Below are 144,179 nucleotides of genomic sequence, written 5' to 3'. Positions count from 1 at the left end.
TACAGGCAGTAACAAGGTACAAGATCCAATTTCATCTTATGCACAGAAAATATTAAGATTGCTTTAGAGTTCCAACTTAGCAAAAGCACCCTATTCAGCTAATGTTGAAGAAATCACAGTTCCAGCTGATAAAAAATGTGCATATTATTCCAAATAGTCCTGTGCATATTTTAAATATGCTCTAAGTTAAAACAGATTCCAGCAGACAAATCATCTCCCAAACATTTTTATATGGCTGCCTAAACTCACTAATCCCACCCAGATACAACATTCTTTCTACAAGCTCCCACCCATCAGCATTCTGTAGGAATTCGCACCATGAGCACAAAATTCATCTTGGGTTTGCCAACACTTGCATCTGATCACTGACATATGCTCAAACATATACAGCAGTATCATTTTTCAAATGGCTGGTATGTTTTAATACTCTTTCCAAGAGACCTTGTTTAAAAACCAAGTCCAGTCTTCAATCAGAGGCTGAATTAGATACTGCAATGAAAAATTGTTTTTGGCAATGATTCCATTTATTTATTTATTTTCCTCCCATCTAAGTGATGGATGAAATTATAAGAGACTTATTTAGAATATGAGGGGGAGGGGAAGACAGTCAGCACTGAAGCCTATATCTGTGGCATTCTGAGATGTCACAGGTTGTTTTTTGAACAGTATCCAATTAGACGGACCCAGACTCAAGAAAGCCACAAAAATGTGTGTGTGTGTGTGTGTGTGAGAGAGAGAGAGAGAGAGAGAGAGAGATTTTATTATGAATATATGTCTATATCGAGAGAGAGAGAAACAGAGATCTAGAAAACCTGTCCAGTCTCCTGTGTTTTGTGGGCTCTCTTGAGTCTGGGTCAGTCTAATTGGATACAGTTCAAAAAAGAACCGATGACATCTCAGAATGCCACAGATGTATGTATGCATGCATGTATGTATGTATGTGTGTGTATGTGTGTATGTATAAAGGAAAACGCCTTTTTGGCTGCTTTTCTGTTCACTGGTGGCTGTAGATCTTCCTAAACACACATCTCCTCTGTTCTCCTCTCATTCCTCTTTCAAACTTTGTTGGCAGTTCTGCCATGCTGACTCTGGGGGAAAGGCTCAAATGGGACAGCTCTGGACAACTCTGGTGTCTACCATTTTTCCAAGCAGCCTGCTGTCCCACACAAAAAAGGAAAGGAAATCATAGCTGAAATAATCGAGGGAATCTCTTCATACGAAAACGTGTTCAGAAATGGCTATGTTCTGCATTATGTGATAAAGTTCTAAAAGGGTCACATTTTAGAATTTTAATTCTCTGCCTTTTTGATAACATCAGGTGTGAAGAATATCAAATTATCTAAGAAGAATGTCATAACAGAAAGTTACTCAAGATGTATAAATCTCCCAGTAGAAAAATGCTTCTGCACAAAATAGTTTTCTACATGTAGGATATTTGGAGTTTTTTTACTGAGCATTTCAGAATGTGACAGACCCACTCCAGTCACTGTTTAAAATAATAGAGGCTAGGTATAGATTTTGCATGTCACCCAAGAGGTAATGTGAAAAATGGGAGAATAGCAACCTTAAAAGAAATTGAAAACTCATACTAGTAGATTATAAATTTAATCCAAATGTTAATGGAGGAAGGCATTGCTAACTTTTTTTTTCTCCCAACTGCTTTTCTATTCATAGAAGAAAAAGAGGCATGTCCTTGAACTTTTGCATTAAATAAAGCTCAGAAGAATTTGTGTAGGTAAACCAGAAAAAGCAACATTGAGAATTATAGTTTGCAAGTGTGAAAAGTCAGGTAACAACCACACAGGAATCAAAGTACTATATCTATTTACAATATTGTTATCATCAGGAATAAAACAGCAGGCTTGTAGCAATTATTACTATGCTACATATTAAAGCTGCAACCTACATTAGTGTAAATCACACTGAACTCAATTGAGTTCACTTTTGAGTAACTACATAGACTCACATTAGATCAAGCAAGTATCCTAAGTTCACGTTTATTTAACAGATGTCAAGTTAAAATTACATACTTTTGTTGTTGAAGAAAGAACTTGTAATGACCCAGGGCACATCACAGAGGCAATGCAGTCAACTGGCAATTCAAACTGCCCTTTAATTGCTCCAAATTTTCCCCAAATGCTCCCACTTTTCTGGCAAGCCTCCAAACAAAGGAAGACACACACACCTTCAGGTGCCTCTGGCTGCAAGTAGTTTCACATACAGTCTGATTAGAAGAGGAATTTACTCAAGGCCAAGGAGATAACAAAGAATGACACATACATCATAAACCTAACAGGTCTCTGTGAATACAAGCTTGCCTGAGCAGTTTCAGAAGAGAAACCAAAATGCAGTCCAAGGTCTTTGAACATCCAAGCAACATTGTCAGTCAGTCCAATGGTCAGATTTTCTGGGTTTCCAAGCAGAAGTCACAGAACAAGAGATCAGCAACAACACACAAAACTCCAAGGAATCAGCATTTGTTCCTGACAAATGCCTCTCCGCACACCATCTCCTTAAATCTCAGTCTCCAAGTGTGCCTTGTGGAGAGGGGCAGGATGCTCTCCTCCTGAGTAGTTGAGCCTGCCTGCATTGTTCCCTCCTTCTCTCCACTCTCCTTGCTCTAGGATCAGGTCAGGGTGGCCCTTGCTCGTTGCCTGAATTCTGTCTCTCCTGTTCATCCTGTCCTAATCCTGAAGGGCCCTGGTCTGCCTCAGCCTGCTCCTCCCCACATTTTCTGAAGCCACAGACATCTCTCCCTCGACCTCCATAGGGTCCTCATTTTTTCCCCTCAGATTCAGGCTACGATGGAGGCATGGCAGAACTCTTCTGCTTGCCTTGGTGAATTAAACAATGATGGCAACTATTGTTAAAATATTGTGGCAGTTATATAATCATTTTAACTATTTCAGTCTTTTTATTCCAAGGAAGAATTAAGTGAATATGGGAATTTGGTGGTGGTCCAGTTAAAACTTGATGTGTTATGTTAGAGAAATCTTGAAGAATAGATGAAATACCAGCAGCTGAAGAAAGACAAATCTTCTGGCTCCAAAAAAGGAGGAATTACAGACTAGTCCATCTGACACAGGTAATTGGAAAGATTTTGAAAATGTTTGCATAAGCTGTTTGATCTGAGTATACGTATCTTGAAAACAATGTGGCAATAATTTTCTGCAGCATGGATTTGTCAGTAGTAAGTCCTGCCAAACTCAACTTATCTCAATTTTTTAAATTAAGTTTCTTAGAGTAATTGATTGTGGAAGTACCACAAAAAAATCTTGATTTTAGCAAATCATCTGACCCAGCAGGATAATTAAATGTAGGCTGGATGGCATGACAATAAAGGGGATTCACATCATACTCAAGGAGAGCTCATTAGCAGAAGAAACTGGGGGTGTTTAGTGTTCAAAAGAAAAACCTAGAGGGGATATGACAGCACTCTTCAAATACCTGAAAAGATGGTAAATTGAAGAAGATAAAGAGCTGGTCTCTATCATCCTGTAGTACAAGGTACTTTATAATAAATCTTTGTTTAGAGAAAGGCAGCATCGGACTGAATGTTAGGAAGGGAAGTTCAAATGCTAAGAGCTATTGGACACATAATGAGCTCTCTGCACAGGGTGTCTTCAAGCAGTGGCGAGAAGGCTATCTATCAGGGTTTATTTCAGCCAGATTCCTGCACTAAACAAAGGATTGGAACTGATGTCCTAAAGGACCTCTTTCAACAATATAATATAAGATGCGGCCAGTGATCCGCAAAGATATATTCGCTTGCAACAGGAAAACACAGACTCCATATTTGACTGAGCCAAATTAGTAATCACTTCAAAGAATCCTGATAGAACGGAAAAGTAATCTTATTCAGTTAGATCTAAGTGGGAAAAGTTTTAATAATACCATAAATTCTACAGCTGAAAAAATACAAAATTGGTGATAAAGAGAAGCGATAATGGGAAAACAACTGTGCTCTGCTGAGCTGTCTCAAAAAGTCACATATGCACCACATGTGAAATTATCCTTCCTTTTCGCCTAGTGTTGTTTAAATTGTTGTCAGACAATCTACTCTTAAGCATGTTCTTCCTCTGAATGTGCATTTTTCTATTTATTCAGTTTCTATAACTGTCCATCTCAATAATTCTAAATTTTTCAAAATACATTGGGCGATTTCCTATGATTAGCATCCAACTGATGCTGGCACTGCGTGGCAGGGGATTCAGTGGTGGGATTCAGCTAGTTCGCACCAATTCGGCAGAACTGGTAGCTAATTTATTTGTTGCCCAGGCCCAGAATGGACTTCCGGAAGAGGCATCCACACAGAGAATCGGTTGTTGACATTTTTGAATCCCACCACTGAGGGGATTGTGTCTGAGGGTCAGCAGGAGGCTACTTTTTTCCACAGAGGTGAGTAACCACTAGTGCTGTCTTCAGAAAACAGACCCCGCTGAGCTACCTAAACTGATTCTTGTTATTTTTTTTCCCTCCATAACTGAATTTGCACCATTTTTCTATATTAGTCTTTCTTTCTTTCTTTCTTTCTTTCTTTCTTTCTTTCTTTCTTTCTTTCTTTCTTCTTTCTTCTTTCTTTCTTTCTTTCTTGTACAAATTGAAATGTTGCTGGATGAGGTACTTTAGTATACAATCACTCAATCTCATATATAGAATTTTAGGGAATCAAGGCATCTGCATTATTTGTGATCATTGTGGCAGGTTCAAAAAGGGATCATTCCCCTTAAAAGGGGGTCAGCCCATAGGTAGAGAGTTAATCTGTGTAAAGGAAACACTGCTGTCCCTATGGATATTTTTTTAATAGAATGAGACAGACATTGAGAAAATATTTTAACATAAAGGGTTAAAACCAGGGCTTTTTTTCTCATAGAACGCTCAGAACAGAGTTCCAGCACCTTTTTTGGATGGAACCTTGTAGGGTAGGCAAGGCGGGTTGTATGACACGTGTGAGTTCCGGCACCTTTTTCTTTTACAAAAAAAGCACTGGTTAAAACTAAATGCAAATGAAATCCTTCAATAGCAGATTTTAAAGAAAACAAATCTGCCTACTCAGATATATGGCAGATGTAATAAGCAAGGCCTGTATTAATTTGTTAACCATCAAGAAGAAAATAATCCAGCAATCATTTATGGTGGTCTCTCATATAATTAGCAGTCTTTAATTTGCAGTTGCAGACAGGTAGCAAAGCCAGGGATATATCATATAATTGGTGGCTGCTACATTCAGCAGAGCAGCATCAGCGTACATTGTAGTCTATGCAAATTTGCCCAAAGGAAGACATAAAATACAGCTGTAGTACTATATTCTGTTTCAAATGAACTTTGAATGCAACCAGCCATATCGATTTGCAAAAAAGCATGTAACAAAAATTATCTTCCATATGTTGGATTTCCAATTAAACGTGCATTTTATGTCTTCTTTAGTATAGATATGAATTTGACATCCAAGTTAAAACATATAATAATCCTGCAACTATCCAATGGCATTTTCTTGGTTATTAATATCTCTTGTACTAAAGCCTTACTTTTTAAAAGATATTTTGTTTTTATGTTTAATTTACCTTTGTTGAGCTCATTTCTTGTCTCCTTCTGGTCTCTAATCCATTAATGTTCAGATCCACATACTTTGTATTATACAGTATACTCTTAACATTCGTTGGAAATAATTTCAGTGCTTCTTCAACAATGCAGCAGCATCTGCACACAAAGTCCATATATACTAAATACCCCAATCAACATGCCTCTAAACAATTTAATTTGGGACGGAGTCCTGATTTTTATGTTTTCACATATTCAAAATGGTTTGATGGTTGTTAGCTGTCCAGGATTATATTGCAAAAAATGGGCAGCCATATAAATCAAATGACAGACAGACAGACAGAAAGACAGTTAAAAGAAGTATTCTTATACATTGTTCTATAAATACATTAAGGACATGTGACATGCTCTTCTGCAAAAATTCAGAAAATTCAAAAGGGGCATGTTGTTGTTTTTACAAAGCTGAACTACCTTCTGTCTTAAATCTATAGGTTACTGTTACAGCTAAAAAAGGAATAAAATATTATAAGAAAACAGTCATGCTAAATTTCTAGCAGTCTTTTTCAAAGTCTTCACTACAGTAGTAGGACAATATTTATTTTGAATGATAAACAACATGAACAGTCTATTTTAATGGCATCAAATTATATGTGTGTGTATGTGTGTGTGTGTGTGTGTGAAATGTTTGTTAAGCAGTGCTTTTTTTGTAAAAGAAAAAGGTGCCATACAACCTGCCTTGCCTACCCTACAAGGTTCCATCCGAAAAAGGTGCCAGAACGCCGTTTTGAGCGTTCTATGAGAAAAAAAGCCCTGTTGTTAAGTATTTAGAATGCACTTGCTTAGGCCCCAAACACGGTACAAATCTTATTTCCTGTTTCAGCCTAGCCCAAGGCTATCTACAGGCAGTAGCCTAGGGGTTAAAACAACTGCTAAAGACACAATCGGCCCAGGTTTGAATCTCAGAAGGGTATGGCTGACTGATGAGAACAAATAAGTTTGAAATGATCATATCTGTCTCCCTCCATCCACACAACCTCCACAGAATTTAGGAGAAGAAATCTAAATACAAACTGAGGATTTTTTTAATTAGATATGCAATTATTACAGAAAAGACACCTAACAATATTCCTGCCAACATGGTTACTGGACCAACAGTCTTTCAGTAGAAATTAGAGAAAAGTTTGTAATCGGACCTAACAAAGCCCATGAATTGAAAGTATCCTCCAAAACACAAGATGTTGTAAAGAAAATAATAACAAATCAGCGAACACCTTGATGCGAACAAACTTATCACTAAAAGCCAACATGGGTTTGTCAAAAACAGATCGTGCCAGACAAACCTTATTGCATTCTTTGACCAAGTGACAAAACTAGTGGACCAGAGGAATGCTGTAGATTTAATTTACTTGGACTTCAGTAAGGCATTTGATAAAGTAGATCACAACCTACTACTTGATAAGATAGAAAAATGTGGGTTAGATAGCATCACCACCAGATGGATTTGTAGCTGGCTGACAGGCCGTACTCAGCGTGTGGTCCTCAATGGAACTGCATCTACATGGAAGGAAGTGTGTAGTGGGGTGCCCCAGGGCTCTGTTCTGGGCCCAGTGCTCTTCAACATCTTCATCAACGATTTGGATGAGGGGATAGATGGGGAACTCATCAAATTTGCAGATGACACCAAGCTGGCAGGAATAGCCAATACTCCAGAAGATAGGCTTAAGATACAGGAGGATCTGGACAGACTCGAACACTGGGCGCTATCTAACAAAATGAAATTCAATTGTGAAAAAAGTAAGGTTCTGCATTTAGGCAGGAAAAATCAAATGCACAGGTATAGTATAGGTGCTACCTTATTTATTTTTTTTAGTTATTTTTTTATTTTAATTCCATTTATATCCCGCCCTTCTCCGAAGACTCAGGGCGGCTTACAAGCTTAGCAGTAGCCTTCATTCTATGTATATGCCTGCTTATTAGGGCTTTCACACACACCCCAAGCGGCATTATTACAAAGTCAGCTTAATTGCCCCCAACAATCTGGGTCCTCATTTTACCTACCTCGGAAGGATGGAAGGCTGTGTCAACCTTGAGCCTGGTGGGATGCGAACCTGCACTAATTGCAGGCAGCTGGTGTTACTTAAGGAGGCATTAGCCCACTGCTCCACCAAGGCTCCACCTAGCTCGATAGTAGTAACTGTGAGAGGGATCTCGGAGTCCTAGTGGACAATCACTTAAATATGAGCCAGCAGTGTGCTGCAGCTGCCAAAAAAGCCAACACAGTGCTAGGCTGCATTAACAGAGGAATAGAATCAAGATCACATGAAGTACTAATACCACTTTACAATGCCTTGGTAAGGCCACACCTGGAATACTGCATCCAGTTTTGGTCACCATGATGTAAAAAAGATGTCGAGACTCTAGAAAGAGTACAGAGAAGAGCAACAAAGATGATTGGGGGACTGGAGGCTAAAACATATAGGGAACGGTTGCTGGAATTGGGTATGAGTAGTTTAATGAAGAGAAGGGTGAGGGGTGACATGATAGCAGTGTTCCAATATCTCAGGGGCCGCCACAAAGAAGAGGGAGCCAAGCTATTCTCCAAAGCACCTGAAAGCAGGACAAGAAGCAATGGATGGAAACTAGTCAAGGAGAGAAGCAACCTAGAAGTAAGGAGAAGCTTCCTGACAGTTAGAACAATTAACCAGTGGAACAACCTGCCTCCAGAAGTGGTGAATGCTCCAACACTGGAAGTTTTTAAGAGACTGGACAGCCATTTGTCTGAAATGGTATAGAGTTTCCTGCCTTAGCAGGGGGTTGGACTAGATGACCTCCAAGGTCCCTTCCAACTTATTATTATTATTATTATTATTATTATTATTATTATTATTATTATTATTATTATTATTATTTATCATTAAGAAATCCACCCACTCAGCACAATGAAACTACAAGGCATTTCTTAAGAATTTAAGTTGCAGTGTCACGGTTAAATAAAAAGGATTTTTTAAAAATGTACAAGAAGCTGTTGGAAATAAACCAAGGCCACACATTCACATGAAATGCCATCTAGTCTGTTGAGACTTTATACATGTTTGTATTCCAGCTCCCACAAAGAACCAAATGTTTTTCACTCGGTGATGATGTAAGTTTTTCCATAGTTCTTACATAAACTGACATTTTAAACAAACTTGCTTAAAGTGCAGGTCTGGATCGGATCAGTGCCTGAGCGAGAAATTAATTATGCTGCCTTGAATTCTGTGAAAGAAAACATAGCATAGAAGAGGAACAATGGATTTGGCATTCTATCAGGCAACCCATTGACTTAAGCATCCATCTTTAGGTTGCATTAAATTTTATAGACTGCCAGCAATTATCTACTTTCATATGAACCAGCATCACTGCAAAAAGAGAGGGGGGAGAGAGAGAGAGTGTGTGTTTAAACAGTGAAGTGAGAAGTCCTGCAGGTCATGCATTTAAAACACTGCATCTACTTCTTAGGATTCATTTACTGTCAGTAAAAGTTGCTTTTTTACGCCTGTCTAAAAGGAACACAACAAATACAGTATATATCATTCTCTTGTCATCTGAAAGATAAATGTTTATTCATCAAGTATGAAAGCAGACTTATCTTGAGTCTAGCCAAACACGTTGCTGTTAATGGAGTACTAAGAATCAAATCATAAATGGCCACAACTTACCCCCTCCACCCACAAACACAATTCCAATTTCCCCTCCCCACAAGCAAGCACAATTACCATTTACCAATAGGTGGCAGCTAGTTCAGTTTATTTTTTTTTAGTGCATTTCCATTTCTTTCTCCCTCCCCTTACTAGCCCTAATCAAGTGTTCAGATGTAGGGTTTCAAGGATCCAAGAAGGTGATTATGAGGACAAGTATGTTTAATTCTATCTCTTTCAACTTTATGTGTTGAGGATTAACTTACAGAATAAAGTTCGGAAACTTAGAAAGATCTTCCTTCTTCCCTCCCTCTCTCCCTCCCCTTCCTTCTTTCCTTCCTTCTTCCCTTCTTCCCTCCTTCCCTTACTTCCTTTTTTCCCTCCCTCCCTTCCTCTTCCTTCTTGTCACATCCAATCTTGACTTCCTTCCCGTTTCCCTTTGACTTTATAAAAAATTATAATGGGCATAATGCAGGTTAGAGAGGGTGCTGGTGGGCGCGTGCAAGTTGAGGAGGGTGCACAGGGGTATATGAGAGGGACCACACAGGTTGCAGAGGACACACAGAGTGCAGTACAGATTGGGAAGTGCATAGGGACTGTGGAGGTTGTGTGGATGGATGATACTGAGCAAGTTATGATCTTTCTTGTTAGATTCCCCATTGCTCTTTTTTTGGTAAAAGTTTTATTGTTTTGTTTTTTTTACAATAACAGCCTTAGTGCCTGATGTACAGCGTGTTGTCTTGGTTCATAATTTTTTTAGAAAAGAATATATAATTGATAATAGTTAGTAAACAATATTAATTTTTATATTTCCATAATTAATATATCAGTTTATACTATATGTTCTTGATCTTCTCTTCACCCAGTAGTATTCTCCTTTTACAACATTGAACAAATATAATTTCTAGTATTTGATATTTTCCATATTTAAATGGTTAAATAAAAACATTTTCTTCTATATTTATAACAACAATAGTAGCGTCCATGTGTAGCATTTTTTTCTTATCAGCTTATGTTATTTTTGTGTCTTATTTTCATAAATCTTGTTTAAGCCCAATTTCTCCATATTATTCAAACAATTCTTGTCAATCATATTTTTCCAAGTATTTAACATCTAAATATCCAAATTTTCCATTTAAATATACTGTATCATCCCAGTATTTTCATCTTTCATACATTATAGAAATACTATACTACTTATCTATCATAACATCTATCCATAACATCTTTCTAGTCAATTTATATTTCACTTCTATTTGTAAAAATTAATTAAATCACTATATATCCTTTTTTCCGGAGTTCTTATTAAGCCTAATTTCCCCTCAATATTTCAATCATTCCTTAATCCTAAATCTGTTCAAACTTAATTTGTCTTTAAAATTCAAACTTTTCCTTCACTTGCAACTTCATAATATTTTTACATTTATACATGTATATTTTACATTTATACTATATTCTTATATCTTTTATCCCACTTATTCTAAAATCCCTTTATGGCCAGTTATTTGTTTATTTAGCCCAGGGGTAGGCAACCTTGGCTCTTTTATGACTCGTGGACTTCAACTCCCAGAATTCCTGAGCCAGCCATGCTGGCTATCCCTGATTTAGCCATATTCAAACAAGCAGGGCTTTTTTTCTCATAGAATGCTCAGAGCGGAGTTCCGGCACCTTTTTTCAATGGAACCTTGTAGGGTAGGCAAGGCAGGCTGTATGACACGTGTGAGTTCCGGCACCTTTTTCTTTTACAAAAAAAGCACTGCAAACAAGTGTTTACTCATATAATATTCCATCTGGTAGGGCGAATCCAGTCTCTTCAGCCTGTCTCTAATCTTCCTTTGCCAAATTGTTTTCAAAATTAATATTTTCAACTTGTCCAGTTCTTGCATTTTTGTAGTTACTGTTAGGAGTTGAGGATACATAGTAGATAGGATGTATGCTTTTTGTCTCGCAAACAATGATTCTATTTATTTAGTTAGTTAGTTAGTTAGTTACATTTATATACCGCCCTTTCCCTGAGGACTCAGGGCGGTTTACAGGGAATTAAAAATCCAACATACAAAAGTTAAAAACCAAATTAAAAATATTAAATTGACCCTGTACACTTAAAAACCCCAATTAAAAATTTCTCCTCAGCCTGGGCCCAAGAGCTCAAAGAGCCAGGTCTTCAGGCCCCGGCGGAATGATCGGAGGTCAGGGGCAGTTCTCAGCTCCACCGGCAGCTGGTTCCAGAGGGCAGGCGCTCCCACTGAGAAGGCCCTATCCCTGGGTGTCACCCGCCGGTCTCTCACCGGCGGAACCCTGAGCAGACCCTCCCTGTGGGAGCACACTGGGCGAAGGCCGTTTGATGCCGGCAGCAGGTGTTCCCTCAAATAACCCGGACCCAGGCCATGTAGGGCTTTATAGGTAATAACCAGCACCTTGAATTTCACCCGGAGGGCAACCGGAAGCCAATGCAGCTCGCGGAGTAGAGGTGTTACATGGGAGTATCGGGAAACCCCCATTACAACTCGCGCGGCCGCATTCTGCACCAGTTGAAGCCTCCGAGTGGTCTTCAAGGGCAGCCCCATGTAGAGAGCGTTACAGTAGTCCAAACGGGAGGTCACAAGCGCATGAGTAACTGTGCGTAGGGCGTCTCGGTCCAGATAGGGACGCAACTGGCGCACCAGGCGAACCTGTGCAAAAGCCCCCCTGGTCACGGCTCCTATATGGTCTTCAAAATTGAGCCGTGAATCCAGGAGGACGCCCAGGTTGCGAGCCCTATCAACAGGGGGTAACACCTCACCCCCCATCATTAAGGATGGAATAACTTTGTTAACCCGAGATGCCGATATGCACAGCCACTCAGTCTTGGCGGGATTGAGACGAAGCCTGTTTCTCCCCATCCAGACCTGAACTGCCTCCAGGCACCGGGACATTACGGAGAGGGCATCACTGGGTTGGTTTGGGGTGGAAAGAAAAAGTTGGGTATCATCAGCGTACTGGTGATACCCCACCCCAAAACCACGAATGATCTCGCCCAGCGGCTTCATATAGATGTTGAACAGGAGGGGTGAGAGAACCGACCCCTGAGGAACTCCACAAACGAGAGACCTCGGGGCGGATCTCTGCCCTCCTGCCAACACCGACTGCGAGCGGCCCTGGAGGTAGGAGGAGAACCACCGTAGAACGGTGCCTCCCACTCCCAACCCCCTGAGACGCCGCAGCAGGATACCATGGTCGATGGTATCGAACGCCGCTGAGAGATCTAATAGGACCAGGACAGAGGAACAACCCCTGTCCCTAGCCCTCCAGAGATCATTCACCAGCGCGACCAATGCCGTCTCCGTGTTGTGTCCGGGCCTGAAGCCCGATTGGTACGGGTCCAGATAATCAGTTTCCTCCAGGAACAGAGGGAGCTGGTGCGCCACCACACTCTCAACAACCTTCGCCAGAAAGCGAAGGTTGGAGACTGGACGATAGTTGTTTAAAACAGCCGGGTCCAAAGCAGGCTTCTTGAGAAGGGGTCTCACCACCGCCTCCTTCAAGGCGGCAGGAAAGACACCCTCCTTCAAGGAAGCAGTTATTACTGCATGGAACCAGCCTTGTGTTCCCTCCCGAGCCGCATAAGCTAGCCAGGAGGGGCACGGATCCAACAAACAGGTGGTGGTGCTCAGTCTCCCCATGATCCTGTCCACATCATCAGGGGAACAGGATCGAACTCAGTCCAGATAACGTGCTCAAGACCGCCTGATACCTCCACATCAGACTCTGCCCAGTCAGAGTCCAAGCCGGTCCGGATCCGAGCGATTTTGTCCGCCAGATGATGACTAAACTCCTCGGCTCGTTCCTGCAAGGGATCCTCTCTCACCTCCTGGTTAAGGAGGGAGCGAGTCACCCTAAACAGGGCGGCCGGGCAATTATCTGCGGACGCGATAAGGGCGGCAAAGTAGTTAGACTTCGCCGTCCTTATCGCCGCAAGATAAGACCTTATAAAGGTTCTTAACTGCAATCGGTCGGATTCGGATCGGCTGGATCTCCAACCGCTCTCTAGACCTCGTCTCTGACGCTTCATCTCCCGGAGCTCCACAGAGAACCATGGGGCCCAACGGGATCTGTGATGGGTCAGAGGTCGCATGGGTACAACGCAGTTGAGTGCCCTGGTGGCAGCCGTTTCCCAGGCCTCCACCAGGGCATCGACTGGGCTGTGGGTAAGGGTGATAGGTATAGGCCCAAGCGCCCTCTGGAACCGATCCGGGTCCATTAGGCGCCTGGGGCAGAACCACCTGGTCGGTTCCGCCGCCCAGCGGCGGGGGGTGGCATGACGGAAAACCAGCCTCAGGAGGTGGTGATCTGACCATGACAGAGGGGTGATGGACGGGGAACCCCCTCCCAGATCATCCAACCACTGTCCAGACAGGAACACCAGGTCGAGAGTATGATCCCCCTCATGAGTCGGGCCCTCAATAACCTGGGTCAGGCCCATGGCTGTCATGGAAGCCATGAACTCCCGAGCTAACTCCGACGACCCTCCCAGTGATGGCAGGTTGAAGTCACCCAGGACTATAAGCCTGGGGAACTCCACCGCCAACCCTGAGAGGGTGTCGAGTAGCTCAGGCAGGGCTGTTGCCACACAGCTGGGCGCCAGGTATGTAAGCAACAAGCCCAACTGAACCCGAGGACCACATCTCAAGAGGAGGGATTCACTCCCGGCCATCTGGACAATGGTGGCCTCCCGGGGACACAAAGTCTCCCGAATGACCACTGCCACCCCACCACCCCTGCCCTGAGCCCGTGGCTGGTGCAGCACCCGGAAACCTGGCGGGCATAACTCGGTGAGAGGCACCCCTCCCTCCGAGCCCAGCCAAGTTTCCGTGATGCACGCTAGATCCGCACATTCCTCCTCGATCAGATCCCGGATGAGGGGAGCTTTGTTAACTACGGATCTAGCGTTAAAATAGACCAACCTGAGCTCAGGGGCCTGATCACCCTCATCCCCGGGTAAGAGGGTGCTAACCGGAGGGTCGGAGCGGGCCACCACTCGGAGATAGCAGGGGCGCGATCCCACATGTTGATATGGCCCTCCGCGCAAACACCTGCTGCCATACCCTATCGCCGTGGGGATTCGATGCCCCACCCCCACATTCCCAGCACCAGCAGCCACCTCTCCCGACCCCGTCCCGTCAGGACCTCTAACAGGTCCAGACTGAGTGCCGGTTACAGGTTCCCTCCCTACCCCCCCCTCCCTACCCCTCCCTAACCTCTTAAAATAACCGGCTAAGAATCTTATCAGGGGCCTCTTGGCACGTCTTAACTCGAGGCCCCTATCTAAGCCCAACCACCTCTCGGGGTCCCAAAGCTTGGGCCCGTCATTAAGGGGAGTATGGAAACAGGCGACAGGTCACGCCCATGAGGCAGGAACCGCCCTAAGGGCATACAAGTCCGCTTCGGAATAACGATAGACCATATTGCGCTCGAATAGTCTCTTAGGGCCGATGTTGTAAATATGTCCAGAGGATCGCTCGTTGATGGTACATAGATGGAGAAAGAAGGAGTCCAGTGGGCATGTCTCTCAGTCTGCAAGGCCATCTTAGCTCTCACCTGAGTTGGAAACCCAAGGGACAACCTCAGCCATCCTCTCACTCCGGCTGAGGAGTCTAACTGGAGCAGAGAGAGAAAAGAGGGATCCTGAGCCAGGCCCACCCCAACTGGTCTCTCACACCAGTGAGGTGGTCGCTGACCATTCCAAAACCATCCTCCCACCACGGTTCGGTCCCGTCCACACTGGACTATCACTAGGGAGATCTTAATTCCCATCAGGTACGGAGCTAGCCATAATGCCTGCCTGTCAACAAAGAAAGTAGAGAACAGGCAGGCCAGGCCTCTGTTGATCCTCACACCGCCAGCCAGCGTCGCCAGTCTGGGGGGGGGGGAGAGCAGAAACATTCTCTCCCCAATGCCCGTCCGCCAGTCCAAACCATCTTCCAACGGCGGAGAGAGGTGATCCCAGCAGCTATATTGAGTCCGGGAATTCGCTAGCATGTCCGCCGAGGCCGATGACCAGGCCCACAGTCTGCAACCACCATCCGGAAGGAGAAGGAGGCTCCGCACCGCCAAAAACGGTGCCAGCCAGCAGATAGTCATAGAAGGATCTCCGTCCGGTGGGATCATCGCCGCTGCCCCTCCGACAAGCAGAGGGTATCCACGGCGAGCAGGCAGAGGAGGGAAGGCAGGAAAGGCGTCCCGGGCTTCACGGCGCTGTAGCAGTGCTCGGCGCCATAACGGAGCTCAGCAGGTCGGCAGGGAATTCTCAGCGCTGCTCATTCAAATCAGCAGGCCACTAGTTCGGGGGGGACTCAGCGTGACGAAAAGCAGCGCCCAGCAGCTGTTTCAAAAATCCCCAATCCCCAAAGTCGCCTCAGCCCGCAAGCAGATGAAAAACAAGGCAGACGTCCCGGGCTTCACGGCGTAGCAGCGCTCAGCGCCATACTGGAGCTCAGCAGGTCGGCAGGCAGTTCTCAGCAGATTCTCCTAGCAGTGTCCATTTTGTTAAGTCTTCTTTCTTCTCAGCTTTATTTTGACATTCTAATGCATAAGGTATCTTTTCCTTATTTATTGTTGTATCCAAGTCTTGTAAGTTTTTTCTTGTTTGTATTAAGTTATAATTCCCTTCTTTTGCAACTTCAGCAATTAAATCATTTTTTTCTAGTTCACATTCTGTTGTCTGGATTATTTGTTGTTCATTCTTTATCATCATTCTTTGGATGTTTTTTGATTGCAGTTTTAAGTTAGAAGTATATCTACTTATAGTATCAAAGTTATGTTTAATCTCCTCGTGGTTTAAGTCTATTGTAGTTTCCATCTGTTGTAGTATGGCATAAATTTCATCTTGGAAAGTATTTGTCTTGTCTTGAAGTGTTTCTAAGGGTCTTTGATCTTTCAGGCTAAATCTTTCAGCAGTAAATATTAAGTGTGGTTTTCTATCATTTTTTGCTGAGTATGTCATATCCATGTTGTCTCCCCCTTTCGAGTAGTCCATCATAAATGCCATAGTAGTCTCTGTAATTAGCCTTGTCAAGCTAACCAAAACTCAAAATCCATACAGTCCAATTTTGTATAGTTCTTGTTTTTATCTATAATTTTTGTAATCCACTGTAATTTTCAGTTGTCAAGGTTTCAGTAAAATCAATGTTTTACAACAATTCTTTCTTTCAGGAGTCAATTGTCAACTCAATATATTTAGCCAGCTTAAATCCTTCCTGTAACTTCCCTTCTCAATGATTTATCATAGATCAAAGTTTTTAAACAGTTCATAAATTTAAACCACAATCAAAGTATTTCTTTTCCTTCAAATACTTTCCAATCTTATAGGAAGGCCCAGTATGCAATCCCTTCTCTGTTCCTTAGCAACTATCTTCTTAAAGGTTATTAGAGTTCATGGGAACAGATTTTTCCTTTGTTTCTGTTTCTTTAAGGTGCTATATTCTCATTGTCCACTAGATGTCAGCAAATATTTATTTTCCAGCTCAGACAAAAAGTTCTTATTATTTTTATTTTTATGTAATTCAATCAAAACCCTTTAGAATATAATCTTAACAGTTTGTTTTAGTTTCTAAGTTTGATCAGATTGTAGTATTTTGAATTTCATTTTAATAAGGTTCTTTCCTCCTTAAGATTAATTTGCTGCTTCTGTCTATGGGGGAATGGGGATGTAGTCACCTCCCCTCACTTTCAGAGGTTGTTTGCTTTGGGAATCTTTCCCAGGGACTGATCAAATATTCTCACCAGTTCCAAGCATGCTGTTCACCATTGTTCTTGGTAGTGTTCTTGGACTTTGGCTGCAATAGCTTGGGCTAGACACTGGCATGCGGCTAGCCTTTCTCCTGTTGGGTTTGGAGGGCTTTCCCCGGATCAAACGAAGCAATTGCCATTACTTTGTGATCAACGGGGCACCCCTCCTTCGCAGTCACCTCTCTGGGGCAACTTCAGACCCATCTAGGATCCCCCTGACAGGGTGAAATTAGCCGTGGGGAATGGACGTCCGCTCTCATGTGGCCATGCGCTACCAAATCAAACCGGAAGTCCTTTCCCATTGCTTTTTAAGAAGTGGTCAGGGAATAATAAAAATGAGTATCACATGACTGTAGCAGCATTACACAGCTAAAGTGGCTACAATTTTCCCAAATTTCATTCCCATGGCAGTCATAGGTCCTGGATTTTTGATGCATTCTATATGTTAGTCCATTTGAATGTTGATTCATAAAATGGATGCCTTATGATGCACCATTTCATCCAGCTGAAGGCTACAAACAGGCATGATAGTTTTAGTAGTATAAAGATTTGTCAACTTTTTCTTCATTTGTATAATTCTTAGTTAATTATTCTGTAAGAAATAATGAAATGAAATAAAAGAGTACAGGTAGTCCTTAACTTACAGTAGTTTGTTTAGTGACTCTTCTACATTACAGCAGCACTGAAAAAAGTGACTTATGGCCATTTTTCACACTTATGACTGTTGTAACATCCCCATGGTCACGTGATCAAAATTCACAGTCATATTTATGACAGTTGCAGTGTCTTTTTGAGACTTTCTGACAAGCAAACTGAATGGGGAAGCCAGATTCATTTAACAACCATGTCGCTCATTTAATAAATGCAGTGGTTCACTTAATAATTGGAGCAAGAAAGGTCGTAAAATGGGGCAAAACTCACTTAACAAATGTTTCACTTAGCAACACAAATTTTGGGCTCAATTGTGTTTGTAATGTGAGGACTACCTGTAGAAGTTAAGGCCAAAAGTAGAAAAAGCAAGCTATCATAAAACGGTTACTTTCAGGAAAGTCCTCAAAATACCTGTACAGGTTTCTAAAACAGCCATTACGAGTTGCAATGTTCTCAAAGTTCTACACAGTTAACAGTTTGTTAACTATTATAGCTTGCTAGCTATTATAAACCTCCCTTAAACTTTTACTTCGCAACACTCATTTTTTTTCTATCCCTCCTCCCTTTTCCATTGTAATGCAATAGACGTAATGTAATTTAACAAAGGAAGCATACAAAAATGTGTTTCTACAACTTAAACACAGTTATTTTCATGTCCAAACTTTTGAACTTCATAATGGTGAAACAGTAGAAATCTGTATAAAAATGTAACTGTAACTATTAATGTTGGCCAACAAGATTGAGAATCACTGCCAAGCTTCATAAATGAGAAACAACTTTAAAAATTAGCCTCAAGGTAAAGCTTTCATAAAAACACTTTTAAAAAGGACAATTAGTGGTAAACCGACAATGACAGTAGCGAGAAGCAGCCTATGTTTAAATTAAATACCAGCTGGAACTAATTTTAGAATGCCAATGTGAGTGGTGTATATGTATATGTGTATGTTTGTGTGTGTATGTCACAAGACATGCTAAGTAATTAGCTTTTAATTCAGCATATCTATAATAATGCCACTGACCTGTTTTAGGACATGCTAGGAAATTTATTTGCCCAAGGAGACAGACAAGATGTCACCTGTCCCATTTTCTACAGAAGACAATGACTGCTGGATACATCTGGCATTTTAAGTAATGAGTTGGTCTTCTCCATCAAGTATGAGGATAACAGCCAGTTTAGAGAGGGGGAAATCTAGTTGACCAGCATACATAGCTCTCTCTTCCCAGAGAATGAAATTGCCTGTATTGTATTAAGTGTGAGATTTTGATGCATTCTCCCACAGTGTTGCTTATACTCTATTTACGTTTGTTTTTAACAGTTATTTAAGTCTTTTTTAATCATTGGTTTTATTGTATGCCACCCAGAATCACATTTGTCATAAACTGAAATAAATTTGATGAGTAATTATAAATAAATAAATTTTGTGACCTCAGGCACAACCATACTTCCTGAGATAGTTATTTCTGTACCCTACTAGGACTTTATCGTGATCTGAGTACAGTTGAGTCAAAGTTATTTTTCAGCTATTTAATTTAATGTGTTTTATAATTTGAAAGCTCTAGAGTTAGTTTTTTTATCTGCTCAAATAGTATAAGATCACATAAAGCTTTAGTCATACCTTAGCATTTTATCCATGATGGTGCTTCTAATGCAATAGCAAGCTGATTGCAATTATGAGTCCACCGAGCAGTGTGTTTCTTCATTTAAATGGTAATGAAGCCAAGCACATCTTTAATTTAGAAAAATGATCAAGTCATAAAAGATGCCATATAGCAGGATAAGCATTTTGGGGTAATGGGCCACACTTAAGTCTTTGCTTGAGATGATGGGTGCCATCTCATCATCAAGAGAAGGAATGGGAAAAGGATGAAAGGTGTGCTCAGCAGAAATAGAAACAAAGATTGACTTTCAATGCAATTAAAATTAAATTACAACAAATGAATAGGGTTGCTTTTAAACTATTTAATGATCTGTATTTTACTGATCTGTCATATTAAAAAAATTAGAATCCACTGGTAATCTTACCAGAATTTTATGGGACCATACATATTTAATTTTGCCTTGTAGATTACTTTGCATAGGAGATACTCTTTGTGTGTGTGTGTGTGTGTGTGTGTGTGTGTGTGTGTGTAGAGAGACTGATTCAGTTTACTTTATCTATGTTTTTCATTGTAATGCATGGGCATTTTAAAATGGCATTTTCTCCTGCCTCTTGGAAATTCACAACCAAAAGAATGAGGGAGACTTCCCCAATGATAATACAGTAAACATGATGCTTTTGTTCTATGCAATCACTGTAGCTTGACCTAGAAAAGCAGCACCGCTGGCTTGTGGATCAAACACTCGCCAGCTGTTCTCAGAAGCCCAGCCTTAGCAACCCATACCTAGACATATTATTTAAATACATATAGTTTCTATTAAGAGCACAAAGGACTCCAATCTCCTGAGCAACAACGCTTTCTGTTTTATATCAAGCACACCAGTCGGACAAGCATCTGGTAAAAGAATGCAAACAGATCTACATTAGTATGTAGTAATGATGATAGATATATCAAATGATAATAGAAAAGGCAAGGTGTCTCCTTTTTCTTTCTGCTCCCTATCGTTCACCTTTCTGTTCTACTGTTCCACTACTTTTACATAACGTGTTGCTGTTGCTCCTTGCCTGCACCACTTGTGTTTACCCAAATGCTACTCTTCTGCTTTCATTTTAACACTGTGCATCTTTTCTTCCTTGTGGAAAATGGCTCACCCTCTTGCTGCGTCCTGATGGATCTTAATATTTACCCCAACCACCACCAGCAACCTACATTGCTTTATTTTAATTCCTTCAAAGCCACCTTCCTTTCGCCATTATATACTGTACATGTTTCTTTTCATGGAAAGGAATGAAAATAAGTTCTACACAGCAGACAGTTTTGGTACTGCCCACATTGGCTTCTCCTTACGTGACCAAGCAAAGAAAATTTGTATGTACAACAGGGTTGTTATGCCAGACTCTTCTCCCCTGGTCTTGACGTGAGCTTTGCTGTGGAGAGTTCCTCAACAGCTTTCCCTTCTCAGAGAAGGCTATACTTCCTAGATCAAGGGTCCTCAACCTTGGCAACTTTAAGACTTGGGAACTTCAACTCCCTTTGCTGGCTGATGGATTCTGGGAGTTGAAGTCCAGAAGTCTTAAAGTTGCCAAGGTTGGAGACCCCTGTCCTAGATACCTGTTTCATCCTTTGATATTTCCCATAATACTCAGCTGCTAGCTGGACATCAATGCCCAGGGACCAGTAGTAGAAGAACAGATATGTCTTTAATAGGAAAAAGACTTTGAAGTGCAGACATGCATGAAACACAAAAAAAAAAATCCTTTTATTTGTTTTTGAGAATAGTTAACCTGGGGGATGCTCTACCAGCAATTGTGATAATGGAACGAAAATGGGGAGGCATTTCTGAGCTGAACAGTAAACATCCTCTCCCCACATCTTGGGAATGTAGTAATTAAAATAAAATGAAACTAACTTCTCATTTCAGGGTGACTGTTCAGATTGTGGAAAACATTTTAAATGAGGTCATTTGAGGAAAAGGGGGAAGCTGGTTTTCTTTCTCTTTCCTAGGCGCACAACAGCAGGAAAAAGGAGGAGATTTGTGTAAATACAAATGTGATGATGAACATTATTATATCAGTGGAAGACAGAATCGATCAACGATTAACTTTAAAAAAGGCTTTATTGAGATAATCAGATTTCATGACTCTGCAGGTTGTGATGAGCAGCACTTCTAGAAAGCTAGATTATGCCTGCATCTCAAGATTTAGACTATTCTAATCAATCCAAATTCACAATATTTAGGCAAGAAAAATTGTCTGTATACATAGAGGGGGTGCAATGGCTCAGTGGTTAAAGACGCTGAGCTCGTCAATTGGAAAGCTGACAGTCCAGGTTCAGAACCCAACCACCACACAACAGGGTGGGCTCCTGTCCCCATCTTCTTTGTGGCATCCCCTTAGATATTGGAACACTGCTATCATATCACCCCTAGTCCTTCTTTTCAGGACAGAGAGCCTTGCCTGCTAGGGTCTATGGAATCGCAAAGAGTTGGACACGACTTAGCAATTGAAAAACAACAACATTCCATTTCTTAGGATAAAAGGAATATACAGGCAGATTGGGATTAAGCTGATTATTATTAGAACCTATTATGAAAATTAGATGTAGTTTCACTCGGTGCCCAATAGAGAACTAAGAGAAATAGTCAAGAGTTCAAATTAATAAAAGACATAAACATAGATGGGTATGTATAGGGGAAGACAATTGCTTGGAAGTTTCCTCTTAGAAGCTTGAGAACTCTTAAATCCTGGTGTGGGAATATCTCAGTCTGCCAATGTAGAGACCTGTTATAGTTAGAAATAAAAGGAGTAATTCCCCAACTGTAGGAGTGGATTATATGCCTGCCAAATCTGGGCAGCAGAAATCCAGGTGGCAAAGGAAAAAAGCTACAATTTTCTGAATCTATTTGCCGCCATCTAAAGTTGTCAGGATTTGTTGTGGCCCAAATATGGTAGCCTTAGTATCCTATATCCAAGAACTGAGAAGTTAAAGCTGCTCATTTCTCTGCATTAAAAATTGTTTGGAATTGTCCACCATAAGGAAAAATCCATAATTACGAATCACTGCTCAAGCTGAAAAATGTTCATGAATGTGTAGAAAAGTGGCAGAAATTAATATTCAGTTTCTGTTCTGAATATGTTACAAGATTTTTGTCTTTTGCCTCTTAGACCAGGGGTGTCAAACTCAATTTCATTGAGGGCCGCATCAGCATTGCGGTTGCCCTCAGGGGGCCGGTTGGGTATGGCCTGGGTGGGCGTGGCCTACTGGGTGGGCGTGGCTAGAGTGGGTATGGCCTACTGGGTGGGCATGGCCAACTCTACATTATTCGCATCAAGGGTGCCTATGGGGGCCTGGGCAGGAGTGGGACAGATCTGAGGGTCTCTGGCAGAAGGAGGGTCTCTGGGCCAGGGCTAAGGCAGTGGGGGCCGTTCCCTCACTGTTTCCAGGATGGCTTCGCGGGTCACATGAAACCACTTTGCGGGCCGGATCTGGCCCCCGGGCCTTGTGTTTGACATGTCTGTCTTAGACTCACAGTGTAAGAATTCTTAAGGCCTTTAGGTCCTTGCAGGTATCACCAAAACTTGCTCATGTCCATACATCAACACAAAAGAAATTATGCCAGCTCTCCAGCCCACTGATAAGATTCTAACCAAAAGCTTGCTATGGTGAATGCAATACTTATTAAACCTTGGTACAATAAAATCCAGCAAGTTGGAATGAATATTTACAAAGTAAATACAAATCAAAAGCAAAGAAAAACCTTGTCCCTGAAATTGGGGATAACGACTAGTCTACAGACTGACCTCATGGTCACGGCAGCTTTATCCACACCTCACCTGATCTACTTCCTGCTATTCCTCCTCTGGCACTGAATCACTTATCTAGCAATGTGAGTTCTTGAAGCTCCTGTACAGGGACATTGCACATTCCTAAAAATACAGTAAACAAATAGACTGCCTCCGGTTGAAACGACATGAATTTAAACTCTCACCTTTTGATAATTGCCCGGTGGTGTTCCTTCTGTGCCAGAGTTTCGTCATGGCAGTTTTCTTTCCTATTTATAATGATGCAAATGTTTCCTAAGCTGAATAGTTCTATTTATTATTTGCCATGTTTATGAAAGCACTCAAACGCCTTCTGTGCTGGTAACTATAGGCCAAGAAAATTCTCAGATTCATCCATTTAAGTGGGTTCCATAACTGTAATGTCTTTTTTTGCCCCCGCAAAATGTGCTGATGGCTATTCATTCATGAAGCTGTAAGGCTTCTGGACTCAACTGACTTTGAAATGTAGCAGATTTGCAAATTGCCATTCCTCTAATATGAGTTTTAGCAAAAAAAGATATTTTTCACTTAACAATTTTCATGAAGACAGTACATGTTCTGAAAAATGAGATGTAGTAAACCTTAGACTTGTGTATTCCCAACTTCTCAATCTCTTTTAATATGCTCACAAAAAAACAATTTGGTATTTGCTTGAAATTAGAGTTTAGCATTGCCCCCCAGCTCTAAATTGCAGTGATCTAAAAAAATACATTGTGAGTTTTACAGCAAACCATGATAAACGTTAATCGCATCTGTCTAGTTCAGATAAAACAAACTATAGCTCATGTAAAAATGAAATGAAAATGTTATATAAAGTTGTAATAGTGAAAGAAAGGAAACAGCTTTTGTAAAACTCAAGCATTTTAGTGTTTCTGTATCATGATGGTAGTACAGACCAAATGAACCGATAATTTTCTATCCACTGCCTGTAACCCATTTTCCATTACACTATTATTGGAACTAGCAAAATATTGGCATAGTGTACTAACAAAGGCAGTCAGGATATATATTGTTCTATGAGCAATTCCCATCACAGGGACTAAACAAAGAATGGACTGTTTTCTAAGGAGACCTTCCTTTTTGTGTCATGCTTTAGCTATAGAAATAACATTATAGTACCATCTAGTGACAATGTGCAAATATTACAATACAATAATAGTCTACTACATGCAAAGCAGGTCTGACTTTGTTAATAATAAAAGACCAAGTCACCATCATATATTGGAATCAAACTTGGGAAACAAGTTGCTCCTAAGACCAGAAATGATACAATAGCTGCAATTTACTGTTGCCACCACTGTTAGAAAATAATGAAACCCTTGTGTTGGCTCAATACAGGAATTTTGCTCTCTTTCTATATTCTTATGAACAGATGGGCAAGTGAAACTGGAAGCAGTGATCAAAACCTCAGTAAGTAGCAATCAGAGGAAGGAACTGTTCAGTTCTTACTTTTCAGATCCATGCTGCTACTTTGTTCCCTCAAAACGCCCCCCCCCCAACCCACCTGGTGTCTTCCAGGTGGACAAACATCATCGCCCACTAGAGCGGGGAGGCAAGGAATGTTGCAGGTCCCATCCCTTAAGGAGATACATCTGGCAGGACCCAGAAGAAGGACCTTCTCCATGGTGGCTCCCTCTCTCTGGAACATCATTCCCCCAGAGATTAGACTGACCCCAACTCTCTTTCGGGAAGCATTGAAGACCTGGTTCTGCCAGCGGGCCTGGGGAACTGAGTGCAGGATGGAGCCCATTAAATGGCTACTTTGAATGTGTGTTCTCTCTGAGGTGAGGGGGTGGGAGATTATTATTTTATTACTTTTTTCTTGTTATTTTTTTTCTTTTTATATGGTGTTTTATATCCATGTAAGCTGCCTTGAGTCGCCATGTGTGAGTAGGAGGCAATATAAATTTAATAAATAAATAAATAAATAAATAAATAAATAAATAAACAAACAAACAAACAAACAAACAAATAAATAAATAAATAAATAAATAAATATCATCCCAATCAGCATGGCTAATAAAAGGGAGTGTGGGTTAAGAGGGCTATTCCAAGGCACCCAGGCAGATACTGTTATCTTCCTTTTATAATACAGGTAGTCCTCAATTTAACAACAGTTTATGACCATTCAAAGTTATTGCAGGGCTGGAAAAAAGGACTTATGACCATTTTTCATACTTACAACATTGCAGCATCCCTGTAGTCACATGTTCAAAATTCAGATCCTTGCAACCGTATTTATGATGGTTGCAGTGTCCTGTGGTCATGTGATCCCCTTTTGCGACATTCTGATAAGCAAACTCAATAGGAAACCCAGATTTGCTGTTACTACATTAATAATCACAATGATTCGCTTAATAATTGTGGCAAGCAAGGTTGTAAAATGGAACAAAACTCACTTAGCAAATGTTTCACTTAGCAACAGAAATTTTGGGCTCCGTTGTGGTCGTAAGTCAAGGACTACCTGTGTGTATCATACAGCATTGTTTTTGAGGATAAAATGTAAGACACAGAAAGAGAAAAACTATGTATGCCAGATCAGGACTACAAAAATACAGCTAAGAGTAGAAGTTGGTGCATATTTTTACTACCATCTTATGGTCATCTAAAGTTTGTAGCCTGGATCATGGATACGGGCACATGTGCCTAGTTACATCTTATATTTTCCCATCAAAAAATTACCTTTTCTATATTCTAATGCATTTTGAGCCCTGGTGGTTAGAATGCAGTATTGCAGACTAACTCTGCCCTGGAGTTCAATCCTGACATGCTCAAGATTGACTCAGTCTTCTATACTTCTAAGGTTGGTAAAATGAGGACCCAGATTGCTAGAGACAATGCTGTAAAGCACTATGGAGCAGTACCGTATTTTCTGGCGTATAAGATGACTTTTTAACCCATGAAAATCTTCTCAAAAGTTGGGGGTCGTCTTATACGCCGAGTCGTCTTATACACCGGAAAATACTATTCACCTCTCTGATCTTTTCTGCTGGACGGCGGGATCACTGGGTGAATGGAGGTAGGCGATGGCGACCCGTGGTTAAGCGGCCAACAGCGAACAGGTGATAGGGGAAACTCTCGTCAGATCATGGGGCGGCTGCTGCAGCCGCCGCCATTACTCTCTCTAGGACTGGCCATGCTGGCGTTTCCAATACTGGCTGTCAGGTCCCCGACGAGAGGAGGGGCAGGCGGTCCCCAGAGGCGCGCCGCTCAACAGTAGGAAGGGAGCACCTTTGCTCCCACCGAGGCACCGCCTGACCCGCGCCAACCAGAAGAATCGCTTGCCCGGTTACGGAGTGCGGAACTGAGAGCAGCAGCGCAACAAGCGAGAGAGCTCAGAGGAAAGAAGGCGAGGCGCCCATTTGGCGGGGAAGGAGCAAAGCTGGGCAAATCACAGAGCAGGCGGAGCAGGGAAACGTTACAAGGGAAAAGGGGGCGGGGTTTAAAAGGTGAACGCGGGACGTGGGCCTGGAGACATTCTGTTAGAAGTAACGAAGGAGCCTCCGGGCGCTTTCTGGATCGGATTGTTCAAACTGAGGGTGCCGCTACAGTCCTCGTGTTTCCCAGGGTTGCCTGTCATGCCAGAGGTATTCCCTGTAGCCCCAGATTCTTTAGCTCCCCACTTTCCTTAATTCGGGCGAATTTTGTGCTCCATGGAGAAACATTAATACGCAAATGCCGTTTGTTTAACCATGCAAAACTCGGGGGAAACCTTGGTATTTGGGAACGGAAAGGCTTAAGACTTTTCATTTCTGTTTTATGCATGGGCTGGGAGGGTCACAAAGTTTACCTCTTTTATTTTAGCAACATCGTGGCACTTATAAAAAAAGGGTACTAACGCTAAACGAGTTGTTAATATGCAGATTGTGTGCCAGGAAGTGAAATATTGAGTTATTAGCCCAAACCCTATAATTTAACAGAAAATGTAGGGGGTCATCTTATACGCCGGAAAATACGGTATATAAGTATATAAGTGCTATTGTTAAGTGCTGTTTTATTGCAATTCTCTTCATTTGTTCTGAGGCATCAAGGAAGTGTCCATAGTCCATAGTACTTTGTAAAGTAAACACATAATCATGTATAAAAAATAGCTTATGGCTTAGCACAATATATAAAATATGTCCCATTATGGGTTGGTGTTATACATGATCCCGGCTATCATGATTTAACATATATATATTTATTTTATTTTTATTTATTTTATTGCATTTATATACCGCCCTTTCCCTGAGGACTCAGGGCGGTTTACAGGGAGTTAAAAATCAACCATACAAAAGTTAAAACCCAATTTAAAAAATATTAAATCAACCCTGTACTATTAAAAACCCCAATTAAAATGAATGTCTCCTCAGCCTTCTACTCCTTAGCAGTAGAATAATCATCCACCTCCAGGATAAATGTAAAAAACAACTGTTTATTTGCTAAGTTTTCGTCGGTCCCCTGCCAACGTCATCAGAGTAAAAAACCAAAGCTTTGAAAGTCTGCTTATAAAGCCGGATGTTTCAGCACTCTGCTCATCGAGCGCGTCACCAGTCTACCCACCCCAGTCAATCGTATTCGCTCTAGTTGCGTTGCATCTGCCTGCGTGCTTTTAGATTCCAGCGTCTCCTCTCCTCCTGTTATTGTCTCCCCTCCCCTGTTGTGTATCTGCATATGGTAATGTTCTTCCCATCATATGCATCACCCTATTGTCACTTAGCTCTTGAGCTAATTGTGTTGATGTTTCCTTCTTTGCACTTGTTGTAATTCCTTGCTGTCGCATGAGTAGGTAACTTTCATCTTATCTATCCCCCTCCCTCCTATACGTGGGCGGTGCTCTTTGTACTTGTTGTGAGTTCTTGCATTGTTGCTCATATTTTCTTAGTGCCTGATAAGCCGGCAGTAAGTCTATGTGGCAGTTGATTGAATATTCGTTTATAGCCAGGCCTTTTTGAGTAATCAGCCACCTTTGGAAGTGTCTTGGGCAATGGTCTCCACTCCTGCAAGATCAAATGAGTGGTTGTTGCTGGCCATATGTGTCCACACCTGTGAATTTTGCTCGTGTCATCTAATGGCCAATTTATGCTCATGGATCCTGGTCTTGACTCGTTTAATATGTAATTACAGATATACAGTAATTGCAGTGGCAGTTGTTACATTTAACTCTATAAACCATCGATGATCTTTCCTCATTGGGCTATGGTTCTTTAGGGTGCACTACCTTTGCATGTAGGGTTTGATTTGGCTTATGTGCTATGTTGATATTATATGGTGCCAATATCTGTGCTGTCGCCTCTGATACGCTGGTGATATATGGTAATGTTGTCCAGACTGTAGTTGTTTGTCTATTTTGTGTGCTGCGAGGCTCTTGTTGTCTGTTGTATTGTCAGATAAAGTCCACTGGGTAACCATTGCACCTGCATATATGAAAAAGGTGATTCTGTTCCTCAGTTTCTGCTTTCTTCGTGCTGCAATGGGTGCATATGCACTTACGTAAACAATGTTCTAATGCAGCCGATCTTATGTGATGTGGGGTGGTTACTCCTGTAATGAAAAATCCTGTCTCTGTGTGTCATTTTTTGGTGGACGGTCGTGTGGAGGGTGCCGTTGGCTTAGCGGCTGACCAGCACATCTAAGAATGCAAGAGTGCCATTGGTCTCCTCTTCTGCTGTAAACTGGATATCTGGGTAGAATGAGTTTAATTCCTTCATGAACCTGGCATTGACATACCTGGCCCAGAATTTGGGCTGGTAATCGGACATCACCTTGGATTTACAGTTGTTGCAGGACAGCCTCTGCAATGATTCCCGAAATTGGGGATCCCATTGGTGTGCCCTTCACCTGCTCATAGATGGTGTTCTGGAATGTAAAATATGTCCTAAGGCACAGGTTCATTAGTTGGATGAGGTCTTCCATGCCAAATAGATTGTAGTGTCATAGTTCCTCCTGTTGTAGTCGTCTCATTACCGAAATGGCCAGATTTTGTGGAATGGAGGAGAAAAGCTATATTATGTCAAATGACATGATGACCTCATCCTCCTCTACCCTTAGCAGTTTTATTCTTCTTAAAAACTGTGGTCATGCTATCTTCCACTAGATGTTGTATCCGTCTGTTTAGCCATTTGGCCAGACCCGAAGTTCGTGTATCTCTAAACAATACAATGGGTCTCAGTGGGGTCCCCTCTTTGTGGATTTTTGGCAGCCCATAGAACCTTGCCATAGCTGAATCCCTGGGTCGTATTGCCTTTAGGTCGTCATCGCTGATTTTGCCCAATGAGAAAAGATCATCGGTGGTTTACAGAGTTAAACGTAACAACTGCCACTGTAATTACATCAGGGAGATGATTAAATGACTCAAGACCAGGATCCATGAGCATAAATTGGCCATTAGATGACACGAGCAAGATTCACAGGTGTGGACACATATGGCCAGCACCAACCACTCATTTGATCTTGCAGGAGTGGAGACCATTGCCCAAGACACTTCCAAAGGTGGCTGATTACTCAAAGAGGCCTAGCTATAAACGAACATTCAATCAACCGCCACATAGACTTACTGCCGGCTTATCAGGCACTAAGAAAATATGAGCAACAATGCAAGAACTCACAACGAGCACAAAGAGTACCACGCACGTATAGGAGGGAGGGGGATAGACAAGATCAAAGTTACCTACTCATGCGACAGCAAGGAATTACAACAAGTACAAAGAAGGAAACATCAACACAACTCGCTCAAGAGCTAAGTGACAATGGGAAGATTACCATATGCAGATACACAACAGGGGAGGGGAGGCAATAACAGGAGGAGAGGAGATGCTGGAATCTAAAAGCACGCAGGCAGATGCAACGCGACTAGAGAGAATACAATCGACCGGGGCGGGTAGACTGGTGACGTGCTCGATGAGCAGAGCGCTGAAACATCCAGCCTTATAAGCAGACTTTCAAAGCTCTGGTTTTTTACTCTGATGACATCAGCAGGGGACTGACAACAGCTTAGCAAATAAAAGTGGGTTAGGACGCTGAGCTTGTCGATTGGAAGGTCGGCAGTTTGGCGGGTCGAATCACGAGTGCCGCATAACAGAGTGAGCACCTGTTACTTGTCCCAGCTTCTGCCAACCTAGCAGTTCGAAAGCACGTAAAAATGCAAGTAGTAAAATAGGGACCACTATGGTGGGAAGGTAACAGCGTTCCGTGCGCCTTTGGTGTCTAGTCATGCCGGCCACATGACCACGGAGATGTCCTCAGACAAGCACTGACTCTTCGGCTTTGAAACAGAGATGAGCACCGGCCCCTAGAGTTGGAAACGACTAGCACGCATGTGCGGGGGAACCTTTACCTTTATATATATATATATATATATATATATATATATATATATATATATATATATATATATATATATATATATATATATATATATATATGTTTGTGTGTGTGTCAAATGTTAACTATTTAGATTACCTTGCTAGGCCCCAAACATGGGGCAAATCTTTATTTCCTGTTTTCAGCCTATCTTGAAGGCCATCAAACAGGCTGTAGTCACACCGGACAGTTCATATATTTGTGTAAATTACTAACAAAGAATTAAGGAAGACTGAAATGCATTTCTGACTCTTTAGTCTTCATCTTTCAGCCATACCCTTCTCAGGTTCGAATCTCAGAAGGGTATGGCTGACTGATGAAGACTAAAGAGTCAGAAATGCATTTCAGTCTCCCTTAACTCTTTGTTAGTAATTTACACACACACACACACATACATACATACATACATACATACATACATACATACATATATATATATATATATATATATATATATATATCCTATAATTTAATAACCTATATTTAAAGAAGCCTTCCCTGAATGTTATTAGATGTCTAAAAATAGTAGCATCGTTCTTTGCCAAGATTGAACAAAGCCAATATTATACTTTAAAGTGCTAACTTTAGCACCTTCACCATCTAACTACCTTATAGTTTGTACCTATGTATAAACTACCTCCTTGCAAAGCCAACTTTATTTAGCTAGGTGGTCTGGTATAAGTATTCATATATAATCAACTATTTTGAAACAAGGAAGTGCTGTTAACATAGAACAATATTTACATGAAATATTGGATATTTACATGCAATGTAAATAAAGATTCAAACTAGATTTGGTTAAGGAACATTTACAAATAACAGAAAGTGTACAGTACATTGCAGTTCTGGGGAAACCAATAGGTTTCTTGTAAATAACTGGTTTCCTGATAACCATTAGCAATTAGAATTAAAAATTAGAAAGAGAAGTTGCTTATCTATGTATATATCTGTTTGCTCTTCAGTTGAGGAGTAAAAAAATTCTACATAATCTAATGATTATGTGAAGTGAATGCTCTCTTAGAACAGGAAAAATTTTAAATCACCTATATTCTGCCTTCTTAATGAATAGCTTCTACAATTACGGCAATTCATAAGTACTTTTCAAAATTACAAGAAAACCACCAAAGCATTATTTTGTTTCAAATCTGTTACAGAACAGAGAATATAAAGTTTGATGATTAGAGACAAACACAGAAGCCATTACCTGCAACAAGTATTTGCAACCCTGTCCTTTTGTTGCTTTTTTTCTGAGTTAGATTTTCATACTTACACCAAATGCTGTTCTCTTAACGGAAGGAGGTTATAAATGCCTACTTGTTAGAATGGCCAAAGGAGTATGAAAAAGGGAGCCATTTAGTATAATGCTTTAAGTCACCAGGTTAGAAATTGGGAGATTGTGAGTTCTAGTTTCACTTTAAGCACAAAGCCAACTGGGTCACCCCAGGATAGACCTTTTTGTCTCGGCCCTAGGAAAAAAGGAAATGGAAAACCACTTCTGAACAGCTTTCCAAGAAAACTCAGGGACTAATCTAGGCAATTGCCAGAAGTCAGTATGAATTGACTTCAAAGCAACACACACACACACACACACACACACACACAGCATGAATGGGGTAACCCTGTTCTACCCTTGCTCTTTGTGGACTTCTCAAATAGGAAGGTATATTGCAGGAACCAAATGCTGGACTAGACAGGCCTTTGATCTAGAGTCATAGAATCATTGGGCTTCTGGACAAATGGTTGTCCAATGGAGCACCCACAACTTTTGGAGGCAAGCTGTTCCACTGATTAATTGTTCTCAGTTCTAGGTTGCTTCTCTCTTTAACGAGCTTCCACAAATTTATTTTATTTATTTTATTTTTATTACATTTATATCCTGCCCTTCTCCAAAGACTCAGGGCGGCTTACAAGCTTAGCAGTAGCCTTCATTCTATGTATATGCCTGCTTGTTAGGGCTTTCACACACACTCCAAGCGGCATTATTACAAATTGCTTCTCGTCCTACCTTCAGGTGCTTTGGAGAATAAGTAAGTAGCCTTTTCTCTGTGGTAGTCCCTCAAATACTGGAATACAGCTATCACATCACGTAACTAGGGTTAGACATCCCTAGTTCCCTTAATAGTTATGTCATATGATTTAGCATCCAGACCTCTTATCATCTTTGTTGCTCTACTCTGCACTCTTTCTAGGGCAGACATGTCAAACACAAGGCCCATGAGTGGGATGCGGCCCAATATGTCATTCCATCCAGCCCGTGGACCTGCTCTGGAAAGAGCAAAGGACTGGCCCGCCACACCTCGGCCCGGCCTAGGCCGACCGGGCACTGATCTACAACCTGGTTGTGTCCATCAAAGCCAGAACACACTCAGCGTTAAATCCACGGGGCAGCCCTACCCCATCCCCTGGGTGTGCATGCAAGTAGTGTCCGCTATCCATGCAGGCTGTTTTGCCCTGCAGGCTGACTTCACCAGGATGCCAGCACTGGCCGTCTCCTATGTGCACACCCAGGGAGGAGGACAGAGGCCGCAGGGCAGGTCCTTGCTAGTTCCAGTGGATCTTAGGCTCAGCACGTTCTGGCTTTAATGGATGCAACCAGGTTGTAGATCAGCACCAACCCCTCACCAGCACCTCCAGCCTTGCAGCCATGAGCATCCCTTTCAATGGGATTGCCCCCGACCGTCCACATGGTATAGGAATGGCTGGCAGCAGCATATTAGTCCTGGCAATCTCTCCCCCTCCCATCATCCCTTCCTGAGTGCAGGGGAAGGAACGAGATGAGAAGGTGAAGGAAGGAACGGAGGAAGGAAGGGAGGGAGGATGGGAAGGAGGGAGGGAGGGAGGGAAAAGGGGAGGAAGGAAGGTACAGGGAAAAAGAAACAGAGGGTGATAGGAAAGAAGGAAGGAATGGAGGGAGGAATGAAGGGAGAGTGGGCGGGAGGGAAAAAGGGAGGGAGGAAGGAAGGAACAGGAAGGAAGGAATGGAGGGTGGAAGGAACAGAGGAAGGAAGGGAGGAAGGAAGGAACAGAGGGAAGGAAGGAATGGAGGGAGGGAGGGAGGGAGGGAGGAAGGAACAGAGGAAAGAATGGAGGGAGGGTGGGAGGGACCATGTCCCAGCGCTCGCCGCAGTCCCATTCTCCTCCGCCAGAGACCTTCAGATCTGCTCCAGTCCTGCCCAGGCACCCCTGAAGCGAGTGATGTTGAGCTGGCCATGCCCACCCAGTAGGCCATGCCCACCCCAGCCATACCCACCCAGTAGGCCACACCCATCCTGGGCACACCCACCTGGCCACCCAAGGGCAACCACAATGCTGATGTGGCCCTCAATGAAATTGAGTTTGACACCCCTGTTCTAGGCTCTTAGCATCTTTCTTGTATCATAGTGACCAGAACTGGACACGGTATTCGGGTGTTCTTTTACCAATTTCTTGCCTATTTTGACCTGCCTTCCTGCAGATCAGATCTGATCAGATCCCATTGGTTTTAATAATAATTCTGAAGAACAGATTAGTTCCTAGGTTTAAAAAAACCCTCTAATTGCCACCAATGAGAGTAAATATCAAATCAAATGTTTCCCCTAACAAGTTCTTATGCATGGGTCAACAGTATAATAAAGATGGGCACATCTGCCAACATGTACTCTCACCCCCTCAATTATCTGTTGGAGTTTTGTTCATTTACAATGTAAGATCCTATAGCTCATTTTTAAACTATTCACAAAGATTTTGAACATACTAGTTGTTAGATACTGGGTTCATCGCTTCAATGACAAGACGAGGTGAGTGAGTTCAGCAAAGATCATTGTTTATTGCTTGCAGGATCTGAACTGAGAAACAGGGCTGCGAATGCAGCAATTTATACCCTGGCCTCTAGGTGGCGGCTAATAGCTTTAAAGCAACCTATTGCCGCCCTAGAGGCAGCCAATGGCGGTGCTGGAGATGGGTTGTCTGAGGAGCTGGGAGCCGTTAGCCAGCTTCCCTGCTTAAGCAACCTTCCAGCGATTAATCCACATGGTGTTCCCTTAACAAGACAAAGCCCAATACATTACACCCCTCCCCCCTAGAATGTACAAACATTATAACAACAAAAGGAAAATGATTACAGCAATACAAATTTACAAGGTACAACAATAGTGTGCATTTACATGTTTTCCTCCTGTCTAATATATATGTTTCCTAGCTAGCAGCACAGTCATGATACAGACACATTATAGCTCCGTTATTTCAGAACAAAATCCTGTAGATGTGCAGGTTTGTGAACACTTGTGGAACGCCTGGGTGACCCAGGTGCTTCCTGGCCTACCAGCTTGCCCGCCAGTCTGGGTAGATCAGTGTCTTTAAGTTCAAAAGTCTGGTTGACTCGGAAATCTCTGGCTGGCCCTTCCAGGTTGGCCCACCCTAGAGTCAGTTTGCTCCGCAGAGTTAGCACAGCGGCTGTAGTGTTCTGGTTGGCTTTCCCCATCAGGGGACCCATGTTGCACTCCTGGGCTTTCTTCCCTTCCAGCCTCCTCCCTGTTGCTCTGGCTACTTGGACCCTCAGAGCCAATGGATTGCTCGGCCTGGCTGCCGGTTTGTGGTTCGTGAAAAGAACCTGTGACAAAGTCCTCGCTTTGTGGCCGTTCTGGAAAACGCTTTCTAAGCTGATCTATATGGTGACGGACAACTCACCCACCCTCTAGGCCCACTTCGTATGAGAGAGGGCCTGACGTTTTGGTAATCTTCCCTGGCACCCACAAGTCCCCATGCCCATAGTTCCTGGCCCACACCCCGTTGCCCACTTTCAGCCCCCTCGGGGGTTTTGGGTGAGAGGCCTCAGCTGCCACCCAGTCAGGGTGCAGCCTATCCAGCTTTGTGATTAGGCGCCTCCCCCAGCGCAGCTCTGCTGGGCTTTTCCCTGTTGCCGTGCAAGGCGTGGAATGTTGGCACAGGCAAAAGTCAGCCAGTCTGTGGTGCCAGTCCCCAGTCACTATAGCATGACTCCTTTGTGGTGCGAACCATATGTTCGGCTTGACCATTAGTAGATGGGTGAAACGGAGCCGATGTCACATGCCTAATGAGGTTTGCTCTCAGGAATGCCTGAAATTCTGCCACAGTAAATTGGGCCCCGTTATCGGACACTATAACGTCCGGCAGCCCTTGTGTGGCAAAGAGTTTTCTAAGCACCTGGATGGTCCTAGCAGTAGTCATGTTTGCGATTGGTATAACTTCTAGTCATTTAGAGTGGTTGTCGACCACTATAAGAAAGAGCTGTCCCTAAAAGGGCCCAGCGAAGTCTATATGTATCCTAGACCAGGGAGTGTGAGTCTCCTCCCACCTGTGAACTGGAGTGTGCGGCATTTCAGGCCTTGATTGCTGGCATGTTTAATACCCATGCACCTGGGCCTCAATGGCTTTATCTAATCCTGGCCACCATAAATAGCTTCTTGCCAAGGCTTTCATGAGAACAATACCCAGATGACCTTCATGAAGTGATTGCAACACCCTGTCTCTTAGTGAGGTGGGAACTATGACCCTGTTTCCCCAAAGAATACAACCCTTGTGAGCTGAGAGCTCGTGTCTCCTTGTAAAATAGCTCTGAAACTCAGGACCTGGGCTTTTATCCAGCCACCCTGTGTGTACCCAAGATAGCACTCTACTTAGGGTCTTGTCTGCTGCCGTTTCTGCAGCAATGTCCCCCGCGTGGAGGGGAAACTCCGGCAAGTCCTGAATGGACAAAATGCAGGCCGCTGGGGCCAGGTCTGATTCGATTTGAGGCAGTGGAAGTCTGCTCAGGCCATCTGCATGGCCCATATCCTTGCCGGGTTTGTGAATTAGCTTAAAAGTATAAGCTGATAAAAAATGAACCATCTAAGCATCCTAGGGGATAAAATGTGGGGTGGCTGTCTGTCTGTAGTGAATAACCCCAATAGCGGTTTATGGTCTGTGAAGACCGTGAAGTCCCTGCCGTATAAATAGTTGTGGAATTTTTTTACTCCAGCAACTATAGCCAGTGCCTCTTTATCAATTTGAGCATAATTACACTCGGCAGAGGACAGTGTCCTTGAATAAAAAGCAATTGGAACTTGAGTTCCATCTCTCTCTAAGTGACTTAGGTCTGCACCCACCCCGTATGGGGACGTGTCACATGCTAAGCAAACTGGCTTTGACTACTTGAAATGAGTGATAGTGGAACTAACGGACAGAAGGGCCTTCAATTCCTGGAAACACTTTTTGTGAACTCTAGTCCACTTCCATGAATGTACTGCTAATAAAAAAAACCAGCTTAAAGGGCAAAAGTGATTTAGGGAACTGGGCAAGGAGTGGGGAGGACTGTAATTTAGGGAAGTTCCAAAAAGGTGTTCCAGGAAGATTGTGAACTTTGTGGTCCTCGTCAAATGGGATTGCAAGGGAGGGACTTGAGCTTCAGGCCGGGGGAATAAAATGCTATTGAAATCTATTTAGGATGTGCCTACTTGCTAGCCACCCACTCTTGCAAGAACATATTTTTCAATAAACTGCTTGCTGCTTCATTCAATGACTGTCAAATTCTTGGAACCTAAGTATGTTTCTCACTTAATTAAGATTTCATAAGGGAAATAAAATATCAAATGTTTCTGTTCCAAAAAATACAGGTGGTCCTTGACTTACAACCACAATTAAGCCCAAATTTCTGTTTTTAAGTGAGACATTTGTTAAGTGAGTTTTGGCCCTCTTTACAACTTTTCTTGCCACAGTTGTTAAGTGAATCACTGCAATTGATAAGCTAGTAGCATAGTTGGAAAGCAAATCTGTCTTCCCCATTGACTTTGCTTGTCAGAAGGTTGCAAAAGGGGATCGATCACATGACCTTGAGACACAGCAATGGTCATAAATATGAACCAGTTGCCAAGCGTCGTAATTTTGATCACATGACCACGAGGATGCTGCAAAGGTCACCACTGTGAAAAGCAGGCATAAGTCACTTTTTTTCAGGACCGTTGTAACTAAACAAACTGTTGTAAGTCGAGGACTACCTTTATCAAGGTCATTTATGCCTCTTCATAAACAGAGTCCTAGCCCTATTGTTTCAATTGCTCATACACACCCCAAGAGTTTGAAACCTGGGTCTCAATCAAGCAGTGGCCTCATTAACGAAGGGAGAAGTGTAGCTTTCTAAATTATATTCAATCTTTCCGACTGTGCCTTTTTCGGCCACAGTCTTGTTCTCAAAAATGACAAAACACGCAGAAAAGGACACCGGCCAAGTAACGTTTGGCGCGCAGACTACATTTCCCAGAAGCCCGTAGAGCGGCGGGGCGGGAGGAAGAGGAAATGATGAAGGCGCTCATCCATGGTCAAAGGGTAGAAGCACAGGCAATTTGGGGCATGCGGTTAGTCTGTCGCCTGTTCTACCCGCGGGGCCTGCGATCGTAGTCATGCGTGTGGGATAGAGGTTGTTGCTTCCCCACGCCTCCCCACCCCCACACGCGCGGCGAGAGCATGGCGGCAGCTGAGAGAGAGCAGAAAGAGCTGCTGGCTCTGATGCACCAGCAGTTGGTCCAGATGGGTTATCAGAGAGCAGCCAAGGAGTTGCTGGAGCAGAGCGGCCAGGTAAAGGCGCCGCGGCCCACGTGGCTGGGAACATGGGGACCGGCAGCATTGCTGCTTGCTTGAAAGGCAGCTGCGGGTCAGGTTGCACCTTGAATTGTCCCCTTCACAAGGTTTCTCCTTTGGCCTGATAACGAGGCTGAAGTCGCTTCTCTGGACGTTTGAAAGAGGACACCCTGGTCCTTGGGTTAGTTGATTGTGTTAAGTGGAGGAGGGTGGTATTCATTTTTTTCCCCAAACCTGTGGTTTTGTGGTGCTCTCCTTCTGTAGCTTAACTATTTTGGCTTGGAAATCATCTCTAATACTGACCTGCTTTACAGAGCTGTTTGGAAGAATATACTCTTGTTATTAAAACAGTCTCCTTTCTCTTTGGACATTTAGGGCAGTGATCAGAACATGTACATTCTCAGGATAAGGATTATTGAAGAGGTTGAACACTTACCTGTCATACAGATTCTAGGCACACTTATGTGTTTAAGCATTCCTGTGCCCATGTGGCACACCTAAATAAACAGTGGTCATTATGATATTATGGAATAACAAAGGTAAATGCTCATCTAAATGGTATAAGGCAAATTGCACCTTACTCTAATTTTGCCCATTTTAGTCTCGGACGATGTATTTCCAGGCATATGAATCACCAGATGCCCTGATTCCACCTTCTTACAAATACTCTCCTTTATCGGTACCTTCTTAATGTTCATAAGCCACTTAGAGATGTTATACTAACTAATGTGAAATGAGCATTTAGTAAAACTGCACCGTAGTGATCATCATAAACACTGCTGAAAGAATCTTCTGTTTTCAGTTTGGTTTCACTGTGGGAGAAGGCCATAATGGCAACTGCTCTCTAAGTAGCAGACGGGTCCTGCAGTTCCATCAGTTTGGGAATTTTGTTTATAAGTTGAGATTCATTCATTCTCCTGCAATCAGAGTCTATAAATAATTAAGACTTTTTGCCCTTTGTAGACATTCCTATGTCTCTGCAATACAAATTAAACCATGAGGGTCAGTTGGTAAGTGTATGTTCTATCCTGCTATTCCCCCTTCGCATATGGCTGAAACTGGCCATTTACAATGTTTTTAAGAGCTGAAATGAATGTCCTTTTGGATGGGTTGGAAATCAACCTTGTCACAGATCTTCATGTTCAGTTTCCAGATTTCCAGGATGGCATCTATTTTAATAGTGATTTAGTATGCAGCAATTATCAGATAAAGAGACATATCAGAGAGCAAGATAGAAGTGCTAGTATGCAGAGTGAACAGACCAGAAGATCTTTATGGATTATAATTCATACATTTTTGTTTTGAATTGTTACTACTTGACTAATGAAAATTAAAATGATATATATTTCTGTAAAAGTCTCTGCTATGTTCTTTTTATATTCTCACAAAACATAGTTTTGTAATGATGCTCAAATGAAAAGATAAAGAGCTACATTAGAAGAGTTAAGGACTCATAGGTCATCATCATTGCTTATTAAAACTTGGGCTGATACCCTTAAACTTGTTCTTTATATTGTGCTTCTTGGAAAGGTTGAGATTCAATTCACCGTGTATCAAAAAGGCAATCAGGTGTTATAGTCAGTGTAATATTGTAGAAATATTGATCCATCTAAACTGCTTCTACTTTCTGCTCCAGTAAAGCTACTCACACACCTGTGCAGACATTGCTCAGTGAGTTATAGCTGCATAAATAAAGCATTAAGTGGAAAAATGTGGATTTTGAATAAGAACTAATCTGAAAGCACTTCCCGTTATGTATTTTACTTATTTACAATATAGCCTGCTTGTAGGCTCTTCTGGCAACTGACCATCCCTGAAAGCAAATCAAGGAAAATAAATAAATTGCTATGATTTGTGTTTTTTAAAATGAACACTGACAAAGAGGTGCTTGCGGATGAAAGTCATGGTCAGTCTATGCTGGGGCAGGTGGCATCAGTGTCAATCTGGTCTCCAAGGAAATTGCCAAGGTGCCACAGCCAAGAAGGCTGTCTCCAGTGGTCCCACATAGTATTAGCCTCTTGTGTCAGGATGCTAAAAACAAGATCTAAAGTCTTGATTTTTGAGTAAGAACACAGCAGGAAACACGTGTTTCCTCACATTTTGGAGTCCTAAACCATTTGAATCTTTAAATAGCAATTAGTGTCTGATAAGTAATGCTGAGGTAACCATGCAATTCTTTTAGGATTTGTGTTATGCCATTTCTGAAAGATGTCTCCGCTAATAATAATATATATTATTATAATATACTAGTTACCTCATTCTGCACTTTTCAAATCATCTGTCACTCATGCTTTGGTCACTTTATGGTTTAATTTGTGCTCTACATGGGGCTGCCCTTGAAGACCACCCAGAAGCTTCAACTAGTTCAGAATGCAGCAGTGCAAGCAGTATTAGGCATGCCTTGGTATGTCCATGTAACATTTCTGCTTTGTGAGATGCACTGGTTGTGAATTTGCTTCTGAATGTGAAGCAAGGTGCTGGTTTTACCTAGGGCTTAGTTACTTGAGAGACTGCCTGTCTCCCATAGTATTTTTCCAGAAAGCTCAAACTGGCAGGATTGGTGTGCTCCAGGTTCCATTGATTAAACAGTGCCATTTATCAGGCTTCTTCTCTGTAGTAGAGCTTGATAAAGTGGGCTTGACATAAAGTATCTCAGTTCTAAATATTAAATATATGAAAGCAAAGTATAACATCTTAATAATGTAAAAATTGACTCTACTTATGTGGGCACACACCTGCAAACACACACATACAAGCAGGCCACTTGTTCTCTTTAGCCTTTTGTGAAGCCACTCTCAATTTTGTTTGCAGTGGGGGTGGTTTAGGTTGTGATTTTAACTTTAGAGTGGTAATAAAGAATGGTTAGTTGCAGCTTATTGAGGTAGGCATAGGAGACATTCTAGTGTTTCTTTTGAAAACGTGGTCTTTCAAATTATTTATATAGCTTAAATTGGTTCACAGTGTGGTATATCAAACTACTTCAGTAATTTTTAAACACAGCATGTGAGGTTTACACAAAATTCTAGTTAATAGTCATTTCAGTATTTTTATTGAGGTCCTCAACTCCTGTGCATTTATGTTTCTTTATCTTCTTGTCTGTTGAAGATCTGTTGCATTTTGTCTTTATTTGAAGATTCACTGCAAAGGACAGTATTTATTTTTTTTTACCTTTATATTGTAGTTGAGTTGATTGTAATTCTTGCCATTCCTTGCCTGCTGTGTGTCAGACTCCCAACCTGCAAAAAAGGTGTCTTAAGTGTAATGGGAGTAATCCTTCCCTGAAAAAGACAGAGCAAGATAATTGCTAGCTAAAGCCACTTTCTAGTAGAGTTGTGCATACCATAGGTGGTCCCAGTTCAGTTTGTGGCAGGAGAGAAGAGGGCAACGGCCAGTCCTCCACCACAGTTCCAGTTTCCTATGTGGCCTTTGGGAAAATTAATTTCCCACCTCTGCTTTAAAAGAGTAAATTTCTACTTAATGGATGCGTGTTTAGAATTGTGACTTTAATCCAGAGTTTTGTACTGAAGAGTTATAATAAAAATGATTTAATCATACAAGTCCAATATTTTGTCTTCCTGTACAGAAAGCTTTCCCATCATCTCATATTTCTCTAAAAGAGATCATCGCTCAGTGGAGAAAGTAAGCTTTTCTGTTTATTATTGGAGGGTGGTTAGAGATGTTTTGCCTGTTGCTGCCTTATAGCTATACTTAATTGTTATTTAATTCTTTTGCACTTGGTTTAACGGTCCTGATCTTGTGAATGCTGTATCACAGATTCAGTATTGGGTTTTGGAGTAGTTTGAAACAACAGTATAAGAAGACAATTTGTCCATTGTCAATAACTTACGGTACTTAAAAAAGCTGCTTATAGTTGCAACTATATTAAGACAGATACTTAAATACTATATTAGCTTTCTTACCTCAAAATATCACTGTTCTAAGCTTTTTGATACCCAAATAATCCTTTTTATACAATGAATTTGTACAAAGCCTAGTAATCTGGTGCATTGAATTACAGTAGCAATATCAGTATAAAACTCTGATACATTTAGCTATGCGATTTTGTCCTTCGTGTTTGTTCTCTTGTATATGATAAGAAAATCCTAGGACCATGTTCTTGCAGTTTAAATTATTATGGGACTTAATTGGGTTTTGCATTATAATTTCATAGTCCTGCCTAGGATATGTATAGCTCTAATTTTATTTTTAACATTAAATTTGAAGTCTGCTGGTCTTACACTTTCTTGAGAAAATGATCAAACCGTATCAAGTCAGGTCAAGGTTTTTTGTGTGTAAAGCAAAGAAATGCCAACTTTTATTTCTGCCATAATAAAGATAGCGCTCCTGAAGAGTGGCTTGCAGTTGAATACGTTTTGAGAATCTTAGCAAGCCTTATTAACTCCCAATTTAGCATCCTTATAAAATCTGTCTAACAGGACTTTCTTCCAATTTGGAAAACCAAAAAGGACCACAGAAACCAAGAGAGGCACTCCAGTAAAGATCAGAGTTCCTGACCCCGAGAGCAGTTCTGAAAGCTCAGAGGAGGAGGAAGCAGCAGGAGCCATAAAAAGTAAGGACCAGTGGGGATGAACCATTCAGAAAAGTTTTCAAATGATTGACTTTGAGAAGAAGATGGGTGCATGGAACGGGGAGATGTAGATGCCTCATTAATACTTCAAGAAGCTGAACTAAAGGTGCATAAATCCTAAAACCTGCTGAATTGTGGTTTCTTAGTGGAGAACAAAGAAACTTGGAAAGCTGGGGCATTAGTGCGTTGACAATGGCATGGGTGTCGTTCAAGAACATTGTATCTCATTCCCTATAAGCTCGAAAAAATGAAATAAACCCCTATCTGTGTTAATGTGATACAGAAGGAAATGAGATTGAGAACAAGAGGGAAATTGCAGTTTTTATTCATTTATACATTTATATATCATTCTGGCAACGTTACAAGTTCACAATATTTGGAATACTACATGACCACAACTTTCTGACACCTTATTTTTTTATATAGTATAAGTATTCCAGATTCATTAGAACTGTGATTTGACACTTTAGGTATTTAAAATTCAAATTGCATCCAGGAGTTTTTTTCAACCTTATCTGTAGAACTTACCTTTGAACAACACTTTTTAATTGTTGTACAAAAGTTTTCATTGTTAAGGTACAGATATGGCAGTTACAAAGCAATGTATTTTTAATTATGGAGATCAGCTGTTCTAGTTAACCCTTTTCTTGCGATACTTGGTTGAAAATCAGTTGTATTTCTTCACAACTTCCCATCTTTGCAATAATAAAACCGAGAATTCAAGAGTAGAAAATAATTAACAGAGAAGATTTAAATCAGGACAACCTCAGTACACTTTTATGTATTATTGCTATTTGACATAGCTTGGGGACTGAGTGGTTTATATTGAGATTATTGAGACTGTGTCCATTACACTAGTATGGACAAAATCATTTCAACCAGATGCTTGAAAGAAACTTTTTAAATTAGCATACCGGTATTTTATTTCCGATCTGTCGCTCAGCGATCATTTATCCTTTGATAGAAGAAGTAGAGAACAGAGCCTCTTCAGTGATTCAGTTTGGCTACTTCCTTTTCTAGAATCTTTTCCATTCTAATTGATTTTAATATAAGTTGAAAAAAAATTGTCTTTAGTCTTATCAATATGATGTTCTTTTGTATGGGTGTTCCAGATAATCTGCCTGCGAATAACAGCACCAAGTCAACCAAGACAGTAAGTAAAGAAGAGAGTAGCAGCGAAGATTCAGATTCATCTTCTGAAGAGGAAGCAGTTGCCAAAAAGACTGTAAGCAACAGACCTTGATCACTGCTATTCTGCTCCCCCCCAAAAAGGAGTGTATCTAGGATGGTCGGTTAGGACTGCACTAGGAGCCTGTTTATTTTAAACATTAGATCCTAGACACTATTTAAAATCTGCAGTTAGGCGCAATTTAGAAAAGTGACTGTCTTGACTAAAGACGTACCTGCAATTCAAAAACAAGAGTCCATAGATTGTACAAGAGTCCATAGTTGTGTTTTACAGATAAATTCTGCTGCCTCAGTAGTATATTGCTTATTTGTATACAGTATTGCTTATCTTTCTTACTAAGAGAAGAAGGTAAAAATGTAAGTTCTCTTTAATATTACTTCAAAATGATGTCTTTAATTCAGTGTTATAAAGTATCAGAGCATACAAAGACACATACACAGGGGAAAAGTTCATAATTTTAAAGTATACTATTAACTGGGTGTCTTTAGCCTTTAGAAGATTTAAGGTATCCAATTTGTTCCTTAACTCTCTCCACTTTAAAAAAAGGGGTGGGTGGGATGGGGGCTGAAACGGCCACCTCCGGTGATCACAAAGGGAATGCTGGTATTGGCCAGATCCCACTTTTACACCCCTGATCTAGGGTCAACCTCATTTTTACCATACAGAAGATCTCTAGCGCTGTTGATGGGGAAACATCCATTACAAAAGGTGCTAAGTCTGCTGGGAACAAGGTATCTCCCCCAGCTCTTGACTGTCGCGCCCTGTTTCAGGCAGCCACTTGGTGATCTGTTGAGGTGATCGATCCTGAATGGCAGAACAGATGTGCTTGTCGATTTAGAACTGGGGGGAGGTCTCTCCAGAGCACATATTAAACAGGCAGCTGTTATTATGAAATCTATGGGAACAGAAAGTTTCTTTGTACAGGGATTGGCACATATTATCACTTATGGTGGACATGTCCGGAAGTGGTTAGATATTGGACGAGGATCCAAAAATGGATAGAGGAAATCACAGGGTGTTTAGTTGATCTTAAACCAGAGACGTATCTGCTTGGCTCCAGGCCTGGAAATGTTAAGAAGGAAATACGGTATTTGGTTTTACATATCTTAACGGCAGCAAGGATGGGATGTGCTCAGTTTTGGAAGGCAAATCATACCCCGCCAGATGAAGTTATAATTAGGAGAATACTTGATTATGCAGAGGCAGACACATTGACCAAGAAGTTGAAGGGTAAAGAAGAGACACCAGCATTTATATCATGGAATAAATGGTATATTTGGATGGATAAAAGATTAAAGAAATGAGGGTGGCTTGGAGGTTGGTCAAAAATGAAGTGATATAGTTTTTGTTAATGAATAAGCTTTGGAGTTGGATGGTTATAAGAGACTTAAACCTAAACCTAAACCTAACCTTAATGAGTGGAATATAATTGTTAGTTTAGAAGTAATATTTGAAATTTTTGAAATGGTTTTCAATTTTTTGATTTTTTCATTTTCTGTATATTGTAAATGTTTTTTTTTTGTCTTTGTTGGTGTATGGTGTGTTTTTAACACGAAATGTAAATAAAGATTTATTTATTTATTTAAAAAAGTTTCTTTGTACGTAGGATATGCAGAAGTATTTATAAGCATGATTTAACAAATATCGGGGAATCTTTTTTTTTTCTTTTTTAACCAGCTTTTCTTGTTGTAGGACAAAAACCCCGTGGCTAGAAACAAAGCTGAATTTCTGCAACCGGCTGATCAAAATACTAATTCTCTCCCAGGGAAGGGGGTGACTGTTGCTGCTGCCCAAGCAAAAGGAGAGCAGAACAAATCTGCTTCAGATAAGACCCTGCCTCCAGCTGCGAGAAAAGCAGGGCCAAATAAAGCTCTTTCTAGTAAAGCAGGACCTCCTTCGCAGTCACTGATTTCAGGAGGGCAAAAGACAACACAGACCACAAAGACAGCCGAGAGCTCCGAAAGCAGTAGCAGCAGCGGCAGCTCATCTGAGAGTGAGGAAGAAACAACTTTGGCCGCAGTAAAAGCCCCACCTTCCAAACCGAGTAGGTATAGGGCTTAAGACCTCATTGCGGTGTTGCATAGGTAGTGCTCTAAATTTGCAAAAGGGTCTCATCTTTATTGTCATACCGACAGTGGTGCAGGTGTGCTACAGTAGTTTTACTTCTGTCCCTCATTCAGGTAATCTCCAAGTTCTTACTCAAGGCTGAAAGAAAATTCCAAACTCAACTGTCGAGGAGAATTATTCCTTTTGCCAGTTGTGAAAGCCTCTTAAGATACCCTTTCCCAAACGGTATCCTTCAGATAGGCTTGATGGGCTTGCTGAAATTTTTGGAAATAGAATCTAAACGCCACCAGGGAGGCTGCCTTAAATGACCTGTAGGATGGGTGTTTATGCAGTATGACACCGCTATAATGAGCAAAACTTAAGGGTTTTTTTTTATGCGAGTCCAGATGCCATCTGTAAAGACTGCACTTCAAGAAAAACAGATTTTAAGAGTTCTTTCTACAAATTTGGGACTCAAAACAACTTTCTGAGCTAAAAAGAAGCTTGCCTTGACGGAGTGTATGTAATCGTGTGACATTTAACACGTGGTCATTGTGTTCTGAATATGTGGGTAAGGATTGAAAGGTGTCTCTGCAGTGTCATAGAAACACGATTATTATTATTTTTTGCTTCAGAATCTTGCAGAGCTAGCAGGACATACCCTGTTACATTGCAAGAACCTTAGATGCTGAAGCTACTTCTGGTTACTGTGTTTGGTGATGGTGGGAATGGATCCGCCCCACTTCAGATTTGTACTCCTATTTTAAACTTTGATATGTGGAGCAACAAAGATAACTTTGGATATCCTATAATTTAGTCTTGGTAGCCGTAAAAGCTGAATGTTGTTTTTTTTTTTTAAAAAAAAAAGTTATCTCCTTTGGCATCAAATCCTCTTTTCTATATTTTAGCTTTAAAGAAGCCGGCGAGCACAAGCAAGGACTCAAGTGATGATTCTGACTCTGAAGATGGGACAAAAGCACCAGCAGTCCAAGTAACTCCAGTTAATGGTTTTCTAAATTAGGGGAAGGGCATGTCCTTTTTGTTTGTGCCTGGAAGCTAGCTAAATAATTCACTCATTTGTCATGCAGAGCAGGGAAAGTGCCTTTGAGAAAGAATACCCTTTGCTTCTCCCCATTTGGCCATTTTCAAGGGGGAGGATATGTTGAGGAAAATTTATAGGATTGGACAGCAGCTCCATAGCATCAACCTCCAGACACTTCATTTGTTTAGTGTGCATTTTTGTCCTCAGAAGATGCTCAGAGAAGACATTATGAATCCAACGCACCCTTTTCCTAAAGTGAATAAAATTACAATTCTATATAAGCTGAAATAGAGATGGAGGAATAGGGGAATTGGTCCTCTAATGACCAGTAAATACCGTAGAGCTAATTAAATTATGCACTCAAGTTTGACGGGGTTCTAAATTTAAATGAACCTGCCCCCATTATTTGAATCTCTTGCCTCATCGCTACGTTTTCGTCCAAGAAAACCTGGGATGTTGGGATGGAGCTTTCCTACCTCTGCTCTTGTGCCAGACATTAGCTTTTAAGGCTACCAGGAAATAATGATGCTTGGATACTTTCAGAGGAATGGTTTGTCCTATTTCTCCCATGTGCATCTTTGAATCGACAACAGCATTGTCTCTAGTGCTAAAGTCCGAATTGGCACTTGAGGACTTCATTCCAAGAATGGGGAAGGGAATACATTATAAGCTATTCCCCCCCACTTCTGTAGAGGGCGGAAAAGTGGACATCAGGATGGTTATGAGAATGTGAGCAGAATATAATTCTTATTCCAGTGGGAGACCAGGCAGGCTAGCATTGATTATTATAGTCAAATTTAGCATCTCATTTTGAAGAGGTTCCTCCGTGGTGTGGTTTTGTTTGACTAGGGGGGAAATAGGGTTGATTTCTCTCTCTTAACTTTGACGTGTGAGCCATGGCCAAGTTCAGTTTTCCTTTTCTCCCTCCCACCCCAGTCATAGTTATTTTTATATTTTCTTCTTTTTTTCTCATCCAGGTTTCTAAATTGCTTTTCTCAAGAGGCTTTCTCCCTAAGCTTGACCCTCTTCTTCATTTCCTTCTCCTGGTGGGAAAGAAAAAAAAACTTCCCCTGCTCAAAGAGGTTCCAGGAAATGCAAGAGAAAAACCATGCTTACGTTTTGCTTCCTTTCTCCTAAATCAGCATAAGCAACTTTCTAGAGTTTTGCTAGTACGAAAGAATGACACTGGAATATGAGTGGATGTATTGTCCTCTACTTATCTCCTTCAAGTTAGAGCAATAGATTAGACTTGACAGAATGACATTTCTCAACGGATCAAATATGATTCAAGTATTAACTGGGTTTATCCTTCTCTTGTCCCAACTTGACTGTTCCAATGCATTAGCTGGAATATGCATCTTTACTAGCCAATACCTGTGCTGTCCACCCCACCCCACAATACAAAAATCGTTGTTTTTTAATCTTTCCTTCTAGATTAAGGCAGCTGTGCAAAATTCCCCGATCAGTAGTCCACTGCTGAACAAGTCACCAGTCACTCCTGGATATTCTGCGAGAAATACAGTAAAGGTAAACATACCAAAACAAGCCATTGCAAAATCTGGAAATGCAAACAGAAGCCCAGAATCAACAGACACTTCAGAAACTACTGACTCATCGGATAATGAGACTAAAGCACCTGCTTCAGTATCACAGGTGAGATGCACTGGTAAAGTTGGCCAAGATGCTAATTCCAATATCTAAAGCCAATAGGTACAAAATGTTGGAAAGGAAAACAACTTGAAACATTTCCAGTAAATGTCTGGAAGTCTGCCATATATGAATTATTGGGCTAATACTACCAACTATTCCTGTGGAATCTAAAGAGCTGCGAGAGCCGATTTATAATTTTGAGAGATAAGAATCACTTAGTGTCAACTAGGTTCTCACTTCGGTATGACAAATTGAAATTGGAATATAAAGTAACCGAAGTGTTTAGTTAACATGATCATCTGTAAATTTCTCTAGGCTTTAAGATTACAGACAATGCCCACAAAGATTTTTTTTCACTTGCTGCTAAACAAAGATTCCACCCGTATGGCAGTTTTTGGGCTGAGAATTTACTAGATTGTTTTTTACCCTGCCCATTAGTGGAAAAGGTATACCATCTTTCAGTTCAATTCTGATAAAAAAATAATGCTTATCTGATTTTAATGAAGCCATGTCACAGAATGTAACTTCATTTGTATAAACTGCACAAATGTTAATCTAAAACATGAAGAAATGTTAGGACTTCTACAGCATTGAATGAAATACATCCACTGCTTCAAGTGTATTTTAATGTAAAATACAATTGTAATGTGCCTTTATCATTTTAAAAAAATTCCAAGGTCCTGTACATTTTTAATAAATAATTTTGAAAATGATTCCATCTAGATATATTGATCCAACAGACTAATGGGATGGAAGTGTGCGGCTCTCCAATTTGTTGTTAAATAATTCAAAATAGTGACTGATTTTTAATCTACTGTAAGTTCATTAGAGAGAAAACATAATTGATAGATTTATTCCAAGAAGGATTACCAGTAGCGTACAGTAAGTGATAGGTGATCCAGAAGGTTGCAGTAGTCAGTAAAATGAATTTTGTCAAGAGTTCCAATAGGCCAAAGGCATGTCAAACTGCCAGCCCGCATGCCGGATGCGTCACACCAAAACTGTGCCAACCACATTGCCAGCAATGGGGAAAAAGTCGTGATACATCACGCGACATCACGTGATGTTGCGAGTTTGACATGCCTGCAATAGGCCCTGGTTTATTTGCCTTCCAATAGCATCTGTCTCCCATGTCCATCCCTCACCTTCACAACTGCAGCTTCCATAACAGTGAACCACAAAGCCCTACCATTGTACTGTTCTGAGTTTGTTACAGAAATACTGTTACGGTAGTAATAGTTAAGCAAAGGGGCAACTGCGTGAACCATATCCAATTATGTATTACATCCTGATTGTTGTTGTTTTTTAAAAATATCCTTACTATTTATTATTTCATAATGTCTGTATCCTTCAGTTATTTATACATAACATAAACCCTTCACCTAATGAAAGATTGAAATAGAAACGTTTAATTCAGGATTGCTCTTAAATACTGGTTTTCTTCAGCATTCTTTGCTATGTACGTGCATACAGTTCTGTTCTTACCGCGAACTGCTTGAAGCATTTGAAAATTCTGTAGGTATATACACATAAAATATACACACACAAAAGAGTTATATGTTTATTTAATTTTTTATATTGCTCTGTATTTAAAAATAAAGCTCAGGAAAAAGAAGTTGACATAGCTTCAGAACAATTTAACCTGCTTCCCAAGCCTTCTCAAGATCTATTGCGCCAGAATGTCTCAGTCAGGTTCAGGAACTCGGACATGCCATTTCTCTAACCTCTTAATAATAGTTAAAATTATCTCAAAAAAAAAAATCCTCAGGCCTTCAAAGCACCAGCAAAAAATACAGCTTCAAGTCCATTAAAGAAGGCAGTTTCTGCTTCTGTTCCATCAAAATCTACCCAGAAGGCCCCTGCGACCAGCTTATCAAAACCACCGCCTCCTTCAAAAGAAGCTCAGAGCTCAGACAGCAGTGACTCATCATCTGAGAGTGACAATGAGACTCCGCCAGTTCCCATAAGTCAGAAGGTTGGTGTTTTTCCTCGAAACTCTAGGAGACGTTGGTCTTGGTTTTTGCATGAGCTAGCTAGCCATTGTAAGATGATTTGCTTGTTTTTTTAAGAAGACATTTGCATTCCTCCAGGGTAGCATTTCTGGATAGTGTAAAAAAAGAAAACTCAATATGAACGATAAACAGCTAATTCAGGATCACTTTTAAATACCAGTTTTATTTGGGAATTCGTTACTATGCATGTACAGTATATACAGTATAATTCTATTCTTACCCTGGAATTGCTTGAAGCATTTGGAAAATTCTGTTAAGTATATACACACAAAGTAGTTATATTTTTATTGATTTAAATTGTGATAATGCTCTGTACTTATAAATAAAGTTCAGGGGAAAGACCTTGATATCGTTTAGAGAACAATTTAACCTCTTTTCCATATCTTCATTTTGATTTATTACACCAGAGTGTCATATTCAAGTTCATAAACTGATTTATACCCTTTTTCTAATCTCTAACCATAGTTAAAATTATCTCAAAAAAAATTCCTCAGGCCTTCAAAGCACCAGAGAAAAATGCAGCTTCAAGTCCATCAAAGAAGGCAGTTTCTGCTTCTGTTCCATCAAAATCTACCCAGAAGGCCCCTGCAACCAGCTTATCAAAACCACCGCCTCCTTCAAAAGAAGCTCAGAGCTCAGACAGCAGTGACTCATCATCTGAGAGTGACAATGAGACTCCGCCAGTTCCCATAAGTCAGAAGGTTGGTGTTTTTCCTCGAAACTCTAGGAGACGTTGGTCTTGGTTTTTGCATGAGCTAGCTAGCCATTGTAAGATTATTTGCTTATGTTTTTAAGAAGACATTTACATTCCTCCAGGTTAGCATTTCTGGATAGTGTAAAAAAAAGAAAGTCCAATATGGACTATAAACAGCTAATTCAGGATCACTTAAATATCAGTTTTATTTGATAACTTGTTACTATGCATGTACAGTATATACTGTCAATGCTACAAACATTGGACGTTTTTTCCTTGACAATATAAGAGGCAGCCTTTCCCTTTAAATGTTTTGCCTTTGAAAAATGAAGCTGGGGGGGGGGAGAGAGAATGCTACCCCGGTTGTTTTCTTAATAAGATAAGAAATGGCACGAAATAGAACGGAAGAGAAGCTTTGCATGTTAAACTAATTGGAGAATGTGATTTATGACATTTAAATTAAGGGAGGGAATTGTGTTCGATACGATGTGGGAGGAGAATTCAGATTTTAGTATCCATCTATGAGTGCCGATGCTTCGTTCTCATTATTATAGACTTTTTAGAATAATGCCAGAATATTCTTTGAACTGTCTCATTAGTCGGAATCATGACATATACAGTATAATTCTATTCTTACCCTGGAACTGCTTGAAGTATTTGGAAAATACTGTAAGTATATGTACACAAAATAGTTATGTTTTTATTGATTTAAATTGTGCTAATGCTCTGTACTTATAAATAAAGTTCAGGGGAAAGACCTTGATATCGTTTCAGAACAATTTAACCTATTTTCCAAGCCTTCATTTTGATTTATTACACCAGAGTGTCATATTTAAGTCATATACTGATTTATACCCTTGTTCTAATCTCTAACCATAGTTAAAATTATCTCAAAAAAAATATCCTCAGGCCTTCAAAGCACCAGAGAAAAATGCAGCTTCAAGTCCATCAAAGAAGGCAGTTTCTGCTTCTGTTCCATCAAAATCCACCCAGAAGGCCCCTGCGACCAGTTTATCAAAACCACCACCTCCTTCAAAAGAAGCTCAGAGCTCAGACAGCAGTGACTCATCATCTGAGAGTGACAATGAGACTCCGCCACTTCCCATAAGTCAGAAGGTTGGTGTTTTTCCTCGAAACTCTAGGAGACGTTGGTCTTGGTTTTTGCATGAACTAGCCAGCCATTGTAAGATGATTTGCTTATTTTTAATAAGATATTTACAGCCTGCTAAGATAGCATCTTTGGATAGTGTTAAAAAACATGAACATTAACATGGTTAAACATTAACGTTAAAATTAACCTGCTAAAATACACTAACAAGTCAAAAATGTCATAATTAAGATAAAATGGTCATTCCCGGATGCCACTGCTGGGGGTGGAGGAGGCTGCCCGGGTTCAGTCGTAGCGGAAGCCAACGACAGTAGCGTTGGAGGCAGCGGCGAGAGAGACCCTGGAGGTCTGCTGCATCTCCGTCAGCCTCCACCTCCCCTGCAGAAACAAATTCCCGTGCTGGCCCCCATGGCAGTAGTGAGCCCCAAGGACCGGGCAATCGCTACAGCCGCGGCGGATGCTGTTGGGGTGGCCTAGTGCGCTCACCGAGACGTTGGAGCATCTTTGACGGCTGTGGAGACAGGAGCAGCACTGCCTGCCTGCCAGGGAGAAGCAATAGGAAGGCGGCGGTGGCAGCTGCTGTTGCAGCAGCTTAGTGCCCTTACCAAGACACTGGAGGAGCTCCAGGCCCAGCGTAGGAGCCGCCACGCTCCCCATCCTTGGTGGCTGTGGCGGCAGAAGCAGCGGTGTGTGCAGGCGGCACTACCTGTTACTTGGAGGGGCGGGAGCTGCTGGTGAATCACCCATGCCCGCTTGCCAAGTACTGCCTGCCGGGCACTAGGCTGCCCCAACAGCCACCACCTTCCTGTTGCTTCCGCCTGGCAGGCAGGCGGTGCTGCTCCTGCTACCACAGCCGCCAAAGATGGCGAGCGCAGTGGCTACCACGCCGGGCCTGGAGCACCTCCAGCGTCTTTCGGTGAGCACACTAGGCCACCCCAACAGCAGCAGCCGCCACCCGGTCCTTGGGGCTCACTGCTGCCATGGGGCTGGCACGGGAATTTGTTTCTGCGGGGGAGGCGGAGGCTGACGGAGATGCGGCAGACCTCCAGCGTCTCTCTCGCCTCCACCGCTACTGACATTGGCGTCCACTACGGCTGAATCCAGGCAGCCTCCTCCACCCCCAGCAGTGGCATCCGGGGATTCTCCAGTTTCATCGGAACCAAGCAGCAAGTGGAAAAGTTATCAGTAGCAGCACTACCGGGAGCGGTTTCAGTCGTCCCTTTCATTGCCAAGCGTCCCCATGGAAGTCGGAGGTGCCGCAGCTGGCTTTTCGAGTTGGTGAGTGAATGAGAGCGAGACAGAAGCATTTTCGAGCAAAGTGTGAGTGAATGAGAGTGTGAAAGAGGCTTTTTAGAGCAAAGTGAGTGAGAGAGCAAGAGAAGCTTTTGCAAACAAAACGAGAGTGAATGAGAGCGAGAGAGAAGCTTTTCCAAGCAAAGGCGAATGAATGAGAGTGGAGGGGGCAGGGCGGGTGCATGTCTCACCTTAGGCTCCACTCTTCTGTCAAGCCCCCTGTTCTGCGCACACATGGGCACCCATTTTTTGTGGCTCCCAATTTTTCCTTTTGTGAGGGAACCAGTTCCAAGTGGCTCTTTCACTGTTTCCGGTTGCCGACCCCTGCTCTAGAGCAGAGGTTGCTGGCTCAGAAATTCTGGGAGTTGAAGTCTACAAGTCATTAAAGGGCTGTCATTCCCCGTCTCTGCTCTAGATCAGGGGTGTCAAAACTCAATTTCATCGAGGGCCGCATCAGGGTTGTGGTTGACCTTGGGGGCGGGGGTGGGCACGGGCAGCTCAACGTCGCTTATGTCGGGGGTGCCTGTGGTGGCCCGAGCGGGGCTGGGGAGGATCCATTGTCTCCAACCGAGGAAGGCAAGACCAGGGTGATCACCATACCCTTGTCCACCAGAGAAGCCTTGTTGTCCCTCTGAGGCCATGCAGAGGACCCCCAAGGATGCAGGCTGCCTGGAGCCCTGGGCAGTGGAGGGCAAGCGCCAGTCCAGCCTTTCCCAAGAGGGCACCCGGCTGCGCTTACTTCCTCCTCAAGGCTGCTGCTGATTGGCTCGCTCTTCTTGGCTAAGTTCCTCATGGTGTGTGCAGGAGGGCAAAATGTGTGGGTCAGAGGGAGGGCCGCTCCCTCTCCCCACCAGGAGACCAGCTTTGTAACCAAAAGCATCCTCAGCAATAGGACAGGAGACCACCAGGAGAGGTCAGGAAGAGAGGACAAGGATGGCGAAAGGGCAGCAGGGCTGCTCGTGGCCATGTGCTAAGGCAGGACTTCCCCCAGATCCTCCCTCCCTCTCATTATAATCTTCCTTCCTTCCCCCCTTTTCTTCTTTTTCCTTCCCTCTTCGTTCTCCTTTCCTTCTTCCTTCCCCTCTTTCCTTCTTTTTGTTTGTCTTTCTCCTTTCCTGTCCCCCTCTTTGATGCTCAAATGCAAAAGGGGAAACATTTCTCGATGCCTCCTTGCCTTGTGATCAAATGCCACTTTTGCTCGTAGTCTGTGGCCACTTAAAAGACTTGAGTGCAAACCATGCTTGCATTTAGTGGGGGTGTCCACAGACGACAGTACAGCAAAATTGTCAAAATGGTGGCTGTGATAATTGATCAGAGTTCCTCTGTTTTTTTATGTGCAACAGCTTTAGCATTTAGGGACAGAGGTACGTTCGTTGCTTTTCTATTAATACATAATCCTTAAAAGGGCTCTCCTGTAGGGACCCTGCCATGGTCTGTTTCAGACTGGAAATTTAGCAAAGGAAAATATTTTTCCACACTCTGCTCTGTCCTGTTTTTCCCACTGGAAATGACTGTTTGCAACACACAAGGAGAGGATACTTTCCTAAGAGTTCACAGTTCAAGAACCACCGGTGTTAACTTGGATTGCCAACAAAATTCTTCTTCCATGCTCTGGAAGGAACAACGGGAGAGGGAGAGATTGCCAGCACTATCCGACGTGGGCAGGGCCGGTCCCAGTGAAAGGGAAGCCTCGTGGCTGCGAGGTGAGGCTAGGTCAGCAAAGGGGCTATGGAGGTGCTGGTGGAAGGGGGGATGGTGCTGATCTACAACCTGGTTGCGTCCATCAAAGCCAGAATGCGCTCAGCCTTAGATCCAGTGAGGAGCTGCCCCGCCTCCTCTGCTCCGCCCCCTGGGTATGCGCGTAGGAGGCAGCCAGCGCCAGCGTCCTGAGTCAGCCTGCAGGGCAAGACAGCCAGCTGGGACACCAGACTGCCTGCTCGCCGCCTCCTGCGCATGTGCCCAGGGACTGGGGTGGGCGTGCCCATCACTGGTTCCGGGGCTGCCCCGTGGATCTAAGGCTGAGCGTGTTCTGGCTTTGATGGCTGGCACCAGGTTGTAGATCAGCGTCCGGTCAGCCTGGGCTGGGCTGAGGTGCTGTGGGCTGGTCCTTTGCTGTTTCCAGTGCAGCTCCGTGGGCCAGATGCAACCACATGGTGGACCGGATGCGGCCCATGGGCCTTGTGCTTGACATGTCTTCTCTAGATGATCAGACAGAATAATTTTGCACACAATGGTCCTTTCTTTGCCAGTGTGTGTACCCCATCTCTTAAAGCAATATAGTTCTAGCTCTCTCCATTGGCGCCTCGGAAGCCTAGTATAAGGTACACCTATTATCTGCTCCGTCTTTCATCTGTAAAATTTGGTCTCTGCTTTGCCTCTTGCTGCACCTTCCTGTCTTTTCCCTCCATCGAGATAAGTCTGTCATTTTCCATAGCGCTGTTTTTTGTAAAAGGTGAATGGATATGTTCCTTTTTGAATGTTTAATATACATCTCCTTTGGTTCCTCCACTGCGAGCGCCATGGGAGTCGGCAGAGCCAGATCTTCAAACTTTTGAAAGGCCAGGAGAAAATATGTATTATGAATGAAAGATTTGCATAAAAGCAGGCACCTACGATATCCAACATATACGTTCAGTTAGCACAGTTAGGCTAGCTACATTGATTTGGAAAGAAATAGGCCAAAAATGACAAAATTGTGCATATCGGCTGACTAGTAATAACAGGAACATCCAAATTACTGAGATTGAAGACTTACAAAGGCGGAAGAAAGAAAAAAAGATCCATTTCAATAACTCCTTTCCCCTTTTTTTAGGGAACATGCCTTTTCTTGCCAGCAATTGTCAGGTGTGTTTTGCATTGTATTTTACACCGTCTTAACAATATTCATTGTTGTCGCACAGAGGAATAAGAAAAAAAGAACTGATGTTAGGGACCTAGCAGCCTCGGTATTGCCCTGTTTAACAGATGAAAGCTGCCCAGAATTTTTTTTCTTTTCTTGCCTCGTTTTTTGTTATTCACCCCAGAGTTCTTAAAAATACAGCAGACCAGATGCTGAGTTTCTTGAAAAGACGGCTTTGATTTAGCTTCCTCGGCGGGCTTTGAAGTCTGGTTTAATTCAGCAACTGTAGCTTGTACCGCTCACCGCTGTGTGGCTTCCTTCTGTGGCAATTGAATGGCTGGTTGTCTTCTGTAAAAGTAGTGTTTTATCCCCCTTCTACTTTCCAAATTAAAATCTATTGCAAATGCATCTCCGTGAGGCTGTAATATGTATTTTTTATTTTTTTTATTTTTTTATTTTAATCCCATTTATATCCCGCCCTTCTCCAAAGACTCAGGGCGGCTTACAGTTTAAAGCACAAATCAATGTGCTCAGCAATAGCCTTCATTCTATGTATATGCCTGCTTATTAGGGCTTTCGGGGGCCCCCAAGCGGCATTATTACAAAGTCAGCTTATTGCCCCCAACAATCTGGGTCCTCATTTTACCTACCTCGGAAGGATGGAAGGCTGAGTCAACCTTGAGCCTGGTGGGACTCGAACCTGCACTAATTGCAGGCAGCTGGTGTTACTTAAGGAGGCATTAGCCCACTGCTCCACCGTGGGCTTCATCCACCTTTAGTACTAGCAAGACCAAAGGATTTCAGATCGGATTTTTGTTGTGCATCATTCAAGAAGCAGTTGATCTGACAAATTTAAATGCACATTTCAATGTTATTCATTTGGTTATAAAATTTATTGGTTGCCCATGTTACCACAAAGTAACTCTGGGCAGCTTACAATCTTAACAAAGCAAAAATTATACAAAGCTAAAAGACATAAATAAAATACTATGAAATGTATTTTATTGTAAATAAAATGGTACCAAAAAAACCCCGATATTTAAATTCTTAAGATACGTCTGGCAGGCAGATTAAAGTTTTCTCTTTGTTTCAGGCTACACAGGCGATCCTCGGATTACAACTCTTTAATTGGGACCAGGATTTCTATCCCTAAGCAAAGCGGTCATTAAGCAAAGCCTCATGCTTAGCCAGTTGTGGACATTGCTATCTTTAATGCTGGGAATACATCTTTTTTTTATTCTGTTAGAAATTGAAGAGGGAAGGAAAGGTGCATGAAAAATCAAGGAAATTTATAGGTTTGTCTACCTGTTTCTTCCTTGAGGTGCAGAGCTTACCGACTCCACACCCTTCTGTGAGAACCGGACAAAACCAGGCCAGTCAGCCTGGGATCCTACCCAAAGCTGCACCAGGTGCTTTGAAGGAGAAGGAAGCACAGAAGGAAAGCAGCAGCAGCAGCTCATCTGACAGCGAGGATGAAACTGACCTTAAAGCAAGCAAACTGCCGGCTCCACCTGGTAAGAAGACTCCAGCCCTGATGGTGCTCATGGAAGGAACCTTTTTTTTCAGCGGCTCTAGTATTTCTTTGCTTAGCACAGGGGTGTCAAACTCAATTTTATTGAGGGCTGCATCAGCATTGCGGTTGCCCTCAGGGGGCCAGGTGGGTATGGCCAGGTTGGGCGTGGCCTACTGGGTGGGCGTGGCTAGAGTGCGTACGGCCTACTGGGTGGGCGTGGCCAGCTCTACATCGTTCACATCAAGGGTGCCTATGGGGGCCTGGGCAGGAGTGGGACAGATCTGAGGGTCTCTGGCAGAAGGAGGGTCTCTGGGCCAGGGCCAAGGCAGTGGGGGCTGTTCCCTCACTGTTTCCAGGATGGCTTCGAGGGCCACATGAAACCACTTCACGGGCCGGATCTGGCCCCCGGGCCTTGTGTTTGACATGTCTGGCTTAGCAGCTTGACAGGGAGAGGACACAAAACAACAAGGAGATGCACAAAAATGCATTCTGAAGGGCCAACACTTGGAGCTGATGCCAGTTAGCTGACACAAGAGATGTGTTAGTTTCTTCAATTTTGCCTTTAGCCTACAGTTTCAGTGCGCCTCACCGATTAGCTGATGCTCCCTTTATTTTGAAGGAAGCTGGATGTTCTTGTCCTCTGTGGTGCTGCCAAGCCCAGATTAATTTCTGAATGGTGAGTTTTTCTAAAGATGGAAGAAAGCCAGTAATAAATAGGTTCTTGATTCTGGGTTATTCATAACTGAAAGCCGTTGATACATCTTAGTCTGGTTAATTTTAATGGTTCTTGTTCTTACGAAGAAACCCTAGCAAGGCCAAGCATAGCTGTTTTGTGCTTTAAACCATCACATTCTTTCAATAATTAATGGTGTCAGATAATGGAGCATGGTGGATCTTCTTAATTGAACAGTACTGTAAATAAGAATTTGCTAATCGGCTTATGGGTTTTTTGGCTTATTTTCCTCCATCATTTGTAGGCAGTGAAAGGGTACAGATTTTTTTCAGCTGTACGTTTCTACTTCTATTTGCAACTTTTTCCACCATACCATACATAGATTTTGGACAAAACTTCCCTTTGTTAATATAAACTCCTTCAGAAATATTTTTAACTTTAAGTGTTCTCATTGTTAGTTCTCTGTGCAAATTCTTCTTTCAAACCTGTGCCTTGTTTTACAAACATCTGAAAACATAGATTCTTGGGTAGTTTTGCCTAAAGAAATAGAGATAAGCAAATTGTGCTAAGTGTTGCCATCAGTGCTACAGCAGTTGACAGTCTCATAAATTTGTTCTCGCAGTAATCTGAAAAATCTGTTTTACAACTGTAAGGAGTGTTGAGTTGTTAATAACTATGAGAGATGATATCAGGTGGTGCTTTAAAACAATTGAGGAATTCAAAACATCTTTAGAATATTTTTTTAAAGGAGTCAGATTTTCCTGAGCATAAAGTCTATCATCTCTTCACCAGTTCCTTGATGTAGTAAGTTTGGCACACAACTTTAGAACTGCAGCAGTTTTTAGTGGTGTGTATTTTGAAAATTTAAACTAAAGGCATCTTCCTGCAGTTGGCTTTTTTATTTTTATTGTGCTATGTACAGTTAGTCCTTGACTTACAGCCCAAAATTTCTGTTGCTAAGCAAGACAGTTGTAAAATGTATCCCATTTCTTTACAACATTTTTGCTGCAGTTGTTAAGTGAATCATTGCCGTTGTTAAGTGAATCAGATCATTAAGCGAATTTGGATTCTCCCATTGACTGCTTGTTGGAAGGTTAAAAGAGGTGACTATATGATCTCAGGACAGTGCACTTTTCATAAATACAGTCATGGCCGAAATTGTTGGCACCCCAGAAATTTTTCAAGAAAATCAAGTATTTCTCACAGAAAAGTATTGCAGGAACACATGTTTTGCTATACACAGGTTTATTCCCTTTGTGTGTATTGGAACACAACAAAAAAGGGAAGAAAAAAAGCAAATTGGACATAACGTCAAACAAAACTCCAAAAATGGGCCGGACAAAATTATTGGCACCCTTTCAAAATTGTGGGTAAACAAGATCGTATCAAGCATGTGATGCTCCTTTAAACTCACCTGGGGCAAGTAACAGGTGTGGGCAATATAAAAATCACACCTGAAAGCAGATAAAAAGGACAGAGGTTCACTTAGTCTTTCCATTGTGTGTCTGTGTGTGCCACACTAAGCATGGACAACAGAAAGAGGAGAAGAGAACTGTCTGAGGACTTGAGAACCAAACTTGTGGACAAATATCAACAATCTAAAGGTTACAAGTCCATCTCCAGAGATCTAGCTTTGCCTTTGTCCACAGTGCGCAACATTATCAAGAAGTTTGCAACCCATGGCACTGTAGCGAATCTCCCTGGTCGTGGACAGAAGAGAAAAATTGATGAAAGGTTGCAACGCAGGATAGTCCGGATGGTGGATAAGCAGCCCCAAACAAGTTCCAAAGGAATGCAAGCTGTCCTGCAGGCTCAGGGAGCATCAGTGTCGGTGCGAACTATCCGTCAACATTTAAATGACATGAAACGCTATGGCAGGAGACCCAGGAGGACCCCACTGCTGACACAGAGACATAAAAAAGCAAGATTACAGTTTGCCAAAATGTACTTGAGTAAGCCAAAATCCTTCTGGGAAAACGTCTTGTGGACAGATGAGACCAAGATAGAGCTTTTTGGTAAAGCACATCATTTTACTGTTTACCGAAAACGAAATGAGACCTACAAAGAAAAGAACACAGTACCTACAGTGAAATATGGTGGAGGTTCAATGATGTTTTGGTGTTGTTTTGCTACCTCTGGCACTGGGTGCCTTGAATGTGTGCAAGGCATCATGAAATCTGAGGATTACCAAAGGATTTTGGGTCACACTGTAGAGCCCAGTGTCAGAAAGCTGGGTTTGCATCTGAGATCTTGGGTCTTCCAGCAGGCGAATGACCCCAAACATACATCAAAAAGCACCCAGAAATGGATGGCAAGAAAGTGCTGGAGAGTTCTGAAGTGGCCAGCAATGAGTCCAGATCTGAATCCCATTGAACACCTGTGGAGAGATCTTAAAATTGCTGTTGGGAAAAGGCGCCCTTCCAATAAGAGAGACCTGGAGCAGTTTGCAAAGGAAGAGTGGTCCAAAATTCTGGGTGAGAGGTGTAAGAAGCTTATTGATGGTTATAGGAAGCGACTGATTTCAGTTATTTTTTCCAAAGGATGTGCAACTAAATATTAAGTTAAGGGTGCCAATAATTTTGTCCGGCCCATTTTTGGAGTTTTGTTTGACATTATGTCCAATTTGCTTTTTTTTCCTCCCTTTTTTGTTGTGTTCCAATACACACATAGGGAATAAACCCGTGTATAGCAAAACATGTGTTCCTGCAATACTTTTCTGTGAGAAATACTTGATTTTCTTGAAAAATTTCTGGGGTGCCAACAATTTCGGCCATGACTGTAAATGCCAGTTGCCAAGCACTGAAATTTTGATCATGTGACCATGGAGATGCTGCAACAGTCGTAAATATGAAAACAGTCATAAGTTACTTTTTTCAGTGCCATTTGAACCCTCACTAAACAAATGATTGTAAGTCTAGGACCACCTCAGTTTGCTTATTTAAAAATAGTAGGGGACCACAGTAGAAAAAGTGAAAACAAAAAAGGTGTGAAGAAGGAGAGGGAAAGAAACAAAAGGCATTGGCTTTCGACTCTCTGTTACAATAAAACCAGACATTAAAATCAAATCTCATCTATTTTACATTTCTATAGTAGTATGCAGTAGCCATTTCTGTATTGGCAAATCAGTCTAATCGGTTAAACCCAAAATCATGATATCATTTTTTTCCACCTCAAGCACAAAGTCCAGAAGTGGTTTCCAAGTAGAAACAAAAGCGCTTATGTTCTTTTCTTTTATCAGCACAGTCAATTGGGCCATCTCTGCTAATCGCATCAGCTTTTGTAACCATTCCTCCATGGCAGGAATTGAGGCAACCTTCCACTTTTGTGCATAGAGCAATCTTGCTGCTATCACCCTATGTAAAATTTATTTTTATTTATTTATTATATTTTTATACCGCCCTTCTCCCGAAGAACTCAGGGAGGTGTACAGGGCAATAAATATAAAAAAGCGGAATACAAAAGTTAAAAAAACTGATTAAATATTTAGCCCAGTTTAAAACAGTATTAAAACATATTAAAACCCCAACCCTAACCCATCAGACCAGGTCAGACTGCTCGAATAGATATGTTTTTAAGTCGAGCCGGAAGGAGCGAAGGTCGGGGGCCGTCCGGAGCTCAAGCGGTTCCATAGGTCTGGCGCGCCCACAGAGAACGCCCTCCCCCTGGGGGCCACCAATCAACATTCTCTGATCGGAGGCACCCTGAGGAGGCCCTCTCTGTGGGAGCGCACAGGGCGGAGGGAAGTTGACGCCGGCCGCAGGTGTTGCCGTATCACAGTTCCAATTTATTTTTCCAGATCTCTTTCCATTAGACCCAGAAAGAAAGTTTCTGGTTTAATCTTTATGTTCACTTTAAGAATTTTCTGCATTAATATATGAATCCTACTCCAATATTTTTTTTGCCTTATCACTTGTTCACCATAAACGATAAAAAGTCCCTTCTTTACATTTCCATTTCCAATATTTATTGGAAATACCTTCATACATTCTAGATAACTTATCTGGCGTTAAATGCGTACCAGTGATACATCATTTTGTAAGCATTTTCTTTTAGGTTATAGTTTAATGTGGACTTCAAGCCTTTTATCCATATATTCTTCTCCCCTTGTTGGGAGAATTGGGAGTCTCTTCAAGATTGTGTCTTATCTTTCCATCCAGTTAATCTTTTTTCTGATACAGGTAGTCCTCAACTTAAAACAGTTCATTTACTGACTGTTTGAAGTTCCAACAGCACTGGCAAAAGGGACTTGTGACTTACGATCACGTGATCAAAATTTGGACACATGGCAACTGTCTCGTGTTTATGACTTGCAGTATCCCAGGGTTATGTGAACACCTTTTGTAACCTTCTGACAGGCAAAGTCATTGGAGAAGCAGATTCACTTAATGACCCTGTTATTAACTTAACAACTGCTGTGATTCCCTTAACAACTGTGGCAAGAAAGATCGTAAAATGGGGCAAAATTCACTTAACAAATGTTTTGCTTAGCAACAAAAAAAAGGTGGTTGGACGTTGAGGACCGCCTGTACATATTTAAGCATACTTCTAATCTGCCTACGATATAAAAATGCCTTTCAAAAAGGCAATTCGTAACATGCCAACAAAGTGCAGATGTCAGAATGTATCACGTCTTGAAATCATACCGCCTGAGCTGTCTCATCAAACATTTAAGAGAAAACCACTGAGAATCGAGGCGTCTTCAGGGCTCTTGGCGAAAGACAGCAAAGACAAGGAAGGGGTGAGGCTGGGTGTTCTAACTGTACAGCCTTTTACTCGTATTTAAAACTGGCCGAGTTATCACTTTTCTCTCTCTCGATTGCTTTCAGCCCCCAAAGCAACTCGTGCAGTTCAAAGTGTGGGTACGGTGAAGCCCCAGCCTCCAACGGGATCACATCAGAAGGCCCAGCAGAGCGAAGATAGCAGTGAAGATTCAAGTGATGACTCTGACTCCGAGGAAGATAGAGTGGTCACTCAGGTAACCATAGAGAAAACGGTGGAAGAGGAAACACCGTGCTCTGTCTTTTTTTTTTTTTTTTTGGTATAACAAAACCCACTGGAGCTGTTTTCGGAGGGGTGGGTGGGTTAGGCTGTGAACGTTCAGGCGCTATTGTTTTTAATTGGCTCTTTTAGCAGTGAGGAGGAGAACAAGGGGCTGAAAGGGCACTTCTACCTCAGGAATGAAGCTGTGAATGAATAAAGATGCAGACAGAGTATTTGGCTAGTTTTATTATTGCATCATCATTGTACAAAAGTGGGTGATCAAAAATGTGATGTAAGAAGATTAAAACTGCCACAATTACCACTCAATACCACAATTGCCACCTTTTCTTTTTTTTTTCCCAGCTACAAAGTAGAACTTAAATACTTTGCTTTGCTTTAAACATTTGCAGTTCCTTACACCTGAGCCATTTTTTCCATTTTTTTTAACCAGTTTCTCTCTTCTTTTTTTTTTACACTGACTTAGCTTGCCTTGCTGGGTAATATATTGTATGTGAGGAAGCCATTCCTATTTAAATTCGGTTAGATTTCTCTTATGAATATATACAGTAAATTTCTCAGTTGTTGTTTGCTTGTGCTTCTTGATCCTGTATGTTCCAGGATTAATTTTTTCTGTGTTAACAAACTGACATGGTCTTGCTTTATGTGTATTTCTTATATCAAAAATGTAAGCTTTATATATTTGGAGCTTGTCAAAAATTGTTCCTTTTTTAAGTAAATTGAGTCAATTTACATTTAATGAAATTAATAATATTTTGGATTCAGGGATTTTTCCCCCCTGTTTAATGTCGCACTTATTCCAGATTTCTCCTTTTTTCATCTGTTACCAGTCTGAACAATAGAACATTGTTTTGTCCATTGAATCTTTCATATAAGGATGTGTCCATTGAATCTTTCATATAAGGATGAAGCCTCTGTGATTGTGCCAATAATTGCTGTTTTCAAAAAGACTTTCAATACAAATAGAATTTTCCATCTAATTCAGGGGTATCTGACCTTGGCAACTGTAAGACTTGTGGACTTGAACTCCCAGAATACCCCAGCCAGCCATTTGGGAGTTGAAGTCCACAAGTCTTACAGTTGCCAAGGTTGGACCACCCTGATCTAATTATTTTGATTCCTAGGGCTCCTATAAGAAATGTGAATTGTCTCCTTTAACATTCTAGGGGAGATACCTTAAAATATTTGAAATAGTTTATTTCTATAATCAAAGGTATCTCAGGGCCAGGTTCCAAGATATGGGTAGATCAGATCCTATTAAAAGTTGTATCCACAGAATCAGCAATTTCAGATCCTTTCTCTGCTAACCCTGATTCTTCCTCAGTTCTCTCCTTAGCCTGTACCAATCCATCTTTGGCCAACATGGGGGCTAAGAAACTAGGAATACCCCTCTAGCCAAGGAGTTCTGCATCCCATCGAAGTAAATGCTTTACAAAGTGGCTGATTCTGCAAGGAGGTCTGTCATGTCATTGTGAGCAATAGCTGGGCAAGAGAAGGTTCAACTAGGCATACTTGAGTCAAATTGCACAAGGACTGTTTCCCATCGCTGGAAGCACCTTTGGCATATAGTTTTATACTCCATGTTTTCTTTCTCCTAACTCCTCTTACATTTTCCACCTCAGTGTCTTCTTGACTAAGTCCTTGGCTCTTCCCACAGCACTTTTTAAGACATTGTGTTTTCTGCTTGCAGACTGACTGACCCAGCTTACATCTCCGCTTCAGCCTTCAGTAAGCCGTTGTGTGCACATTCTTGGTTTTGTTTCCCAACTTTACTCCTGCCTCTCTACCACCTGCCTGCCCTTGTATTCTCCTCATGCCTTCCCTTGGCCACCTGTGGCCATTTCTTCAGACAAGCTCTTCTGGTGTCTTCACAAGGCTTGCTACAAACACGCTGCTCCAACTGTCCATATCAGCCTTCTCTTCGTGCCTCTCTTTGCTTCCCACCTCTGCGTGTTCTACCAAGTTCTGTCCTCAGTGTGTGTTTCCTCCCTAGAACCTCTGCAAGCCTTGCATACGGTCACTCACAATCCATCTGCATCTTGCCATAGCTGCAATGGGCATTTGCCTTCTCTGGGAAACAGGCCATTTTAGAATAGTATCTAAATTATGAGGTGCTTTTCTTCTTTGTGCAAACATGGAATTTGTCCTGAAAATCTGTTTGTTTGTTATCTGGAAAATTGCCACCTATTTTTAGAGAGTCTTGGATCAAATTTTTAAAGTGGCTTTCAAGATCTTCTTTTCCAAAATCTTCTTACATGTAATTCTGTTTGCTGAAATTTTAATGTGTTCATTCTTTTCATTTCTTGGACTTTTCAATCGGTCTTTCAAATTTCCTTGTTTTGTAATTTATTGTGCACTAGTTTGAACGTTCTCCGTGATGTTTATCACAACTGTCTTTACATCAGCATTCATATCTTCCACCACATATTCATGATCTTCTGTTGTAATTGTGAATGTCTCATTCAGTTCTGACATTTTTCTAATGTTTCTTAAACATTTTATTAACATCGTCCTCCCTTCCCCTCTTTTTCTTCTATTTTGCCATTGTTTCCTTTCCCTTTTTCTCTTTGTAAATAGTAAAAAAATATTTCCCATAAGCTTTGTTTTCTTATTCTGCTCCACTCTCATAATTCTTTATGAGTCGCAAGCATTCACAGAAGCAGTTGGTTAAAACCTGCAACTTGGCCCTTTTAACAAATGGTGTTAATAATTCAAGTCAGATTCAACTGCTATGGGAGCTGAATGGAATCTATTTTTCAAGTACTTTCAGATCCAGAGCTCATCTTTACTGAAGTTTTTCTTGGGTAAGAGAAGAGTTTGCCTCACACAGTGTTTCTGGTTGCTGCAATCAGATCTTCCCTCCCTCTTTTCTCTCCCTCCACTTCAGCGTGGGAGCTGTAAAGGAAAAGTTAACAAAATTGTTATAATTATAAAATCCAGTGCTGGGAAATAGTTGATGAGGAGAATTAATAATCCAGTGGTTAGTTCTTTTAGAATTTCTTTAAATCCTTCCACTAGAAGAAAAAGGATGAGGGAGGTTAGCAGCATCAGTGGTCAGTTTTGAACAATCTCACCTGTGTGGTGCTACATGACGAAAATGTGTCCTGTGGGACACACGAATCCTCCGGCCATGGTTTCTTAGCTTAACTCCGTCCCTTTAATGAATAGCAATTAATACAGATACCACAAATTTCAGAGCAGGAGACAGAAAATCTCCTGGCAACAAACTGCCACCCACCCACTCCCCAAACTCAAGACTCTTGCCTGAGAAAAATGGAATGGTAACTGGATTGGAAGAGTGAGGTCGTGTTACCTGATTGCCATTACTAGTGTTTCTCAACCTCAGAAACATTTTTAAGATGTGCAGATTTCAGTTCCCAGAATTTCCCAGCCAGGAATTTTTTCTCAGTTTCTGGGCTGAGGGGGGTCATTGTGGGTAAAGTGGTAGTGAGAGCAGAAGCAGCAGCACGTTTAGAATTGTAATCTAGAAGTGATACCTTGGCTGTCCAAGTAATGTCTGCAGATGGGTAGAGTGTATTCCTGTCCGATAATTATTCCATATTTGCAGAGCTGGTGACTCAGGTTCTAAATTCCAGAATTGGCTTCCTAATAGAGTTATGGAGCAGAACTGCAGTTGCTCACAAAACAAGTGGGGTGAGAGGACCAGAATAAAATGGTTGCAGGAAAATTGCCTAGAGAGTTCTTGATGGTTGGAGGAGGGGAGGGGGAGAAGGGGTTTATATGCTGTCTAATCTGGCTGTGTGTGTGTGTGTGTGTGTGAGAGAGAGAGAGAGAGAGAGAGAGAGAGAGAGAGAGAGAGAGAACAGTGCTTTGTTGCTTACGAAACATATTTTTTAAAAATGTTGGATATATAAATTTATATGTTATTTATTTTATTTATTTATTTTATTAAATTTATATACCACCCTATTCTCGTAGGACTCAGGGCGGTTTACAGGGAAGGTTAAAAATTAATTAAATCAAGTCCCCAAAATTTAAACTAAAACCCAATAAAAATTAAAACCCCTCAGCCTGGGCCAGACAGCTCGAAGAGCCAAGTTTTCAGGTCCCGGCGAAATGAGGGCAGTCCTAAGTTCCATGGGGAACTTGTTGTTGCCCATGTGATGAATATGAAGGGTAAACGGGAACACCCATCCTCCACACAAAATCTAGTGTTTAGAATTGATCAGAAGTAAATTTGAGAGGCCATGTTGTGTGACAATTGAAAAAAAGAGGAGACAGGATTGAAGCTAGAAATATAACATTAGACTCTAAAAACAGTCCAATGCGTGTTTACTTTGAAATTAGCCCCATTGAGTTTAATGAGCATGCCATCTGGGCAGAGCAATTGCAGTTGGTGATTGTTTGCTGCTGATTGTGAACACCTTAAAAATATGAAGTGGATGCATGACAGAACTCTCAATTGCACGGAGTTCAGGAAGAGGCAATAGGTTTGTAGTCTGAGCATCTCTTATTTCTTTGTTTCAACACAGTAAGATATGTACTCAGTCAGGGCTGTATTAGGTTTTTGGCTTTGGATTCTTGACAGGGATGTGGATCTGAAATACGCAAATTCTATTCCATTGCTTAAATTTACTTTTGTAATTCTGAATTGCTGAAGATTTAGAAAGTCTGAGCAAAGAAGATATGGGCAGCTGGAAGCATTTGTATACAATTAGATTTGCTCTAAACCAAAAATGCCACGTATACAGTAGATGGAAGCCCATCTGTGCACACTCGCTTAATATTCGTAGTTTCTCCTGTCTTTTTTTGATGATGGAAACAAGAGAAATTCTGCAGAGCGCTCTGGTTTTATAGCTCCTGGGAAATGTTGGTCATCAGACTGGAAGCTTCGTTTTGTTGAAAGAAGAAAAGACTGAATTGATGATTTATGCATTGGATTAAAAAGGGTCAGAGAAGAAAAGGAAAGAATAAGATGGCAATTAATCAATAGAAATCATAATTCTATGTTTTCTTTTTTCATTTTGTGTTTTTCTTGTTTTTTTATACTTCTATTGTATTGGAACAATTCTAATATTTTTTTAAAATGTTAGTGTTTGAAAGTTCAGCTCTTCAGCTTCTCCCTGAAATTTCCCCCAGTAACTTCATTTTGTTCCACTTATTTTCATCACCTTAAGAGTCTAGAATCTGATTTTTTTGGAAAAAAAAGTGACAGCCAGCTTTTTCTCTAGAGTGCTATAATTTGTTCTCAGTATAGTTTCAATATAGCAGCCCAAAGCCAAACAGCAAAAGAAGTAAATAAAATAAAAAATGTACTACCCTTAAGAATGGTAGACTGTAGCTAAAAGACCAAAGAGAATCATTCTATAGCTCTGTTGATAGCACATGACCTGTATCTGTTGACAAACACAGTCGCATTACCAACTGAATGCCTTGCCTTTCCCCTCCTAGATGAATCCCTTTAACACTCTGTATAATAGATTGGATTACTTTTCACAGCTCCAGGACGCGGTGGCTCAGTGGGTTAGGATACTGAGCTTGTCGATCAGAAGATCGACAGTGTGGCGGGTCGAATCCCGAGTGCCGTGTAACAGAGTGAGCACCTGTTACTCGTCCCAGCTTCTGCCAACCTAGCAGTTCAAAAGCACATAAAAATGCAAGTAGAAAAATAGGGACCACTACAGTGGGAAGGTAACAGCGTTCCGTGCGCCTTTGGCGTCCAGTCATGCTGGCCACATGACCACGGAGACATCCTCAGACAAGCGCTCGCTCTTTGGCTTTGAAACGGAGATGAGCACCGGCCCCTAGAGTCGGAAACGACTAGCACGCATGTGCGGGGGAACTTTTACCTTTTCCTTACTATAGTAGATTGGATTACTTTTCACAGCTCCAGGAAGACAATAAAATCACCACAAGGCCCTTCAAATAAGCTTGCCCTCAGGGCAAAACAAAGACACTTCCCCCACAAAGGGTTCCCATATTTTGAGCTGAAATCCCCATTCCTACCCCCTTTCTCCTGGTATCGCTCCACCTGACAGGAAGTGACAAAAAGCGCAAAATTCAGAAAGCCCCTCTCTTAACACCAATCTTGTTCCTGCTAAAGGTAACATATCTCTTTTTTTTTTGCACATTTTAAAAATAGCCCTGAGATTGCTGACACTAAGTCCTGACCAGCATCCTAAATATTTATAATTCAACCAAACATACCCCACACCTTTTTGCTATTCTTTCAGGTGAATTAGGGAGAAGCTTGGAAATTATAGGGCAGAGCAAGGCAGATGAAGTATCAAACTTTGTTTTTCTCCACACACCTTTCCTTTTAATAAAAGGAAGATTGGCTGAAGCAAGATAGCGAGCTACTTAGTGGTTGTGGGGCCTCCTGCAATGAAGGTTGCCGGAAACATATAAACGAAATCTGTTGGCATCTTGGAAACCAAGCAACTATAAATGTGTAGGCACACTGGGGTTGTTGTTTTTTTTTTCAGGAAAGAAAATGAAAGTTGACATTTGCAGATTGAAGACCATCTTGGGAGCTAATGTAGAAACAGATTACAGCTTTTATAAGATGCCTTAAGTGCACTGACACCGGGACAAGTGAGGGAATGCCTGTTCACATTCCTGCCCATCCATGTTTTAGGCCATTTTCTGCTTCTGCAAAGCTACCACCAGATAGGAGCTGTAACAAGCAGCCTACGTATTGAATCCTGCCACAACCTAATTCCTACACTTACCAAGCCTCTAAAAAACAATTGAAACAACTAGTGATAGTGGTCAGGCAACTGACTGATGATATGTTATCAAGTCAGTATCAACTCTTAGCAGCCACATAAGATCTTCTCCATGACAATCTGTCCCTAACCTGTTTCAGGTCTTCGAATAATGCGCCCATAGCCACTGTAACTGTATCCATCCACATTGCTGCAGGTCACCTTCACTTTCCTTACACCTTGCCCAGCATTAGATCCTGTTCCTAAGAGCTAGGTCTTCACATAACATACCCAAAGTAAGATAATTTGAGTCTGGTCACTTACGCTCAGGTGAGACCTCTTGAGTTGATTTGTTCATTTATCCATTTGTTTGTTTTCTTGGCTTGTCTGCAGTTTTCTCGGAAGTCTTCTCTAACACCCAACTCCAAAAGCACCAGTATTCTTCCTATTGTGGAAAAATTCTTATTTTTCAAAATCCAACTTTTGCTTCCATAGAGGATCACAGGGAATACTAAGGTTTGCATGATTCTAATCTTTGTAGAGATAGCTACGCACAACATTTTGCTTGCTATCTTTTTCCAAGATTTTCATGGTTACTCTACCAAGTGCTAGTCTATGGCGTATTTCTTGACGGCTCCTTTATTGGTCGATCCTACAAGGTGGGATATCTTCCAGTGTCTCTGTTGCCAATTCCCCACGTTCAGGCAACCGAATTGCTGATTTAATTCCTTTGAATCAGGAATCGGCTCTGTCCTCACCACAGTCTAATTCTGCAATATTTTATTTCCATAGAAACCAGCAGGTAAACCTGCTACCGGTCCTGTGAAAAGCGTGACAGCAAAAAATGCAGGGCTCACATCAAGCAAACCTCAGCCAGCAGGGAAAGCGGGGTCAACCTCAACAAAAGCCGGGGCTGCCCCCGTTCCAAAAACCTCCGACAACTCGGAGAGCAGCAGCTCTGATTCTTCAGATGGCAAAGAAGCTGAGAAGCCAGCAAAGCAGGTAAAAGGGAGAGGTCATTCCTCAGACAAGAAGCCATTCTTCGAGAAGGTTTTTCTCAAGGTGGATAAGATACTATAAGTAAAGCCACACAGATCAGGCTAATCTTGCAGGTTCCCTTACTACAACCCGGGTGGTATTAGCATCTGACATTGGTGGAGCTGGCAATCTAGTGGTTCCTTTTTTTTCCCTGCAGTGCAGATAACGTAGAAATTCTTCACGTAGTGGCTAATTGCATTAACAATAAAGCAGCTTTATCTTCAAGGATATTCTGCGTATGTTTTGAGCTTCTGTGAAACAGTCAGCAATAGAAACCGAGGCATCCCGAGCAGATTTGCATAGTCTGTAATTGATGGCAATTCAGCATTGGTTTTGTTTCAGACACAAGTGTCTGTTATTTCTGAGAAAATTAACACATTTTAAAATGCATTTCCGGGTATGTGGTGGTTGTTTGTTTTTCCCTCCACAGCCTCCTATTCACCCCTTTTTTAAGCAGATGATTGCTAAAGCGTCCGCTCCCCCAGGAAAGGGCGTACAGACCAACTTAAGTACATCCAGTGCTGCTTCCAACAAATCCCAGAGTCCTGCCACGAAATCAACGGGGAAGGAGGAACAGAATCCCTCCCAAAAGGCTAAACTGAGCCCGGGACAGGCTCTGGCTGCTAAGGCCCCTGGAATCACCACCCATCGGGAGAGCTCCTCAGACAGCAGTGAGGAAGAAGCGGAAGCTCTCACCACAGCCAAGCCTCCTCCGCCACCGCCAGGTAAGAGAAGGCCCGGTTCCCTCAGGGGTGGGTGGCGGGAGGGAGGGTCTCTTCAGAAACACTTGAAGTTTGGGAACCCGGCGAAAAGTAGATATTGGAAGCACAGCTTGTTATTCAGATAAGATGGTATTTACCCACACACTGCAGCTTGCTTCTAAAATAATAAAATTGTTGCCCACTTGAGGCATGTTTATGTGAAAAATCACACCTCTGCACTTGCTTTTCAGTTGTTGTTTTTTTAAAAAAAAAATCTCTGAGCTCCTGAATTTTTTCTTTCTTTCTTTCCTTGAAGTGTTCCTCCACTTCAACCTCCCCCAGTCTTGGGATATTTTCAGTGTAAACGATTTTAGCATAAACAGTTTATTTGAGTGTGTGTGTGTGTAAAAAATAACGATAGTAAAAGAAAATGCAAACTAAACTCAGAAGAGAGAAAAAATAATAAAAGGTGTACAGAAAAAAATGAATATAAAAAGGTAGCTTCTGATCTTCATCACAAGTACAAACTTCATAATTCATCATCCCCTATGCAAGTATCTTTTCTTCACATAACTCATCCCTTAGGCATACACAAATACATAAATCATTAACATTTCAGTCGTAGTGTCAGCGAGAAGTCCATAAAGGTATCCCAAGATTTATCTCTTATTTTAACCGTGGTCAGTTTCCTTTAAAAGGTTCTGCAGTTGAGAGCATGATGGTTCCCTTTGTCTCCCAGCACTCAGTCTTAGGGGAAATCACTGTCTTTTGGTTTTCTTATGAAGAGCAGTCATCTTCTATCTTCTCTTTAACCAGAGAGGTTCCATGAGTCCGGTCTACTCACTGACCCTTGTGAGTAGAGAGTGGAGCAATTGTCATCTCCACTCATTCACAGACGTCTTAGCTCGCCATTCCTCACCCAGAAGCCCATCGATTCCTCAGACAAGAGTCCCACAGCAGTTCAAGTATCTGAACATTTAAATCACCAGCATCAACAAGTCTGGTTCAGACTAACATTTCAATTCTCCATTCTTGATATTTGTTACTGTAATTGTTCTCTTGAAAGACATGACAGCGTGGTTGAAATAGGAACTCTGGAAGTAACTATTGATTTGGGAGAATCTGAACAGGAGCATTGCCTGTGGTACCTCTTCCATTGCATAAGATATAAATGTAAATAAAGTTACCAATTCCCATCTCATGAACTTTCAAGAAACCTTTATAATAAGCAAAGCTAAAAATGTTAAAGAGTCACGCTAGGTGACTGGACAATGAACATAAACCCTAATTTGACTTGATTGTCCCAGTTCCCACACTCTTATGTCACAGCAGCTTTTCTGTTTTTCGAGGACTCTGAGGTGAGTCACTGTTTGCTTTTTGCAGCCCCCCAGCAGAAACAAGAAGCAAAAAAAGAGTCCGATAGCTCATCTGAGGAGTCCAGTGATGAAGAACAAGAGGCTTCTCAGGTATTTTTTCATTATCTCGTGTATAGGTTCACTTAGCATCGTTGGATATTTTGTCTTACCTTACAGGGAGGGAGGGAAGGAGGGAGCAAGCAAGGAAACTGGGCACCTGAAGATGGAGGAAGCAGTCATTAGGAAAGAGTATGATCCAAGTTGTCAGGAAGATCTGTGGTGCTGGTGGCTCCAAACGTGGACAGCCAGTGGGCTCGAGATTCAGGTGAACATCCTGGCCCAGTGGAAGAGGTCAGGGTTTTGTACTAGTCGGCCTCCTCAGGGTGCCGTCGGCCAGGCAATGCCGGCTGACAACCCCCAGGGGGAGAGCCTTCTCTGGGCGCGCCGACCCTCTGGAATGAACTGCCCCCGGAGCTGCGAACGGCCCCCGACCTTCGGTCCTTCCACCGTGACCTGAAGATGTGGTTCCAACAAGCAGGCCTGGACTGACCGTGGTTTTATAAATTTGGTTTTTATCGGCTTAAATTGTTTTTTATTTCCTTATTTATTGTTTTAATTCTTTTTTAATCTTTGTATTCTATGTTTTTTTAATTTTTTATTGTTGTGAGCCGCCCTGAGTCCTTAGGGAGAAGGGCGGCATATAAATTTTAATAATAATAATAATAATAATAATAATAATAATAATAATAATAATAATAATAATAATAATAATAATAATAATGTTGTTGGGAAAGGGATAAGAACAAGGAGCCAGACATCAGTCCTGGAAGAAGACAGCCCTGAAGGAGGGATGGAGAGCCAAGTGTGACAGCAGAGCCAAGAGCAGGGTTTCTGTCCTTTCCTGCCAGGTTTCATCCCAGAGCAAACAAACACCAAGGAAAGGGCAACGTGCAAGGAAGAATATCAGAGCAGCCAGAAAAGGAGTGGAGGTGGATTCCTGGCAGTGAAAGAAACCTGGCAGGAAAGGAAAGATCTGAGAAACACAAAGATCAAGTAGTGGCTTAAGCAGGCTGAAGTTGAGGCCTCACTAGGCCTGGAAAGCACCGCCCCCAGTCTAATAATAGGAAACGGCGAAAGCGGTGCCCCAGCCAAACCAGCTGACAGCAGGGATCTCATCCATGAGGAGGAGCTGGTTGATGGGACTGGTATCAGTAGCACTAAGAGAGAACTGACAAACTAGAATAGGATGCACAGGAAGGAAGTCTTGAAGGAAGGGAAATAGCGAAAGGGATATTTAGGCTCTACAGATACAGTTGCAAGAAAAAGTATGTGAACCCTTTGGGATTACCTGGAGTTTTGCATGAATTGGCCATAAAATGCGCTCTAAACGTCATGTAAGTCACAACAATAGAAAAACACAGTCTGCTTAAAATAATACTACACAAACATTAGCTGTTGTCATGTTTTAATTGAACATAAGATGGAAACATTCACAGTGCAGGGTGGAAAAAGTATGTGAACCCCTAGCCTAATGACTTCTCCAAGAGCTAATTGGAGCCAGGAGTGAGCCAACCTTGACTCCAATCAGTGTGATAATATTGGATGTGTTGCTGACAGCCGTCCTACCCTTTAAAAAAACACACCTATTTTGGGTTTACTGGTCTCAAGGAGCACTGTCTGATGTGAACCATGCCTCGCAGAAAAGAGCTCTCAGAAGACCTACGATCAAGAATTGTTGACTTGCATGAAGCTGGAAAGGGTTACAAAAGTATCTCCAAAAGCCTTGATGTTCATGTGTCCACGGTAAGACAGACTGTCTACAAATGGAGAAAGTTTAGCACTGTTGCTACTCTCCCTAGGCGTGGTCGTCCTGTAAAAATGACTGCAAGAGCACAGCGCATAATGCTTAATGAGGTAAAGAAGAATCCTAGAGTGTCAGCTAAAGACCTACAGAAATCTCTGGCACATGCTAACATTTTTGTTGACACATCTACAATAAGGAAAACATTGGACACCACGGAGGAAGCCATTGCTGTCCAAAAAAAAAATATTGCAGCACGTTTGAAGTTTGCAAAAGATCACCTGGATGTTCCACAGCACTACTGGCAAAATATACTGTGGACAGATGAAACCAAAATTGAGTTGTTTGGGAAAAACACACAACACTATGTGTGGAGAAAAAAGGCACAGCACACCAACATCAAAACCTCATCTCCACTGTAAAACATGGCGGAGGGAGCATCATGGTTTGGGGCTGCTTTGCTGCCTCAGGGCCTGGACGGATTGTTGTCATTGATGAGAAAATGAATTCCAGAGTTTATCAGGACATTTTGCAGGAAAACGTACAACCATCTGTCCACCAACTGAAGCTCCGCAGAGGATGGGTAATGCAACAGGACAATGACCCAAAGCATACAAGTAATTCAACAAAATAATGGCTTCAACAGAACAGAATACGCCTTCTGGAGTGGCCCAGTCAGAGTCCTGACCTCAACCCGATTAAAATGATGTGGCATGACCTTAAGAGAGCGATTCACACCAGACGTCCCAAGAATATTGCTACACTGAAACAGTTTTGTGAAGAGGAGTGGTCCAAAATTACTCCAGATCGTTGTGCAGGTCTGATCTGCAACTACAGGAAACGTTTGGTTGAGGTTATTGCTGCCAAATGAGGGTCAACCAGTTATTAAGTCCAAAGGTTCACATACTTTTCCCACCCTGCACTGTGAATGTTTCCATCTTATGTTCAATTCAAACATGACAACAGCTAATGTTTGTGTAGTATTATTTTAAGCAGACTGTGTTTTTCTATTGTTGTGACTTACATGACTTTTAGAGCGCATTTTATGGCCAATTCATGCAAAACTCCACGTAATCCCAAAGGGTTCACATACTTTTTTCTTGCAACTGTAGGTGTAGAAGAAAGAATGGAGGTAATCAGAACTGAACTAAAGCAGAATAGCGTAATAATAATAATAATAATAATAATAATAGTAGAAAATAAGACAGAAATTCTGGAAGACCGGGGAATGGCCATAAAGGACAGGAAGAAGGGCTGCTGCGGAGACAGCAGTCAGATAAAAGTGGCCTGAGCCAGGAAAATAACGAGAAAGCATCTTGGGCAAGCTTCTCCCTGGTTTACAAGGGAGACGCTGAAAGACTCTGTTCCTATAGAGCAGGGGTAGGCAACCTCGGCTCTTTTATGACTCATGGACTTCAACTCCCAGAATTCCTGAGTCAATTATGCTGACTCAGGAATTCTGGGAGTTGAAGTCCATGAGTCATAAAAGAGCCGAGGTTGCCTACCCCTGCTATATAGAGTCTACTTGGTGAAGCTGGCAAAAATAAAAAAATAAATCCGAGCTAATGAAGGACAATAGAGTAGAGTTTAAGAAAGGTCTTAGAATGGTAAGATGAAAGATAAAACTTATTGTAAATAAAAAAAGTGATAGATAGTCTTTCTTTTATGGTAAAATCACCTTTCCCGTGAGAGCTGACAAGTGTGCTTGTCTGCATAATCCATGAACCTACAATTTGCCTCTGAACAAAGTCAGAACTTCCACAGTTAGCATGTTGATAGCAGCCTTTCTGAACTTATACTGATCAGGGTGGGTGGATTGATTTAATGAAAATGAAAAATACAGAGCTTTAAATGGCTACAGGGGGAACTGTACTATGCGTACAGCAGCAGTTTTCAGTTGCAATTTCAGCCATGCCTTAGCTGTAAAGTTGTCTTTATGAGCAATGTGTGGTACCAGCTGTAGATCTGTGACACGTTAGACTTGCATGCAATTATGGGACTGTAGTAATCCCGAACAACCTCCCATATGCCTATTTAAGAGGGAGAGAACAGCGAAGCAAATTTATCCTGCAGGTCATAAATCCATACAACATATAAATACTTCCCCTCCTTTTCTAGAAAATGGAAGCGTTTAACAGCTCCCCAACTCTGTTTGCCTTTTTTGAACAATTGTGCTGGCAGCCTACACACTTTTTCATGGCTTAGCCCACACATTAGAAATCTAATGAGCTTGTGAAGGGGTTGCCTTCACGAGCTCATTAGAAGAAGAAAGCAAAAGTTTTGAAGGAACTTGCACTTGCATGGCCATATGTGCGCAGCTTGAGCCTTGTGTTGTGTGTCTTTTTTTCACCAAGACTTTAAGTTCGACAGCCCTCTCCCTTCAATTTGCAGCCAGAATGTTGCCCCCTAAACTCATGTATCCAAGTAGCTTGTTGCGAGAGGCACCTTTAGAAATGATACAGGGGGACATGAGTCCCATGGGAATGAAAACTGGCTAAATTTAGACTGCCTCCCCCCTATTGCAACCACCCCACCCACCAGGACAGGAAGGCAGGGCATATTACAGGCTCCCTCAATTAGGGCTTGTCATCTGATGAGACCACAAAAAAGGGCCTTCTCAGGTCTGCCATCTTCAGCTTGATGCCTTGCTGGCATCCTGCCATCAAAGGCTAGGAGGGAGGAGGAGACATTGTGGGGGTGGAAGGAACAGATGGGCAATCAACCTGCTTGTGTAGTGATGGGTAATTGGGAGTAGGGAATGACAGCAAAGAGCAGGACAGGTTGGAACCAGTTTGTGCCAGCACCCAAGGCCATGCAGCCTGAGAAAGAATGTGAATTAGCCTAAACATCTCAGCGTTCTCAAAACACTTAAGCCAGGGGTCCCCAACCAGGCCAGGGGAGCGACAGGCCGGCGCGCACATATGTCGGCCGAATGCATGTGCAGCCCAGTTCCCCTCCCTTCCCCCCAGCCAAACCGCCAAGTTACAAAGGTTGGGGACCACTGACCTAGGTGAACTCTTATTGGTTGAAGAGAGACTGGTCATGGGGGGAGGGCTAGGATACGGGTAAACTCTCTGTATCTTTTGGGCACTGAAAATTTAGTTTTAGCCTGATTCTACTGCAACTAACATCTTTTAGTAAAAGAATGTCACTTCAACCAAATGGAGTCGAGGGTCTTTCTTTCCTAAAAAATTGGACTGGGGCAGGTCTGACAGATGGCGCCTTCTCTAGGGAACAACCTTTCCCCCCAAGATAAGATTGGCCCCCACCCTGCTTCTTTTCCAAAAGGCCCTAGAAGTGGCTATGTCAGTGGACCTGGGGACCACCAATGGAAATGGAGCTGATTGAGTGGCTAATCTAAGTGTGCTGTTACTATCATGGAGGATGCAATAGGGTTTTTAAAATGGTTTTATTATGCGATAGATCTTTTATATGTCTGACTTGGGCGGCTATATACATTTGTTTAATAAATAATACATCTAAAACAGCCTTCCTTATCCAGACGCTTTCATACATTACTGAGAGTGGAGCTCTTTCCCAAATTCCAGTCAGGATAATCGACATCAGACTTGGAAGGCAACAATAAAAGTTTAGTTCTCTGGTAGATCTTTGTTCTTGCCATCTCTCTCTCTTACGTGCTCTCTCTCACACACAAACACACAACACATACTATTTGCCCCAGCCTTCATGAATTAAGCATTCAGAATGACAAGCTGAAATTCCTTTTCAGAGGAACAAGTTGAAAAATACTTCTTCAAATTTCACATGTCAGCACTGCTACAAAGTTGTAAAAAGTATTGAACTAAACCGATATTGATCAGTTTTGCTAATTGAAGGGACTCCGATACATCACTCTGTTAATTGCCCCTGTTATTAATCATATGTGCGCACATGATTTCTTTCTCTTTTCTCCCCTCCTAGTCTCTCTTAACGGGGCTATCAGGTCCTCGCAAGATCCAGGCATCCGCTGTGGCAGCAAGTCCTCTGCTATCCAAACAGGGTTCCGGGAAAGTTAGTAGTCTGACTGTCAGTGCTCAAGCAAAGTCTTCTGGGAAGCCGGCTCCTGCTGATAGCTCATCTTCGACTGACAGCTCTTCAAGCGATAGTGAAGGTGAGGGAACAGGTTGGCTTTCAGGGAACTGTTGGTAGAGAAGACTAAAAGAAAGGCAGTTTTTAGGAATTATCTGGGTAATCCTGAATGGTCTCACGGTCTCCTGCTTTCTAGCCTGCTGCCTTAACCACTAGACCAGGGGTAGGCAACCTCGGCTCTTTTATGACTCATGGACTTCAACTCCCAAAATTCCTCAGTCAGCTGACTGAGGAATTCTGGGAGTTGAAGTCCATGAGTCATAAAATTGCCGAGGTTGCCTACCCCTGCACTAGACCAAACTCTGGTGGCTATGGAGCATCTGAGACTAGGGAATGTATAAATTCTTAATGTAAAAATAATAATATAATGCAACATTTTTCAAATTGTTAGTCTAAATTTTAAGCCAAAATTCTGAGATAAAGATCTTTTATTACGTAGGAAGACGTTGTGCTGATAAAATTCATTTTTCTTTTAATTGGGACAGATTAGAATAGAAATACATCTAGCTAGGTGTAACTGTACAACAGACTTCTGTAAATTAGAAAGTATGTCTTTCCTGAAAGTTAATTAGGCCAAGCCTTTCCCCAGGTTTCCTTCCAAATGTGTCACATCTGCAACTTCTGGAATTCCCAGGTGGCCTTAACAAGTGCTTTAGATTGTTTTCCTTGAACAGGGCCTAGAGCAGAGGTAGGCAACCTTGGCTCTTTGATGACTTGTGGACTTCAATACCCAACATTCCTGAACCAGCCATGCTGACTCAGGAATTCTGGGAATTGAAGTCCACAAAGTCTACACATCTTAAAGCTGCTGAGGATGAGAAATACTGTCCTAAAAAAATCTTCAGTTGCCCAATACTGTACTTTTATTGCTGAACTTATTTAATACAGTGTTGAGCTTAGATGGTGTTGTATGAGGCCACTGACTGTCCAGATTGTGTTATAATTACATTTCTGATAGTCCAAATCAATGTGACAAGGTTCCACATTGCATAACATTGAGATACAAAAGATATCTCATACCTACACTAAAATTGTCTAAGACACATGTGGGCAACTTCCAGTCAATAAACGTGGTTTATTTCCTTTCTTCAATTTGGCGGGTTTGGCTTTGAGGTGATGAAGGAGTTAGGGGTGTGATGGGGTGGGATTAAATTTGGGGCCATTGAGAAGTGTTTAGAATAATGTTTTCCTACTCAAAATTATTATTAACCCACTAAAGATCTAATGCCTCTATTTTGAGCCTCTGTTCTTTTTCTTTAATGCCTAGTGCTCAAAATCACCAATTTGCCACCAAGTATTGGTGCAGCCATTTATGGACAAGGAAGATCTGGAAAAATTAATCCAGGGAGCTATATTCCTCCATAGGGCACAGGCTATCCATCCCTGATCTAATTCTATGATGTGTATCCTAAATGGAGGTGTAGGATGGCTCATGTAGTCCAAATTCATTTGGCCATCTTTAAATGGCTCATCACCATCCTAGCATCTAAAATGAGAGTTTTGATTCTGCAGACCGTATCACCAGGTTCATTCATGTCTGAAGAAAAGGACAAATTCTGCCCTTCAGTCAAATGATTAAAATAAGGGCCTCCCACACTGGGAGACTTTAGTTTCCATCTACAAAATATGCCAAACTGTTTTTCTACTGTGTGCTCAAAGAAGGCCCAAAGAGAATAAGGTTTTGCAGATTAGTCCCAGGAGTGCGTGCAGATAGAATAGTTACCATATTTACATGTCAGATTTCCCTTTCCTTTGCTGCCTGCTTAAATTATTCCCTAGCTTGTAAATGGAGGTGGCTGTGAAAGCTTGACCAAAAAAAACCACAATCCAAAGTTCTAGACTGTGTGAAAAGAGAAAGATCAATGGGCTGCCCGAAGGTGTTGTTGAAATGGGTCCCTTTTTGGTTTTCTAGCAGCACTGGGGAATCATGTTAATGCTAAGCTGAATTCTTCCTATTTCTGGGACCGTTTGACTTATAAAGAGTCTTATGACAGCCTAAAAGCTAATCATCAAAAGGCTAACCATTTAGAACATGAAGCTTAACAGATACTTTTACATGTGGCATATTTGAACATGTGCATAGGCGCACTACAGAAATCTTCTCCTTAAGGTAACATTGACATGATTCCCTCTTTTTTAAAAAAAATTAAAAATTAAAATCCAATCCCATACTTCCCAGCCATTAGCCAAGTTGCCTGGTAATTTTAAGACAAACATATCTGGAAAGCGTTAAGTGGGGGGAAATGGCATTTAAACTAATTGCACAACCAGAAGACAGAATCCTGTAGCTGAGGATTTCCTGGAGCAAGAAGAAATGGGAATATAGCCATGACTGAGTAAACCCTTGGATTTGCAGCATGCTCAGTCAGCAGCTGCAAAGCAGCCGAGCATGGGGGAGCAAAAAGCTTTTATAGCTTATGAACACGGGCCATTTCTTTAAATATCCTTCATTCATAGTCATTCATGTATTTTGATGCTGAGTTGGAATAATTTACCCACAAATCGGCAGTGCTGGAGGGACGCGGTGGCTCAGTGGGTTAGGACGCTGAGCTTGTCGATCAGAAGGTCGGCAGTTTGGCGGGTCGAATCCCGAGTGCCGTGTAACAGAGTGAGCGCCTATTACTTGTCCCAGCTTCTGCCAACCTAGCAGTTCGAAAGCATGTAAAAATGCAAGTAGAAAAATAGGGACCACTACGGTGGGAAGGTAACAGCGTTCCGTGTGCCTTTGGCGTCTAGTCATGCGGGCCACATGACCACGGAGATGTCCTCGAACAAGCGCTGGCTCTTCGGCTTTGAAACAGAGATGAGCACCGGCTCCTAGAGTCAGAAACGACTAGCACGCATGTGCGGGGGAACCTTTACCTTTACCTTTGGCAGTGCTACTCTACGGGGATCAGGTTCTTAATAGTGGCTTAATTGTAAAAAAAAAATATTTCCTTTTCTACAGAGATCACCTCGTTGCCTTCTTCTGGGAAGGAAGTGGCGGCTGCTAAGGGAAAGGGGCCAGGGAAGCGAGGACTGGAGAGCACCAGCTCCAAGCCGCCCCCAGCCAAGAAAGCTGCCGCAAAGGCTCAGAGCAATGGCCAAGCCCGAGAGACACCTGCGGCACCGTTGCCAGAATCGCTTGCTCCATTGTTCAGATCTCTCCCTGGGAACAAGGAGCAAGGAACCCAAGAAGATGCCCGGGCTAACCCTGTGGCAAAGGCCAAGACGTCCAAAACTGGAAAGAAAGAGAAGCCATCCAAGAAAAGGAAACAGGCCGATGGGGACGCTGGCCCTGAGGTTTCAAAGGCCAAGAAGCTTAAAGTGCAGAGCGAGGAAGAGGCGCCGGTAAAGAAGAAGAAGAAGAAGAAGAACAAACCCAAGTCTTCAGACGGTACCAAATCCACAAAGAAAAAAGATAGCAAAGAAAAGAAGTCTGATAAAAGTGAGAACCCCATCCCTACTCCAACAAAGCTAGGTGCTGATTAATGTTCCTGGCCCTTTCCCCCCCCCCCATTATTTAGTGCATTCTGCTGCCCCCATGTGGTAAAGAGGTATTGCTTACCAATAAGCAGTTGTTCTAAGGGACGCGGTGGTTCAGTGGGTTAGGACACTGAGCTTGTCGATCAGAAGGTCGGCAGTTTGGCAGGTGTAACAGAGTGAGCGCCTGTTACTCGTCCCAGCTCCTGCCAACCTAGCAGTTCGAAAGCACGTAAAAATGCAAGTAGAAAAATAGGGACCGCTACGGTGGGAAGGTAACAGCGTTCCATGCGCCTTTGGCGTCTAGTCATGCCGGCCACATGACCACGGAGACGTCCTTGGACAAGCGCTGACTCTTCGGCTTTGAAACAGAGATGAGCACCGGCCCCTAGAGTTGGAAACGACTAGCACGCATGTGCGGGGGAACCTTTACCTTTACCTTTAAGCAGTTGTTACCAATTCATTTGTTGTGTTGGTAAAGGGAAGGGGTCTTCAAACTTGGTCCTTTTATGACTTGTGGACTTCAACTCCCAGAATTCCTCAGCCAGGCAGGAGTTGAAGTCCACAAGTCATAAAAGGGCCAAGTTTGAAGATGCCTGGTAAAGGGGAGTAGTGGGGAAAGGTGTATTCAGTATATGCAACCAGTGGTGGGATTCAGCCAGTTTGCACCACTTTGGCAGAACTGGTAGCTAATTTTGCGTTGCCCGGGCCAAGAATGGATTTACGGAAGCGGCATCCACACAGAGAACCGGTTGTTCACATATTTGAATCCCACCACCGTATGCAACACACTGATGTCCCCACCTTATACTTGTGGAAAGAAGCTATCCTAACATGACTCCAAAGAAAAAGAATTAAGTGAAAAGGATAGGCAAGAAGGCTTTTCAGAAGGTATATTTAGGTCTGTTTTTTTAACATTCTGCTTTGCTTTGTTTTGTTTTTTTCAGCCACTTCCTTCCTCATTGTATGGGCTTAGTCTGCTTTAACTACTTCCCCTTTTCTATGGTGCCCTCAGTCCTTTTTGAGCCCCAGGATCTGAACTGATTGCAAATTATCTGATCCCACCCTGATCCTCAGGGTCATCTTCCTTTTTGTTCCGTCCAGGATTGGTCCAGAACGTTTGGATGTACTGCTTCATACTTTCCCTTAAAATGTGTGGTGTTACACGGACCTACTTTGTGATTGCTCTGTAATGTCCCTTATTTTGATCATAGGCACTTTTGTGTGAGCACACGAGTGGTGGGCCGTTGCCTGCTTCTTGGGACTGAGAGAGAGTGACTGGCCCAAGGTCACCCAGCTGGCTTTGTACCTAAGATAGAACTAGAACTTTCCTGGTTTCTATCCTGATGCCTTAACCTTATACCAAAGCGGCTCTCCTATTTTAGAGGGTTTTTTTAAAAAAAAATATAGAAGAACAGAGTTTAAATCAACACAGAACTAAAATTAAAAACAAGCTTAAATCAGCTGCTTTACTTTATCCCCGTATGAATTAGCCCACCAGATTGGTTTTCCTCAGGCACCATCCCAAACAAGGAGTCCTTTGGTTTTTGGGATTTGTTCAAAACCCCTGAGTGTTCCCAGCTGGAGCCGTGCTTTTGGTAGAAACGCTTCTACTTTATGAAGTGGAGGTATTACAGCCCTTCCCTGTATTTTAGAAAAAAAGCACATGCTGTCCTGGGTACAAAATACAACCCTCCTCCTGTGTTTCACCTGTTTTGATAGATAATTACCAATGATTTCTTTCCGATTTTCTGGCTAGAACAGATGGAGGAGGCGGAAGAGCCGAGCTAGGATATGTCTTAGGAAATGGCTTCCCTTCGCTGCATGGCTTTCAAAGTGAAATGGAGGCAGCTTTCCCAGCTCAGGCATATGCTGACAGTTTTCACAGATCGAGCAGAAAAGGATCCTTCAGATACAAAGGCTGCTAAATGGTCATATTCAGCAGTAGCTGAATAAATCCTGAATATCGTTGTAGAGGAGTCAGTCTTAAGAAGGCTGCATTTAGAGAGCTGCTACAAACACTTAAGAGAGAGGGAGCTGCTAGAACACCATCAATCTTGCTATTCAAAGAGCAGCTCAGTCATTCCTGCCGAGACATTAGAGTTTCCTGCCGAATTTCCAAACAGAAATGGCCACAGGCCTCCTCTAGCAATTGGAGAACAAGAAGGGAAGAGGCTCTTGTATGGAGACTTCAGTTTTGCTGATCTTATCCTCTCTATTGAGGGAGGAAGGAAGAAAAAATTAAAACTTCATACTCTGCTTCACTTGACTAATGTGCACAAGAATAGACTATAACGCTTTAGAAATGTACATGTAAAAAAAGGGGATAGAAACTATTTATCATGTATAAAAATCACCCATCGATTCTACTCTGCGTGCATATTGCCCTCTTTTAGATTTTCTGGTTTCTATCCTATTTTTGCCAGGATGGCCTGTGAATCTGAGCAAACAGATAGAATATATTTATACAGATATAAACACATAAAAAGACAAAAATGCAGAAGTAGCATTGACTTTTGATGCTTGTTTCCTTTACAGTACTTCAGAAACAAAGTGACCCAACATGCAAATAATTGCTATCTTAGATTCAGTAACTGTTGTGCCTCTTTTTGTAATTGGCAATGTGTCTCTAACATTGTTGTGTGAGAATTCTGGCTTATTTTTCCATGGCTTATTGCTCATTCCGTAATCCTGCACAACATTTCCATGGGGTTTAGATCTGGACTTTGGCTAGGCCATTCCAAAATATTGAATCTTATCTTCCTCCTTCCATTATATTTTAAACTTCCTTGTAAGTTTGTACCTTTGGGATCATTGATTTATGAATTTCAGCTTCAACTAACAGAATAGTTAGGTGATATTATCATGTAAAACTCATACATCCTTCAATGATGGCAAATCATCCAGGTCCTGAGACAAAAAAAAACACCTGCCGACTCATGACATTGTCATCTCCATATTTAATAGTTGATATGAGGTTCTTATTTTGGAAAACGATACTTGGTTTCCTATGTACCCATTTTTGCTTCATCTGTTGATAGAACGTTTCTGTGGAAGACAAACTATATTTTGGCTAATTTGAGGTGACCCATCGTTCTTTCTCAGCAGTGGCTTTGACTTGTTATTCTCCAGTTAATCCCATTTTTAGCAGTGTTTTTTTGATGGAGTCATCAACATTGACTTCAGTCAAGATAACAGGGAACTGGAAAATCATAGAGGTTCTTTTGCAATTCTTTATGACTCCCTGGATGAATTTATGCTGCACTGTTGTGATGTCAGCAAGGTAACTCATCTTGGGAAGATTCACTATTGTCCCAGATCTCCAATTCAAGATTTAGTCTCTGGTGAAGGCTTAATGGATTTGTAACCATTCTCAGACTGATAAGATTTTGACTTTTTTAAAATGGAAGTCTTCAGAAATTTCTTTTGAATAGGGCACGACATGCCCTTAAAATCTGTGTAGTAAGAATACCAGAGTCTCATAGTTTGTGATTTATATTTGGCAGGGCTATCTCAAATTGATCTTGATTGTGTAATGATGCACTCATACCAATGACCAAGTTGCTTTGAATTGTTTTTTACTCGAAATGAGGAATTACTTTTTCACATTGGAAAATGTTGGATGCTTGTTTATGAAACAAATGGAACAAATACGATACCACTCTTTGGTGTTGTGCATTCACTCAGACTCTATATATCAGTAGGTAACATTCAGTGGTGAAGGTATGCAAATCTCTTAGAGGGAACTTTTTTTTCCAAAGCATTTTCTCTGTGTTACAGTTCAATATAGCTTATGCACTTAATACTTTTGCCCTCTGATTTGAACTGTTTTTGGCACATGTTTCTAATTGAAAGCAGACTGAGCCACAAGCTTTGTTGTAGTTGTCTACCAGCTAAGATAACAGAGAGATGGTATATTTCATATTTCAAGCACATTCTGTACATATACTTAATTGCATTGCTGACTGTCACATTGGTTAGCAATATAAGGCAGCCATGCTTAACAAAATTACGGCTATTCTGGTAGATTCTTCCTACCTGTTGATAAAGTTGTTTGCTTTTTCTGTTGGAAGTTGCCTTGAAGCCATAGAGATGAATGCCGTTTTTCCACAGCCTGTCTTACTGTCCTCAGTTGACATGGTACAAACTTGATAGTCAACAGATCTGAAGTTGGGGAAAGCTCCTTTAGATCTAACTCATCCACAGCTCTCATTTGGGACCCACGTTCTTAAGCAAATATCGCTCATAATGGGGTGGGGGAGGGGGAATGTCTTCTAGATGAGCTCTCATTTTTTAGAAATCCCCAAACTATATATATCTCTATGCTTAATTTTGACCTGTATTTAATCAGGGCTTTTAGGATATGGATCTGTTGTTAAATTGTAGTGAACCTCCAAGATAGCTGTCAGGCCTAGACTGAGGGGTTTTTAATTGGGTTTTAAAGTTTTAACTTTTGGGCTTAAATTTAATTAATTGTTTTAAATTTATTTTAACTTTTGTATTGTATGGTTTTAATTGCCCTGTAAACCGCCCTGAGTCCTATGGGAATAGGGCGGTATATAAGTCAAATAAATAAATACATACATACATACATACATACATACATACATACATACATACTGCGACTAAGTCAGGGGTAGGCAACCTCGGCTCTTTTATGACTCATGGACTTCAACTCCCAGAATTCCTGAGTCAGGTGACTCAGGAATTCTGAGAGTTGAAGTCCCATGAGTCATAAAAGAGCCGAGGTTGCCTACCCCTGGACTAAGTAGTACCCCTTCTTACCTGGTGTCTTCTAATTTGAAAGGCTAATTACAAGGGTCACATTCAATTTCTCCTCTTACTCTTTTGCGGTCCTTTGTCCAAACTAACATTACTACGTCTTTCAAGGAGATTCTAGTCTAAATCGGCAGTATTTATTATTTATTTATTTATTTTTGGGACTTATATGCCGCCCTATCTCCCAAGGGACTCAGGGCGGCTTACAACATTAAAAACAACAATACAAAAATTAAAAAACGAATTAAATAACAGCCCCAAAATAAATTAACTACAATTAAAAATTAAAACATATTTAAAAACCCATCATCAATCCAGGTCAGCCTGATGGAAGAGAAAAGTTTTGAGGTCGCGGCGAAAGGACCAGAGGTCCGGGGCCATCCGAAGCTCAAGGGGAAGCTGGTTCCAAAGGGCTGGTGCTCCCACAGAGAAGGCCCTCCCCCTGGGGGTCGCCAGCCAACATTGTCTGGCCGACGGCACCCTGAGTATTGGTCTCTCCTGTCAACGAATTCTCTGAAAAACTCACTGACCTTAAAAGTCAGAATATATCTGTAGAAGTGGGAACCTAAACATGAGTTAACTATGTTCTTTTTCTCTCCAGAGTCCTTTTTCTACTCCCCTAGCACTATCTCTGTTGTTCTATTTTTATTTTTGGAGGCTTCCACCTTTCCTTGCCTGTATCATGATTTATAAATTCTCTCTCCATCACTGGGGGGTGGGGAGGAGTTCATTGTACAGTAGTCATAGCAACCTGCCTTTGACCATGCTGGCAAGGACTTTAGGGAACTAGGTTCAACATATTCAGAGGGTGACAGTTTAGGAAAGGGTGGATTAGGATTTTTAGTCGGCATTTTTAAAGTAACAGCCATACTGTCTCTTCAATTATTTGAAGTCACTCTAGAATGAGTGTATAATACATAGTGAACTCAACTACAAATACATTGCCAAATTAGATTATAGATGCTGAAAATATTAAATTATCAGAGGAGCACCATCTTATTTCCATTAATGGAGCAATCTCTGTAGTTATTACCTTAAAACTACAAAAAGAGCCAGGAAGCTGCAAATGGTCAGCTGGTGTATGCTGTGTCTTAATGTATGTGTCCAGATAGTGAAGCAGATTTGGTTTCACCCTGGCTATCCATGATGATGATGGAAGGGACCTTGGAGGTCGTCTAGTCCAGGGGTCAGCAACCTGAAACAGTGAAAGAGCCACTCGGAACCGGTTCCCTCACAAAAGGAAAAACTGGGAGCCGCAAAAGATGTGTGCACATACGTGTACATGCGCGCATGCGCAGAACAGGGTTTGACTGAAGAGTGGAGCCAAGGCGAGATATGCACCTACCCTGCATATTTGAATTGATTGGTTGAAATTTTTTAGTCCCACTTTTTTTTTTTTTGGACTGCACATGGCAGAGGACTAGGAGCCGCAGGAGATGGCTGAAAGAGCCGCATGCGGCTCCGGAGCCGCAGGTTGCAGACCTGTGGTCTAGTCCAACCCCCTACTCAGGCAGGACTTTTCCCAGACTTGCCCTCAACATTCCAGATATGCTTGAATAAAGTTTGCAGTGTGAGGACCATAAAAACTGTTTTATTCACCCCACACCACCCCTCCACAGTGCTTGTCCCTGTCAGCAGGCAATCACTAAAAGTTCTTGTGGGCTGTCTTCAGCTGCTTAATCCTTCAAATTTTCTTGCCATTCCTTATTCTACCCCTTATTTTGCTATCCTAGTTAGTGAGAAAATAAATTCCTGAGACCTCAGTGCGTGGATTAAATCAGCCACAACACAGTGAAACCTCATTTGAATGGCCCATTTGAGGAGAAGGTTTTGAAGTACATTACTGGGGCAGTTTATAGGCAAGTAGTATAAATTGCTCTGTAAGGATTAAATGAAGGAAAATTAATTTAACCGCCTCATCTGGAATATTCATTTGCAGTGCATTTATCCCTTATTGGAAGGGTGGGTGGGGAATCTCTGAATGCCAAGTAGTTCCATTGCTCTTGAAATCTGCTAAATGCGGGTCTATTCAAATCAAGATATTTCTGCATATAATATTAGCAAAAAAATTCCAAATGCAATAAATAGGGGATTCTGGTGTAAATCTGGATGTTTGCAGAAAGACAACTGACAGTCCTAGATTTTTCTAGCACAGCCTCAGCACTCATTCATAATATGAAGGTTCTTAACATGTTGTAGTAATCATTTCCTTATATGGCTTTGGAATCCAAGAAATAAAGTATCTTGGGGGATTTGGTACAGCTGGTCCTGCACTTAAAATCATTCAAAACTGGGAATGTGCTTTTATGTGGCCCCAGAATGTTTTTTTAAAGACGTAATCTGAATTGTTTACCCTGTACTGTTAAATGTCTTACAGAGAAAAAGAAGAAGAAAAATGTGGAGAGACCTGATGCAGATGGGTCACAGAAGAAAAAGAAGAAAAAGAAGGTAGGAAAAAAATATTCTTGTTTCGAATTGTTTGTGTGGCATATGTGTCTGGTACAAATTAAACTCGTCTGGTGTTTAAATTAAGTTTGGTAATTTGATGATCCTTAATCGTCAACCAATACAGGATTGAGCTGAAGGAAAATCACCCCACCATTAATTGGTTTAGTTACAAGTCCTGAGCAGGTACATATTGAATAGATCAGTAGACTTTGAGTAACTGTTCTCACCATTCTGTATTTATCTGACTCAGAGACGTATATTTACTTCACTGTGTATATAGAGCTATCTCCAGACGTGCCACTTTTTTTTATGCTCCAAAATTGTTTTCAGAGCAGAGGTGCACAATTTGAGGCCACACGTGGCCCCCAGAAAACTCCCTAGATTGTTATTAATGTGATGGACGAGGAAAATTATTAAATGGAAGAGTAATTATCTTATGTACAAAAACAGTGCTTCTAGCAGACCTCTTTAGGGAAGAAGTACTTTAGCCCAGATAGTGGATTGGGTAATATATCAAATGACTCTCCTAATATAATCTAAAAGGCTTACTTCTTCCCGAGTTAAGGATTGGAAGGGATTAAACCAAATCAGAAAGGAAGTAATAGGTTTTATTGTTGTTTTTGTTATTTTAGAGGTCAAGAATTCTTTAACATGAAACACATTCCATCTGTTCTCTTGCACGCAAGTTGAATAGGGCAAATTACTCTTGTTCGGCTTGTTTTGCTTAGCTTTTATCCACCCTCCAGAACCTTCAGAATGTATTTACTCAAAGGTAGTCTACTCTTTCCCCAGAAATGTATTTTTCTTCAACACAAGTGAAAGCCAAACTCTGCTTTTGAAACTGAGTTCTTTTCCATTGAAGAATTGAAAAGACTCTGGGTGGTGTGTTTTTTTTCCCCCCAGCACAGTCTGTATTTCTTAGCACACTATTATCTCTCCGTGTTATGTGTGAAAAGAACAAATTGAAATCATTTGCTTTGTGATTCTTTCAGAAAATGGATAACCTTCAAAAAGAGGCATGAACATGTAAGTATACTGAGCCACCCCTGCAAATTATATGTTAGATGAGTACTCCTTAATCTATTGCCCTTCAGATGATAACTGCCATCATCCTTGATTCTTTCCTGTTTTGAGTCGGAACAAGAGGAGCTGTAGGTATGTCAAGAGATTATCAGACCAGGAAAGGCAGTTAGGTGAAACTGGGTTCAAAGTGGGTGAATGGGAAAGAAATAGTTTTTCTTCCAGAATTTAACAATGATTTCCACTAGTTTGCCAGCAGCGCTTGAAAGAAAAAAAAAATAGAAATTGAACGCTTGCACAATAATTGTCCAAGTTGTAATAAACTCAGTAAATCAGATAACAGAATAACAGAGTAGGAAGGGACTTTGGAGGTCTTCTAGTCCAACCCCCTGCTCAGGCAGGAAACCCTATACCATTACAGACAAATGGTTGTCCAGTCTTTTCTTAAAAACCTCCAGTGTTGAAGCACACGTAACTTCTCAAGGCAAGTTGTTCCACTGATTGTTCTCTCAGGAAATTTCTCCTTAGTTCTAGGTTGCTTCTCTCCTTGATTAGTTTCCATCTGTTGCTTCTTGTCCTGCCTTCAGTTGCTTTGGAGAATAGCTTGACTCCCTTGTGGCAGCCTCTGAGATATTGGAACATTGATATCATGTCACCCCTAGTCCTTGTTAGAGGTGGGAATGTATTTAATATGCGGTGGAAGGGCTAAGGAGCAAAGAGAAAAAGTAAGATGGGATCAGGATTTTCATTTTGTTCTAAATTTGTTTTGAAATGAGTCAACCTATTGTACAGCCCGCACAAATGTTTTCTGTTTCCCCCCCCCCCCACCTCTAAATATCAAGGAATTGCATAACTAAAATTTGACACAATCAAGGGGGTTTCTGGGAGAGAAACAAAGGGATTGGGAGCCATGCGTATCCTGGAGGTATTATCTTCAAAATTAAGCAGGGAAATCATTTGATGGGAAATCGTTCAATCGTTACAATAATAGGGAGTCACTCTGGCTCAGGGTTGTATTGTGGAGTCCTTGCTATTCTTTGGGCTTAGTTGTTTGCTTGCAGACATTTCATTATCCAAGTAGGTAACATCGGGGCCAGTGAATGCGGAGTTTGGTCCCTATTAATATAGAGCACCTTACGCTGCCAGTTTTTGGTGGGGCTGTGGTTTTCTCCTTGGTAGTTCCTTGATTAGGATATTGTTACCTGCATGATTGTTAATCCCTGCTTATCTGGATAGTGGTTGCTGTGGAGAGGATGTGTTCCAATAGCTTTATATCTTTCTTAGATTTTTTATTGTCTCCATTAAATGGTGTGTAAATACAGTTTATTTCCATTCATGGTTGATTTGTCTGAATGCCAGGCTTCCATGAATTCTCTAGCATTTTTCAACTTGACTTGGCCTAGGATGCTCTCAGTTTCCCAGTTGAAACTATGGTTGAGTCTGTCCAAGTGTTGTGAAATTAAGGAGTTTTCATTGCGTTCATGAATGCGCTCTGCTAATCTCCTGCCTGTCTGCCCTACAAAGTGACTGTTGTATTTAAGATATTTTGGAGGGCTTTTAGCTGGTTTGTGTTGGCCAGACTGGGCAGTCATCCGGGTTAGGAAGACAGACAAAAATAATCCAGAGGAAGGCAGTGGCTAACTTTCTTATTCCCAAAGAATAGTGTGTTTGAAAGCACCTTGAGTCAAAATTGATTGAAAGGAGAAGAAAGCAACGGCAAATTACTCCTGTGATGCTGTCAGAAAATCTGCATGTTTGTAATTATCAGAGTTGAGCTGAAATTGATCTCAGTTTTACTTTATCTATATTAGTTATTATGTTTATTGATTTATGGTTGTAATGTAGTGGGGTTTGAATTAATTTAACCAATACCTTAGCATCGTAGACATCATGTTTACATTAGATATTTATAAATTACACCTCTTCTCCGTCTGATGACCTCCAGGTATTTTTGACTTCTAATGTCCCATAATACATTATCCATCACAGCCTATTAGAGCTTTGGTCCCATATTTGGAGGGCATTGGGCTGCTGTAAATTGCATTACCAAAATTCTCTGTACTCGGATGAGCATAGCTTTGAACTTGAGAACCTACTGATTTCATCAAGTTTTACATCTGCTACTTTTAGCTTTTCTTTCAAGATTTTCTGGTACCTTCCATTTTAGGTAACTTCAATCAGAGATGAAAAAGACAAGTCGTCTTTTCTGGATTTGCTGAATATCCAAATTCTTTTGGAATTTGAAACTCTTCTTTTAACCACCTTACTTTTGAGATGACCTGACAAACTTTCTTCTTTCAGCCCAACATGATTGCCAAATTCTAAAGTAGAGCAATTAAAGGTTGTTGTTGTTGTTTTTTAAAAAAAGTATAGGAATCCCACATGTTCTCCCACTTCACCACCGCGGTGCTTTTCCTAATTTCGTCTTTTGTCTCCTCTCTGCAGTGGCTTTGTAATTCAAGGTGAAGAATGAAAGTACGTTCATCATAAAGGAATTATTCATTTATATTTTTTAAACAACAAAACCAAATGTCGGAGATTGAATTTAATTTATAACTATTTTTACTGATGACTTTTAAAGCTAAGAAACTGTGCTTCAAGTGACCTGGATATGGGCTTGGTGGAAGGATACAACTTGTACCATTGAGCAAAGTGATCTGGATGTCTGAAGAGATCTCAGAAGAGGCATGTGCAGAGACAAAAAGTTCATTTTGTTTACTGAAGAATTTCTAAATTCCTGTTTCTCCTTCCTTTCTTCCCTTTCCTTGACACTTAAGAGTTATATTTTTAAAGTAACACCTCATCCCTTCCCTCCTGCTAATTTTTTTTAATCAACTTTTTATTTTCATTTTTAGGAAGTTTGTCCCTCTATGTCCAGCATGTACAAAATTGTGTTGTCTCTCGATTGGCTTTCTGTCTCATCTTTCCTCTTTTTATTAATAAAAGATAAAAGATTTTGATTGAAAAAAGCAGATTTGTGTGTGTAAAACCTAAAAAAGAGTGCAGTCTTTCCACCACACCTGCACATCGCTGATGATTTGGCAAGCCTCTGTGAACTCATACTGAATATGGTCATGCTTTATGTTTGCCTGTTTAATTTTGAGACAGTCCAGGTTCTCAGGCCTCAAATTTTCATAGGAAAGTTTATGGAATCTCACTCTGTATTCCTCTGATTGGTTAATATTTAGTGGGACTAAGAGTTGTTTTTGTATTAGTCCTAGATATGGAAATGATTCTTAAGTCATCCAGTCACCAGTGCCTCTCCCACTCTACCTCCATATAGATTTCCAACCTCATACTTCCCACAAGGGTCTTAAAAATGTCTGCAGAGTGGAATACCGGAAGCAAAGTGGTATCTGTTCAAAAGCAGCCAGGTTATGAGTGAAGAGCATCTACATTATGCACGAGAAGCAACTAGATTCTGCAATTTTTATAAAGTAATGCCCCCGTGTTATTGTTGTTGTTTTCATACCCAACTCTTTTTTTTTTCCCAATCCTGTTCTGTACTAGGAGTGATGCTTGACGGCACTGCAACAATTTTGATAGGAAATTCCAACCTGACTGTTCCAGGTAAAGGAGGCTACTCCTTTGCAGTCTAACCAAGAAACCCACTGAAACATTAAGGTTCTTCCTCCCCCACTAGATCATGACAACACAGAACTTTGTGATGTCGGGGAAGTTATAATTATCTGACCTTGAAAACCGTTTGTATTATTTTGGATTCCTTTTAATGTTTAGATATAAAAGATGTAAAGCAGCAGCATTTTACCTGCTGCTTCTGTGCGCGTCTCAGCTGACCTTATTACATTGTCCTGAAGGAGGGAAACCCAAGAGAAAGACAATTAATTAATGCTTCTGTCAAAAAGGTACTTGTGTCATTCTAGGAAAGAAAAAGACTCGTAGTAAATAAACCTTTCCTGGAAGAACTGGAGAATTAAAGACAGGTCTCAGATGTAGGGGTTTTTTTGCATGTGGTGATTCAGAAGAGGATGACGCAACTAAAGATCCACATAGATCTCACCTTTTTTTTTAATTTAAAAAGGTGAAGTAGGATTGAAAACGTCTTGATTTGTCACCTGTGCCAAGAACCGAATTAGAGAATGGAAGGGGATAGTTCTTTCAGTTCCTTTCAGTCATGGATGGGGAGTCTGTTCTGCTATGATTCTAGTCCTTTTGGTTGGGTTACATCCTCCATTCTGTGGTGCTGAAGGGCTAGTACACGGGTCGGTAACCCGCGGCTCCCAGCCATTTGCAGAGAGACAGAGACAGACACTTTCGCTTCCCTTCTCTCTCTCTCTCTCTCTCTCTCTCTCTCTCTCTCTCTCTCTCTCTCTCTCTCTCTCTCTCTCTCTCTCTCTCTCTGTGTGTGTGTGTGTGTGTGTAAAACACTGTTCTTCAAGAAGCTGACAAGCTTATTGGGCAGGGCTCCTGCCTTTGCTGCATCTCCGCAGGAAGCAGCAGAAAGCAGGATAAGAGAGAGCCAGCCCAATAAGAATGTGTGTCAGCTTGTCCAGAACAGCGTGAAGCCAGTTTGCCAGGTGAGCAGAAGATCGGAGGGGGGGAGGGGAGAGAGAGAGACAGAACTCATGCACAGCAGCCTCTATTTCTTTTTAATTAAACTCTTCAGTCAAGTTCCCCCCCCCTCGCGTGCGCGCGCAAGAGTTTTGCGGCTCCCAGTGTATTTATTTTCCCTCTGGGAAACGGGTCCAAGTGGCTCTTTGAGTGTTTAAGGTTGCCGACCCCTGGGCTAGTGTTTGGCACCTTGGTAAAAGCCCATGATATCCCATGGAGTTTCAAATGCCCTATGCTGTTTTAATATCTACTTATGTCCACAGGGTAAGCCATCCAGACAAGGGTGGCATATAAATTTAATAAATTATGAAACATTTTGATGATACCTGCTCTAATTCTAGAGAAGCAGTTGATAGATCTGCACTAGTTCCCAATGCCTCTTTTACATATCCAGAAAAAGGCTTGGGAGAGGTCATCCCTTTTGTTAGGAACTTAGTATGAATAGCCAGAGGAAAACTTTCATGAAATATGCCCAATTTTTCAAAGGACATTTGTTCGGCATGCAGTAGAGGAGTTTCTGCTGTGCTTGCAGTCGTCTCCCTCCAAGCTTCTTCAACCAAGTCTTGAAGCATGGGAAATGGCTTTATGCTACAAATTTCATTATTTCCACATTAACTCTGACATGTTGGCTAGTACCCATTTGCTTCATTCCTCCAAGAGATCCACTAGCCATCACAATCAGTTATGCTGAAAAAGTGGTTATAGCGGCTTAACCCACTTGTGTACTGTTTGCCAAGGTTTTTTTTTCCCCAGTTCATAAAGGTAAAGGTTCCCCCTCACATGCGTGCTAGTCATTTCCAACTCTAGGGGCCGGTGCTCATCTCCGTTTCAAAGCCAAAGAGCCAGCGCTTGTCCGAGAATGTCTCCGAGGTAATGTGGCCGCCATGACTAGACACCAAAGGCGCACGGAACGCTGTTACCTTCCCACCGTAGTGGTCCCTATTTTTCGACTTGCATTTTTAACGTGCTTTCGAACTGCTAGGTTGGCAGAAGCTGGGACGAGTAACAGGTGCTCACTCTGTTACACGGCACTCGGGATTCAACCCGCCAAACTGCCGACCTTCTGATCAACAAGCTCAGCATCCTAACCCACTGAGCCACCGCGTCATACAATTGTTCATGTTGTTAGCTGCGAAGTTGTGTCCGACCCATCGCGACCCCATGGACAATGTTCCTCCAGGCCTTCCTGTCCTCTACCATCTTCTGGAGTCCATTTAAGCTCACGCCTACTGCTTCAGTGACCATCCAGCCACCATTGTTCATACAATGCCCTAAATCACAAACTAGCTGCGTAGGCAAAAATGGCAGATATTTGGTTTATGCTTTAATGCAGGGATCTCCAACCCCCGGTCTGAAGACTGGTACTGCTCCTGGCCCATTGGGAACCAAATCGTGCAAGGGGCAGGTGAGCGCTAAAAACCATCCCCTCTTCTCCCCCACCCCCCGCTGCTACTGCCGGTCCACGGAGCAGGAAAGGTTGGGGACAGCTGGTTTAATGTATTAGGCTACCAGAGACAGTACTGTATGTTGTTACAAAATATGAAAACAATAATACAAAAGGGGAAACGTGTTTGGAACGGGTTCTTCACATAAGTATTTTTAAGTAAGCCCAAGTGTTTGTTTTGATCCTTGTAATTACTCCATCCACACCTGCATAACTGTGCAGTGGCATTTTGCATCCACTGGATCTGACCAAAGTATATTAAACCCTTCTCTATACATTGCACCTTGTGGCGGTCAACCTAGTGTGGATGTCAGCAAAACAGGTGACTGGCAAGGTTCACTTTCTCTTAAGAATTTAACCATGGCCTCAATCCTTTGCACTGTTATTCTGGAAGAAAGCCCATTCAAATGGTTGCAACGTGCCTCTGAAGGTCATGCATGGGATGTTCTGTGTAAGCCATTCTTTATATAGATCCCCTTCTCTGAAGTCTGCAGTGGCCCAAAAGAAAGGCAGCATCCCCATCACGCTTGCCTTCTGATTGCACAGGCAAATGAGCGTGTCAGGAATAATAGCATCATTAGCAATTACTGAGCAAAATACCGCAGCATCTTCTTTCTGCATCTGCAGTTTTTCAAAGGAGGGGATATTCAGGCAGCCTGCGCGTTGCTAGAATATGAAAGGGTCAATCATCCACTTCAGCAGAAGAGTGCTTCATTAGTTGGTTACTTTTTTATTTTGCAGAAGCTTATAATTAAAATCATCTTAGTTTGTTATCAGTGATTATATATTCAGTGTATATCATTAACAGAACATAGACTAGGATTGGTTGTATAAACTTGAGAGTATCAATTAGAAGTATGTTTTAAAAACTTCTTTGCTTATCTAACTTGCTCAATAACAACTCTAAAGATTCTTATGTTAAAGATACTACTAAAGAAGGCATGCATACACACAGATTAAAGTTTAATACTCTACTAAGCTTTTCTTGGGGAAAAAATAAGCTATCTATGCCACCCAGTTAGAAAGGTTGTCCAATGTGGAGTAAGGATGTCTCCTTGTAAAGCATGTTCCCCATCCTAGCGTCTATCAAATGTATTGTGTAATTGCAACCTTCAAGATCCCTAGAGCAGTGTTTTTCATTGGCTCAGTTGAACCCAACCATCTTAGATTGCCAAGGTTCAGAAACATTGTCCTACATGCTAGCCCAGGGTTCTGACCTTGGTAATCCCAATGCATCTGGTGGGGATCTGTTCAGGAAAGCTTTTTTAGTAGTTTTGTTCTAATCGTATAAATAGTAAATAAATGATATGAACAGGCGGGCTTTGTAAAATCAGGAGAGGCAATCTGAGGGAAATAAACCTTGCAAAGAAAGCATTTGGGAGAAATGTCATCTTTGCCATGTTTTAAATTCCTATTTGATGGCAAATGGAACTATGGGACAGGATTGATGATGAAATATTTGCAATGAATGAACTTCTCAACCGATTAGCCATTAAAATCTGGTGGTGGGGGGAACTTGATTATACAGGGAAACATCTAAATTTCTTGCTTGTGTGTTAAAGTCCTGAATAAGCATAAGTCACTTTTCTAAAAGAATAATTTTGCACTCGGTAATAATTAAGCTACTTTTCACCCTTCCCTCCTTTCCATTTAAGGATAATTCTTAAACTGATAAATCTAAAAGCAGTTGCTACTACAATAATTCAGGAAATCAACATCCAGGCAGAGCAAAAGTGAAGCAAGCTGAAGATAATTTGGCTTTCTTAGGCTGATGAGCTGGCCTCCTCGTTTCATATTTTCTAAGGAGAAAAAAGAAAAAAGGTGAATGGTAACCACATAGTTCCAGAAACAAAACTATTAATTTTTTTAGAGATCTTAGTCTAGTTTGGTTTCTCTAAAGTGGGAAAGTCCATCTCATATTTTCAAGATACAAAGCAATCATGTATGTTTTAATCATATCCTATGGATTACTATAGCATTATTCACTTACCCATGTACTGCCACAAACTCCTTTTATTCAGACCATTCGCCCTGCAAGTTATTCTAAGCAACATTTATTTAATGCACAGCTGTAAATATTTAAGGTACCATTACAATAAACTTGATCAAACCAATTCAAGCAAGTTGCTCATTTAGCTTTTATATCCATACATGTGTTCTTCACACATGCGTATATCTAAAAAGCTTTTTTTTTGTTCCAGCATTATGAAGCGTAAAGACATTTATATGTTCTGCAATCTAATTGGAGCTGCATCGAAAGAATTATCAAGTTTGGAATCTGTGAAACCTACACATCCAGCAGTATATTAGGCCAATTGGATGCAGTCGAGATATTTTTTTTTTCCTTTTCTTCAGAACATTTGAACTGCAACTCTTTATTGTATTGTAGATATTTACAGCTAATGTAAGATACAAGTCGCTATTATTAGCATTTCTGAATCAGAGGTGGATAGCATCAGCTGGGAAATAAGGAGTACGTTAAGGAGCTATGGAGCTTATCTCCTTTACAGTAACCCTTGGCCAGCCCTACTTAACCTGGTATCTCCAGATAGGTGGGATTTCAACACAGTTCCTAGCCAGCAAGACAAAGAGTGTGCAAATAGAACAACATTCAGCCATATAAAGAGTATTAACCCAGATTGTTGGGGGCAATTAAACTGACTTTGTAATAATGCCGCTTGGGGGGGGGGTGAAAGCCCTAATAAGCAGGCATATACATAGAATGAAGGCTACTGCTAAGCTTGTAAGCCGCCCTGAGTCTTCAGAGAAGGGCAGGATATAAATGGGATTAAAAAAAAAAGTTGGGAGAGGCTGCCGTGGCAATCTGTGGGTAGGCGTTTGGGAAAGCAGGATACTGCCCTAGAGAGGACTCTGGTCAGATTGAATAGGATTCTTCTCAAGTCACCTGAAGAGAGCCATCAGTTTTGATCTCCAGAATAGGTCACATTCTCAGGATCCATAATGCCTGCGAAGACAAAATATTTGCACATTTAAAGAGCTGAAAAATCTTATTTCTTAATCTGAAAGAATTAATTAATGCAGCATTTATTACCTCCTTGGGGAATTTTTGTTTCAGGGCTGTGGTGAGTAGGGTGGACTGGTTCAGTATGACCAGCTATTCCTATAAATATATATATAGAGAGAGAGAGATAGATATGAAATGTTTCACAAAGTCAAAAGCAATACAAATTCAAGAAGAAAAAGAAAAGAAATACAAGAAAAAAGACAGAAAAGAAAAAAAGATACAGAGAAGTGGCTTCTGATCTTTACAGCAGTTATAAATGCATTTATACTTTGTCCTCCATCTCTATAGTTCTGTCATTGCTTCCTTCTTTCCATATTCTATCTTTTCTAATCCCATAAATCAAAAGTTACTTTTTTCCATTTTCAGGAAAAAAAAACCAAAACAATAAAGTCACAGATAAATGTAGTTGCCTTTTCCCTAACCAAATTCCTGCCTCTGCAAATTTTGTCATCTTTACCAACGTTCCTTTACTGTGTGTATTTCAGAATCTTCAGCTATTCTTTTTCTGCGAACTGTGCAACTGACTCACTGTTTAACCCTGCGATAAAGCTGGTTTTACAAAAAGCTCCGTATTCTTCTAGAGGCAAAGTGATTCTAATTGAAAAATCTGGACCATTAATGCAGGAAGATTAGCTTTTTCCTGTTCATGATGTACCTATACTCCTAGATTAGCTTGTCTATGAACAAACAGCCCCTCACTTTGGTCTAGATCAGGCATGTCCAATCTGCGGCCCACATGCAGTAATGCGGCCCCACAATCATAACGTTTTAACCTTATTATGTGATTTTTAGCTATATTTTTCATGACTCGATTACATGGTACTTGAGTATGGATTATGTAGGCAACAATGGAACGCTGTGCAGAGCAGTGTTAACTTCACCTCCCCTGCCCATTACACAAATAGAAATAGAATGCAATAACAAATATGCGTGTGATAATATGATTTGTGTGCCTGCGAAAACAGGTGTTTATTAATATTAATCCAACAAAAAAAACATTCTAAGTTTGTAAGACATGTAAGTTTTCTTATTTAATTATTGCACCTGGGCTTGCTGTATTAGTTTAATATGTTAAAATAGCTTTTTAGCAGCTGTGGTAGAATAAGTGCAAAAATTAATTAAATAGTTCTTTGCTCATGATACTGATATAATTACATATGCACCATTGCTAATACTAGAAAAATAAATTGCTTATTTTTTATGCCAGCAAGGCTTCAACATCCTATCAAAAGAAAACTAAACCCTAAAAAAGGAAAATTGTGGATTAAGAGTACTCAATGAAAAATGGAGAGTTGAATACTTTTTTGTCAAGACAAATAATAAGCTACTATGCTTAATTTGTAAGGAATAGTGTCAGTTTTTAACGATTACAATTCAGAAGCAGATTATATTTAAAAACATGCTGCCAAATTCAATGCATACCGAGGAATGTTTTTTAAAAAACAAAATCACAGAATTTTTAAAAAGTCTGTCATCTCAACAATTTACAACTCAAACAAACTCTATTGTGAAAGTTATGTGACAGACAATCTGATGGCAAAAAAAAATCAAAACCATTTACTGATGGTGACTTTACTAAGCAATTTACAAAAAGTGTGGCAGAAATCATTTGTCCTGATTTTAAAAAATGGATTTTTCTAAAATCATTTTGTCTCACCAGACTATAGCCGGAGGGCATTGTATACATTTGTGAACATCATTTTTCAAGAATGAAGCACACGAAAAGCAAAATTAGATGAACATTTTCTGGCGAGCACTTGAAAACTCACTAGGAATTGCAACCACTTCCATTGAACCAGGCATTGATGCACTGGTTTTACAAAAACAAGCACAAATATTCCACTAATTTTATTTTTATATTATTGAAGGATGGTTGAAGGAAGGGAAGGACCTCTGCCTCAGAGGAGAGAAATGCCAGAGCTGAAGGGGAAGGATCACCTGGAGGTCACAAAGTGGGTCGATTCATTTAAATGGTGATGAGCAGGGGGCATATAGATGGGAGCCAAAGGGCAGGTGCTTTTTCAGGGGAAGATGCCACCTATGCCTAAGACCAGTGGTGTATTCCAGCCCTCTGAACTCATTCCCAGACACTACACATTACTCTCTTGGAGGCCCAGGACTTTGGTTGTAATGATGAATGCCAAGGCCCCCCCCCTCCTCATTTGCAATCTCATTAGGGAGAAGCAAATCAGCCTGGCATGCATTACCAAGATCCAGCAAACTCCGGGGGGGGGGGTGTTAGGATTTGGCACCAACCAAGGCCACAGGGCAGGGGAAGGGGAGTGGCAGTTGTCATTCAAGAGTCTTTTGGCTTTCAGGGACCATGCTCCCCAAGTTTCCACATGTTTCTGAGACGAGGCTCACCAGATCAAATGGGAGCATTGCTGCAATACCAGCCTCCCTGTTGTGTAGCAACCTCCCTGCCTCAGCTGCTGGAGGCCAATCTGCTTCCAGGTGCAATTCAGGATGTTGGTCATCTAAAGCAGGGGTGTCAAACTGCTGGCCCGTGGGCTGGATGCATCATGCCAAAATTGCGCCCGCCCCATTGCCAGCAATGGGAAAAAAAGTCATGATACGTCACAACACGTCACATAACGTTGCAAGTTTGACACCCCTGATCTAAAGCATGAATTTGGGATATCTGTGGAACCATCTTTTCCCAGTGGGATTGGCCTGTCCCATTCAAGGGGCCTACTGTAGATCCCATCAGCCAAGGAATTTTGACTAGTGGGATCCAGGAGAAGGGCCTTTTCTGCCATGGCCCCGTCCTTTGGAATCTCTTACACAGGAAGTAAGATCTGCCTTCTCTTTTTTAGCCTTCAGAAAACACCTTAAAACTTGGCTAAGGTGTCCTGAAGGAAAAGCTGTTGGCTGGAGGTGATTGGTGCATTAAGAGAGAAGGAACTCCCATTTGTTCGCTCCAAACCTATGGACTTTTAGTTTAATTTTTTGTAATTTTAATCTGTTTTTATATTTATAATTGTCTGGATATTTGTATATTTTATCACACAGTAAGCAACTCAGAGTCGCTTCAGACTACAAGATGGATGGCAAACTAATTTAATATTCATAGCCATAGCCATCATATGAGTAACTTTCCCCTTTGATAGCAGAAAAAAGCTCTTTACCATCACAGTCTGGACGTCCACGGATTAAAGTGTCCTCAATCATTGTCCCATTTGTGTAGACACACCAGCAATAGCCACTGCTGGAATGGCATTGCATAGGCAGATAGTTCCCCTTTTCATCACAATGGGCACAGAATCGTCCTGGATGGACACCCTTAACACACTCTTCCTTCTGGCACTTGGTTTTCCCTTTAAAAAAAAAAGGGAGAACCAAGGAAATTTAACATTTAGAGCTGACTGCCAGTACTCTCGCTGTCCTTTTAAAGCACATGTAAATCACAATAATCACATCCCTTGCCTTCAGAAGAGAGCATATGATGATACGGAGTGCATGGCTGTCAGTGCAGGCTGTGGTGTCAACTCCCCTCAGCCTTGCCCAGCAAGGACAATAACAGAGTAGCAGAGTTGGAAGGGACCCTTAGAGGTCTTCTATCTAGTCCAGGGGTGTCAAACTCAATTTCATTGAGGGCCACATCAGCATTGCAGTTGCCCTCAAAGGGCCGGGTGGGTGTGGCCTGGGTGGGCATGGCCTACTGGGTGGGCGTGGCTAAAGTGCGTATGGCCTACTGGGTGGGCATGGCCAGCTCTACATCGTTTGTATCAAGGGTGCCTATGGGGGCCTGGGCAGGAGTGGGACAGATCTGAGGGTCTCTGGCAGGAGGAGGGTCTCTGGGCCAGGGCCAAGGCAGTGGGGGCCGTTCCCTCACTGTTTCCAGGAGGGCTTCGTGGGCCGCATGAAATCACTTCACGGGCCGGATCTGGCCCCCAGGCCTTGTGTTTGACATGTCTGATCTAGTCCAATCCCCTGCTCAAGCAGGAAACCATATACTATTTCAGACAAATGGTTGTTCACTCTCTTTTAAAAAAACTTCGTGTTGGAGAATGGCCAGGAATGGATGGAGTTGTCAACTATCCAGGATATTTGATCCTGGACAGATCAAAGTTAATGATTGCAATAGTTTATGATAGATTAGAAGTTATTGTGGACTTTCTGTGCATTAATTACAATAGATTGTTAACAGAGGGCTTTGAAGTTTAGCTTTGCTGTTAGCTGTTATCTATTCTTTTTTATAACAGCGTTCCGTGCGCCTTTGGCATCTAGTCATGCCGGCCACATGACCACGGAGCCGTCCTCGGACAAGCGCTGGCTCTTCGGCTTTGAAATGGAGATGAGCACCGGCCCCTAGAGTCGGAAACGACTAGCACGCATGTGTGGGGGAACCTTTACCTTTACCTATTCTTTTTTTATAGTGGGTAGATGCTACTTCAAACAGGTTTGGTAAACAGAATTGTAGAAGTTCATAAACTGCAGATCTGTTTTCAAGGGGGGGGAACTATTATGGTTGAAATATACTTAGTATTCAAGTGGGGGGGGACAATTCATGGGTATGGGTTTTTTATGCCCATTTTTTGTCTTAGTTTATCATTTTGCCTTGTTCCTGTTTTCTTTTTTCTTTTAGAGTTTGTATTTTAAGTTTGGATGTAACATAAATAAAAAAAATGGGAGGGGGAGTGGTGGGAGTTGTACTTCAACTATGTCAGAAGAGGTGGGATTCTCCCGCGCGGATAAAGTTAAATAGGACAAATTTATATATATTGAGCATAATTCAGAAATGAAGTGTTTCTCAGAATGTGGCAACAACTACACTCCAGAAAACCAGTCTCTCAGGGGGAAGCACTCAATACAGTTTGACCCAGGATGGTGGGGCTTTTGCATACACAACACACATTGCAAGGGAAAAGGAGCGCCCAAGTCTTCTGCACAGCCCTTGCACCACACATAAGCAGTCTGGAAGCTCCAAGCAGAATTTTAACATATGGCTTGGCTGACAGTGTCAGTTGCTCCTTAATCATCAAAACAGGTTGTTCCGTTGTGGCTGCACCAAGGAAAAGGGAAGGGTAAGGAAATAACGCTTTTTGTAACAATATGCCACTTTAATTAGGACAGCTATTTCGTTGGGATGGCTCCCAGGGAAACCATTTAGCCTAATGAGAGCAAACGCTAATGGGTAGTTTAATGGAGGTAGTATTAATATAAATTCCACTAATGGGGGCAGTGGCTGATGACTGCTGGGTGGCTTATTGATATGAAAATCTCAGCCATGGGGGTTTGATTTCAAAAACCCCAGAAATCACAGAAGGAAGAATTCTTTTTAAATACAAGATTGGTGCTCAAGTTGGTTACATAAAGTTACTGAACTTGCTGAAGCGTTTTTTGAATCATTTACGGAGGGAGTTACTAAAATGCCTAAGATGGTCCCAGGGGTTTTAAATTATACTGAAGAGGCTCTTAATTTGCACTTCTGGTCTTCCTTCCTCACAGATGCAACTTCTAGCTTACAACTGAAGTATTAAATGAATCACTTATTGCCAGGTGTGTGTGTGTGTGTGTGTGAGAGAGAGAGAGAGAGAGAGAGAGAAGAGAGCGCATTCTTCAGCTTTGTGACCTCCAGTGCTTTCTCTTCTGTTTCCATCTGGGCTCTACAATATGAAAAGCTCATCAACCACCAGGCTCAATAAGTTAACAGGTACAGGTCAACTTCCAACCTTTGCTTGTCAGAAGGCCACAAAAGGAGATCACGTGGCCCCAGGACAAATTGGTCATAAGTCACTTTTTTTCAGTGCCATTGTAACTTTGAATGGTCACTAAATGAACTGTCGTAAGTCAAAGACTATCTGCATTGTGTACATTTTGTCCATTGCCTCTTCTTTGTAGAAAGGCAAGGAGCTACAGATACAATGGATTCCCAAGCCAGGCATCCTGTAGTACCAAAACAATCAGTACTGCTGTCAGAATCCATTTATATCACATTCATAAATGTATGTTTAAAACATCCCCCCCACTGGATTCTGCCATCTCCCGAGGAAGGAGGAGCGGATGTGGATTCAGCCTGCCTTAGGTTATTTCAAAAACCAAGGGAAACCTTTTGAACTGGGGGAACAAAGGGGAGGGTTAGGGAAGAAGGCATCTGGCCTGTGTCTCCATTTGAATCTGTAAAGGAAGAAGGCAATAACCGTAAAGATCCAAAGTTCCCTTTTTCCCATGAAAGGGATGACACGAAGTAATGATGGGGGGCTGACCAAATGGGGTTGAGGGAAGGGGGGCTGAACCGGGAACTTTTTATAAAGTTTCAGTCTGTAAAACAATACCAGGTCCTGTCTTGTATTTCCACAACCAAACATGTCCTAGTAAAAATTCCTTTTGGACTAGAACTGACTCCAAGAGTTTTTGTTTTCCTAAGACGTGGATTGGGGTGGGTCCTGACAACTGCACAAATAGCTTGTTCCAAAAGCCATGCTAGTTCTGTATTAATGGATCCACAAAGACATCCCGCCCCCAGCAAATGATCTCCAATGGATGACAGGGAACACCCAGCAAAGAAGAAGGGATAACAAGAGACAGGAGTGGCTTGGCTGCTGCTTTTCAAGTTAAGATCCTTCTTATTCTTTTGCTCAATGAGATCAGCTCTAATCTGCTACTGGCACGGAGCATCGCTCTTGATACATATAGACTCGCAATAAAGATGGGGATTTTTTCCCCCCAGCTTAAGACTTTGGTCAATTTACATCAAGTGGGGCTTTGAATATTTTACACAATGAGTTATAACCAAATGGCAATATTCTTTGGCACCTTCTTCAGTAATTCCCCTGGACATGTTGCTCTCAGAAATATATTGTTGCAGGGCCAAAGACAAGTGGCTTATTTTATGCAAAAAGGAACTGAAGGGCACAGAATATAATTTTACAGCTGGCAACAAGACTGCTGAATTCAAGCAACATTTGGCATCAATTAAAAACACACTTGTATCTAGAAAAGCCTTCTAGGCAGAGCATTACCTTTGAGTAAGGGGCTTGCCTCGGCTTGTTTGAGAATGGAACCAAACTTTCCTCTAGTTCCCACAAATTAGTCTGTTCGGGAAGGGAGTTTTCCCTCTTCCCACTCTCCATCCCAGCTAGTTTGGAGGAATGGGGGACCATGTAGGATGGAGAGAAGGAATTCATGGAAATGGCAAAATTCCCTTTGGAACAGAAGAAGAGATTTCCACTTACAAGATGGGGCCTTTGAATTCTTTCATGGAACACGGGGCTTCTCTCCAGTCAAACAAAGCACTAACTGCCCGAGTTCTTCCCCTAAAGGTCTCCTCTGCCCAGGGGTGTCCGATTCTAGGGGGTGGTGCTCATCTCTGTTTCGTAGACAAGGCAGCCAGTGTTGCCTAAAGACATTTCTGTGATCATGTGGCCAGCACAACTATACACCGAGTTGCATGGAACACTGTTACCTTCCTATCAAAAGTGGCGTCTGTTTATGTACTTGTACTTACATGCTCTCATACTGCTAGGTGGGCAGAAACTGGAGCAAGTAACGGAAGCTCACCCTGTTGTGCAGCTCTCGGGTCTCAAATCCAGGTTGTCAGCTTTCCAGCGGACAAGCTCAGTAACTTTAACCACTGAGCCATTGCACACACACACACCCAACCCCATTCTTCCCTTATGATCCCTGATCATATATCTACATGCACATCACAGTTTGCCCTGATGTGCCCGTGCCGCGCACTTTCTTGACCTCATCATCCAATATTGCTGGTCAGATGCAGGTATTTTGAATATTTTTTTAAACCAAAGGCATCTTCCTGCAATTGGCTTTCTTCATTATTATAAAACGCTAGGTACTGGAAGTCCTCAACATACGACCACAAACCGAGCCCCAAATTTCTGTCGCTAAGCAAGGCAGTTGTTAAGTGAGTTATGCCTCATTTTATGACCCTTTTGCCAGAGTTAAGTGAATCACTGCAGTTGTTAAGTGAATCGTGAGGTCGTTAAATGAATCTGGCTTTTCCCATTGACTTGGCTTGTTAGAAGCCAGCTGAGGTGGTCACAAACAGTGATCGCCTGACCCCAAGACAGGGCAACCATCATAAACACAGGCTAGTTGCCAAGTGCCCACATTTTGATCACATGACCATAGGGATGCTGCAACGGTTGTACCTGTGAAAAATGGTCGTAAGTCACTTTCCTCAGAGCTTTGGTAACTTCCAATGGTCACTAAATGAAAGGTTATAAGTCGAAGACTACCTGTGTTGTACTGTACTGATGCCAAAACAACTAGACACAAGGAAAGTATTTTCCCCCATGCCATTACTCTGCTAAGCAACTAATTCCCACAACACTGTCAAACTACCTACCGTAGTAGGGCTGTATTACTATTATCCTTCTCATCTTTCCTATTACCTGTTTCCTTATCCTTTTATGACTATAACTTTGTTGCTTGTATCTTATGGTTTATATTACATGTTTTATTTTATTTAGTATCCCAGAATGATTTATGTTGATGGCTTATTTAGTATCCTACGGCTATCACTGTTGTATCTTATGATTTCTGATGAATGTATCTTATGATTATGATCATGATTTATCACTTGTTTTTACGTACACTGAGAGCTTATGCACCGGAGACAAATTCCTTGTGTGTCCAATTTCATGTGACCAATAAAGATTTCTATTCTATAAGTAAATCTTCATAGATGGGATGTAGGGAGACAAATTCTATCCTGACCCTTCTGCATATACCTTAGTATTTAACTTTCCCCACAAAGCTTGATAGCATCGCAATACTCGGAACTGCCTTCTAGAATATTGTTTGCTGTTCCTATTCATTTTCTACACCTTTTTAGGGTGATAAGCACCAGTAAGATCTAACATTTTGATCTGCTCTGAGTTGAATGTTGAATTCATTGTTTGGTTGCAAGAATTTCCTTAGTTCATGCTTAAAAGTTGTTTCTTTCCTTCAAGTCTAGCATACGTACCATTTTCTTCTGTATTCTGTTTGTGGGCCATTTGGAAGATCAGCCACTTGTGCATCCAGGTTTCAAACTCCTGCAAACAGACCAGACATCGTTAAAGGTAAAAGGTAAAGGTTCCCCCGCACATGTGTGCTAGTCGTTTCCGACTCTAGGGGCCGGTGCTCATCTCCGTTTCAAAGCCGAAGAGCCAGTGCTTGTCCGAGGACGTCTCTGTGGTCATGTGGCCGGCATGACTAGACACCAAAGGTGCACGGAACGCTGTTACCTTCCCACCGTAGTGGTCCCTATTTTTCTACTTGCATTTTTACATGCTTTCGAACTGCTAGGTAGGCAGAAGCTGGGACGAGTAACAGGCGCTCACTCTGCTACGCGGCACTCGGGATTCGACCCACCAAACTGCCGACCTTCCGATCGACAAGTTCAGCATCCTAACCCACTGAGCCACCGCGTCCCTTGATATCGTTACTGAAGGTTAATTATATTAAATTAAGGCCACTATAGTTCTGCCCCTCCGTGTTAACCCCTTGGAGAAATAATCCGTGTCTTCTAAAGAGGGCTGTTGAAGACCCATAGGAAGCTGCAGATGCTTTTCATGTAAGTATAGGGTATAGGGTTTCCTGCCTGAGCAGGGGGTTGGACTAGATGACCTCCAAGGTCCCTTCCAACTTTATTATTATATTATTATCTTTTATTCATTAAACATGAACCTCAGTCAACTGAACATGCAAATTGACTGGCGCTGATGGTTGACACGGGCCTGGTGGAACTATACGTGAGCCTCGCGGTGATAGTAGAAACCAGAATAAGGCAGTCCAGCATCTTGATAAGAATGAGAGAATCACGGATGGGGGATCAGGAGAGAAAATCAGGGACATCTAAGGAGGAGGAACAGGACTCCAGGAACAACAGAGACTTACTTTCCAGTCATTGTAAGCCATGTGGATCTTCAGGTGCCCCATATTTTCCAGGAAGTTGCTTTTTAATTCAGGAAAAGTTCTGGTTGGGTTTTCTCTCTTTAAAGAAAAAAAAACATATTTACAGAAAAGATACAAGGGCCGTTGTTCAAGAGCACCAAGATCATATGCTGATTATTCTTTTTCATTTCATTTTGGCTTATTATGTGGCTAAGCAGCTTGATCAAGAAACTATGTTTAATTCACGGTTTAGGATTGTGCATAAATTCACATTATGCCAAACTATGATTTGTTTAACTATGGCGTACTGAAACAACTGGTGTCAGTTTCATGCAACATGTTTAGACCAAATGAAGCATCGTGTGTGATGACTTTGTATGAACCAGGTTGATTACTAGGCTTAGTTTATACATTAGGAGCAACTTGGTTTCAGCTGTCTAATGAAGTGCCATAACATGTAAGATCATCTAGTCATGACTGCAACAGTTTTGCACAGTTGAACTGGATCACCTCTGCATTCTTCTGAACGGTAATTTAAATAGAAAGGAGTTGATGGGATAGGTTGCTGGCATCCCTACCCCATAGTTTTCCTCCCTCCAATTTCCTTCTTAAATTCTCTTCCTTGTAAAGAATAAGGAAGCTGACCTTAATGGAGACATGCAGGTGCTACCTAGACAAAAGAAGCTGAAAGGTTTTTTTAAGTCCAGAAACAGATGACATTAGAAAAGTGGTTTGGGCAGACACCACCCTAATTCATTGAATTATTTATTTATTTATTGAACTTATATACCGTCCTTCTGCCATGGGACTCAGGGCAGTTCACAAGGTAATTAAAATAACACTACAAATACAAAAAGTTAATAACAATTAAAATAATTAAATTATCCTTGAGTAAAATATAAAACGCCTATAGCTCCAATTAAAACCCAATTATAATAAGTTAAAATTAAAATTCTCAGGCCTGGCTGGAAAGCTCAAAGAGCCAGGTCTTCAGGTCCCGGCGGAACGAACGAAGATCAGGGGCAGTCCTGAGCTCTATGGGTAACTGGTTCCAAAGGGCAGGTGCCCCCACAGAGAAGGCCCTCTCCCTAGGCGTTACCCGCCGGCAATCTTTTGCCGGTGGCACCCTGAGAAGGCCCTCCCTGTGGGAGCACACAGGATGAAGGGAACTTGATGCCGGCAGCAGGTGTTCCCTCAGATATCCCGGACCCACGCCATTTAGGGCTTTATAGGTCATCACCAGCACCTTGAATCTCACCCGGAGGGCAACCGGAAGCCAATGCAGCTCTTGGAGCAGAGGTGTTACATGGGAGTATCGGGAAGCCCCCATCACAACTCGCGCGGCCGAGAAGGTGTAGTACAATGAGATTATTACAACCAATGTCAGAGTTTCAGAAGCTACTGTAGTTTATTTCCTGGCCTGGTCTACCTAATGGGGCTGACAATCATGTCAGTAGGATTCCAAATCTGAGTGTAATTTCTTATCAGAAGAAAAGCAGATAGGCCAAAGAGGTTTTGAAACATCCATTTCACTCATCTAGCATAACTTAACATCGAGTATATGTGAGTACATAGGCTGGGGAGTGGCCCTATAACACACAGATCAAGCAAGAAGGGAACTTGAAATAGAAAGTACAGTTCTCTTCGCACAGTTAAAGTGAGAGCACGTAGCAAGAGCAGTTACATAACTGACTGAAAAACCAGCACAGAATTACAGGTGAGCTTTGTTGCTTGAAGAAACAAACTGCTAATCAACTTAATCGGTGCAAACTGCTGCACTAAAAGTTCCGGCTTGCTAAGCTGTGCTTTCATAGGCAGCTTCCTTAGATCTTGGCAGAAACTACTGCTAGGTTCTGTAAAATTGACTAAAGTAGGAACTTCCCACTCTCATTTTTCTCCAAGTTTTGAGTTCCTCCACAGATTGTACACATCTGCAGTCAAGGATCATTGGGGGCAAAAAACACTCATCAGTCAACTTCCCGGCTTGAAATGCAAAGTGGATTAACAAGATTTACGAAAGTAGTGAAGTCTCAGATCGGATTCTAACCAGGAAGAAGGGCAAATTTTCTGCTGAGAATAGCTTAATGGTTGAGTTTAGACGCCAGCCTGAATGAGCTGCCCCATAACTTTCTAATATCCCTTTGCTCTCCCTTGCTCTCAGTCTCCACGGCACCCATCTTTCTCCCTGTCTTTTCTTCCTCCTTCTGTGGTAGGTTAAGGACACCTACTCTTTCTAGGCCAGGGGTCTTCGAACTTGGCCCTTTTATGACTGGTGGACTTCAATTCCCAAAATTCCTCAGCCAGCGTGCCTGGCTGAGGAATTCTGGGAGTTGAAGTCCACAAATCATAAAAGGGCCAAGTTTGAAGACCCCTGTTCTAGGCATTAGAATAGTTTTCTTACAAAATCTTTTACAATTAAGCTAGGGGACATACAGGTAGTGCTCAACTTATAACCATTTGTTTAGTGACCATTCAAAGTTGCAATGCCACTGAAAAAAGTGACATTACTATTTTTCACACTTACAACCACTGCAGCATCCCCATGGTCATGTGACAAAAATTTGGATGCTTGGCAACTGGCATGTATTCATGACGGTTGCAGTGTCCTGTGTGTGTGTGTGTGTGTGTGTGTGTGTGTGTGTGTGTGTGATGTGATCCCCTTTTGCGAATTTCTGACAAGCAAAATCAATGGAGAAGCCAGGTTCACTTAACAATCGGTAACTTAACTGCAGTTAAGTTCACTTAACAACTGTGGCAAAAAAGGTCATAAGAAAGGTCACAAAACTCACTTTAACAACTGTCTTGCTTAGCAATGGGAATTTGGGACTCAGTTATGGTCGTAAATCGAGAACTGCCTGTATGCATTCTTACAACCCCAGTCATATGATCTGGGGGCACTAGAGTTAAAATTTGGGTCTCATATAAGCAACCTAGCCTTCCTTCTCTTTCTAAATCCTGCCTGCTCTCCTGCTGTCACAATCTCTCTAGAGATGGAGATACCATCTTGCACAGTTTCTCCACCAGGACAATCCATTTTCTGACAGCTTTGGCAGGCCTATCCGGAACACAGTTTGCAGGAAGGTGACTTTCCCATTGTCTTCTTGCATTTAAGGCTACATACTGTGTCCAAACTGCATGCTTCTCCCCTAATGCCTAATGCTGGGCGGAAGGTAGGTTGAAGGAAGAGCCATAGACTTGAGAGGAGCTTGAACACAACAGCGTGTGGTGCAGTGTGTGTGTGTGTGTGTGTGTGTGTGTTTCCCTCAAATTTTCATGCATCACTGAATGCAAATTTGTTGGACTATCTACACAATGCTTTGTCAAAAGTGCAAAAGTAACAACACGAGACCCTTACCAAGAGCAGACGTTTGACTTGATCCTCAGTGCTGTTAGTCAGCTTGTTTTCCATCTGCAAAAACTGTGGGAAAGAAAAGAGGGATTTAGAGAAGGAAAAGTGAAAATTAGAAGGAGCTCCCACTTTCCTGGAATTATAGTACGTAGGTGGCATGCCTGTTCTTGTGATCGTAAGGGAAGGAGGCACCGAGGTCACTTAAACATAACTGTGCCTCGTTTTGTGTGCATCATCTCTAAATACACTTGTGCATAAAAAACGATTCTAAATTGTGTGCAATTTAGTTTGCAAACACCAAGTTTGTGCAAAAACGTGTCGCCTTGAGAACACTACATAACCCTCGGTTGAGGTACTGTGAAAGGTGAACTTTTAAAACTAGCCAGTTTTTCAGAATTTGTAGAATTGCCCACTGAAGTAGCTCAAGATGATGGGAGTTCCACACACATAGACAACAAAAAGTCATGAAAAGGAGCAGTGGCCTTCACTGTCTGTCCTATTTACCTCTGGTTCATTCAGGGCCAAAGGCATCACATTAGCTATTGCCATCTTTGGACCTGACCGGACATCTGTGGGAAGAAAGAAAACAGACAGAAAGAGATAAAAATAAGAGCATTTACACGTGCCTTCTATCTTTATAGTTGTGTCAAACCAGGGACATAGGAATTTGAGTCCCTGGCTATAATCCAGACAAATCTCTGAAGCATGTTTACCTTTGTGCATGTGTGTGTGTGCCCAGTAGAAATTTTGGCTTGCTTTCTTTGAGTCAGAAACCCTGTCCTTCATACTCAACCACAAATTACTTTCAAAATCCCTTTTCCTACCAGATGGATTTTTCCAAGCAGGATTAAATAAAGAGATCATGACGAGCCTGTGCAACTGCAAACAAGATGTCACAAGTAAACCTTGTCTGAGGGTCATCTATCATCTTTCTGCTCTGCAGCTAAAAGTGAAAGGAGTGGCGGGGGTGGGTGGGTTGGTGACTAACTTTTAGAGATGCTGCCGATCAGGGAGTCCAGTTTCAGTTGCTGAGTGTTCTTGGTCAGTTTGTTGATCTGGTTGTCATGTTGATACACAAAGTAGACAGTCACAGCCTGGCCAGCGAGGAGCAAGACCCCCAGGAGAGAAAAGACAGTGTAGGCAGTCCCACGGCCGCAAGAACCTCTGCCAAATATAAGAGCTGTGTGTCAGTACTCATCCAGTCATCCCAATGTCTGTCCCTCCCTCTCTAACCTGAGGTCCTATACTGAAACATCTGCATTGAAGTGGTGATGAATGCACATCTGCAGGATTCCGCTAGAGATACACTTTGCTTAGACATTTCTTCCATTTATAATGCAAACCTCTTGCCTGTTGCGGTAATTACCAGGTTAGTTGAGATACCAAGAGGACTCCCCCTTGTGATTTCATTAAAATTAGGAAGAACTATAGAGAAAGAGCAAATGAAGTCATTACAGGTAGTCCTCAATTTATAACAGTTCATTTAGTGACCATTCAAAGTTACAATGTCATTGAATAAAGTAACGTATGACTATTTTTCACATTTACGACCGTTCTTGCACCCCTATGATCAAAACTCAGACGCTTGGCAACTGACTCCTATTTACGAGGGCTGCAGTGTCCTGGGATCCCATGATCCCCTTTTGTGATCTTCTAACAAGCAGAGTCAATGGGGAAGCCAGGTTCACTAACAACCATGTCATTAATTTAACAAATGCAGGGATTCACTGAACAATTCTGGCAAGAAAGGTCATAAAATGGGGCAAAATTCACTTAACAAATGAGTCATTTAGCAACATGAATTTTGGGCACAATTGTTGTCATAGGTTGAGGACTACCTGTATCATTTTCCTTTTCTCTCATGGAAATCCCTCCCTTTGGAAGTTGCCAAATGTAGCATAGCATAGAGGCACTAAAGTATATACTCCAACCCCACCCACCTGAGCAAACAGTGCAGGAAACTGAAAGTGGGACAGAAGAGAAAAAAGCTCATCCACCCCACCTGCTCCTTAAAAAAAATGAGACCTGCTCATTGTACCTCCTGGTATCTTAACAAGTGGTTTTAAAACCTTAGAACTCCATAATTTCTCAAAGGAAGTTAGCAAATGACCAATAATGTTGATATCCCACTACAATGGACGACTCGACAATAGCTATCTTTAGATTGTTCTTAAAATAGAAGTAGGAAATCATGGACTAAAATGAGAGGGCCGCCCCCCCAGCCCCCCCCCCAATGTTCTCCCTCTTTTCCAACTCCCCTGCCTTCTAACCTAAGATGAGATATGGTTGTTTTATATATATAACATAGACCAAACTGGATACGGTATAATAGGCTTCAAATTTAAAAGAAAATTATACATGGCCAATTAAAAAAAAAGTCCCCTGCCAAATTATAGAAAAACCCCTATCTTCCCCTCCCAAAGATCACAAAAATGACCTGGTCCAAAAACTAAATTGGGAAATTCCCAAGCGACCTTTATCTAATCCATTAATTTGGATCTGTTGCTTAGAAAATAGAAGTTGAAAGTGAAAGAGAAGAAATATTTCCCTGCGCAACATAAAGACTATAACAAAGTTTTTGTTCTGGCCACTTCTCTTGTACACGGGTGCTTTATGACTGTTTCAGGAATGTCCACAGTGTGTGTGGTTAAAAAATAATCAAGATGTGTGACATTAAAAAAAAGATGGAGTTTTGAAGAATATTTGAACAAATATTGACTGATTATATTTGAACAAATATTGACTGATTAAATTACAGGTTACAGAAGAAGGACTTTTGAAAAGTTTTGTTAAAGATGGATATGTTGGGCAACACTATCCTAGAAGGGGCTTTTCCATGTGCCAAGTTTTATATCCAGGTATAAGCAACAAAGAAGGACTTTCAGTATGGTTTCCTTCAACTGTATGCAGAACTAACATGTTAGTTTAATCTTGTAAAATATTATATCTGCTTGCTGCTAGAGTGGTTGTGTCTTCTCCAGACAATTCTGGAAAAGTGGCAAAAACTGAAATACATTAACTGACACAACAGACATGACAACTGGGGGAAAGTCGTTCTGGCAGGTTAAAGAATTCCACTTATGACCACCTAAATAATTATCATAACACTACACTGACTGATTGATCAAGATTTATTTCCGTCAATATCAGTAAGTTTTGAAAGATGAAAAAGTCCTCAGTTAACTACATTCTCGTTGACTGCATTCGTGCACAATACTTGGCAGCATTACTGAGGTGATTCGCTTTCTTCCAGAATGTTCTTTCAACTTCCTGATTTAGAAACACCAGGCAGTTTCCCACCCCTTAAATACCACCCAGGACAGACCCTCCTTCTGAGATCTTCTGAGATCACATAGTGTTGGATAGATATTGCCATTCACTGAGTGTCCTGATATACTCTGGGCAGTCTTCCATTTTAAGATACCTTAAAGTTGATTCAAAAGCAGAATATACTGGGTTGTTGCCTTGGAAAAAAAAAACCTTTAGGGTTTAGCATTTTAGCTGCAAGTTATACCAATATGCACTCAGTAGGAACTAGAAAGTGAGCTCCTAACTGAAGTATAGATGAGAGGTTTTTGAACACATTTCACCCTAGCAACAGCTAATCATCTGGAATCTATTAAATGATTGGATTTGATTATTGGATGTCTTATAGTGTCCATAGCCAGCTTTACAGCGCTATAATTCCCTAAAAATGGCCTCCATTAATAAGGATTACTTTTCCCCATACAGCATCTGATCACATAAGATACAACTTTTGGCACAGTTAAAAAATATAAATGTGGTGTGGGAATATGAGAACCCAAATTCACATTTCTGCTGATTTATGAAGCCCTGAACATTTTGCAGGAATATTATAAAAGTAACACAGTAGACTTTTAGCTTTTCTTAAAGAAGCGGTAAGATGCCTATGTAATGAATTTTGGGGAGCAAAAATGAAAGCAATATTGTCCTTTTTTGCAAAAAAAAATGTACGAAGTAGTTCTATAGGACAGAATAAATAATGATAAAAGAGCAAACAGGACAATTGGTGGCTACAAGTATGTTTTTAATGCAACAAAACAAGTGAATTTTTTTTACTGCTTTGAAAGGAAAAAAAAGGAGAGGAAGAGTTGTATTTTCAAAGCACCATTGTAAAACAAAATGGAAAATGGTAAAGTACCAGAGAAAATGTATAATTCTTTGCCAGTGGTTAAAATAGCTCCAATACTTATTTAGTTTTAGTCCATAACTTAATACATTTTTTAATAATGATAACACATACTGTGGCCTCCATACAACCTGATTGGTTTTCTTAAGCACCAGGCACTGTGTCTCAACTTTTTGGTGAGCTTGAGAGGTGCCCTTGATTGATTATGCTAATGAAGCAAGCCAGGCATGAAAAGAGTCAGGGGTAAGAAATATATCTAACCTTGAATAAGATTTATAATCTTGTACTAAGTCAAAATATGGTTGGTTTGGGACTTAGCATATAGTGTGAACCCAGCCATTGTGATTTATAAAACATAGTTTATGATGTCGCAGAGTGTAAAGTCAATTCAATAAATCATAGTTTAACAAAAAATAAAAATAATCTAAGCAATATAATCCTACATATGTTTATTAAAACAAACCTATGGATACAAATGGGCTTATTTCCATGTAAATTTTCATAATGCTATAGCTTCAGTGCTTCCCATGACTGCTTTCTCTTCCATTTTGAAAATCCATGTAATCCATACCGTGACTTTTGCCACCAGATTCCCTCCAGTTGGAACAGACTATCTCCCATTTAGCATAATGACCAGCACATGAGAGGGAATGCTTCGAACTGTAAACCAACCCATGTGGAGGGCATCATAGACTGAGGGTCAACTTAAATGCTTGTCTTAATTCCTTCTAGTATCAAGCATCAATGTTTCTGGACACAATGGAGATGTTGCAGAAGGAACAGCAAATTACCATTTGTCTCACCTACATCAAATGTCCCCTATTTTTCAATGCAACAAGGGTGTAATACTCAAAACTCAAAACTCAGCTCAAGGAAATAAAGGAGTGGTAGCTACAAATACCTTGCTTGTGGTCCTGCAGAACCAGATGGTGGGAGAAGAATATGGTCGTCCTCCATAGTCTTAATTGCCTCAGTTCTGCTGGGTTCTGGCAATGGGCTTGATAGCTGGAAAATGAGAACTTATAAAAAGTTTGCTTGGTTTTTCAAGTGTTTCTTGAAAGGCAAATGAGGGAAGTGAAAGTTGAAAGTACTAGGTAACTGGAAATACCCTTCAATATTCTGCCCACTTTATTATCATGAAGTAATCTAATTGGGCATTTTTATTTCACATTTAATTTCTAAGAAATGTCATTGGGTACTCAAATGACATCACCTGTTGGCAGGCAACCTGTGGCTGTTCTTTGTTTCATCCAACACTTAGCATGCTATCTCTTTCTCAAACTGGCTTTTACCATAGTTAATGATTTTGTAGCTACTTCAAATAAGAATAAATGCTACTGGGAACAAAGAATTGCGAGATGTTAGGAGCTCTGTACAGATACATAGGCATTCCTTTAAATTCAGGTCAAATAACAGACTGAATAAATTGTAGTTCATGTTCACAGCTTTTGTTCAGGTTGATGTTGTCTCCCTATTCCAGCTATTTTGACAGTCTCCATACACAAAATGGTGTCTCTTCCTGAGAGTACTTTTGCATGTGTTTTAATGAATGACAACCGATAGGAATCTAGCATCTAGTTCAGGATCTATTCCATCCCTCAATGAGAAAGCTTTTGTACAGTAGGTAAACTTCAGCCCCAGAACAGGATGTGGAATTCTAAACTTTGGAGAGTCTTATCCTCAGCTAGTTCTTGTTGGAAAATGATTGAGGGCAATTTCCAGCTTTGTTTGCAAATTCCTAGTCAATTCTTACATCCAGATCAGAGCAAGAATACACCAATCAGTTCAATATCTGTCTCTGTACCTATATCATTTTATTATTTATTAAGTATCAGGAAATATTAAAACATTAACTGGCAAAAAACAATTAAAGGGCAGGCAAAATCAAGAAAAAAACACATTAAGAGGCAAGAATTTACATTATCTATACATTATCTACCAAAAGGATTACACCAAAGAATTTTTCAGAACAACTGAATCAATATATTAAGCAATTAGCAAGGACATCCAAAAAGGAGTCATCTTTGGTTATTCCAGCTATAACTTTTTTTTGTACGTAATGGCAGTGGAATGGAGATGGGAAGTAGGATATTAGTTGATAACTCCTTCATTCTGCATTGTGGAAAATAACTGTTTTCTGGATAGGAATAATGCAATATTTCTCAGTTTGAGATTAAGAAACATTGGAATTACATGCCCAACAGTTCTTATAGGCCCCTTAGCAATGCTTAAACAAATAGCAGCATGGCTGTTATTTCATTTATTTTAAAATAAATTTTTGAAATAGATCAGAGGCCTAGTTTTGTCAGGCAGAAATTTAAATTTAAATTTAGGCTACAGTTTGTAATAGACTAAGATACAAAGAGATGATCTGAGAATTTTATAAGATAAAATCCAGCATCACAAGTAGATTTTGCTGGTTGGTTGGGCTTTCCACTCATCTTCTCACCTTTGAAGCCCCTTTTAATCTAAAATCTACTTGAGAGGAATCCTAATCCTCAGCAGCAGGGTTTAAATAGTCAAATCATGATTTAAATCTGCTTTTTCCCAACGAGCCAGGAGGCATAGTTTAACTTATATGCTTTCTTTAATATGGGAAGGCAGCCTATTGCTAGGGAATACTTTCCCAATGGCTACCTGATCTGCATATTCAGTTGATAGATGAGGCTTAAATATTCCCCTACTAAAAGTATCAATCAACTGGTCCCTGGGAAAGATAGGGACAAAGGAGATCAACACATGCTCCCATGGTTTAGTTAGTACTATATACACATTCTGTAGCTTGCATACATCAGGTTACTCAGTTCTTTGTGGCAGGTTTTCCATCAATGCTCAACACCTTGAAGAAGACCTGGGGGTAACCAATGGGCTGCTTCTGAGCAAAATGGGCCTTAGTAAGTGTAACTTGGTACAGTTCAGAATATAAACTTCACAAATGTGGGCGTCTTCCATCCAGACCTTAAAAAGGCATGTCTCCAAATCAAATACTGTATATTTCCTGGTGTTCTAAGGAAATACTCATATAGTTTAGATTTATGGGTCCTCTTCTTGTGGCCTTTTTAAGTCAAAAGGTTAAGCCAGAGGAGTAAGAGGTTGGGAGCTCTTTCCAGGTACTGCTAGTTTGGGCCACCTTGTATCCCACAAATTTAATATATTTTTTAGCTTTTTTTAAAAAAAAGGTTTGCATCCCACCCTTATGTTGGTCTATGAGTGTTAATAAAGATTTGATTGATATGCATGCAGTTTTCTCTTTAACAACAGAGAAGTAGTTTTACCACTTTCTTCTTCCCAGTTTATTTTACAGGGCTGGGATTCACTGATGGCCTCTCATCCAAATACTAACTAGGCCCAACCCAGCTTTTTTTCAAATAGCCATGGTTAGTTAGTACTGCCACCTAGTGATTGTATTAAGGGAAAATGTCTTATTAAGGAGAATATTAAATGTCTTATTAAAGAGAAATGTATTGGAGAGTATGGACCATAAGGTATGTCTTGCTACCTCCAAGAGGTAGGAAATGCAGGCTTTTCTTCACTACCTGCTATTGATTAAATTAATACTAAAATAGAATTTTATTAGCAATAGTGGCAATATCCAATACCAACTCGCTATTGAGGTGAATCTCAGCATCTCAATAGACATTGTGCTTGTTGCAGTTAGAAGACACTTAGATCAGCTGATTTTGGAGACAGTAAAAGGAGAATTCATTTACAGAGCAACCACAGAACATTTAGAACAAAACCATGATAGCATACTTTGCGAGCAGGACTTCCAGTCCTGCGCAGCAGTGCAGCAGTCGAGGGGTTCAGGACTCCATGCCCTTTGGCTGAGTTTCTTCCTGTTAGGGGACCCTAAATGGGCCAGAAGCCGCCCTTAAGAGGCAGCAAAGAAGGAAATCCCAGAGACCTCTGAGAGACAGTGGTCGACCCGATCGGTCCAGTCGAAGCCTTGGAAACCAACAGGAGAAAGGCTAGCTTAACTTCAGAGTCTAGCCCAAGCTGCAAGCAACCAAAGTCAAAAGCACTATTTTAAGCTGATTGTAAACAGTGTGCTTGAATCTGGGTAAGAACATCGATTTTCTCTATCCTACCTATCAATTTTCCTGAAGGAAAAAAAATCCCAAGAAGCAAAAAACCTCTGAAAGTGAAGGGGGGGATTTTTGCCCCACCCTTTTACTAACGGTAGTGGCGAATTAAACCTTTTATGAAGAACCAAAATGTATTGAAATGAAATGAAATGACTATAAAACCTAAATTTGGATAAGTTTGAAGTTACTGAATGGTTAAGATTCTCATTTTAAAGGCAATTTGTTCATTTTGAAAATTTGAAAAATAAACCAGTGCTGACATCCAGTGGTGGATCAAGACTACGACAGCTTTGGCTTTCATACAGGACTTGGCAAAATCTGGAAAAAACTAATGTCTACTTGTGACCTTCAAAGTTCTAACAATAGAGTACAGCTGTGACAAAAAAAGAAAACAATCTGGGCTGCAGACAAAGTGAGACTTACACACTTCAGGGAACAAAACTTTGAACTTTCTGGATCACAAGTATCTATTTAACTCTGACCCCAAAGCTATTTGCAAAGAAAAGAAAATTTGGATTCTTGGTCATCATGGAAAATCAGAGATTTATAGAAAGAACCTATCAAGAAAAAAATAAATACTTTTCAAGAGGAGACATACGATATGTTGCAACTAATTCAAATAACAATTATTTCAAATCACAAAGAAATCCAAAATAACTTTGAAAATAAACCAATTAATCTCCAATTTAACTTTACAACAAAAAAATCCCAGGAAACAACAACAGAGAAGGAACAGATAAAACAGACAGCTGAATACAAATTTGAGGATAGAGACTTCAAGATGAAACCTAACAAAACAAACAAATATGATTTAACCCAAGTGAAAAAAAATTACAAGAAATGCTGGATTTGGAAAAGACAACTTATACTTTTAACACAAAAAACAAATTTGAGGATAAGAAAAAAGATTGGACAAAATGGACTGCAGAAACACTAGGAACTGGAGAGACAAAAAATGATAAGAGAAGCAGAGAGAAAAAGATTTTTAACAAAAATGAATGGGCAAATGCCTCTCACAAAGATATTGTACTTGACTTACCTTTTATAGCTACAGTAACACATGCAAGAATATGGAAAGATTCTTTGACTCAGCAGAACATATTGATTAAGAAAGATACTGGGCAAAAGAAAAAGGCTAAAGTGAAAATTTAAAAAATAGACGATGGGGCCTATCAGAGAGAATATTTTAAAAAGAAACACCTGTTCAAATATGGTTAAATAGAAAAAATTGGGATGTAAATTTGACTTTAAGAGGGAAGAGCACCTCAAGTAACATAGTACTTTCTTTTTCTCCTTTTTTATTTCTTGATATGAGTAATATGAGTTGGAATGGCTTACATAAAGGAAATGTTTTAGGTATCTAAAGGTGATGTGACTTTTAAGAAAATTACAATGGATTAAAAATGTTTTGAATAAGAGTTAAAAGACTAGAGGACTAAAATTATTAAATGAAATATTTAAAGATTAAATATATTTTTAATTATGGTAAAAAAAGAGCGAATTTTTTTTGGAAATTATAACTTATAGGAAATAGGGATTTTAAGTAGCATACTTTTTTATTTTTTTAATTCTTATTCTTTTCTTTTTTTAGTCTTATTTATTCCTTAAGAAAGGTAAAAGTATTGGGTTGGCTGACATGAGAAAAAATAGACTTAAATATTTAAACTTTGAGAAAATCTTAACCAGCAAGAATGTTTTGAACATTGTGAGAAAAACAATTGTAAACAAGAACTGTAAATAGGATCTATGATGAGACAACTAGAATGACTAGATAGAAAAGGAATAATATATTGATGTGGTTATTATCTGTAGAAATATTAGAAAACTTTTAAACTCGATTATCATTCATTAAAACAACAAGAATCGTATTAACTTAAGGTTGGTAAAAGAGATTATGGGAAAAAGAGGAAACTGAGTAGTTATTATGTGGATTATAGATTGTAGAAATCAACTGTTAGTGAATGTTTCTTAAATGTTAACCTAGACAACAGTTTACCGAATATTAAGGCGATTGGTTAAAAAATTAAAACATTTTTTAAAAGCATACTTTGCGAGGAATTTGCTATATTCTCAAAAGCTTTATGTAATTACATTCTGTTGAGAATGAGTGTCTGCTTAGTAGCACTAAGCACTACTAACAAGTCACTTTTACATTAACAAGCATGCGCACAAAAAGAGGAAATCTTTTTTTCAAGATGCCATTTTTTCACAGAATGAGAGTACAAAGAAATCATGAGTGGGGATTGCTTCTCTAAACTATTTTCAGAAGGGGAAGCTGTCACAGGTTTCTTTATGTATATCCAAGTCAGTGGGCTCCAAAAAACCAGAGCCAACAAAACATAGCTCCCTTGGTAACACATACACAAGCATTCATAGGCTAGAATTCACTGCTCACTTACCCCATTCTTCCCAAGTGGTACTACATCTCCTACTACCGCTTCTCTCAATGACTGCTCCTTGCAAGTCCTACTTCTGGAGAACAGTATCTCTATCTGCTTTATTTTTTACACAGTTACCACCAATAGTCTCTCCACACAGCTTTTTATAGCCAATATTGCTGTGGTGGCTGGGGAGAGGGCCTAAAAAGGCAGGTCAACATTGCACAGGTGATGTTCATCTTCTAGGCAGCCTCCCAGAAGCAAAATAGTTTAGATATGATTTCTCCCAAAGGCAAAGATGGAACCAAAAGATGGTAACTGGGGCAAATGGTTTTTATGCCACACATATCACTGTCAGAAAAGAAGTAGACTGAAAGGTATGAATTTTCATTTAAGGTTGTATCCAGTTAAAAAAATAACTTCTATTGTGAAGTATGTTAGATTTAAGCAGTTAATGTATGTTTTTCAATGAGATTCAGCCCCATTCCTATTTTAGCAGTTTAGATTTAAAAGATCTATGAAATGCAGATTAATTTAAAAAAATATCAATTTTTTTTGAAGTTTCTTTTTCTGGTCCATCAGAAAAAAAAAGGTTTCAAAATAGTGCCAGATTCCTTATGTAGACTGGAGCTATTTGCCTACCAACGTCAGCAACAGACTAGATGATGTTGAAAATGAAAATTCAGCTCATTTCCCATTCTGGTTATCTCCCAGTTGTACTAAGCTATAATTCATACCCCAACAGTATAAACTTGAAATATTTTGGAATGTACATATTTAAAGTTAAGCATCGAACAATAGTATCAATTAAATAATCCTGCTGTGAAGATGATCCAAGGGCACCAGCCTGATGGTCAGTTAAAAAAAGAAAAAAAATCTGAATATTTTAATGGTGAAACGTAACAGTAAAAGGTAAAGGTTCCCCTGCACATGCGTGCTAGTTGTTTCTGACTTTAGTGGCCGGTGCTCATCTCCGTTTCAAAGCCGAAGAGCCAGCGCTTGTCCGAGGACGTCTCCATGGTCATGTGGCTGGCATGACTAAGACACCAAAGGTGCACAGAACGCTATTACCTTCCCACCGTAGTGGCCCCTATTTTTCTACTTGCATTTTTACGTGCTTTCGAACTGCTAGGTTGGCAGAAGCTGGGATGAGTAACAGGTGCTCACTTTTACGCAGCACTCGGGATTCGACCCGCCAAACTGCCGCCCTTCTGATCGACAAGCTCAGTGTCCTAACCCCTTCAACATAACAGTACAATAGCCTAAATTAATGAGTGCGTCATCAACAAGCAAGCAAACTACGACTATCTATACAGGGTACCGCACATTCCATAATTATAGAATGGGTAAATGGACCACCAACATGGGTAAATGTTTCTTGCACAGAAATTCTATGGCTGCTTTCCCTCCAATTTTAAACCAAGACTATTTCTGCAACACCATTGCACGCTTATGTCAGTCAAATCCACTAGATAAAAAGATATTTCTGAGTGGTCTTTGAATATTGTTGCCCAATCATATGTATGCCCAGTTTTCCTATGATATCAGTGAGGATTAAAAAAATTGAGGCAAACTGCTGCTTTTCAAAAGAACCTTTTTGAGAGAACTTTTAAGAAATTCAATGCACAGGCCACTTTTGTATAGCAGCCTTTCTGATTGGACTCGTGAGCTCCTCATTTGAGGAAACAGTCATCCAGGAAGACAGAGCTCAATCTATAGGAGGAATACAGCCATTCTCTATCTCTACTTTTAGCTACCAACATTATGCATTACTTCCAAACTCAACTGATACGAGTGTTAGTTTGCGACAGTTTTATTGCTTTAGGGTTTTATTTTGTACTAAGTAGCTTCATAGTGACAAGGAATACACTAAAAAGTCTGTGGGAGATATTAGGAGGTAAAAAACCACCACCCTCCACACAGAATGGATGTTTTTCATGTCAATAATTATTGAGAGAAGACTTAATGGCAAGTCAAAGATACACTCTGCAGAACAGCAGTGGTGACTAAATGTATAGAACAGAAAAACAAATGAGAACAGAAATTTATTGGAAAGCTTTAATGATGAAATACAACAGCCACTATTTTACAGACGACGACCACGGCGACCGCCCTTTCTACGAGTGCTGTCAGAAGGAATGGGGGTAACATCCTCTGTGGAGAGAAAAATGTTCATTTTTGATTATTTTCATTCTTTGCGTATACAAGCCCCCAAAAATCACAGAGTAACATGGAAAATGACACTCTGAGAAGACGGCAACATTCAGAATGTAACACTAACATCACAAAGTTTCTTTGAGACAGATCATACTTCCCAATTAAGAGTTTCTGAAATTTCAGGATGTGAAAGCCCAAGATAAGGCAAGTCTGCACAAGCTTTAAGAAACAGCTACTAGGAAAAGCTAGGTTTATGCACAAAAGAAACAAAATTATTTTATTTCTAATGTGAAGGAGACTCCTTTTGTTTCAGAATTTCTGTTGAACTTTTTTTTTGAACGAGTTGCAGATTGTGAGAACTGAAGCCCGGAATATTTTGATTTTTCCAAGCCAGGTTTGGGCTGAAACAAAGTTTAGAATGATTCTTTCTGCATGGTCTGAGCTCCAAGTGACTCTCTCAAGTCTTCCCAGCAAGTGATCCTCTGAAGTCCTTATTTCTAGCATAACATATCCAACATAACATATCCAACCAGCACTTACGGTAAAGCCCTGATCTTTCCAGAGTCATCTTATGGGTCTCTCCCCTTGGCTGCCACCAGAATTCTTGACTTCAAGCACAGCATATCCTCCTTGTCTAATCCCCACCCTCAATCTTCCAACATTTTTCTTTCTTTCCCCCATTCCAGTATCTTTTAAGCTTTTCCCCATCACATTTCCTCTGTCCCCGCACCCCCCAAATGCCACATGTTTTGGCTTGTGCTTAAACCAAACAGGTTTTGGCCTGGACACTTTGGCTGTACTGTGCTGGGACACTTTGTAATGCTGTTCTCTGAAAGATCCAGCTGCAAGCACTATCATGTTGTAACTCAATTCTCTCTACCTGAAGGCCCTAATTGCGTGGGTCATCTTTTTTTCTTGTGTCTCGTTTCCGTATAGATCAAATAATTTTATCTAGCAAGACCTTTGCAAACTATCTAATGCAAAATAAATGGTTTGTCTGTTAGGATAAAGTAATGGAATAAAGCAGCAGGTTTATTTGCTATAAAGATGATTGCAGGAGGCACATTGTTGAAAATATCCTTTAACAGGAAAACCTACCAATGCGCCCAATCTTCATGCCAGACCGAGCCAAAGCCCGGAGAGCTGACTGAGCTCCAGGTCCAGGAGTTTTGGTTCTGCAAAGGAAGTTAAATATACATTAATAAAAACGGAAACTTGTCTTTATTGACTTTAGGATTTATTTCATTTGGAAGAACAGAGCAGTATTAGGGGTAGCATCAGTGCAGCATTTTTTTTCTTGTCAATTTATAGCAGTGAGGAAACAAAGGTGCAACATGACTTCCAAGCTTTCTAGTTAATTAATTCTTACTAGCAGGGTTCCAAGCTAGATCGATGGTTAATCTGATATAGCATGGCCCTTTTTCTTTTTTTGCTAAAAGAGCTGCTATAAATTGTAAAGCTAAGATAAAATCAAAAGAAAGGAAAAACACTGAAAAGTTCTTCAGAAAACCTATTCAAAATGTCTCTAATTGCAAACCTTTCGTAGATTTACTCTGCATTCGGTTTAGTAAAATGTCTGCACCTTTGTTGCTTGTTTTTGCTAAACCAGTTCTAATTAATTATTAGAACATCTAACCCACTCCAATCTCAACTGAGTGACATCGCAAAAGAAGTTATAGGCAGTCCTCACTTAGTGATCAGCAACTGGGACCAGCAGCTTGAAAACAAGTGGTTGCCAAGTAAAACTGTTTATTAATTTGTTACAGCTTTCCTTTGCTAACAGATATGTGAAGGCTGTAAATGGGAGGATTGGTTACAAGATTACTTTTTCATTGCCACTGTAATTGCAAATGGCTGCTAAATGAGGCAGTCGCTAAACAAGGACTACCTGTACATAAGAAACAAACAAACAAAAAACTAATGCAATTATATTATATAATTGCATTAGGGGTTTTTTTTGTTTCTTATGTACACAATTAGCTTGGACTCACAATTAGCTTGGACCAAAGAAACAGACATTTACTTCTGAAAAGCGAAGAAATTAGGGCTGGCCCTATTTCTTGAGGAAAGAAAACGCTATGAAGTGGGAGCGCTACAGAGTGCCTATCCTCCTTTCTGTGTGCCTCATAAAGACTGGGGACACTTTTGATGAATGGACTGAAAAGGATTGGACATATTCAATTTTTGCAAGGTACTACCTTTTTTTTGATGCTACACTGTGTAATGATGACTTTGAATTGGGCCCAGCACCCTACTCATTACCAGTTCAACAACCTTAAAGGAAGTATAATTCTACCCTGGCATTAGTGTCCTAAATCAGGGCTTTTCAACCAGTGGTACGGGTACCACCTGTGGTACATTGGCACCTGGCAGGTGGTACGCGACCATCTTAGAAAAGTAGCGGGGGAGGGGAATGAGCTGAACCGGTGGCAGCACTGCACAAGCCTGAGTGAGAGATGGCTGGAGCTGCAGGGCTGTCAGGGCTCAGTGGAAGTGCCAGGATCAGCGCCAGGCTCCAGCTGGAGCTCGGCACTGATCCCGGCACATCTGCTGAGCCCAGAAGAAGTGCCGATCAGCTGGAATGTTGCAGCATTCCCAGGGTCTTGTGATTTACATTCAGATACTTGGCAACTGATTCATATTTATGACGCTCAGTGTCCCAGGGTCACGTGAAGTGACAAAAACCTGCTGCAACCACCTAGCAGAGGGGGGAAAATAAAAACCAAACACCCCCCCCCACCCCACCCCTGCTGCCAATCCTCAACAGAAATGCTCACAACAATGAAAACCTCGAACAGGAGGAAGAGCGCTGCCGGGCAGGCAGGCAGGTGTCTTGCTTGGCTGTGGCTTGGAGGCACTTTTTTCAGTGCCATTGTAACTTCGAACAGTCACTAAGCGAACTGTTGTTAAGTTGTACTTCATCACTTTTTTCCTTTTTTGGGGGGGGGGTGTTCATCAAGTTTTTGACACCTTGCAAGGTGACTGGTGGTACTCGGATGTTGCCATATCCTAAAAGTGGTACAATGGGTGAAAAGGCTGAAAAGCCCTGTCCTAAATAGTCTAGTCAATTTTGTAACAGCGGCAGCTCCTAGACTGTCTTCAAAAGGAGCCTCCCAAGGAGTAAACTGTATAATCCAGCACAAATGTCAGGGTACCCTACTGCAAGTAAGGCTGTAACTGGCTGAACTGAAGCTGAGCAAATCCATCCCATTGGTCACACTTTCTACCTGTTGCTTGAGTGGGAGTGGAAATCCAAGTGGACAACTCACACCTCCTTTGGGGAAATGTGTTTCACTCACAGTAATCACTTGGATAATTGTTACTGGGGTGTCCAGATGTTTAATGGCATCTACACACTAGATCTTGATACTAGCTCAGGACTTCCAATAGTATTTCTAGCCTGGATCTAGCCTGGTAGCAATGTATACCCAATGATGATGCCTGACCATAAATTTGTGGACAATCTCTAATGGATCTCTAATGGTTCCACATAAACATGAGATAAAATGCCAAACTCCCAAGGGCTTGAGCATTTGTCACCCACAAGCATCAGTTCTAATTACTCATTCCGGTAGAAGCAGAATTGGGTGTCCCAATCCGTGCATTTCCAGAAGAGTACCATGGCCAATGGTTTCAAAGTTGTCTGAGAGATCTAATTGGACCATTCCCTTCCCCCTTCCCCAAGATTCCAACAAAGGCAATCCATCAGAACAACCAACACCATTCCCGTCTCATAGACAAGGTTGAATCCTGACTCAAAAGGATCCAGATAATTCATTTCCTCTAGGATCTTCCTACCACCTTCTCAACAACTTTCCCTAAAAAGAGAATGTCAAAGATCAGGACAAGTTATAAATGGTGGTTTGATCCATGGAAGCCTTCTTTAGGAGAGGAAGCAATTCAACCTGCTCCAAAGTGCCTATAGCTATACCATTTCCCTCATGGAAACATTGAACCAGCTGCTCACATGATGCCTGGCTGCCCAAAGGAGCCAAGAATGGCATGGCTCAAGCCAAAATAGTCAACTCAAACTACAGAAAACTCTATTCCACTGCAGTACAGTGCAGTGAAATAAAACTCCTGTTTGTTTTTTTTTAAAAAACAAGGATAGAATATAAACAATAATGTAACATCAAACCAGCGAAATATCCACTATATTACAGATAAGGTATTGGCATTCAGGTTAACAGGACATTTTTCCAACCGCTGCAGCTCCAAAATATGATTCCACAGAATAATACCTTTCATTTTAAAGTCTCTCGGTAATACAAAATAATACTAGAGAGGTGTTAAAATGACTTTATTATTTAAATCAAAGTATTCTAAAGTACTGAAAAGTAGTACATGTGAAAATAAATGTGCAGGAGAGAGATAAGCCCTTTTACCTATTTCCACCCGTAGCCCGCAGTTTGATATGAAGGGCAGTGATTCCCAGCTCCTTGCATCTTTGTGCTACGTCTTGGGCAGCCAGCATAGCGGCATAAGGAGAAGACTCATCCCTGTCGGCCTTCACTTTCATGCCACCAGTTACTCGGCAGATAGTTTCCCTGAGAGGAGAAGAAGCGCATTAGAGATGAACTTAATCCCAGCTTTTCCTTCTTCACCAGAGACAAAAAGCATAACTTCTTTGCTAACCTGTCTTCAAAATACAGTATGAATAAAACAATTCCCAGAGTTAGGGTTAGAGTTTCTGCTTGATTGCAGCACCACTGTATCTTAGCAGAAACGATAGAGTTTCTATACAAAGAGCTTCCAAGAGTAGATACTTCACCTAGGTTTCAGCTATGGTAATAAAACATAATACTCGGCTCCATGAACGTTACAATGCTAAGTATGTATACTCCCAAGTAGACGAGAGTTTACTTCTAGTTCAGGCTAGGTGAATATTGCAGGCCTTTTGACATAAAGTCTATTGCCAAGATCTTCTATTACAATCTTGTCAACAATATTATCTTCTCACAAGTAAAGATACTCACTTGCCAGACAGGTCAGTTACATGGACAAATGTATCATTGAAGGAAGCAAAGATGTGGCAAACTCCAAACACATTTTCTCCTTCAGCAACCTGTGGTCCCAAACTTATAACCTGCTCTTCCTTCTTTTCCTTACCCTTACGGGGAGCCATTTCTGTATAAAACAACAACAAATTAAAGAACAGACAGAATATTATAAAATAAGTTTGTTGAAGTGGACAAACCATAAAAATCAAAATAACAAGTTGAGGAAAGAAAAATAAAAGCCATCATATATAATAAAGCTGATTCACAACTTCTAACCAGAAATTTATACTTAGCTACAGTGGGGATTGTTTCCCATTCTGATCTCCAGTAAAGTAGCAGATACTCTTTCCTGAACTGAGAATACGCTTCCTGTCCTGAGAACTGCATGGAGCACGAGTATTGTGGTAACAACATGGGCAGAGCAACATAATCAAAACCAGTCCACAACTGATATGTTTATTTATTTTATTTTATTTTATTTATTTTAATTCCATTTATATCCCGCCCTTCTCCGAAGACTCAGGGCGGCTTACAAGCTTAGCAGTAGCCTTCATTCTATGTATATGCCTGCTTATTAGGGCTTTCACACACACCCCAAGCGGCATTATTACAAAGTCAGCTTAATTGCCCCCAACAATCTGGGTCCTCATTTTACCTACCTTGGAAGGATGGAAGGCTGAGTCAACCTTGAGCCTGGTGGGATGCGAACCTGCAATAATTGCAGGCAGCTGGTGTTACTTAAGGAGGCATTAGCCCACTGCTCCACCAAGGACTCTTTAAATATTTAAATATTTAAATTTGTGCTTAAGGTACATCCTTTCCCCTTAAATCCATCCAAATTATCAAAAACAGGTCCCAAAAATGTTATCCTCAACATAAGCAGCCCACAAATTATTTATTCCTGCAATAAGAGACATCCATTTCAGAAGAAACTATATATATAGTTGGCACTTTATGTCACACTTCAAGCAACTTGTTGGTGGCTTTAAAAAGTAAGCGAGAGACTTTCAGATTATCCAATCTGAATACAAAATCCAATACAAGAAAGTGTGTTGTCAGAACTACATGCAATGGAAAAATCATAACACAGAGACATAAAATTTAGGGAATTTAGTTTCTGCTAATTGTTAATTGCTTTACTTTTTGCTTATCATTGCAAGATAAGCAAGACCTTATCAATCATGTACTGATCATGTACTGACAATTCATACTCAGTCTACCCCTAACTGAATTCTAAACTTAAATCCCTTAATCCTCTCTTCCTCCCTTTCTACAGACCAAATAATGGGATTAACTCACTTATGTACCTGAGGAAAAAACTGAAGGACTTGCACAGTGTAGTCAAGTCCAAATGTTGAATAAAATATATGCAATGTATTCAACAAGTAGTAATAAAATCATCATAAGATGATCCACCAATCAAAATCTAGCCCTCTCGATCACAGTAAAGATTGTAATATTTTATACTGATCTTTCTTCTGAATATTTTGAGATTGATTTTTCAACAACTAAACAATTTGTAGTTAACTATTTGTCCACTGATTGGTAGCAGTTCTTTAGGGCTTCAGGCAAGAATTTCCCAGCTCTGCCTGGAGATCTGGAAGAGTGAATATGAAAACTTCTGCAAGCAAAGTACCATCAATGAATTATAGCTTCTTCAACAGAGTATTAACATTTAAATGTTAATGTTCCCCACTTCCCCCTTGTTATTACTTAAGTATATACCTACAAAATTAGAACAATGATTTGGGTATTTCTATACCATTACTTCAATATTTAGCATTTTACCTTTGTATTAATTATGCAGTCTGAAAATTAAAGGTTTACTCATTTTGGATTCTTACATGAGAAAATACTTAAGTTTTAAACAAAAGGGCTGCATTGTGATTAGGGAGGACTTACAATACCAGGTAAAGAACAAGAAATTATATATGCAAGAATGCATGGATACCCAGATAGCAATCCCATGGAAAATCTAGCAATTTCAACATTTACTACTGTTTTGCAAATTAAGTTCCCTGATCATATGATTTCTGATAATTTTCTGATAATCACAACTTTATATGACAACTTTCCACACCAAACAAGATCAAACATAAGATATGACTTGGACCATTACCTTTACAATAGGGTATACTGCTAGAGTTAGATTACTTAAAATTCATTGCTTCCCTAAGACTTGCCACTTTTGCTGCTAACGCGTTACAAATGTAGTAACATACATGGCATTTCTAAACAAATCAGGATGACCTTAAATGAAATATCCTGACAAGTTAGAACAATTAACCAGTGGAACAACCTGCCTCCAGAAGCGGTGAATGCTCCCAACACTGGAAGTTTTTAAGAAGAGACTGGCCAGCCACTTGTCTGAAATGGTATGGGGTTTCCTGCCTGAGAGGGGGGGTTGGACTAGATGACCTGCAAGGTCCCTTCCAACTGATTATTATTATCCTACCAGGCAGACTTCCCACTTCCTCTGCAAAGCAGAAATAATTCTAGTAATAAACCCACGTGTACAGGCTTGCAAATACTGTCTCGAGTTACTAAAAACCCTCCGGAATCTAGTCAACCATCTTCCCTTCTCAGCCTCGTAAACGTTATTTGAGCCTTGGTGGAGCAGTGGGCTAATGCCTCCTTAAGTAACACCAGTTGCCTGCAATTAGTGCAAGTTCGAGTCCCACCAGGCTCAAGGTTGACTCAGCCTTCCATCCTTCCGAGGTAGGTAAAATGAGGACCCAGATTGTTGGGGGCAATTAAGCTGACTTTGTAATAATGCCGCTTGGGGTGTGTGTGTGTGAAAGCCCTAACAAGCAGGCATATACCTAGAATGAAGGCTACTGCTAAGCTTGTAAGCCGCCCTGAGTCTTCGGAGGAGGGCGGGATATAAATGGAATATTTAAAAAAAATTAAATAGATGGCTTTGGACACACTTTCCAGCCCTCAGCCCTTTGCGTACGATAAAAGTAGAGACCGTGTAGGTTTCTTCTCAAAGGTTGGTTTCCCAAGGAAAATACACGCAGCTTAGAATGAACCTTCGCGAAGGTTGGAGGGGGGGGGGGGAAAGCCGGCTGATGAGGCCCAAACCGGGGGAAAAAACCCCAACTATCCCGGGGACCGGGTGATACGGGCCTCCTTGAAACGACGGGATCGACCGCTGGGCAAAAACAAAGGCCCCCCCGGCCTCGCCCTCCCTCGCCTTCCCCGCTCAGTTAGGGATGAGGAGCCCACAGACAGGACCAAGGGGAGCGGGGAGGGCCGGACACGCGAGGATGGAGCTGGATAAAAAAAAAGGCCCCGCCAGCCACTTACTCGAACGTCTCTGCAGGCGGCAGCCAGCACCGGAAAGGAGAAAAACAACGTCACGAGGGCATAGGTCACGCTCTACCACCCGGAAATAGTTTGCGGAGAGGCCCTAGGGCAGGGGTAGGCAACCTCGGCTCTTTTATGACTCGTGGACTTCAACTCCCAGAATTCCTGAGCCAGCTTGGCTGGCTCAGGAATTCTGGGAGTTGAAGTCCACGAGTCATAAAAGAGCCGAGGTTGCCTACCCTTGCCTACGGTGTGTGAGTGTGTGTGTGGGGGTCATTCTTTCCAAAAGAGACGTTCTCTCATTGGAGAAAATGAGCACACAGCTAGGGGAGCGTTTATTGCGCAGAAATGGCGACGGAGTTGGGGGGGGGGAGGGGAAATCTAAAACAATTTCTCCCGCGCTTAAGACGAGAATAAAGCTTACACGCTCGCTTCCGTTAACCGGGCGGAAGCTTTTCCCGCCAGACGTTGGGTGTCTTCTTTGGACGTCAGCCGCTAGTATGAGACGCCCAACCCAAAAGATTTGATTTGAATAGGCGTGTTGCGCCCGCGCGCGAGGATGGGGAGGACTAAATGGAACCGGTCCTTTGCTGTACTGTCGTGCATCCGGGAGGCAGGAGCGCCATGAGACAACGGGGGAGAACCCCGTCACCCCGAATTAATGTGGGGTGTAAACTTAAAGAGATCTATTTGGAGCGACTGCGCCTCATTTTAAAAAAAGAAGCATCTCTTCCGGTGATTTGCCCTGACAGTTCAGAAAATACCAGGCTAAGCAAATCCCTAGCTCAGTGTTAACTCAACCATAGTAACTTTTAAGTTGTGCGGGCTTCAAGCTCTCAGAATTCCCCCAGGCGTTGTTCTCCCCAGCGCAGGGGTAGGCAACCTCGGCTCTTTTATGACTCATGGACTTCAACTCCCAGAATTCCTGAGCCAGCTTGGCTGGCTCAGGAATTCTGGGAGTTGAAGTCCATGAGTCATAAAAGAGCCGATGTTGCCTACCCCTGCCCCAGCGGCTTGATGGCTGGGGAATTTTGGGAGTTGAAGTCCATACATCGTCAGAGTGTTCAAAGTTGGGAAACATTTGACGTAGCAAATGAAATGCATAAATTTGGCACTTACACCAAGAAAAGTTACAAAGAAACATTACAAAGTGTACACAGTTGGTTTACCATGTTGTGAACATTTTCCTGGTGTCAATTACAAAGATCGTAAAACGTAGGTACAATCGGCTTTTTAAGGATTCTGATAAAACTCCATCATTTGGATAAGCACTAAATATGGATAAGCACCAGTGTTTTTTTTGTAAAAGAAAAAGGTGCCGGAACTCACACATGTCATACAACCCGCCTTGCCTACCCTACAAGGTTCCATCCAAAAAAGGTGCCGGAACTCAGTTCTGAGCGTTCTATGAGGAAAAAAAGCCCTGATAAGCACTAAATGTCAGCAAAGAGATACACAAATAGGTTTTTGTAACCTGGTTCTGGTGGTCTTTCCCTGGTTCGCCCTGCTATTTGAAGGTAATAATACTTAGATTATGGCTTTGCATTGGACATTAATACATTAATATGAATACCTATGGCTAGTTTAAGGGACGCGGTGGCTCAGTGGGTTAGGACGCTGAGCTTGTCGATCAGAAGATCAGCAGTTTGGCGGGTCGAATCCCAAGTGCCGCGTAGCAGAGTGAGCGCCTGTTACTCGTCCCAGCTTCTGCCAACCTAGCAGTTCGAAAGCACGTAAAAATGCAAGTAGAAAAATAGGGACCACTACGGTGGGAAGGTAACAGTGTTCCGTGCACCTTTGGCATCTAGTCATGCCGACCACATGACCACGGAGACGTCCCTGGACAAACGCTGGCTCTATCTGGACCGGGAGGCCTTGTGTACGGTCACTCATGCGCTCGTGACCTCTCGCCTAGACTACTGTAATGCTCTCTACATGGGACTTCCCTTGAAGACTACTCGGAGGCTCCAACTGGTACAGAATGCGGCCGCGAGAGTTGTCTTGGGAGTTTCCCGGTACTCCCATGTTACACCTTTGCTCCGTGAGCTGCATTGGTTGCCAGTTGTCTTCCGGGTAAGGTTCAAGGTTTTGGTTATGATCTTTAAGTCCCTACTTGGCATGGGTCCGCGATACCTCGAGGACCACCTGCTGCCGGCGTCGACTCCCCTCCGCCCTGTGCGCGCCCACAGAGAGGGCCTCCTCAGGGTGCCTCCTGTCAAGGAATGTCGACTGGTGGCCCCCAGGGGGAGGGCCTTCTCTGTGGGTGCTCCGGCGTTATGGAACCAACTGCCGGTTGAGCTCCGTATGGCATCAGACCTCCGATCCTTCCGTCGCTGGTTGAAGACCCATTTATTTGAACTAGCGGGTCTGGCCTGATGGGGGTACTTGGGTTTTTTATAGGTTTGTTTTATTATTCTGGTTTTAACTTGGGCATTAATTTAATTATCTTTTAATGTTTGTACTGTTGTTTATATTTATGCCCTGTGAACCGCCCTGAGTCCCTTTGGGAGAAGGGCGGTATAAAAATCTCAATAAATCTAAATCTAAATCTTCAGCTTTTAAATGGAGATGAGCACCGGCCCCTAGAGGTGGAAATGACTAGCACGCATGTGCGGGGGGAACCTTTACCTTTACCTTATGGCTAGTTTATTGTAAAATAGAACAATAAGTTATGAGAAAGCAAAGTTAAAAAGAATATTTAAGAAAGAATTGGAAGAAAACAGTATAATATGAAACAGGAAAAAATCACTAAAGGTAGACATAAATTTGACAAAAATACAGACTTTAATTAATTTTTTTAAGAAGAACAAACCATGTTCACATGCAAACCTTGGTTAAGACGTTTCAGAGTTGCAAAATCTACACACACACACACACACACACACACACACACCTTATGTCTTTGCACTTATAAGACTGTTTTTGACAACCAAGGCAAATGGTAACAAGGGAAAGAATCTTCATCTGTTTCTTATCTGACCTATTGTTACTCTTCACTTCAAATATAATGTCTGTTAACGTTTACTGATAGCTAGATTAAGCTCATAATCTGCATGCAAGACAACTTTATGGTGAATGCTTTACTTTTTCCTTGTTTTACCTTTTTACTTTTTTAATGGATCATTCTGCACTCTGCAACTTAAATACTCAGAATTCTCGTAGCACCATGCTTATGTTCAGGAGGACATTATTTAACACAAAACAGATAAATATGTGTTTATTTCTCTACATTTCATACACAAATGTACATTTTGATCTAAAGATGATAATATGTGTCAGGCTATTAAAATTATACTGTATAATTTTCTTTAGTTTTAACATTTTGATTCCACTTTTAAATAGCCGATGTTAGACCTAGTTCCTTCAATTATCTCTTCAGCTTAGAAAGGATGAGTGTCAACCTTTTAAAGCATTTTTGAAAGGTTCCAATCACCTTGAAAGCCTTTTTTCTGGACTAAATGAGTTTTTAGGTGAGAAGAAACATTTCTAATATTCCTTAACATCTGATACCATTTAATGGGCAATGCACAGTACCCATTTTCTCTAATTAGTAATAAAGAAGAATACTTGTAGCTCAGGGTTGACATGAGGGGTGCTTGGTTCTCTCTGAGCTTGCTTGTTTTCTTGCAGAAGTTTCATTACCTAAACTAGGTAACATCATCAGTGCTAATAAGGAGTGCAGTTTGCTGTCAGTTTATATTCTAGTCGCTTGCCTGTTAGTGTTGGTTGGGATGCTCTTAGAGCAGACATGTCAAAAACAAGGCCCAGGGGCCGGATCCGGCCCGCAAAGTGGTTTCATGCGGCCCCTGAAGCCATCCTGGAAACAGTGAGGGAACGGCCCCCACTGCCTTGGCCCCGGCCCAGAGACCCTCCTCCTGTCAGAGACCCTCAGATCTGTCCCACTCCTGTCCAGGCCCCCATAGGCACCCTTGATGCGAATGATGTAGAGCTGGCCATGCCCACCCAGTAGGCCATACGCACTCTAGCCACGCTCACCCAGTAGGCCACGCCCACCCTGGCCACGCCCACCCGGCCCCCTGAGGGCAACCGCAATGCTGATGCGGCCCTCAATGAAATTGAGTTTGACACCCCTGTCTTAGAGATTCTTTGGTTGGGCTGTTTACTGTTGGCTTCTTTGGCAGTTCTTGATTGGGGTATTGTTTACTTGATTGTTGGTCTGATGCTAACCTTGGAATTAATCTCTGCTGATCTGGGGTGCTGATTGATGGTGGAGTGGTGCTTGGGTCTTTTTGTTCCTTTTGGGGCTGGGCGATATCTATGTTGTCTGCTGATGGCTGATCCCTGGTGCTTTTGGACTTGGCTTGGTCTAGGATGGTCACATTTTTCCAATTGAAACTATAGTTAAATATGTCTATATGTTGTGAAATTAAAGAATTTTCATCATGTCTTCTGACTGCTAGTTGATGTTTGTGAACGTGTTCTTCCAGTCTTCTGCCGGTTTATCCTACATAGTGGTTGTTGCAGTTCTTACACTGTATGTTGTAGATGACTCCTATTTTTTCTTCTGGGTTTGTTGGGTCTTTTGGTCTGATTAGGATTTTTTTGAACGGCTTTAGTTGGCTTATGTGCTACTCTGACTCCATGTGGTTGTAGGAGTCTGTTGGCTGTTTCTGAGATATTCTTGATGTATGCAGTGTAATTCTTTTTGGGGTTTGTGTTGGTTGTGCTGTATTGCCTGTATTGCCTGAAGACGAGGTTGTCGGAATACAAGCGAATTTGAGGGCTAATCCACATGGAGCCCCATTTCCATCTGTCCTGTTTGCCATCGTTCACTCCCTAGAGACTAAAATGGACAATGTGAAATTTGAGCGGGCCCCGAACAAGGAGTATATATCGGAGGTGGTGACCCTTTGAGAGCTGTATGCAATGAAATTTCATTTTGATGTATGCCGATTGGTGTACATTCAAAGTGACAATAAAGTTATCATTATTGGGTTGAATGATAAGAGACTTTTGATAAAGTTGCCTGGATATCCATTTTGTTGGAATATGTATAGATGCTCCATTTCCTTTTTCTGCTGTTCCAGGTTGCTGCTGTGTGTATGGGCTTAAATAAAGTCCTCGCACAGCTTCTCTTGAGGGAGGTTGGGTTGTTGCTTTGTAGTGGAGCACCTGGTTAGTATGGGTGGTTTTTCTGTAGACTTGTTTTCTAGTTTGCCATTGTGGGCCACCTGCAAAGACCTCCTGGAAACTATAGCTGGTACACAATGCATTAGGCTACAGATCAATCAGGCTAACTATATTGCAGTGGTTTGTCTCCAACTGTAATCTGAAGTGCTCGTGAGGACTTCTAAAATGCCACATAGCTTGGGACCATGGCTTTGTGACTGCCTGCTCAGTTTGCCTGTGCAGAGTGTTTACTGAGTCTCTGTCAGCCCTGAGGTGTGCTAATGTTCTTTCTCCTGCTGAATACCCTATCCTCCATGTAAAGTAGTGGGTCCGACGCAAGGAAGAGACGCCAGCCAGAGTGCGTGTTCAGCTCTTTATTGGGGGGGGGTTCGTACTGGAGAACAAGGGCTACCTGGCCTCCTTATATACCTGGCCAGGTAGGTGGCTAGCCAATGGGGTTGGCCCTAGGTTTCCCGCCAAAACTGGGTTTCCCGCCAAAACCGTCTAGGCCAACGCCCCCTGGTGGCTGCTGCTATGCAGATGCCTACACCTGGATACATAACACTCTGATACCGTAGCATTTCTTCTCATATTCAGAAAATCTTAAAATATGGCTTTTTAGATGAGCATTTGGGGACTAAGGTGAGCTATACCCATATTAAGATGAGCCTGGCAATTTGTGTTATTTTATGGTTTTATGATGATACTATTGTACAACTACCACTGTAGTTATGTTAATGCTAGTTATGTTAATCTATATCAGTATTATAAATTATTAACATCTGCAGATGTTTAAAACGTTTAGATTTTTTTTGTAATATACATTATGCTGTAGGCTGATTAGAGTTGTACAATTGAAGTGACATGAAATGCCTTTATTTATTTCAACACTTCAATGCCTCTGGAGTTTAAGAGACTGTGAGGGCTTCAGGGTTAAACAGTGTACATAAGAAATGTTTTCAGTGTACGAATTGACATTTAGCTTTTCTAGGTAAACTGCATACTTTCATAAAATTTCAAAATTGTTCAAGCTGTCATTATTTAGTAGTTGATTAAAATTAGCAATTACATTATAAACCCAAATTTTATTTTTAAAAATATGGCTAGACATTTAAAAATAAAAAATTACTTTAAAGGGTCAATTATTCGTTTAAGGAAAGGTGTACCAATATGTCTGATTCTCTTCAGTGCTGGGAAAATAATTCAAATTCTGTTGTAACTAGGACCAAGAACTTCCCAAGATTTCAAGGATACCAAATAAGAACTCTCAAGCTGAGCCCATGAGAGTATGTAATCAAGATTGTTTCCATTCCAATACATGATCGCAATTAACAAATAAGCTTAATGGTTCTGTTTAACATTAAGACCACCATCCTCATAAGAAAGATGTTACTTTAACAAGAATATTCTCAGTAGTTCTTCCAACCATAAAATGTAGCCATTAACTTAGGAATCTCTTTAAAAATTTAAAGTGGAATCAGCATAGGCATTGCTATCAAAATAAGTATCAGTCCCGATGCAAAATTTATTTTACACATTAACTCTTCCCCACAAATTTAAACTTAAGAGAATTTCAGTATCCTCTTTTATTTGGGTGATATTATTTGTCCTCTGAATTGTATATTTAATACTTTTTGGACAATATGTAAAACTTATTTTTCCCTTGAAATCTTCCTGCCAGTGTAATGGTTTACCTACTACAATGTATATCAAATGTATTTAGACAGATGTGTTTTCTTTAGTTTCTGGTTTAATTTAATGGATTTTTGTTCTTTAAAGTCCTGTTTCCCCACTAATACTTTTTCTCTGGTGTCCCACCTTTCTCTACGTAGTTTAGTATAAACTTCCCTGTCCCTGTTTTCCTCATTAAATAGCTATTTTTATATCATAGGTGAGGTTTTAAAAATAGTTTTTATACACTAGTTATATATATTAAATATATATATCACATATGTGCTAATATATTGCCATTTATTTTTTATACAATGCAACAAATAACTATTGTTTTAAGTTTAATAAAATATGTGCAAAAATAACAGATAGTATGTTTCAAGCCATTTACAATTTGAAGCACACATTTTGTGCTGTTGTAAATAATTACTTGATGTATGTACGTGTCAACTTTTGGTGGGGCTGTTATAGGTTAGGATGGTTTATTATCAAGAGAAAATATGTGAAATTTTATAGGCTTCTAACCAACATGTTCTGCATGTAAATTCAAGTCACTAGTATATCTGTAGAAGATTTATTTATTTAGTTTATTATTATTTCTACATTAATTTGGTCAAAATTTGTAAAGGTTTTCAGAAAATGAAATCACAAATTTGGGGAGGAGGGGAGGGAGGGAGGAGACCTCTAACTGTTGGGACAGATATGGAATAATTGTAGCTGGCTTTCTATTTTAGTTGACCCAAGGAAAGTAAATGTTATAGGAATCAGATGAGGGGTCCTTGGTGCTCTCTCAGCTTGGTTGTTTTCTTGCAGATATTTCATTACGCAAACTAGGTAACATCATTCCATATTGAAGTAGGTTCTTATCTGATTTTTTTAAAATAAAACTATTCCCTATGAAATGGCATTTGTAAGCTGAATTTGCATTCTGAATACACCCCCACCCTGTAGACCGGAGCACACTGAATTACGCTGTTTTTGCTCCTCTCCTGTATGACCAGGCTAAAAAAAAAATACCGAAAATGTAAGTCTAAAATTGTGTCTCAGGAAAAGTCAGTGGAAATTTTTATTAAGCATGTCCATAGCACTGTCACGGCAGACAGAATGATTTATCATTTCTACCCCCTTAAAAGTGCATACCACAGAGTTCACTGAATAGCCCCAAATGTAAGAAACAGAACAATCTGGGGTTTTGGCCAAGAAGTAAACATGTTGTAGCAGAACTATGCAGTCCCTGGCATTTCTTTTAGTATCCTTTTCCCTGTCAAGTATTCAGAGAACATTTTACGTCTCATTTATTTTTCAAGGTAGTGCACTTAATGAGTTTACAAGAGGATGGTTCTGCTGTCTCTCAGTCATCTAGAACAAATCTTTATTTCTGTGCCTTAGTTGTAAGAGACAAACATTTCAAAAGGATTTTTCAACTATAACTGGTCAGCCTGGTATTTCTTTAAAAAAAAAGACTTAATTTTATTCTTGTTTCAAAGGCCTGGATGGATTTACACAGGATAGAGTGAAACCATGTTGTAAAAAAAAATTGCTTTGCGAACCTGAACAGGGACTTTCTATAGGACTATCTGCACTACAAAAGTCCAGAAAACATTTAGTTGGTACCAGAGAGCTATAAAAAACTCTAACTCATCTAATTGTCATTGGAGGTTTGTTGCTAAGACTATTATTTTTTCATCCTGTTTCACTGAATGATTAAGTCATCCCATTTTATACAGCCTATTTTTCCTGTCATTCTAGAAGCCTGCTGAAAACTCACAACTGATCGAAAATGCTGGAAGGAAAAGGGTTTGCGTGTTAGTATGCTCTGTCAGCCCAGAGAGTCACAGATTTGCTTTTTTTGAACTTGGTTAATTTTTGCTATTTATTTTAAGTAGTTTGAAGACAAATTATTTTACCTGGTATAGGGTTAATTCTAAATTTTGTTCCCATATTAAAATTAGTGTACTGCAGTGAATTCCTTAATGCAGGATCCTGATTCCTCAGGAGGTTCAAAGCTAGTTTGGATGTTAGTCATAACAGGATTGAATAAATGATATAACTGGCCCTTACACAGTCATTTGTGTTTTAAAATGATAAACCCCCTGGGGTGGGGAATGATGTCATGCCTCAAATCACCTGACTTGTATAGTCACGCCGAACATTATGGTACAATCATGTCATTTACATAATGACTTTAGGATATGCATCTTGTCATTTTACATCATCATGGCTTATGATTGCTGCTCTGCAAGGAACATATGTAGTTGCTTTATTATAAAATGTAGTGGACGTCTAACTAGGAAATTAACCATCATTTAGTGACTGCCCCATATCGTCCCTTCACAGTTACGGTGGCGATGAAAAAATAACTTTACAATCAATCCTTTCATTTACAATCTGTAAAATAAAGAAAGCTGAAGTAAGTTTGTAAGCACGGTTGTGTTTTCACTTATGACCGCTTTGCTTAATGACCAAGTTGCTGATCCCAATTGTGATTGTTAAATGGGGATTGCCAGGAGGGCTTTTCCCAACGGAAACACTGAGAAACCATAATTGAGTAACATCTCAATACTAGGATTAACTGTTCAAAGAATTTGGATGCTTTATTTCAAATTAGCCAATAAAGGAGTTCAGGGTTGACATGAGGGGTCCTTTGTGCTCTCTGAGCTTGGTTGTTTTCTTGCAGACATTTCATTATTCAAACTGGATAATAATCTAGCTCTGATAATGTTACCTAGTTTGGGTAATAAAACATCTGCAAGAAAACAACCAAGCTCAGAGAGCACCAAGGACCCCTCGTTTCAAATTAGGTCAGTTTAACTGCAGTCTATTCTCCATTTTTGTAACTGCATCTTAACCATGTTAAGCTTACTCTGGCCAGAAGCAGTATAGGCAACAAGTAGATAGTAGTACATATAGAATGTCTGCAAAGTTCAGCAGAATTTCTGTTTGGGTTTAGTAGTTAAAAGGAAAAAAAAGCTCTCCTTTCAGTCCCTGCCTCTCCCTTCAAGAAACTCAACAAGCAGTTCGCACTCAGGTAAGCAAGTTCACACGATTCTTAGGTAACCCTAATCTTTGGATCAGCCTAAGATAAATATATATC

The 144,179-nt window shown here is 41.3% G+C and overlaps 3 protein-coding genes and 1 long non-coding RNA gene across 18 annotated transcripts in view; 2 read left to right on the top strand and 2 right to left on the bottom strand.

The window, feature by feature from the left end:
- Positions 1-37,721: 37,721 nt before the first annotated feature.
- Positions 37,722-98,783, top strand: TCOF1 (treacle ribosome biogenesis factor 1). 13 transcript variants are annotated; one of them, XR_014491413.1, is made up of 23 exons: positions 37,722-37,963; positions 41,550-41,605; positions 42,403-42,536; positions 43,667-43,779; positions 45,436-45,787; positions 46,698-46,780; positions 48,266-48,484; positions 50,250-50,456; positions 50,988-51,194; positions 52,097-52,303; positions 57,749-57,941; positions 63,440-63,588; positions 71,072-71,281; positions 71,748-72,042; positions 73,402-73,484; positions 79,096-79,285; positions 82,211-82,690; positions 89,882-89,952; positions 90,945-90,978; positions 93,418-93,447; positions 93,554-93,657; positions 94,483-94,542; positions 96,878-98,783. XR_014491413.1 is itself a non-coding variant. In XM_083354347.1 (21 exons), exons 1-19 carry the CDS (start codon positions 37,853-37,855, stop codon positions 90,972-90,974), a joined length of 3,390 nt encoding a protein of 1,129 aa, XP_083210473.1. In that variant the 5' UTR covers positions 37,722-37,852; the 3' UTR covers positions 90,975-90,978; positions 93,418-93,447; positions 94,483-94,798. The 13 variants fall into 13 exon arrangements, 11 of the variants coding, with proteins under 11 accessions (XP_083210473.1, XP_083210472.1, XP_083210476.1 ...); XR_014491414.1 differs by having other exon boundaries at positions 93,418-93,657; XM_083354347.1 differs by lacking the exons at positions 93,554-93,657; positions 96,878-98,783 and having other exon boundaries at positions 94,483-94,798.
- A 1,110-nt stretch (positions 98,784-99,893) lies between these two features.
- Positions 99,894-118,415, bottom strand: CD74 (CD74 molecule). The gene is made up of 9 exons (XM_083354361.1): positions 118,257-118,415; positions 114,194-114,369; positions 113,710-113,774; positions 113,212-113,274; positions 109,860-109,955; positions 108,946-109,015; positions 103,142-103,330; positions 100,041-100,109; positions 99,894-99,953 (listed from the first exon to the last, which is right to left on the bottom strand). The coding sequence occupies exons 1-9, from the start codon at positions 118,310-118,312 to the stop codon at positions 99,907-99,909; spliced, it is 831 nt and encodes a 276-aa protein (XP_083210487.1). The 5' UTR covers positions 118,313-118,415; the 3' UTR covers positions 99,894-99,906.
- A 7,435-nt stretch (positions 118,416-125,850) lies between these two features.
- RPS14 (ribosomal protein S14) lies at positions 125,851-134,727 on the bottom strand. 3 transcript variants are annotated; one of them, XM_083351454.1, is made up of 5 exons: positions 134,709-134,727; positions 130,952-131,102; positions 130,361-130,522; positions 127,074-127,150; positions 125,851-125,972 (listed from the first exon to the last, which is right to left on the bottom strand). In XM_083351454.1, the coding sequence occupies exons 2-5, from the start codon at positions 131,098-131,100 to the stop codon at positions 125,905-125,907; spliced, it is 456 nt and encodes a 151-aa protein (XP_083207580.1). In that variant the 5' UTR covers positions 131,101-131,102; positions 134,709-134,727; the 3' UTR covers positions 125,851-125,904. The 3 variants fall into 3 exon arrangements, with proteins under 3 accessions (XP_083207580.1, XP_083207579.1, XP_083207581.1); XM_083351453.1 differs by lacking the exon at positions 134,709-134,727 and adding an exon at positions 134,285-134,418; XM_083351455.1 differs by lacking the exon at positions 134,709-134,727 and adding an exon at positions 133,095-133,113.
- Positions 134,728-143,998: 9,271 nt separating this feature from the next.
- LOC310633640 overlaps positions 143,999-144,179 on the top strand; it is a 4,496-nt gene continuing 4,315 nt past the window's right edge. The window contains exon 1 of the long non-coding RNA XR_014491056.1: positions 143,999-144,113. This is a non-coding gene — a long non-coding RNA (uncharacterized lncRNA). The remainder of the gene's footprint in view (positions 144,114-144,179) is intronic.

The sequence above is a fragment of the Vipera ursinii genome (genome assembly GCF_947247035.1).
Source record: "Vipera ursinii genome assembly, chromosome: 2".
Taxonomy (NCBI): Eukaryota; Metazoa; Chordata; class Lepidosauria; order Squamata; family Viperidae; genus Vipera; species Vipera ursinii.
The sequence above is the reverse complement of the archived record's forward strand: the minus strand, read 5'-3'. Positions and strand labels throughout refer to the sequence as shown.

What these genes read in the sequence shown, in the direction of transcription:
- TCOF1 (XM_083354347.1), top strand. Translation starts at nt 37,853, where the DNA reads ATGGCGGCAGCTGAGAGAGAGCAGAAAGAGCTGCTGGCTCTGATGCAC. An exon ending in ATCATCGCTCAGTGGAGAAA is followed by an intron (nt 41,606 to 42,402) that starts GTAAGCTTTTCT and finishes TCTGTCTAACAG; the next exon opens with GACTTTCTTCCAATTTGGAA. An exon ending in CACCTGCTTCAGTATCACAG is followed by an intron (nt 48,485 to 50,249) that starts GTGAGATGCACT and finishes AAAAATCCTCAG; the next exon opens with GCCTTCAAAGCACCAGCAAA.
- CD74 (XM_083354361.1), bottom strand. Translation starts at nt 118,312, where the DNA reads ATGGAGGACGACCATATTCTTCTCCCACCATCTGGTTCTGCAGGACCA. An exon ending in TGGCCCTGAATGAACCAGAG is followed by an intron (nt 113,275 to 113,709) that starts GTAAATAGGACA and finishes TCTTTCCCACAG; the next exon opens with TTTTTGCAGATGGAAAACAA. An exon ending in AAGTCAAACGTCTGCTCTTG is followed by an intron (nt 109,956 to 113,211) that starts GTAAGGGTCTCG and finishes TTTTCTTTAAAG; the next exon opens with AGAGAAAACCCAACCAGAAC.
- RPS14 (XM_083351454.1), bottom strand. Translation starts at nt 131,100, where the DNA reads ATGGCTCCCCGTAAGGGTAAGGAAAAGAAGGAAGAGCAGGTTATAAGT. An exon ending in GTAACTGACCTGTCTGGCAA is followed by an intron (nt 130,523 to 130,951) that starts GTGAGTATCTTT and finishes TTCTCCTCTCAG; the next exon opens with GGAAACTATCTGCCGAGTAA. An exon ending in CGGGCTACGGGTGGAAATAG is followed by an intron (nt 127,151 to 130,360) that starts GTAAAAGGGCTT and finishes CTTCCTTTGCAG; the next exon opens with AACCAAAACTCCTGGACCTG.